Source organism: Callospermophilus lateralis, chromosome 4, assembly GCF_048772815.1.
Source record: "Callospermophilus lateralis isolate mCalLat2 chromosome 4, mCalLat2.hap1, whole genome shotgun sequence".
NCBI classification, from domain to species: Eukaryota; Metazoa; Chordata; class Mammalia; order Rodentia; family Sciuridae; genus Callospermophilus; species Callospermophilus lateralis.
In genome coordinates, this window is record NC_135308.1 from 137,986,023 (window position 1) to 138,130,201 (window position 144,179).

Consider the following 144,179-nt stretch of genomic DNA (forward strand, 5'->3'; position numbering starts at 1 on the left):
TGTTTTGTCTTTAGAGAAAAGGCAGTAAAGCAAATTATATTTGTTCTCCAAATGGTCAAAGGGCTAGGAGAGTGTGAGTTCTGGGCTAGTCTTTTTCTTAATGACACTTACTTGATTCACATTCCACTCCCCTCCCACACACTTCCCCTGCTTGCCTAGCCTTTGTTTAGGATAATCATGGCATTAGTATTCTTGGGTGGAATCCTCAGAAGTTGCTCAATGGCCTGCATTTGGCCAGAACCCTGAGGTTTTCTGTGTATGAAAAACTAATTTCTATCATGTAATTATCCTTTTTGCTGAAAAATTTTTAATGTAAGATTAATTTTGTATTAAATATCACACTTTCATCTGCTACTACTTAATACTAGCTTCTGCATGCTATTCACAGTTATAATTGAAATCATCTTACTTAGTAATGCAGTCCAGACACACAAAATGATTAATAAATTGCAATGATAGCCACAATTTATCCATCGTTTACTCTGTGACAGCTATTGAGATGATCATTTCACAAATCATTCACATGATTATTTTTACTTTTTATCATTAAAGAAACTAAGCTTTGTGAATGCCTTCCCTAAAGGTCATAGTATCAGACAATGCATAGGCAGAATTTGCACGTAAGTTTTTTTTGGTTTCAAGGATTATGCAGGGAGCTACTGAGCTACACAACAAATACCCAGCCACGGTAATGCCCACTCAGTCCAAATATCACACATCTAGATTTTTACCCAGGCTCATCAAGTCTGCTCATCCTAGTTTTAACTGCTTTGGGGACTAAATGAAGTGAAGAGCCATGTTTTAAAAACACTTGAAAAAATGAAAATGTTCTTTTATGCAACACTTGGTTGAGCTCCTCCTGTGAAACAGGCACTATGCTGGGTGGAGGTGGTAATCTAAAGGTGACTGTGCCTGCTTTTTGAGTTTAAGTTAGAGTAGAAGAGGAAGAACTGGAGCTATATTGTAATCTATGTTGTAGCAGAGATGTGCATAGAAAACCATGAAAGCATGGCGGGAAAAGCATGCAGTGACACACTAGGTACCTTTTAAGGGGAAAAGAGGGGTTTTCCAGGCAGAGAAGAAATAGGTTGGGTGACAGGAACAATATGCTCACTGTGAGCAGAGGTGGGCAGAGGGATGACATGTTTTATCCCAATAATGATGAAAAGTTCAGCAGAGCCAAGAGTAGGATGCACCACGATGGGACAGGAGGTAAAGAATGTTCAGAAAGAGGCATGCAGTGAGAAAGAGTCTCTGAAAGGTGTGACTGGGGACAGAAGGTGACAGCCCGAGAACATTTTGCAAAAGACCCTAATATCTAAAGGATCATGAGTAATGACAAGCAGTGGAGAGGGGTGAAGACAGCGGGAGAGGGGTATGTCTGCCCCACAAGGAGAACTCTCTGCAGCTCTTGGACATTAATGCTATGGAAGAATGCAAGCCCAACATTTGTAGATCTTCTGATTTGCCAAGACAAGCCAGAGATCTAAATCCCCAATTTTTAAATATCAGGAGTTAACTCAAAAATAAAAAAATTTAAAAATCACTGACTCCAGCAAAACAACTTAGCAGCTGGATTTGAGTTCTTCCCACAGACAAGAGCCTGGTCGTGTCTCTGAAGGCAACCAGTAGCTCATTTATCATTAAATTCCAAATCCTTGGTAAAATCTAGAGATACCATCATGTAAATAATCTTGTACAATTAGGAAGGTAAAACATAAATTTACCTTCTTTACGGTATAATTTTTAAGTGTACTGTAAACAATAATTATTGAGCAAATAAAAGTCTTTCCTCAGATTATGTTTCACCAAGTTCACTAATTGAACTTCCTATTTTCTTTTGTATCATTTTTTAAAACAATGTTCTAGAGTAACATAAGAAATAATCCATTTGTAAATGAGATGCAAACTAAATTTTGGTGTGTTAAAATTATTAGTTGGGATGCCACTCAACTAAGGCAGCTCTAGCACCCTGAGAGTCTCTGATAAACAACTGAGAGGGGGACCCCAACTCTGAGTAGAGGATCATGCAGGGAAACCCAATTTAAGCTTAATTAATATCAAACTACCCTCTAACTGCGAACCAGGCACTTCACAATTACTATTCCACTTTAATAAAATAGTTTGCATTTGTTTCCTCATCTACCTTGTAAGTGTCCCTTTGTGCTCCTTGGTGAAGCCCAGACAACTTGTAGTTTAACAATGTCTGATTCTTGAATTGCTGTCAGCTTGAAAGAAACAATAAATGCTTAAGGTAAAAGATGTGTTAATTACTCTGATTTGACATCACACATTGTATATTCATACTGAATTATCACTGAACTCCATAAAATATGTACAATTACATGTTAATTTAAAAATAGTCACACCTTTCAGAGGCTCTTTCCCACTGCATGCCTCTTTCTGAACATTTTTTAATGTTCCTGGTTTATCTTTTAACAGATACATCAGACTAATGAGAAGTTATCTTTTTAAAAAGACCTGTGAAAACTTTAACATCTACTTTGCAACCTGAGTAAGTCCAAGAGAAATATTTATGTGCATGAAAAACAAATCCTGTCTGTAGCAGCTAGGAAGACAGGCTTTGAGAAACTCCACTGGATTGGGTTATATTCTGTTGGTGTGTGTGGGTTACCACTTCTTACAGGGGAGTCGGGGAGGACACCTCTGAAAAGGCAGAGAGCAGTGTTGACAATGTCAGGGAGAGGGCAATAAGGAGGTCCCTATGACCAGAGGGCAATGAGTGAGAGTGACCTGCAGGGAAGATCTAAGAGCAGGGCAGGGGTAGGGAGACAGATGATGTGTAGACAGATGAGATTAGAGCCATTTACTCCAAGTGAGGTGGGACGTCCTGAACCATGGTTCTGTGATGGGGAGCCATAGAACCACAGGCTTTGACCCAGGCTTTTCAAGAACCACTCTGGCCTGCTGTGCAAGGGTGGCAGAGGGAGACCAGTTAGGAGGCACCTGTGGTCAGCCAGGCAAGAGATGATGATGGCTTGGACCACGGTGGGAAGAGGGAATGGTGAGAAGTGGTTGCGCATTTCATAGCTTCTGAGAAGATTCGAAGGAATGAACTGTGGGTTTTGAGAGTGGGGTGTTCAAGGATGTCTCCAGGTCTTCAGCTTGAGCAACTGGAAAGAAGGTTGCCTTTTTTTTTTTTTTTTTTTTTTTTGAGATGGGGAAGACTAGGACAGGAAGTGCTGCTGATGCTGGTGGCTGAGGCAGCAGAATTAATTTTGGACATATTTAGAGATGTATATTAGGCTTCTAAGTAGAGACATTAACCAGACAGTTGGATATTCAGGTTAGGAAAGAACATCTGGGGTGTGATGAAGACCAAGGAGAATCCTCAAAAGCTAGAAGAAAGGGGTATGAGGGGCAGTATACAATGACCCTCTTGAAAAAGTTTCAGGTATTTTCATTTGTATCATGATTATAAAGTTCTGTGATGACTGTAAAAGTATGTGGTAAGAAGTGGCTAAAGATTCTTTAAATAATTAATAATCCTGTGATTCCTACAGTGTGGACCTCGGCCCAAGAGCAGCAGCACCACAGATGAGCTTGTTAGAGATGTGAGTGAAGGGGCCTCCGACCTGGTAGGTCATAAACTCAAGGTAAGGCCCAGGAAATGGTGTGGACAAGCTCTCCCACAGATTATTGTGTTCACTGAAGCCTGAGTGGGCTATATGATCAGCAAACTCGTTACTTCTGGGTTTTAAATATTAAGAAAAAAAATGAATGATCTTTTTTTAGAAAAAACATCTTTATTATTTGAAGCATAAAAAAGAATAAACAAAAATTGTATGACATTTCATTCCTTAGTCTTCTCGATAAAGTTATAAAAATACAATGTCACTTGGTCTTTGTAAGCTCTTGAGAATGTCTAGAGGATCAAAAGGCACAACACACAATGAAATGGTAAAAAATAAAACCTGCTCATAGGTATGATTGAGGAAAGCTTCTAAAAATAGGCTCGCACATAAATGGGGCTTTATTTTTTCTTCCTTCCCAAAACCCAGATAGCATTTCCCCCATCTTATAGATCTTACACATGTGATCTGCCTTCTCCCACCTTAGCTCTTAATGCAGGTTAACAGAAAAGCCAGCTACAATCGATTTGCCTGCTTTTTTTCATTTTAATTTCCATTTTGGTTAAGATAAAACAGGATTCTTAAATGGTACTCAAGATCTTTTAGAATGCCTGACTCATTTTCATTTTATTTCAAATCACAATTCATTAAAAAATAGATAATGATGCAAATTTTTTTTTATATAAAAAAGGACTTATTATTCACTTGCTATATGTGTCTATACTTTTAAATACAGCTGTTGCATCTTTGGCTATTAGTATGTTGAAATCACACTAACATGATCTTTGTGAATCATGACCATAGGTTCAGTACAATCCAAACCAATCATTGCATTTACCTGTGATAGGTGCTTTAACTCTTCATTTTCCTTAGGTTGGCCAAATGAAATACAATGTCCATCATACATCAAATAAAAACCCACTACTGTGTATGTCATATATGTGCTATTGCTAACAAAAATAAGTATATTCTTGCTGTGGAAATTCTGTGGCCTGGGAATTTTTATTAGATCATCTTTTCAAGACATTGAGGATTCTTCTTTTTAACTGAAAGAAATGCAAGTCAGATCAATAATTCATTCTCTCCATTTAGGACACTGTTTTAGAGGCAAGTGAATCATTTCACCTCAAGTATGTTCACTAAAGAAATACATTCATTACTTTAAGGAGTTGCCTGAACATGGTCAATCTGAAATGATTTAGCAATGAAATTCAGAGATTTGGTTATTTTCCTGGCAGGATTTGTACTATAAATGAAAACTGACATTTAAAATAACATGTGGGAAAATACAAAGTCACTTGGATGCTTCCACTTTATTACTGCAATCATAACTAGTAGTGATTTAAATTAGTCCTTGACATTGATTTGTGTGTTTAAATTAGTCCTTAAATATGCCTTTTTGCCTTTTGTTCTGTTGCTCACCCTTTGAAGAATGCCATGATAATCAGTGCATGGTGTGTTGTGCCGAGCACCCTGCACGGCCTTCCTGAGGACGCGTCCGCTGATTGTGCCTTGCTCACACATTCCTATTCAGCTTTTCTGTTGGACGACACTGATAAGCTTGTGTTGATTTTCAAGGCAGTTCTTCAGCTTATCCTCTGTCAAAGTCAGTCGCTGCTCCAAAATGGAAACTGTCTACAAAAGGGAGGACAGAATAATCAATGCCCAACGGTAACCTGGAGGGTACCCTGGAGATAGGAGGACGGTGATGACCTCTGCACAGGAAATCCTTTTCTGAAGCCTCAAAGCCAGGGAGGAGGCCCCATGCAGCATTCCAAGTGGAGTCATGGGCTACATAGTAGCATGGGGAATGGTGGGGGTGCAGTGACATGCCTGGTCCAGGTAGGTGCTTTTCAAACATCATCTCGCATCATTCTGTCATGATCCAATCCATGATGCATCATCCCATCACACCCCAGAGAGATGGACAACGGGAAGACTTTGAAAGTACCATGATTGCCATCAGTCCCTCACACATTACAACAGAAGCTCACAGCGTGGCTGGAAGCATTGAGTAAAGACACATGTGTGCATTGGGTAGGCAAGTGCTGGGCATGCAGGACCTGGGCCTTGGCTATCCCTCCTCCTCTGGGGAATGATGCATATGTTCCATTTAGAACAGACATACATGTGTAGGTTACACTTAGGACATCTAATTTCTTTGTGATATTGACTATTTTCAATCTTTTTTTTTTAATACAAAAAAACTTCCTTAGAAGCTAAAACAGACTATTCAGGAAACCACATAAAACACATGTATCACTAAATGAATGCATATTAAACAATGCCCTCATAGCTATTACTCAATAACTAGAACTTTGCCAGCTACCCCAGAGTGCCTTCCGTGAGCCTCCTACAATCACCACCCCTCCCCTCCCTCTGTAACAGCCACTACCCTTGACCTTCATAATCACTGTTATGCATTTCCTTATGGTTTTATTTCCCTGATACACACTTCTAGACAGTGTGATTTCTCCTTTTTAAGATCTGATACATGACTTTCAATCGGCAGGTGCCCACTTTCTCCCTTTCTTTTCTTGACAGTTTGCTGACAAGCTCGTACACTCTAACGTGTGGAGTTTCCACCAAGTCTGGATTTTAGGGACTGTGTGTTCAGCCTGTTCTTCCATCCTCTGTATATTCTAAAAATCGGCAGCTGGATCCTAAGGCTTGATCTGGGTAGATTTCTTGCTAAGACTTTGTGTGGTAGTTTATTCTTTTTTTAGAGGACATGTTAAAAATGTTTGGTTGTTTCCCTTTCAGTAATGCTATAGTAACAATTCAATGCCTAGATCTATTAATTTGTGGGGAATGTAAATGGTAATACTGTAATTCTATCACTTAAAAGTTTATTAGCCTGGGCAACTTAGTGAGCCCTATCTCAAAATAAAAAATATAAAAGTTCTGAGGATGTAGCTCAGAGGTAGAACGCTACCAGGCTCAATCCCTAATATGGCAAGAAAAAAAATTATAAATAATTTATAATAAGAGTCAGTTTCATCATCTGCTAATTGGTTACTGAGTGGTAGAGCTCACATAGGAAAAGCAGGATAAATGCTTGGTTATTTTAGTCAACAAATTTCATGGAAAAAGTTGATTTCTAATCATATTTTGAAGATAATCAGTATATCAATATTTAAATCTTTTGCTTTCATATTCCACAGAACAGGTGGCAACTAACTAAAAATAATGATGCTGATAATACTTTCTCCTATTTCTTGAGTGTGTACTATGTGCTAACAATTTGCCAGATACTTTATGCAGGCTATTGACATCTTTTAACATTGGTAAACTCTATCTGCTATATAACATATAATTTCATTTTTATTTATTTCTAATTACAGTTCAGTTATAAACACCCTGAACCTTAGGTGGTGTTAAGTCACCTGTAATTAAAGTGAATCAAAGCTTATTTGTTTGTTTGTTTGCTTATTTATTTTGTAGTGCTGGGAAACTCAGGTCCTTGCACATGCTAAGCAAATGCTCTACTGTTGAGCTATATCCCCAGCCCTAAAGGATATTTATTTTACTTGCTACTTGCCCACAAATTCACTGTTGCCCTTTTGCAAATGTGCCATCTACTTTTAATTTCTTTCATATGTATAAGGAATAAAGTCCTTCAAAATTAAAAATCATAGAGAAATTTTATAATGCTTAAAATGATTCATTTAACTTTGAATCAAGTAAAAGGAGAAATGGGTCATGAAATGGGAATGGAAAGATTCATTTTGGAGAGATCCTAATGCTCATCTGACACTGATGATAGTTTAGATAGGGAAGTCATGGTAATGTGGGAAACAAACCAATTATAACTAAATTTGCAACAAAGCTGAGAGGGCAATGGCTTTTGAAAGGAAAGAAATGTCTGATAAATACAGAGAAAGTCACCTCTTTCCTAATATTATGAAATGAAAATGGGTGATTTTAATATGATTTTTTTGACACTTCAAAATGGATAGTTTTGTCAGAACTTTTTTTTTCTTTTTTTATTTATTTCTTACATACATGAAAATAGTGGAGTGAATTACATTCATAATGTGATTTTCATTGAGCAAATCCTACAATGACTCCTAAGTTTTCACATGACTCTTTCCCAGAGTCTGTCAGGACTCTGAACCTACTTGGTGTATCTTACCTCTGAGGCTTCTTAATTTCAAAGCCCCTGAGATGGTATACACAGGACTGAAATACTCATTTAATTAGTGGTTCTACACATTGGCTGTAAGAGAGAATCATATCGGGTGCTTATATGACTGATGCCAGGGTCCCATTCCAGTCTGGAGGTAAGACCTATGATAGCAGCCCCAGTAACAGAATGCTTGGCCAGATTTGAGAACAGACTTAGGTAATTTCTATGAAAGAGTTATTTCAACTTGAAATACTTATTCTGAACATCTCTCTAATTGACATCTCTCTAGTTCATACTTTAGTCTCTCTTATAACTTGGGACAATGTCCACTCTGACAAATATTGTAACAGATATTGTACATATCAAGGAGGAACAACAGAAGCCTTCTCCAAAAGAAACATGGTATTAGCAGAGCTGTAGGAAACCTCTGGAATATCCATTAGGTTCTCCTTATATCACATCTATGGTTCTTGATAAAGGGTTGAAAGACTTTGGTACATCATTTAAGGCCCTCTGTATTCCTTTTCTGTAAAGATGAATTCGCCTGAAAATAATGGTTAAGATTCCAAAATGGGAATGCAAAGCTAACACCCTGGAAAGAAAAACTGTATTCAAATAAGTAGCTTTGGAATGAGAGACTGCCCCATGGGACAGACAGAATGTTTTCAGAGTGAAAAACTGTAAACTGGCAATATTTCATATTACCCATAAATGTTTGTTCCAATTCATTTTTCTTATGGCCCTAAATATTTCTTTATGAGTGGCTCAACGTGAACAAACTGCATCACAAATTCTAAGGGCAAAAGATTACTGCCTAAAACCAAACACACTCATAGGCTCATAGCCTGAAGTAGTGTTATTGTTCTTAATAACACATACTGCTTTTCTGGCCTCAGTATGTTTATGTATACATGTGTGTATGTGTTTGCACACACACATGCATTCATGCACATGATCTCTGAGCTTCTCCACATGATCTTACTTGTTACATGATTGCCACCTTGGGTATGCTTGCTAGTAAAAATTTCCTCCTGTTACATTTTTTTTTTTTTTTTTTTTTTGCGGGAGGTGGGTAGCAGGCATTGAACTTGGGGGCACTCAACCACTGAGCCACATCCCCAGCTCTCTTTTGTATTTATTTAGAGACAGGATATCCCTGAGTTGCTTAGCATCTTGATGTTATTGAGGCTGGCTTTAAACTCGTGATCTTCCTGCCTCAGCCTCCGGATCTGCTATTCCATTGGTTTTGCAATCTGCTCTGACCAGGATTGCTTGTTGTATCTTACCTCTGAGGCAAAGCATGCCAACCCACCTGTGTCAAGACATTGAGCTGTTCCATGATGTGTTCTAAAGCGTCTGTCACAGCAAGCGGTATGCTTCTTTGGCTCTCGGAGGGAAAGTCACTAAATTCTTCTGTTTTATTTTTCACAGCTATTGCTGAACAGTCTGCTGACATTAAGGAAGGGTTCAAGAAATATCCACAGATATCTTCACCCTTGTCTGGCAGATTTCGACCACTATTTTCCGTTATCTTTAATGTCATAGAAAAGATAGGAAGAGTTATGTTTTCCAAACTTTAAAATGATATCTGTATACAAAAGTTTTAAATATTCTTCCTCTAAAATTTCCAAGTTTAGGTTTAATAATTTATCCTAACAGTGAACAGAAATATCACATCTTTCCTTGTCATTGAAAGACATCGTACATATGTCTGTCTGAAAGATCAAGTGTTATGCCATTAAAAAAAAAAAAAAAAAAAAAAACTGCTGCAAACTTGGGATGCAGCTCAGTAGTAGAGTGCTTGCCAGCATGAGTCCCTCGGTTCAATCTCCAGTACCACAGTGGGAGAAAAAAAGATTGGTGGATGCTGTTTAATTCTTAATTTAAAAACATTCAGCTGGGCGCTGTGGTAAATACCTATAACCCCAGATACTCAGGAGGCTGAGGCAGGAGGATTGCAAGTTTGAAGCCAGCCTAGGCAATTTAGTAAGACCCTGCCTAAAAATAAAAAAACAAAAATGGCTCACTGGTAGAGTGCCCCTGGGTTCAATTAATTGATCATAAACGAATGGGTTTATTTCTGGATTCAATCCCTGTGAAATAAATAAGATATTAAAAATACAAATAAGTAAAAAAAAAAACCATTCACATCTAGGAAAAAAACAAAGTAAGCAAGCAAGCATTGGTAAAGATTTGGAGAAGCTGAAGTTGAAACTCTCATTCATTGCTGGTAGAATGTTAAATGCTGAAGTTGCTATGGAAAATAGTTTGGCAGTTCCTTAAAAAATTATTCACAGAATTACCAAAGGATCCAGCAATTTCATTCCTAAGCATATACCCCAAAGAACTGAGAATAGAGACTCAATGGACACTGTACTCCTTTATGTACAGCAGCCTTACTCACACTAACCTCCAGATAAAATCAACCCACATTATCCAGCAACAGATAAATGTATAAGGAAATGTAACTTAGAACATTATTCTGCCATAGAAAAATGAATGGAATTCTGATATACACTACAACATGGATAAACATTGACAACATTATTCTAAGAGGAATAAGCCAGACACAAAGGACAGACATTGTATAATTCCACTTATGAGGTATCTGAAATGGGGAGATTGATAGAGATGGGAAATAGGGTGTAGGTTTCTAGGAGCTGGGGAAAGGATACTGAAAAGTATTGCTTCATTGTACATAATTTCTGTTTGGAATGATAAAAGGTTCTGGATGATGGTTACACAACATTGTGAAGTTATGAATGTGTTTACTGCCAGTGAATTGTACACTAAAAAAAAATGGTAACTTTCATGTCATGCATATATTACTCAATAAAATAAAAAATAGCAAAAAAAAGTTTTTCAACCATATGGCAATGAACAATCTAAACATAAAATTACAAAAATAATTCCATCTATAATACTGGCAAAAAGTAAAATACTTAGGAATAAATTTAGTAAAAGAAGTGTAAGACTTGTACACTTAAAATTGCAAGCCTTCAGGGGGGATAGTAGAGGATAGGAAAGACAGCAGAATACAACATACCCTAGTATGGCAGTATGTAAAAACATGGATGTGTAACTGATGTGATTCTGCAATCTGTATACAGGGAAAAAATGGGAGTTCATAACCCACTTGAATCAAATGTATGAAATATGATGTGTCAAGAGCTATGTAATGTTTTGAACAACTAATAATAAAAAAAGAAAAATTGCAAACCATCGCTTAAAGAAATTAAAGCTCCAATTAAATGGAAATACATTTTATACCCTATGTTCATTGATCAAAACATAAAAATTAAGCTAATCCTAAAATTCATATGGAAATGCAAAGAACACTGACCAGCAAAAATAACACTGAAGAAAAAAGGTGTCTGACTTATAATTACAAATTGCAAAACTTACTACAAAATTATAGTAATTAAGACAATGTGGAGCTGGGGATGTAGCTCTGTATAGAGAACTTGCCTAGAATGTGTGAGGTCTTGGATTTCATCCTTGGCACTGGCTAAATAAATAACAGCATGACACTGATATAAAGAAAGACATATAGATCAACAGAACAAAATCCAGAGTCCAGAAATAAGCCCATTAGTTTATGTTCAACTGATTTTTAACAAGGTTGCCAAAACAGTTTAATGGGGGAAAGAATAGCCTTTTTAACAAACAGTGCAGGAAAAGTGGATATTCACCTTCAAAAAAGTGAATTTAGTTCCTACCTCAGATCATATACTAAATTAACTTAAAATAGGCTTAAAATAAACTTAAACAAAGGAGCGAAAACTATAAAACTTTTGGAAGAAAACGTAAGAGGTGATTTTCCTGACGTTAGACTAGACAAGGGCTTCTTATTTACAATACCAAAGCACAAATGATAAAAGAAAAAATTAATTGGACTTTATCAAAATTTTAAAAATTCATGTGATTAAAAAGCTACCATTAAGATTTTAAAAAAAAAAAAAAACCCACAGAATGAAATTATTTACAAATCATATATTTGATAAAGGACTCCCATGCAGACATATAAAGAACTCTTACAACTCAATGACAAAAAGCATATAACCTAATTTAAAAAGGGCAAAAGATCAGAATAGACATTTCTCCAAAGAAGATTTACAAATGACCAATAAACACCTAAGAATATGACCAATATCATTAGCCATAATGGAAATGCAAATCAAAACTACAATGAGGGCTGGGGATATAGCTCAGTTGGTAGAGTGCTTGCCTCACATGCACAAAGTCCTGTACCACACACACACACACACACACACACTACAATGAGATACCATTTCATGCCTAAGAGGATGACTAAAATTAAAAAGGCAAAAACACGTGTTAGTGAGAATGTAGAGAAATTGGACCATTCATAGATTGCTGGGGGGACTTAGGGAAGCAGTTGAAAAAAGTTCTTCAAAATGTTAAAACACAGAATTACCATATTATCTAGCAATTCTGCTCTTAGGTATATATCCAAGAGCAGTAAAAACATACATCCCCACAAAACTTGTATATGCATGTATAGCAGCATTGTTCATAATATCTAAGAAAATGTAAACAACCCCCATGCTCCAAATGCTATGATAATGAATACATAAATAAGATCCTTACTATGGATTATTATTTGCCCACAAAAATAAATGAAGTACTAATACATGTTACAGCAGGATTAATCTTGAAAACAAAAAGCCACATTTAGTAGAATTCCATTTACGTAAAATGTCAAAATAGACAAATATATGAAGACAGACTAAGATTAGTGGTAGCCAGGGGCTGATGGGGAGAGAGAATGGGGAGAGCTTGGTAATGGGTATGGAGGTGATGAAAATGTTCTAAAATTCTCTTTGGCGGTGACAAAATAGTCTAAAATTAGATAGTGGTGAAGGGAGCACAACTTTGTGAATATACCAAAAACCATTGATTTGTAAACTTTAAAAGGGTGAATTTTATAGCATACAAATTATCTCATTAAAAAAAATCCAAATATATAACACACTGAATTTTCAAAAATATATTTTAAGTGTCTGGCTATCCTTTGGGATATGGGGTTCCCAAAAGAGGTTGTTTCAGACATGCAGAACACTTCTAATGACAGTGATTGACATCTAAAGCTTACTGTATGCTCTGCATTGTTGTAAATGCTTTGCACATATTAACTGATCTGGTCCTCACAGTAATCCTGCCAGGTAGGTTGGCCTTCTCTACTGTCCTAGCAAAGCTGAATTCCTTTGGACCTCCAGATTACTATTCCCATTTTACAAATTAGGAAACAGATACTGACGATAACTAGCTTGTCCAAGGCTTCACAGGTACAAACTTTGGATGAAACATAACCAATTACAAATCTAAGAGATGCTAAAGTACATTATACACTGGGACTTTGGGAACAAAGCCACTGTTTTCCATGATCCTCCCTACCACTTTTTAGGAAGATAATAACCTTCAAACTTCCCTTTGTCATAGTCTTATAATTTATCATTTGTTTAAAATAATGAAAAATTAAAAATCTACTATTCTATTATTATTATTACTACATTGGAGATTGAACCCAGGGCCCTGTACATGCGTAACAAGTACTCTACCACTGAGCTACACCCTTGGCCCCAAACCATTATTCTTCATTCAAATTTTTAAAAAAATATCTATAAAACACATTTTTGTACTCCCAGTTGGCTAAGGGTTTCTCTTCAGGGTCTTCTTCACTTGTTCACTCAACAAATATTTCTCTTCCAGGCACGATTATAGCGGGAGGAGCCCACAGTGGATAACATTATGCAAGACCCCATTTCCTGAAGCTTATGCTCTAGAGCCATCAGTTACTTGGGAACTTGCTTAATTTTCTCCCACAAAGATTTATGAGCTTCTATATTTTATTTTAATTAATTAATTACTTTTTGGTACTGAGGATTAAATCCCAGGGATACTTTACCACTGAGCTATATCCCCAGTTATTTTTATTTTTTATTTTGAGAAAGGGTTTCACTAAGTTGCTTTAGGTCTTTGGTAAATTGCTGAGGCTGGTTGGGCTCGAACTTGTGATCCTCCTTCCTTAGCTTCTCAAGTTGCTGGGATTACAAACCTGAGCCATCAAGCCCAGTTACATTTGTCTTGAAAATCTATTTTAGTCTTGAAAGAGCTGTGCTCTGTTCTCCTAAATTTTCCATCGCTGGGATATGCTTGACAATGTTTATTAGACTATGAATCTAAAATACCCGAGAGAGAATGACTTTAAGGTTATGAATGAATTCCATACCCTTTAAACAATCCCATTATTATCATTTTGAACTACTCAACTTCATATGACAAAGAAAAGTTAAAACTGTACTGAAAATGTCTAGAAGAAAACCTGGTAGTCACAGATGCAAGAACAAGTTACTGTAGAGGACTTTTAATGCTATTCATTATCTGTACTCACAAGCATCTATGACCTATCATCTATTCATACCTTGAACAGTGGATCTGGGAAGAGACATACGCCCCTTATGTTTATGTACATGGGCCCTCAGCCCCTGGGCTGGCAGCAAAGACTGGGATGAAAGCAATAGTAATGTAAAGGTAAGTATAGAAACACAAAGGACTCACCAGGAATTCCTCTCTCATGATCATGTCCTGCATTCCTGATCCTGGGAAAGAACCTCATTCACTGGTGACAATATATGGTTGCCCATGCACACACGTTCTCACCCCAGAGTAAATAATTTCTGCTGAAAGAACAAACTTTTCTTTCTTCCTTGCTTCTACTCTGTCTGCAATGAACATCTCTGCTACCCTAGCGTGGCTGAGCCCTTTGCAGCCTCCATATTTCACATAATTTTCACATTTTCAGAAAAGTCATCTTGTCTACTCTAATAAAGCTGGACTTTCTGTTTGCTAGCTGGGCATCCTGATGGTTTCCTCAGTAACCGATCAGAGTTTATATTTATATATCTGTTCCTTGTTTACTGTCTTTTACAGTAGGATGTACCATGTCTACTACTCTCACTACTGTATCCCTTGGAGCTAGTATCATGTCTAGTACTTAAAAGAAACTTGAATGTCTTTTACATGCAGATTTTATCACTGTTCTCACAGATGAAAACCAAATTCTCTATAACCAAAGAGTTTCATTTACTTTTTTAACACATATCACAATATACCTAAGTACATACACGCATGGCCACAAATATCATGGGTCATACTGAAATCATAGCTCCAGCCCTTTGTGGGAAACGGACTCAATCTAATTAACAAATCAATCTTTAATCTCTGGTGGTTTGTAGTCAAGGTGGTTAGTGAAGAAAGGGAAAAATGAAAATGGGGGCAAATGACTTAAGACCATAGACTGTCTAAACGATAAAAGAGCTCTAACAGCCTAAATAATAAACTTCTTGTTTGGGATCAGCCAGCAAATACATTGCTATCAAATGACTTATGGAGATGAACAAAAGATAGAGAATGGTAAAGGCTGAGAAAACCAGTACCAGATCTCCAACTGACAGTATCAGTCAGCCGACATATTTGCCTTTCTGTCTCTCAAAGGTACTGGGACCTGCATGTAAGCAGATTCTTTCCCACCAACTAACTCTGCCTTTGCATTGTTTGTACAGGGGAAGAGTGAGAGGCATGACTTGGGGAAGTTTCACTATTCTAATAAAATTATGCCACTATATCACTATACTATAGTGATATCACTACACTCATAAAAAAGTTACTGGTGTTTAACACTTTGAGCTGACAGAATTCCAGCAAATGAGTCGGTTCTATTTTAAAGTTACTAGTATTCATTTTTTTTTCTCTTTTTGAGTACACATTCACTGAGCACCTACTTCACAGGGAGCACCTACCAGTTGTACCTGTGAGTGTGATATCTTGCCTTCCCTTAAAGGATTCTCTACTGTGGGAGAGAACCAAGATAGAGCAGAGCTAGATTCCTTTCCAGCACCTGCCACATCTCTGTCACTGCTGAGCAAGCAAAACAGACAATTGATGACTGGGATGCAATGAAGATTTGCAGTCCAAACTATTATTACTTATGTAATTAGCAAAGGAACATTCAACATATTGTGGTACTCAATTACTTCTCTGTATTCTCAAAATTCACCCATTATATATTTATTCCTTTTTCTCCTCTCTTCCTTCTAACCTTCCCACCCACCCACTGTCTGGACCAGTAAGTCAGAATTAATCACTGGTGCCACTTCACTTTGTTCATGCCATGAGTAAAACGTTTGTCACTTCTTGCTGTATGTGTGTCTACATGTTGGTATTTCCAAGCAGATTGTGAACCCCTTTTGAGGGACAGAGTCATAACTTTATCATCTTAGTTCTCAGGTGTCTAGCATAGTATATGAGACAGTTCAGTTCACAACATTTGTTGAACTGAATTCAATTGACTGTCCTGCATGAGCTGAGCCATCCACATACCAAAAAAAATATTAATAACATAGTATTTGGAGAGAAGTATAAACCCAAGGTAAAGCCAATGCTACTCTCTGCTAGAAATTCCTATCCTTAATGGCTTGGAGCACAATGACAGAGCAATGCATGCATCTATTACCTAACTACAAATCACTTCATGATTTTTGACTGTTAATAGCATATTTGATGGCTTCTGGTGGAAAAACACAATGATTTTTCCAACAAATGTGAAGGCAAAAGAAAGCATTTCACTTGTAAAGACAACCAGTGATTTGAATTTCAGATATATCTTTAATAAACTAATTAGAATATATCAGTTTTGTTTACAATCAACATTTCTAGATTCTCTTTCATTCTGTAAGTAGAGAACAAAACAGACAAAAGGCAGATGAGCCTACCTAAGAGTGGTCTTGACCCTTCTATTCAAAGTGAGTTTCCCATCATGGATGATTCTAATAGCCCAGGGGTGGTCACTTGTCAGGGATATTGTGAGAAAAACACAAACATCAGATCAGGAAATTCAACTGAATGTCTTTTTGAGTCTACACCTAAGGAGCTGATTTTGCTTTCATTAAAACTTTACATAAAATCATATTATAGTAGAACCTTTGGTATTTTCTTTTAATTGACATTGTTAGATTTATCCCATGGTGATGCATGGGATTCTAGTTTACTTATTATATTTCCAAAATAGTATTCTTCTAAATATTCCACAAACTATCCCTTCTACTGTTAATTAACAATGACTGCTATAGTGAGCACTTTTGTAAATGTCTTGGTATAAGACTTCTTGCTAGTGTGGTGCCGCAGTCTGGCTGGGCACAAATCACGAGCCACTGAAGCAGGAACAAACTTTATTTCTGAACTCCACCAGCACATTCCACACACGCTCCCTGGGAACTCTCCCAAATGCCACGTGGCTCCTCCAGGAACCACCAACCAGAAATCCCCCTCCGGCACTTCCCCAACCAACGAGAACTCTTCTGGAATCCCCGCGAGAGCTCAACCGGAACTCAACGGGAACTCTGTGAGAACTCAAAAGTCATCATCTTAATGGCTTGCTGGCATCACCTCTCAACCACTACTTCTGGCAAAAATGCCATGCGTCATCCCAACTCGGCTGTGGCCCTCAACAGTGTGGAATAGCTAAATCATAGTTTTTATGATTATTGCTCAAATACTAGAATTAACCTTCTACTAGCAGAAGTCACTTTTATCTACAAAGTCAGAAATAATTGAGTATTACACATCAAATTTTACAAAAATTATGGGCAGAAAATCCCACCTAATGGCTTGAATTTCATTGTGCATTTCTTAGATTACCAGTAACTTGAACATATTTTATGTGAATATTGGTAATTATTCTGTAAATTGCCTACTTAAATCTCCCACCCATGTTTCAATTGCTCTATTTCTCTATTTCTAATTTGAGAGTTCTCTATATATTCTGGACAATGGTACTTGTTCTTTATGTGTATGATACATTCCCTCCTCTGTGGTTTGTTTTCACTGTTATTTATGAGCTTTTAAAGTACAAGTTTTGTTTTTAATGTAGCCAAACTTATCAAACATTTTCTTTATGATTTGTGTAATTTGTATTTATTTTAAAAGAAACTTTTGCATACCCAGAATTCACATTGTCTTTTTTTTTTTTTTTTTTTTTTTTTTTTGAGACTTTAAAGTATTACTTTTCACATTTAAGGCTTTAACCTATCAGGTATTTATTTTTTGTTTCTGGTTAAAAGTACCGCAAAGAATAGAATTTTAATTTATTATTATTTTTAAATGGATGATTGTCACAGCAACAAACAAGGAAGAGTGCATTTGGTCTTTCTCTACAGATCTGCAGTCACCTTCCACACATCGACTGTCCACACCTGTGTGGTTCTGTTACATGCCTTCAGTCATGGATTCTTACTTTCTCTTTGCAATATCATACCTGGAGCTTAAGAAGTCTTCAACCTTCAGAACTACCCTGGACATTTTTTTTGGTTGTTGTCTTTGCTTTGTCAAGTAAGTTATACAATTAACTTTTTTTAAGTTTTAAGTTTCATTAAACATATTACTGGGATGCTTATTGGTATTTTCTCAAATTTATAGACTTCTAAGAAGTAACACTTTTATGATGCCAAGCCTATCTATAACTCCAAAAACATTGACTACTTGATAAATTTCATGTTATCCTGACACTCTGGTATCTTCTATATCTCAATTTTAATATATGTGCTGCAAAATCAAACATTATATCACTAGCTTTTTATGCTAGAAAGTCAACCAAGTGAATAGTCAAAGAATGTCCTCCATAACTGTCAGTTTTTTTTTTTTTTTTGTACTAGTTATTGAACCTAGGAGCACTTTACCACTGAGCTATATTCCCAGCCCTTTTTATTTTGAGACAAAAATCTCACTAAGTTGCCTAGGCTGACCTCGAACTTGAGATCCTCAGCCTCCTGAGCTGAGATTACAGGTTTGTCCCACCACACATGGCTCAAAATTTGTATTTCAAAAGGGTGCTGTGTTGCTGCAAAGGCTTTTTTATTTTTTCCTTTCATACCCGGGGACTGAACTCAGAGACACTTAAACACTGAGCCACATCCCCAGTCCTTTTTATTTTGAGACAGGATCTCACTAAGTTGCTTAGGGCTTCACTAATTTGCTGTGGCTGGCCTCAAACTTATGATCCTCCTGCTCGATCTCCTGAGTTGCTAGAATTACAGGCAGCAACACTGAACCCAGCTCATTGCAAAGGCTTTCTGACTGAAGAATGACTTCAGACCCCTGAACTTTTAGCCTCGTAAACAGAACCAACTGATCACTTAAGAGCTTGCCCAAGCCAGACTACCCTATTAACCCAGAATTTTCCTACCTTGAGTAGAATGTGCACGAGGTAGAGGTACTAAAGGACAATCACAGGAGGGAGGGGATGTTCTTTCTCTCCACCATCCACCTGTCTTCATTTTTATGAGACATAAACTTACCACACAATCAGAAGTGTTACTTAGAATACATTTTTGAAAATAATTTTCCATGCTTGCTTATTCTTTAATATTATTCCTTAGTCTTTCTTAAAGGTCCTATTTTCTGTTCCTCAAAACTCTTCAAGTACCAAGTTCAAAAGAAGAGAGCTGTGTGTTAAAGGTCATGATTTAATTTTTAAAAATTATATGGAGAAAGTAAATCATGCTTTGCTTGCTTAAGACTTCAACTTCCTTCTTGTACTTATTTTAATACTACAAAGAGGCAGCTTTAAGGCATAAATTTATCCAACAAAGATACATTCAAAAAGCTGGCAAGCTGTATAGATCATCCTTTAGAGGACAAACATAACATTTGTTTATTGTTCTGTTCATCATCATGCATAATGTGAACATTCTAGCAGGATTAATGATAACTGTGGTTATGGAATAACAGTAAAGTGCATTCACAGCTTGGTATCGAGTCACTCTTCTGTCTATTATTCATTAAGTCATTTAAAAACCAGAGAGTCAAAGCTTTCTATGTGGATTCATTATACACACTTTATATTATCTTAGTTGACTTCAATTTATATCTATAAAACAATGATGTCTTTCTTCATCTTTATAAAATAGATGAAATTTACCCCTCCTCCAAATCTCTATTACAATTCAATTTTGCTTGTTAAAGCAAATATTAATTCTTACTTGCATTTCTGCTATGATTATCTGTATAAATAGCATGATTATCTATGACATTATATAATATGAAGGTTGTATAAATGGGATATCAAGTCACTCAGACTTGGCTTAAACCCTTTCTCTTTGGTGTATTAAGAGTATGACCTGGACACATTACTTGACCTAAGCTTCAGTTTCCTTTTCGTAAAATGGAGATAAAAATATTGGGTTACATTGCATGATTGTTGTCAGAAGGTAGGTAATGATTTAATCTACAACTGGCTTTCATTACCCATCATCATCAACATCAGTATCATCACATCTTGTCCTCCTTCCCCTGCACTGAAAGTCAAAATACTTTGACCTCTTGAGAGCCATAACTTCGGACATGCTGATGACATGCTAAGTATCTACATAAGGTTTACACAATGTAGTAAATAAAACTCTTGCTTTAAAGATGTTTCTATATCTATTAGGTTCCACATTTTAAAAATCTTTCATATATATATATATTTTTTTTAAAAGGGGGGGCAAATTATTATTATTACTTTGAAATTTGATTATGACCAATTTTGTTGGCATTGAAATTAGAGTCATTTTAAATTTGAATAATGGCTTATGTACCAAAACTCAGAAATTAAGTTTGGCAAAAATGGGAATAGTTTTCCAGTAATTACAGATCAGAAGGCAAAAATCAATTTTGGGAAACAGACAAAACCCATGTTTACAATGATTGTGCCACAGATTTAAACTTCAGTAGTGCATTAGTAAACTTCACATTTGGATCTTCACTTTGAGATTTGAGAGCTGTTTCTTGGGAAAAAAAAAAAAAATCTCAGTACCTTGTGCAAATAAATCAGTCTTCCATGTGCCTTAGCACATATTTAAAATTTCTCCACTGTATATTTACAAAACACCTACCACATTGGCAGGTCTAAATACATTCTCTCTCTCTCTCTCTCTCTCTCTCTCTCTCTCTCTCTCTCTCTCTCTCTCTCTCTCTCTATATATATATATATATATATATATATATATATATATATATATTTAGTTTCTTGAATTAAATACTAAGCGATTTAAAGGCAGATAGGAATTTAATGAAATAGAAGAACTATACTTAATAAATTCTGAGTCATAAATAGTATTCTAAGTATACGTTTAAAATGAAAACTGCTGTTAACAAACCCCAAACAACAACAACAAAAAACCCAGACATTTTTCAAATGTAATTTGAAAAAGAGTAAATGATTTCAATTTCCAGGCAGCTAACTAAAAAAATGTTTTTAACACTTTGGAAAAAGAAACTTAGCAGGCAAAATTCAAATATTTATATAGAAATTTTGGTTCCGTCATCTTAATGAATGAAAAATGATTTTCTGATAATCGCAAAGAAAGTCAATCTAACATTGAGCTGTTAGATATATAAATTTTATCTCAAATGTTTAATCCTTTGATAAAGACTAAAGATCATATAACAGGACACAGTTGACAAACTATGGCATAAAAGTCTCCAGAAAAAAACAGAATTCTTAAATGGCTTATGAGTAGAGTATCATCATATAACTGAAAATCAAATAATAACACTATGCTGCTTAATAGAGAGAAATTTTCCCTCCATACTTTATGTGTATGTTTGGAAGGGTGGGGGTACTGGATAATGAACACAGGGCCTCAAACATACCATGCAAGTATTCTCCTACTAAACTACATGCCCAGACCTTTACATTCTATTTTGAGACCATGTCTAAGTCGCTTAGGTTGGCCTTGAACTTGGGATTCTCCTGCCTCAAAAGCTTTTTGTATGTAAAAGGATGTGTTCTTTTCCTTTCTTATTTTGTTGGTGAAACCAAAGACAATAAAAATAATGACTTTGGCTATTTTTAAAAAAGACTATTTTCTTAACAATTACCATGGGGGAAAACAGCTCAGGGAAAAATGACATTTAAATACTAAATATAAACCTCAAAGAATACTTTTCACAGATGCCAGGAGTCAGAAAGAATACGAACATGAAAGCTATAGAATTATGACAATTTATCTTCATGCTCAAACTCAGATGAGTAAGCAGGAAGTTTCAACGAGGAAGTCACGACACAACCAAAGCATGTTCATTATGCACAGCCGGTAAACATAAGGAATTTCTTTCTATTTCATATTTCAGTCCCACGATTTACCAAGTTATCAGTATTATTCAAATAAGCAGTCGTCTAATGATCTTCCTGATAAATAAGATGCAAATAATGTTTATCATAATCATCTTATTTACTGTGGAGTTTAGGGGTTACCATTTGGGACCCAATGGCCTGACTGATCATATAAAGATTCTTAACTCTCTAATGTCCAACTAGAAGCTCATATCCAAGCCTTGTCTTTTTCTCTGTCTCTTTCTTTCTTTCTTTTTTTTGGGGTACCTGAAACTGAACTCAGGGGTGCTTAACCACTAAACCACATTCCTAGCCTTTTTAAAATATATATTTTATTTACAGACAGGGTCTTGTTAAGTTGCTGAGGTTGGCTTTGAACTTGTGATCCCCCTGCCTCAGCCTCCCAATCTGCTGGCATTATAGGTGTGTGCCACTATGCCCGGCTCACCTTGTCTCTTTTGTGTTAGCAAATTGTGCCATTATGTACTAGCAGCCCCAAATTTGGGGCATCTTCTAGACTCTTACTTCTCCTATGTATAATCAGAAAACAACTTATGAACTTTCTCTTCATTATCTCATGAGTCAATCCCTCTTCATTTCCTATGTTATACTCTAGATCAGGCACTTACTACTTTGTATCTAGATTACTACCACAATATTCTAATTCTCTACTTCTCTGGTCTCCTTCCTTCAAACCCTTCTTTTTCACTAGAGTAATTGTTCAGAAATTCAAATTTCCTTGTCATGTTCCTGGTTTAAAATCCTTCTCAGGTTTTCCCAAAAGTGAATTCACTTTCTTAAGGTGAATCCAAACCCCTTCAAATGGCATTCAAGATATTCATGTTTCATCTTCATCTTCTCTCTCCTGTCTCATCTCTTGCTATTCCTTAACTCCACTGAGTGCTGGGGCCAACAGGAAATGTCCACAGTTCTCTGCGTTCATTCCCCTCTCTTTGTCTTTGCCCTTTCTGAATGCTTTCTGTTCCCCTCATTACAGGCAAATTCTTACAGAATCAGCTTTTGTACCAGATCAGTGAGGTCTGGGATGTTTTCTGTCCCTCACCCTCATTCTCCAGGGCTCATGCATGTACCCCCAAACACATCACACCTTTTCCTTATTTAATTACTCCACTAATCAGTCTCATAGCAATTTAAGCATATATCACTATTATTGGATTTATTTATTCTAGCTGATTCCTTAGCTCACCCCTTCTCCCTTCAAAAGGTTACCAATAGGGCAGGGGTTTTAGCTCAGTGGTAGAGTGCTCATTTAGCAAGCATGAGGCACTAGAGGCACAAGCATGAGGATAAAATTATCCTCAGCACCACATAGAAATAAAATAAAGATATTGTGTTCACTTGAAAGTAAAAAGTAAAAAAAAAATTTTTTCTTTCTTTTTTTTTTTTTTTTTAAGATTACCAATAGCTAATGCTGGGGACACTTGCCTATAATCCCAGCTATTCCCAAGGCTGAAGAAGGAGGATCACATGTTCACAGTAAGCTTGGACAACTTAAAGAGTCCCTGTCTCAAAACAAAATAAACAGCTGGGGATGTAGCTCATAAGTAGAATGCTCCTGAGTTCAATCTCTAGTACTGTGCCAGAAACAAACAAACAAACAAAAAGTTACTAATAATCTTGGCTAAATTCAACAAGAGTTTTTCAGTACTTCTCTGGACTTTGAATCATGTTGACTTTTACCATTCCTTCTCCCTTGGCTGCCATGACACCATGCTCTCTGGTTTCCCAGCTTCCTCCTATCCTTTCTCTGACTCCTTGGAAAACTTATCCTGTTTCATCATACTGTTTTATTTGAATTCCTCCAGGCCCAATCCTAAATATTTTTTAAAAATAATTTTATTAATATAATATTTTTAGATGACACATAGCAAATGCTCACATTTGTGTAGCATTTCAATGTATGTATACAATGTACAGTCAGATTGAGGTTAATTGTATCTATTTCATGAGACATATATCATTTATGTTGCTAAACCCTCTTTCTTACCTTGTACTCTCAATCTCATCCAAGCCTGGTGCTTTCATTACCACATACCTGCAGAATACTTCCACTTTTTTTTTTTTCAGTCTAGATCTTTCCCTTAAGCTCCAGATATATGTGCATTGTGACATACCTGCTATGTACTCCTGGATATTTCAAAGACATATCAAACTCAACATGGTCTAAATTGAAACTCATGATGGGAAATTTTGGAAACCACCCACATTGATGTGAATGGCACATCATTGTCCAAGGTAGAAATTTAAGAATTATCCTTAATAATCCTCCTTTTCCTCCAACTCATTACAAATCTTATTATACCACTTATATATCTGTTAAATGAATTCCATTCTCTTGATCTCCACTAAAATAATCCTAATTACAGTTATCTTCAGTTTTTGTCTGGACTACTGACTTTAATTCTGAACTGGCTTTCACTAGTCTATTTTATTGCTGGGAAGATATTTTCAAGCTGAAAAGAACCAAATGGTTAAAAGGCCTGTATGCCTGGTTGCTACAAGCTTTTCCAGGCTGGCTCACTATAATGTCCTGTCCATCCCTGGGCCCAGTTCCTAGACCATTTCAAGCAGTACAGCCTTTGCATGCCTGTCTTCTCTAATAAGAACTTTCTAATACTTCCAATCCTCTTATTTCAACACTATGGAAGCTTGAGATTAGCACTTCTCCTAACTTTAATATACATGAATCACCTGGGGATCTTACTAAAATGCAGGTATCTTGTGGTTGGGTCTGGTGTGGGACTTGAAAATCTACATTTTTTACTAAGTTTCCAGGTGGTGCTCTAGCAAACTGTCCACGGGTCACATTTGGAGTAGCAAGGTTTTAGATCTCAGCTTATCCCCTCTCACAGGAAACCTTTTTCTGAGCCCACCTGATGCACTCTAGTGATTATTAGTCAGTCCTTCAACCAGATGAGTCTTCATGATGGCTTTTGCAAATTACATTAGCCCACTCACAGTCTCTCCACCCCAACTCTGACCTAGAGTCTGGCTCGTTTGTTTTTCATAAGTGAGCAGTGTCCACTGAGCTGGCCCCTGACTTAGGCTGAGTCACTTTTCTTCATGATGCTGACACCACAAAATCCATGTCCTGAGCTTTGCTCCTACAGAAACCCAGCTCATCTCTTGGTAGCATTCTGAGTGTATTTCTTTTTTTGCCAAGATACACTATTTGGGGTCGAAAGTGTAATGGGCAGAAGAGTAATTGATTCCCTATGTACAGTCTTTCCAGTCTAACCAGCTGGTTGGCCCCAATCTCTATGTAGCAGTCTTCTAGTACTCTAGATTCTCTTGTGCTAGGCATATAAGAAACAGAGGAAATAAGCAAATGCCAGCTATTGTGGTCAAATACAAATCTCCTCCCCTGAGGTGGAAAACAGTTCAGGAAAGAATGGCGGCAAGAGGGGATATACAAATTTTTAGTACATCCTTTTTTTCCCCCCTTTAAAAAACTGTTTAAATCCTTAAAAATTGTCATTTTCCTTACATTCAGGGAAAATTGACTAAAAATACAGTAAAAAAATTATCTGAGTTAATGGTTGGACAGAATAGCAAAAGCCTTTGTATGAAAGATATAATAGGTAGTAGTGGGGAGATAGAACGAAAGAGCAATTAAGCACAAAACGCACGACAGGCAGAAGCAATATCACTGTTGCCAAGAGAACCGCCTGGAAAGAGTGCTAAAGTAGAAACTAAAAATAAGCAAATATATTCACAAACATGGTCATAGGGATGTAAAACCTGTGACTGTCATTTCCTTTGACTAATAAATACATAAAAATAATCATAGCACTTAGCAGAGATAAACAGATCTTAACAATTAAACATTCATAATATAATATCTGTTCAACAGTTTCAAATACACTTGTTATGAGTAACAGTTTATTTTAAAATTAAAACTTTTCCCCCCATTCTATGTGGTAAACCTGTCCACATACTCAATTAAAAAATATTTTTAGAGACAATCATATGCTTAAATTTTCTTATGTCATTGAATTGTATATGAGACATAGATTATTTTTCCCATAGGCGAGTTGAGAAGGCTAGGACCCTTAATACATCAGTGCCACAAATGTATAAACAGCCATGTATTTATTACTGTTGTAATTCACAAAGCACTTTATAGGAATAATTTCTATAAAAGGAAAGAACAAAATAAAATTAAAATAGTGTTAACATCTTAAATTTCTTTTAGTAATTTTATCAGCTACTCAAATGCACAAAAATTATATAGAATTTTCTAAAAGTACAAAACAGGAAGAGCACATTTCTTAAATTTCTCAGATTTCAACTGATATTCCAAAGCACACAATTGTCTTCCCTTGATCTTAATAAAAAATTTACAATTCTATTTAAAAAATAATGAATTATTTTAATTATGTAACATTCTGAAATTTTATTAAATCATTATCTTCAGAATGTATATTTCTACATTTAGAATATCATAGCACTTTGCCTGATGCTGGATTTAAAATAAGTTTAAATTTTATAACAATATTACCCTTAGAGAACGGGGAAAGTAGGTTAAAAATTCATTTCACTGAACCTGAAGTTTCAAATAGAAGAACTGCCCAAGTGAACTACAAAATTTCTTTCAAAGTTCCAAACAGGACAAGGCATTACACCGTAACACACACAGTTCTGACACATAATCAGTCCAAGACATGCAAACTGAGACTGAGAAGCTGTGAACATGGAGCTTGGATCCATTGGAAAAATGGCCGCTCATGCTCTGACCAATAGTAACAGCCAGGGAGAGAAAGGCTGGAATAAATAGCCTGAATTCTGCAAACAGTTACATAATTGTAAAAGCACTTCAAATCACTAGGGGAAAAAAAACCAAAACAAAAACAACCAAAATATTATGGGTTTAGGCATGCTTTTGAGTCCTGCCCACAAGATTTCCAAAACAATAAGCTGGGGATATTTACCAAGAAAACATACCTCTGTTTAAAAATGAAAACCAATGGAAAATAGGGTTAACTTTATAAAAATCACACTAACTAAATCTGATATAAACTAATATTTTCATCTACTCCATACAGGAAATATACCTGCACCCACCAGAACTTACAGCAATAACACCACCAAATGAAATTTAAATACACACACGTTCCTGCCACATAGAATTTCCTCCTCTAAAAACTGAACAAACAAAAATGAAACGCTGAATGTCTTCTCTGATATAAGGAGAAGACTCAAAATGGGGTAGGGAGGAAGAGCATGAGAAGAAGATTACCACTAAATAGGGAAGAGAGGTGGGAGGGAATGGGAGGGAGAAGGGGAATTGCACGGAAGATGGAAAGAGACCCTCATTGTTATACAAAATATATGTATGATGATGTGAGGGGAAAAAAATAAATGTGTCACATTAGATTGGGTAGAGAGAGGTGATGGGAGGGGAAGGGAGGGGACGGGGGATAGGAAGGGTAGCAGAATAAAATAGACACTAGTATTGCTATATGTATATATGTGTCTGTATAACCAATGTGATTCTGTAACCTGTACACTTGGAAAAATGAGAAATTATACCCCATCTGATTCAAATGTATGATATGTCAAGATCATTGTATTGTCATGCACAACTAATAAAAAAATAAATAAATAAAATAAAATTAGCCATGGACAGGGGTGGGAAGACAGGGGAACTACTAGAAGAGTAACAAATAAGCCTGCCAACATAGGTAAAGTCATTTTATCATTATGATATAGATTAAAGATGTGATCAATGAAATAATTATTCATACCAGGAAGCTATATCCATGTATCTGGCTTAAGTACCTGTAAGAAACATGCCAAGTGGCATATCTTTTGGATAATCAATAAGAGACAATATCTTAAACACAGTTGTCTTCTTTTTTTTTTTTTTTAATGAGAATTTTAACACTATGCTAAAGATCTGTGCCCGCTAAAGTATAGTGCATGTCTAGGGCTTACCTACTTGGCAAATGGGAGTAGGCAAAATGTAAAATCTCAAAGTTGCCTCAAGACAAATAACTTACTAGCATTGACTCTGGGGCTGATTTCCCCACTTGTCTCCTCACTAGAAGTCCTTAGCACTCCTTCTTTTTTTCCTATACTGTGCATGCCTCTTTAGCCACTGTACTATAGTGAAGAAATATTTACTTGAGTTAAACTAATTGACAAGGGCAAGTGACAGGGCATGTATGCAGCCTGGGTGTCTTTACCTGTTTGGTGGGGACCGTCAGTTAGCCTTGATGCTAGTCAGATCCAGGCCTTGTTTGCCTTCCTTACTTCCTCACTTCTGGGAAGGGTGCCCAACCTCTTGAAGGCTAAATTATAGAGTGAGAGAATCTGTGTGCATGTTCAAGTGAGGAGGTAAAATGCTAAGTAGAATATGAAAAATGGTGGCTATTTCTATGGGAACAACAGGTATGTGATGAGAACGTTCCTAAATCTGATGCAGTAAAACTTAAAAAGACTGATCTATAGATCAGTATAAATGTATAAATATAAAGAATGTATAAATAAATAATAATAAAGAATGTATAAATAAATGTAGTATAAATGCTACATTCCTGGATGAGCATCTCAAGATGGTAAAGTGGGCAGTTATCCTCAAATTATTTTATAAGTCTAATGACAAGCCAATCAATATTTCAATGGAATGTTTTTTGAGAATGGAATATTTTCAAGTTCACATAGATAAATAGAGGGCAAAAATATTTTAAAATTGAAGGCAAAACTGCATATTTTAAAGAAATATTCTAGAGCTACAACAATTAACAATGTCTAAGAATGGATCAAGGACAAACAGAATAGTAAGATGGCAGAAAGTCTCCAATAGCATATAATGTTTAATGAAGGTAATTCACATTGGAATTTAAGATTTTATTGTGGGCTGGGGATGTGGCTCAAGTGGTAGCATGCTCGCCTGGCATGTGCGGGGCGCTGGATTCGATCCTCAGCACCACATAAAAATAAAATAAAGATGTTGTGTCCACCAAAAACTAAAAAATAAATATTAAAAAATTCTCTCTCTCTCTCTCTCTTAAAAAAAAGATTTTATTGTTAAAGGTAAATTCTTAAAAAGAATAGCTAAAGGTATGTTTGGGATTTAGGAAGGGACTTTCTTTGCATAGAATCTAAACAAATCATAAAATACAAACAAAATAAATTGTTTTCAAATAGTTAATGCAGATAAATCTATCAATGTTCAGAAACAAAATTCAAATAGAAATGACAAACAAAAAAAACATATTCGTAGAATATGGCCAATGGTTAATGCTTTGAATTAAAATGATCAAATCTTTAAATGCACAATGCAATAGGAAAATGAGAAAAGTATACAAATAGGAAACTCTCAGAAACACAAGTGAATAGTAACCATAAAAACAAGTTAAAATCGCCAAGTAACTAAAAAAAATGGGATTCACTTGATAATATTTCTTACTAAGCTTTTAAAACTTTTAAAGTACATTTAATAATAAAAATTAAATACAATGCCTAGTATATTTAAAAGTGTAGGAAACAGAAAATTTCATGTGGTACTAGTAGGAATCAATATTTATTTGCTCATTCTAAAGTGGAGTTTGCCTTATAAAGCTTTTTTTTTAAAAAAAAATGCCTACCTGTAATACAGAATATGTCTCTTGACTCCAAATCTACTCTACCAGTCTCTGTTCTGTATCACAGAGACTAGGACTCTGAAAACTAGAGTTTTCTCCTGTCATTTGGTTTCCTATCAGAATCTGCTAATGGGAGGCATGAGATGGAGACCAGAGGCCAGAGAAGAGAGGGGAGACTTGCTTCTCCCTGTCTGATTGCTGTTTCCCTCAGCCCCTTCCTGCAGCAGCTCTTAACACTCTGGTTATCCAGCAATACCTGGCTGCTGCCCCTTGTACATTTGGTTTCAGTTCCATAGAGTCTGAGTTTGTGGATCTAGAGGACAAGGCCTCTTGTCCTAGTTTCTGGACTCTAATAACCCCCACCTCTTCCTGGAAGACTACATTTCAAAAGTTAATAATGGTTGTCTCCTGACAATACATTTTTTTTTCATTTTGTGAGAGGATATATGTATGTGTTCTCATTTTTAAAATTAGCATTTATTCTTTGTAGAATTAAAGAAGTTACTTCCTCAGAAACATAATATACAGTAGTTAAAAGCACATATTCCAAAACCAAATAGAGTTCAAAACCCAGCACTGTTACTTATTGGCTAGATGAATTTGGACAAATTCCAATGCCCGGGTTAGTAGAGGAATTCCAATGAATGAATAAACACACTTTCTCTTTACAAAATTGTTATATACTTTTTTTTTCATATGATGGTATATATTTTCATATGTATGGGGTATTTTTACCTGTGACATAGGGAAATACAGTTTTTGTTTTTTTAATTTTTGATTTTGAAATAATTGCCTATCTAGGTATTTTTTTTTTTCCTGAATCTTTTGAGAAGTTGCAGACACCATGCCCATTAACCTCATATATTACAGTGGGTATGTGCTCAGGACCAGACCATTCCCTTACATAATCATGGTATGATTATGAAAATAAGGAAATTTAATATGATACTTCTCTTCCATCTATATTAACTCTTTTGCCACTTATTTGGATAATATCCTGCAAAACATTTTTTCCACTAGTCCAGAGTCAATTTCACAATGCATTTAGTTGTCATTAAACAAAAAAATGATGTATATACTATTCCATCTGTTACTATTACTTACTAATAAATAATAAGCTTAGAAGTCTGTAAAAACAGGGAGAAGAGATAGTAAATGCATGAAACAAGTACCTCCCTGGGGCCAGGAAACTAAACAAAAAGGTTGGAGGGCCCTTGCCGAATTGAAATGGTTTGTTCACAAGGAGGAAAGAGGAATGTTCATTAAAAAGACATTCTGAAAAGGAAAAGGAAATGCCTGGCATTCCTTCTTCATCTCCTCTTCAATTTAAAACAAACAAGGAACTCTTATGTGCTCTAGTAAAACACTCCAAAGAAATACATAAAAAGCACAAGAATTTTGTCATCATAAACACTGAAACCTACACCAAAATTCTGTAGTGGTTCAGAAAAGCTTTAAAAGTATATGATTCCCAACTGCTATGTATAACCATAAAGCTCTAATAAAAAAGAGTACATATGATTATAAAACCTGAGTTTTCTAGTGGTCACATCATCTTAAGTGAATGAAAAGCAAAATACTGTTGGAATTAGGAAAAAATAGGAAATTAAGTTATTTTAAAACATTCATTTAATGTAAAAGTCACTTTGAGTCAACCTAAATTTTGTTAAAATTTTAACATAGTTTTATTTGTGTTTGAGATATGTATGATGGTTTCATAGTATGATGGCTTCTACTGATGTCTGACTGTCTTAGAAAGCAGAAGAAAGGAAATTGAAAAAGACAGAAGGGCTGAGGCAAGGATCAGCACTGGGCCTTAAGAGCCAATTAACCAAGATGATAAAGTTTTAATTTCTCTGAAGCCCTAATATATTTTACATAACTTGACTTCATAAAGCACAAATAACTGACTGAAAGTTTGTTTAGTAGACTTGCAGAGTATTTCTACCAGATAATTTAACTTACTCTCAAGTGGCCAAATGAAAAAGGAGAGGCCAATCCGCTTCACCGTTACACAGTACCAAACAATTAAAAACCAGACGGGCAGAGAAGAACACAAGAGCTGAAAGCTAAGTTCACACCTTTTCCTGAAACTCCAACAGCCCACAAATGGCATTTGACTCCCTAGTGAACTATGCTCTGGGTCAGCAGGAAACTCTTGCGCTGATGGTCCGGGAGACAGCACTTTCCAGAGTGCCACCCTCATAATTTCCTGTGTGAAAAGCTCACTGCTGTTCTTGCATTCCTCAGGTTGCATTTCTTCTCATCTCAGAGGATGTTGCTCTTCCACAGGAAGAGGAAGGAACCAGTTGTTGCTGGATGTGTGGGCTGAGAGCTGTCGGGCATTTTCAGCATGCCTCTGTCTCAGCTGTGGGAACCCGGGATGTGGCTTAGATTCCCAGGCCTGGAACCCTCACTATTGCTGAGGCAGTCAAGAGTTACAGTTTAGAAATATAGTGTCTCAGGAAGCTGGAAGGCAGAAATAATACCCGAAACTTCAACACCTCCAGTTCCCAGATGTGTGCTAATTTTCTAAAGGAAATTGAAAAAAGTATTTATTCTGTTGGACTTCCAAATAACATGTTTATAAAATCCTTTTGGATAGTTTCCTTTTTTTAAAAAAAGAACACATTTCATATAGAGAAGTTTAAGTTCTAAATCACTTTTGTCAGCAGGAATGAGGACCAGTCCCATAACATAAAGTATTTGTTAACTAGATAATTTTTAAAAATTGAATTCATATAAAATTTTTGGTAAATTCATTAAGTTTTCTTTCCCTGTGACTCTGAAACTTGAAGGGAAAGAAACTCAAATTAGTAAATGTTTCAGTGAATCTTAATTAAACATTTAGGACTTAGTTATTATCATCACTTTTATTAAAGAGCACATTTAATTTGGAGGAAAAAAAAGAAAGCCTCTGACCCATTACTTATTTCTGTTTCGGTATCACTAACTTTATAAATTTTACAGCTAGCCTCAGCTACACACATCTCTTTGAAAAAAGGTGCCATGTTCCTTTAATGAATTTGACAATTTTAGTTGTTATTGTTGAAATTTCAAGCATTTTTTTTTTTTAAGGTCAGCCTTGCATTCACAACTGTTGGTAGTTTTTATAATGTATGTGTTTCAAAAGCAAGGATCTGGGCTGGGGATGTGGCTCAAGTGGTAGCGCGCTCGCCTGGCATGCGTGCGGCCCGGGGTTCAATCCTCAGCATCACATACAAAGCAAAGATGTTGTGTCCGCAAATAACTAAAAAATAAATATTAAAATTCTCTCTCTTTCTCTTCCTCTCTCATTCTCTCTTAAAAAAAAAAAGCAAGGATCTAACCAATTTGGAAATAGTTTCTTCCCCATCCTTAATATTGTATTTCATCTATTTTAAAAATTGTACCTGAGGAAATATTAAATGTGTTTTCTATTTCCAAATGGCAGGAGAGCTATGAAATGTATTTTTCCTTACTTACTTCTGTTAATGTCATGTATATCCTAATTTTTAAATGCCTTTGACAATTACTTCACATCTTTTAATTTCAAAAGGCCATATTTTTAGACTATTTCTTAAATCTTCTAAGAATTCCTTTATCCCGTCAAGTATCTTAGTACATAACATTTAACTTTTTGAACTAATGCATAAAAAATTAATGGCATATTTACTATCATTTGAAGTTATAAGACTAACATTCTCTTAGTGAAAGAGGATAAATTGAGGGAGGCACCAACTAGTGAGTTCAAAGGCCTGGATCTTACAAATGCCTAACCCACACAGTAACAGGGGCAGGAGAAAGACAGTACAGGACCACTGACCCAATGCTTGAAGATACCATAAAAATGCCTGTTTCCCAAAGCTTACTAAGTTTTTAAACATTGTAACAGCTTATAAGGCTACACTGATTTATAAATTTAGTGCACAATGAATTCTAAAACTAAGTATGTTTGTAACTCTGCACTAAATTTATAAATCAGTGTAGCCTTATAAGCTGTTATAATGTTTAAAAACTTTAAAAAGAATCTTATCTACCTCAAATTTAAATGTCTATATGTAAATTCAGGAAAGTTAGCATATGGAAAAGTATAGAATTCAGGAGGTTTGTATAGCATGATTTTTATGAACTTTCCTAGAAAAATAAAGGGGGAAATCTAGGAACGATAAATTGCATATGCCATTTTATACTTTTAAAGTTATAAATTTTAGTTTTGAGACATTTAAGTTTGCATACACTGTGTTCTTTCAAGTAAGTATTTCCAAATCTTTGCTTACATAAGCAGTTAGGAACTGAAATAACTGAACTAGTTACGCAATGTTGTCTGGTAACCAGGATGCACTGTTGCCACAACATCCATGGACGTATTCTCTCTGTATCTGCAAGTCTACTCTTTGTGTGTCCATACAGTTTGTCAATACATTAATATTTTTCAGGCAGCATATACCACACAAAGATCTCCATGAAAGTGAATGACCTTTTCTCCCTAAAAAATAGGCCACTGCCAAAATCTTTCCAAAATAGAAATTTTGCTGAAAAATGTAAATCTAAATGTCATTTAGGAAGGGGTGTATATCCCGAAGTCACGGAAAAGGCAGAAAGTCTCTTGCACTGACTTAGTTGATTGCTTTTCCTGATCCTACAACTGAGGACAGGAAAACCACAATTCTTTCTCTCCCAGCAGCCTCTTTGCCAAAACGAAGCAGAGCCAGGAGATATTCTCAGCTACCCTGAGATTACTTAGGGCTACACCTTGCTGTCCTTGCGGAAAGGAGATAGGGAATCCCACAACCGACAACCAATCTGTCAGGAAATCCTCTTGGCTTTGCCTTCAAAATATATCCCGAATCAGATCCTTTATCACCACCTCCTCTCTGCAACCACGCTGGGTCAAGCTGCTTTGGCTTCTTGTCTGATTATTCTATTAACTTCTTAATGAGTCACCTATTCCCCCCATCACCACCTGCAGCCTCCTGTTCTCACACAGCAGCCATAGTGAATCTGTTAAAGTATAAGTCAAATATGTTTCTCTTCTACAGAAAACACTCTGGTAGCTCCTATATCACTCCAGGTCTGGCCTTCTATCATTGTTCCCACTCACCTGGAGTGCTGTTCCCAGATACCCACTCTACTCACTCTCTTCATGCCTGTAGTTCTTTACTTAAATGTCACCTGTCATATACATCCTGGCCTGCCCACGCATGGGAAACTGCAGTCTTCTTCCCATCTGCCTTTATTTAGTATGTTTTTTACCTTTATGTTTTTCTGGTCCACTATATTATAAAGTTTGTTTGTTTATTTATTTTTTAATTAGTAAACTGCTTCTTTCCTGACTAGAACTCTAGGGTGGGTATCTTTGTTTTGTTCCTTTCTTTAAAGAACAGAACTGTTACTTAATAAATATTTATTGAGAAGTGTAGGTGTACATGAGTGGGTATCCTTCCTGGGTTTTACCACATCTTCCATTTGTTGAGGTAGCAACATAAAGACCCCAAACTGGACTGACACACTTTTATGACCATGGTACATATTTTCATTTTCTTTGGAGGCATCTACTTTTAATGAATGAGTCAGGTCAGGGACTCACCACAATTTTCTTCTATAAAACTCCTCCCATTTCCTCTAGTCCAATAATGACCTCTTCTGAATACTCCCACAGCAATCATTTTCTGACAATCATGTACTGTTGGCACCAAGTGTCTTGAAAGTGACTTATTTCCTACATGATTATTTCTACCTGGCTAGGTTGCATGCTTCTTGAGTTCAGGCAACCATCTTAACACTCTCCTTAGCATCTCAGGTAATGTCTTCATGCAGTATGTTTTTATTTTGATAATGGAATAACAATGCATTGAAGATCATTGAATTTTTCATTCTATAATGTAGGACTCCAATGTATTGAAAATAGTCAACTGGACCTGAAATACTATTCCTAATTCTAAAGAAAAGTATATACATTGCATTCACACTCTGCATAGCTGCCAGGATAGAAATAAGAACACTGTGTCAGCTCTCTAAGAACAGTCTGGTGCTTTGACAATCAAAGGAAGAGTAAGATTATCAACTTCATTTTGTTCATTTGTATGACAAACTATTAAAATTAATACATCAAAACTTAGAAAACAATTTACCCAAAGTTAACAAATTGCAATAGTCCTAGAGTATTTCAAAATAATTTACAGTAAGTTAAAAAACAACCACCACAACTTCTTCTTGGGCCAGGATTGTAGCTGTGTGCTTAATCCCCAGCAGCATAAAAAATAAACAAAAAAACAAAAACAAAACTACTTTATATTCATCCATTTTGGGAGAGAATGAAGAAGGAGCCTGGGATATTCCATGAAGCCAAATCAATGCTAATGCTAAATGCCCCAGTACAATTTTTGTGTGTGTGTGTGGGGGGAGGTGCTGGGATTGAACCCAGGATCCTGTATATGCTAGGCAAGTACTCTGCCACCCAGCTATATCCCTACTCATTTTATCTTTTATTTTGAGACAGGGTCTTGCTAAGTCACCCAGTCTGGCCTTGGTCTTGTGATTCTCCTGCCTCGGCCTCCTGAGTAGCTGGGGGTCACAGGTGTGTGCCTCCAGGTCCAGCTAAAGATTACCTTTTTATGTCCTATCTTAATGAAATGAACTTCTAAGGAAAATTTTCCAGTCTACAAAAACCAAACAAACCCTCAAAAGAAATAGTAGTCACAACAACAAAAACTATCTATAAACATTGTTTTTATTGTTGTTTGTTTTTTTGGTTTCCAATATTTATTTGGATTTTTAAATTAAATCACATACAAAGTTTATGCCAAAAATATTTAGTGCAATTGTGCTCCATGTGAAAGCAGAAAAAAAATCTCTTTTATAGATATGTCTGATTTGTTATTCAGAAGCAAAAGAAAAACAGTCAATGGATACAGAACACTACCGATCAACAATTACTTCTACTAACTTCTACTACATTAATAGGAAGGCAAACATTTAAAAAATTAAGCTCACTTGTCAATTTATGCATCTTTCAGTGAAATTATAATTTCACATATGTACATATTATCCCTTCTGTGGATAATCACACTCTATTTTATAAGAGAACTGCTAAACTTGCCATGTGCTTGTTATTCAAACTGGTCTTCTCAAAGTCTCACATATACCACATTCCCTGGGTTAGGGTATTAAGATGTAGACTAGTTGACTTTGGCACTGCTTATTTCCGGATGGCAGTATTGCCCACCTCCCTAGTACATTGCCTATCAAGAACATCTGCATTCCCCGGGTCCTGAGGACCTGCAAAGCTGAAAGAGTACTGAGAAGAACCTTGAATGATCAGAATGTTTTCTGGTATAAGATAGAGTCTATAAAATGGATTGGTAATCCAAAGAATTCCTCTACAGAAATGAACATTCTTGAGATCTACTGGAGAGTTTGCCATGCTACAGTGTCAGGAATTTCTGTTTTGTTTTGTTTGCTTGTTTAGTCTTGTTTTCTCTTTTGACCACACACTGAAAATTTATCCCAAATATTTAACAACACTGACATCATAACAACAGTGTCACCAAAGGCCATGCTGCTTTTCCCATTTGTTCTTAATACTAGCAGGATTGACTGCGGCAATAATTTGCCTCAAAAAGATTAAGCTGACTTCTAAATTGAAAGGCTCAAACTTTCAATCTTTGGAGCCTTTGGACAAAATGAATAAGTTCCAAGAATTAGATATATTTAGTTTCTGGATAATACATTGAGAGATTAATAAAATAAAATGACTGCTATTCCTATAGCTTCTAAGGAGAAGTCTAGAAGTAAGTTTAGCACATCTGGAAACAAAGTGGGGGATATGTTCTGCCACAGCAAGTGAAATGTCACCTTAATAGGTAAGAAATGTCACCTTAATAGGTAACTATGCAGGTACCTGTTAACTATGCAGTAATAGGTAACTGCATGGTTCCTTAATAGGTAACCAACTAGACAGAGCACAAGGCCTTTGAAGTAAAAGCTATTCTAAAAATTGGCACTTCTCCCCCTTGTGGCTGTTGAGATACATTGTACATGTGACTTTTTGTACAAAATTGTTCTAGGCTAAAATGTTAGGCTACTTAGCCCATATTTTATCCTCTCCCTTACATACTTTTTAAGAATACAGATTGTGTCAAATGATTAAATTCCACTTAACTATAAAACAAACAGACAAATAAACAAAAAACTTACTGTGGTAGAATCAAAAGAAAGGATGTCCACAACAGGGGGAGTAGAAATCTGCAAATCGATTACCTCAAGCTTTGGATTAATCTGTGCATATACATAAAAAAGTTAATATGAATTTTTTTGATATCACAAGAAACTGGATGCTATTTGTACAGAAACTGGATACATACAACGTTTGTAAAATAGTAGTCTACCAAATCTATCCATTAAAAAAAGACTATAAAAAAGTTGAATTTATCTCAGGAATACAAGGTAATTTTTACATTAGAAATCAATGTAATTCACCTAGAAGGGATTATTAAAGGTAAAATAAAATGACCCACCTCAAAAAGATGCAGAAAAAATCCTAGTCTGTTCATTATGATAAGAAATGAAATAAAATATTAAGATATAAGAATTTAAAAAGATTAAATAAATTTTCACTGATATATAAAATTACTACCTAGGAAGAAATCCCAAAAGAATCTATTGCTAAATCATTGAAACTAGTAAGAGAATTTTACAAAACCACTAGTCCCCCAAATCATGATACAAAGATCAGCTGCATTTCTGCATTCAAGCATACAGTTAGAAAACATGACATTTAAAAAGACATCATTTATGATAACATAAACATTTAAAAATATATCAGAATAAATATACAAAAATATAAGACCTTATGGGGGAAAAATGAATAAAACTTATATTGACATTAAAGAAGAGTCAAATAAACACAAAGTCATGCTATAAAGAGTTTAGAAATATATATGGGAAATAAATTTAGTGAGAGACAATTGGGAACATAAGAGAGGACAGAGGATTTATACTTGAGAAAAACAGGTCACTGTATGAATCCCTAAATAATACTACTATAAAGGCAGGCAGTGAATAAATCAGAAAACTAATTGTTATGCTAAAGCTATAAAACAAGTAAAAAAATATTTTGTAAAGACAGGCTGAGAAAATCATCTTAAAAACTGAAAAAGCAAAACCATAAAGAAAAAAATGGATGTGATTATATAAAAAAATCAGGATTTCTGTTTAACAGTGGACACCTCAAAGTGGAGGAGATATTATGATGTCTAAAATGGAAAAAGGATAAATATCTAAAATACACAAATTTACGAATCAATGTGAAAAATGGCTATACCCCAAGAAAAAATACTATAGAAGAAAAATGTAACAGTTAATCAGCATATGAAGAGATGCTCAGAAATATTAGTAATGAGAAAATTAAAGAAAAGTAAAATTAAAGGAAAATACCAGTTAACACCTATCAGATTACAAAAACTAGAAAATTCGATGATATCAACTTTGTTTTTAACATTGTTTAAATGTTTTAAACCCCAAAAACTAGAAATACCTCAAATGTCTGTTAATAGTAAAATAGATTGTGGAGATTACTGTTGTGGCAAACTAACTGCAAGACTGTACAGCAAAAAAAATGAATGAAAAAACTCTGTACAACATCTGAAAATATAAATTCAGAATTCATATATATAAATCTAAAAATCTTAATATTAAATGAAAAAGCAAGTTACAGAAATAAATATTCAATATGATTTTAGCGATATGAAGTCCAAAAACATTTATAGGTGAATAACATATTTTAAACATATATAGAAAAAATACAAAGAAAAACAAGGGAATGATTACCTACAATGATGACTACCTTTGAGGAAAGTTATTTCAAAATCCAAGCGGACCAAAAACAAACAAAAATTCAAACAACATTAATACAAAGAAGTAAACAAAGGGAAAGACAGATGCAGAACTTTACGTCAAATGAATGGTACTAACAGGAAGGCACTAAAGAACCTCCCAGAAGAATCTGTTGCCCAAGTGCTTAGAACAGTGAGAGCTGCTTCCGATGGAGGAAATGTGGCTGAATGCGGCCTTAAAAAGGCTTAGAAGACAAAACCAGAGAGATGAGTTAAAGAGCATTTCTCAGCACAGTGGCAGAAAGCTGACAGTACTTTTTGCACGGGGTAGAAAAAAGAGACAATTGGAGAGGTTGGCAAGGGTCAAACTATAAAGGGTGAAGGGATTTGGCAGAGCAGAAAAAGTTGATATCTAAAGTGTACTTTAGAAAGGTTAATCTAGGAGAGATGTGTAGAATATAAAGAATAGGTTGGTGTAGCAGCGGAGACACTACTGTAGTAGTCCAACACTGCTGCAAGGAAGGCTGAGCTGGCAGTTAGAAGACTAGAATGATTTTTAAGACACTTATCAGTCTTGATGGGTATACATGTCGTTTCAGAAACAGAACATTTTATAATTATCCAGCCAAATGGTGCTAGGCATGGAGTTGCATGTGTCCAGTAATTGCCTTGTTACAGTAAAGGAGGGAAAAATCTGTGTAGGATGAGCATGAGGGACTACTGTCCAGCCAGCCGGCACTCTGCTTTTTTCTGGCTATTCCATAAAGCCGAAAGCAACCAAGCCTCCAGCTGTAAACAAAGTCTGCATCGAAGGCAAAGACAAGCAACCTGGGGATGACTTCTTTTCAGTCTTAGTCTAGTTGTCCAGAGATTGCTTTCAGACATTTTATTCTCTTCTATCTACTGCCACCTAGTGTAAATAGTAAGATGTTTACCAATGAAAATACAATTTCGTCTAACCATTTGAAATTGGAATTGCTCAAAAAAAAATTAAATCAGACCCTGGGTTCGATCCTCAGCACCACATAAAAACAAATAAGTGAAATAAAGATGTTGTGTCCAACTGCAACTAAAAAATAAAATTAAAAAAAATTAAATCACATGAAAAGAGGAAGCACCTCATAGTAAAAACCTTGACCTTCTACAAGCACTATAGTTTATTAATCATAAATTGACACTGCATAATTTCTATCCTGATTCATACTCTTTCATTCTAAGTGAAAGTTTTAAATTAAACAGATTTTTGGCTCTGGATATTTGCATATGCCTTAATTTGAAGTAAAGTGTTTAAAAAAACAATTTGAGTTGGGCAGTAGTGCATGCCTGTAATCTTAGCTACTCAGAAGGCTTGGGACTCTATTTCAAAAATAAAATAAAATAAAATTTTAAAAAGGCTTTGGATGGGCTCAGGGAAGACTGCCCTGGGTTCAATCCCCAGTACCATCCCCCCAACCCCCTATCCATACACACACAGTGAAAAGGAAAATAAATAAATAAATAAATAGAAACCCACAAAATAAAAGAAAAAAAACAATTTGGCAATTAATAATTTTCTCATAATATTATAATTATATAATATATATAATTATATATATTATATAATTATTATCCTCTGCTTTATTATGAAATTTTTATCAAAAACACAAACACAAACAAAAAACCCTGAACAATTAGATGTTCATATGCAGACTCTTACTATTTCCTTGGCAATTCATATCATAGGACTTACAAAACTAAGCCATGTACTTAAATTCAAGCAGTAATGAGAGTTTGAAGATAATTTAAACTATATATATAAGGTTGACTTCTTTAAGGTAAAACAAAAAGAACAATAACAAAAACCACTCAATCACAATGCTCTTTCTGTAGTACAAGTGAACTCTAATTCCAGAATGAAAAGTCAGTTTTTAATAGAATTTTTAAGTTTACATTTGAAAAATACAGTTGAGAGAGGCTTTGCATGGCCTGGGTCATCCTGACCTCGAAATACTACCCAACCCAGGTGGATTTTTCAGCTTTCTGGCTGTACAGTCAGGTCAGAGCTACTCAGACAACTTATTGACATTTTAAAGAAAGTCTAGCTTTCTTAAATGGACATGGGCTGCCAGTAAATCACAGAGAAAATGGCTTGCATCTCTATGTTGAGATAGCACTGTGCATTGAAAATATTGAATAGGAGTGAGGAGATCTAGGCCTGGCCTCACCACTCTGGTGAGGTGGCTAAGTAGATGATAGGGGAATAGGTATCTCTTTCCTGATCATGCCCAGCCAAGCCACAGAAATGCTAAGATATCAAAAGTCGATACAATCAGCCTTAGTAACATAAGGATACTCAAGTTAAATTAAAATACAGTTCACCTTTATTTTATATAAACATATGTAATTGCAGGGATCAATAAATATACCTACAGCTGAAGACATTGAATAAAAAATGAGATGGACAATAAGCAAATTAGATTCTTTCTTTCAAAAAACAGAAGAAAAAATGATATAAGAAGTAGCATAAAGAAGTAATGAAGGGCTGGGGATGTGGCTCAAGTGGTAGCGTGCTTGCCTGGCATGTGTGAGGTGCTGGGTTTGATCCTCAGCACCACATAAAAGATAAAATAAAGATGTTGTGTCCACTGAAAACTAAAAATAAAATAAATATTAAAAAGTTCTGTCTCTGTCTCTCTCTCTTTAAAAAAAAAAAGAAGTAATGAAGCACAATGGCTAATTCTTTAGAAGAAAAGAAAGAGTGTCAGAAGAAAAAGAGGAAGAAAATTATAGCAAATAATTGAAAATCAATACAATCAAGGAAAAACTATGACAGAAATCCAAAGATATGGATGGATTAAACAAAATTTTAAAAATAGTTTAAAAAATTATGAAAGAAAAAAACATATATACACTTGTACAACTGAGGCCAACAGAAATGCCTGAGGTAACAGAGAGGATCAAGACTAAGGAAATCAAAATTTAAGAAAGCAGTTGATGAGGCTGGGGTTGTGGCTCAGTGGTAGAGTGCCTACATAGCACAAGTGAGGCACTGGGTTTGATCCTCAGTACTGCATAAAAATAGATGAATAAAATAAAGTTATTATGTCCATCTATAATTTAAAAATATTAAAAAGAAAAAGAAGAGAAGGAGGGGGGAAGAGGGAAGGAGGAGGAGGAAGAGAAGGAGAAAGAGAAGAAGGATGAGGAGGAGGAAGAAGAAGAGGAAGAGAGAAAGAGGACGAAGTAGAAGAGGAGGAGAAGGAGGAGGGAAGAATGAGGAGGAGAAGGAGGAGGAGGAGGAGGAGAAGGAGAAGGAGAAGGAGGAGAAGAAGGAGGAGGAGGAGGAAGAGAGGAAGAGGAGGAAGAGGAGAAAGAGGAAGAGGAAGAAGAAGAAGAAGAAATTGATGTGGAAGACCACAGACTTGAGAACACAGCCTGAAACAGTGACAGGCTACTGTGCATTGCCATGCAGGAATAAGTTTCAGAACTCAAAATACCCACTCTAAATGCAAAGAAAATCTCTTAAATGGTTTAAAAAAAGAAAAAGAATCAGATAAAAAGATAAACAGGCAATAGTGATTTCTGAAACCAGCTCTTAGAAAAGAAAAGAGATTAAGAAGAATTATACAAAATGGCAATCAGCAGGCTAACACCAGCTAAATATCCAGCAAAGAATTTCTCTTTGAAGAGAGCATATGTAAATCTATATGACCTAAGGGAACACATAAACAAAACTCTAAGGTAAAGGGCTCGGGTGAAGTTCAGTGGCAGGTAGAGTGTTTGCCTAGCATGTGCAAGGCCCTGATTTCAACCCCCAGTATTGAGAAAAACAAAACAAACACACAAAATTAGAGTTAAATAATTATATATCCAAAAATATATGTAGGCAAGTAATAAAATGGTTTTAGTTATTAGGCTTATGCTTAACTCTCTTCTTTTTCTGGTCATAGATTTTCTTTTCTTTCTTTCTTTCTTTCTTTTTTTTTTAACTACAGAAGGGTTTTAAGATACCTATTTCAACAACTGTTATGAAAATTTGTACCCTTTATTCCCAGTCCCATGACATACATCATATGATGACCTCCCTAAAAATGTCTCGAATATGAGGCCATCCAGACCACACAGTCACCTGAGGCCTTAGATTTCATTTCTTCTATTATTGTCACACAATTTTTAGCTTTATTTCAAGGCCTTCAAGAAGTGAATATAAAAGGCTTTCACATTATTACACACTACCACATGCATATAGTTTTATTAGTGAAAACAATAGACTGTCTCAAAGTGGTGCTATTTTAGGGCAGGACTAGGTTTTATACAACTAAATATAATTTCAAACACCTACTTGAGTAACAAGCTCCAAACTGTAGGACAAATATGCACAAAATACTCACTTCAACAGTCTCTAATTTTCTTTCATGAGTATGTGGTGTTCTTGGGTAAATATCAAGCAGGTGTGGTGGTGAATCAAAATGCAGTCTTTTGAGATTTCTTTTATTAATATCTTTACAATGCAATTCATCAAAGTTAGTTCTCCACAATAAGACCTATAAAAAAGTCAATAATGTTGGTAGTTATTTGCTTGCAATGTATAAACAACATATATGACTTATTTATAAGAAGCCAAATATACAGAATTGTCCCTCAAATTAGTCAAAAAGGATATATATCTATCTCCATACACATACACATACACACATGCATGTATATTTCAGCAGTGTTTCTGTTTCTCAATACTTTTTTTAGACATAGTGGGAGAGAAATTTAGTATTTCAAGTTGCTTTCATGTCTGCCTTAAAATTCATAATAAGATAATATTATATTAACTTAAAATTCTCTTGTTTTTCCAAAAGTCCAAACCATGCTTTTGACTAGGTCATCTACTTTATTTAATAAATCTGACTATAAATAATTTTGGCCATTTCAAATAAATGCAAATAAGCTTCATAAATGATTAATACTTATCACCCTCAAGAAGCTTAACATTTGTTTTCCACAAAAACAAGATATATAGAAAAAGATTTGGAAATAATCCAAGCAGCACTATACCATTGACACATTCCATATCAGTTACGTGCATAATTAAGTGTGAAATCGGCAAAAGAAAATAACTGCTGAATTCCAAAAACTATTATAATTGGAACTGTTTCAGCTATGAGATAGCAGACCTTCCTGTCACTAAATTGAAATACAAACCTATGGCAAATCATCTTAACATACACAAACTAGCTGGCCATAAAAATCCCAACTGAGGTCAAAGATTGCTTTATTCAAATCAAATTCCTCTATCCCATCAAAGAGAGAGAGGAAAGATGTACAAACCTGTGTGTCTGCACCTCCTGATGTAAATTGCTCTCCACTTCTGGAAAATGAAACAGTAAATACAGGTCCCTGAGACATAAAGGGAGGCAAAAGAAACACTGGTAATGCTTCCTGATGGCAAAGAAGACTGTGAGTACCAATTTTTCAACATAATTTATATAGAGTACTTATACAGTAAGTCTGACAGAATATATCTAGTTTCTAGCAACTAATGCTTACAGAGGAAAAACAGTCAAAGAACCAACTCAATTAAAATCCAGTTAAATAATACTAAACAAAAAAGGAATGCTAACAATTAGTAAAAAAAATAAAATAAAAAAAAATCTCCTTTAAAGATAAGTTTGTACATGTGTAAGTTAATCAGAATTTCTGCTAAGATCTTCTGCCTTTATATTCTGTAGTCAACTAACTGAATACTTAGCAGAAATTGAATGATAAATCTGTAGGTGATGGGAAGGAGCCTACATAAACAAAGGTCATTTCCTGAACACAATGGGAAAAGAGTTCTCCCTTCTGAAGCAGGCAGTTGTTGAGCTACTAAAAGCAGGGCATAGATAGGAGAGATGTGACTGTGAAAATCAATAGCACAACTGTGATAATGAAGAACTGGAGCAAGAGTGAATGACTGGAAGCCAGTGTGGCAGTTACTGCCACCACCTAGGTGAGGAATAAGGGATTCACAGGTGAGGGATGCATTCAGCACCACATTCAGCATAGCTGTCAGATGCATGGCCTCCCAGTCAGTCTTCAGTCAAGATAAGAGGGATTATTTTCTCCTCTTAAACATTAATATGTTCTGTTCATTTTAATATGCCTTTAACCTATATAAGACAAGCTTGGGGGACAAACATTTGGTATTTTTCAATAGACCATTCCAGACTTAAGAATATTAAAGCTTCATCAACACCCTCATCTTCAGATTATGAAAAATTCTATCTTCATGTATAGTATTTTTCTCTTAAATAGTTTATCTTTTTCATTATTTTTTACTTCTTTCATGAATATTTAAGTCCTTGTCCACTTTTATGGGTTGTGTTTATTCAGCTTAAGTTTATATGTATGCATATATCTGAGCTGGTTAGTCTACTTATGCTTCCCCTTAACAGAACAAACGATAAAGCAAAGCAAGGCAGGAAATACAATGGTGGAAAGAACCCCATAAAGTTCACTCTATTTTTTTTACCTAAACAGCCTATACTTGGTTAAAAGGAAATATCTAGTATAATTAAAAAGAGAGAGAGAGAGAGAGAGAGAGAGAGAGAGAGAGAGAGAGAGAGAGAGAGAGAGAGAGAATGTTATTAAAAAATCAGAGAAGTCTGAATATTTACCTATAAAGGAGGAATACTTTATATACTTTAAAAAATTCTTAATTCCTCTTCCCTACTTGATTCTAAGCACATTGAGAAATAAGCAAAAAATGAGGCATATGGGAGGAAAAATATTACCTTTTTAAAAAGGAAAGAAAAAAAAACCTAACAAAAGCTTATAGAAAGAGAATGTGGCTTTTATGTAAGGCCACTTTCTAGAACTGATGCCCACAATGAACCAGGTTTGACTGAGTCACAGGCAACACTGGATAAGGACAACTCTCTCCTAAGAAGTATCACAGAAAACCAGTGAAGTCAGGCTCACTACTAAGGCTGGAGAGTGAAAGTGCTGGGCTACCTTACCAGGGTTCTCCTGCTAAACTCACCAATCAGAGGAAGCAAGGGGTGTGGGAGGCTATTAAAGCTAGTGAAACAGGCTCCACATGATAGAAAGATCAGAAGTAATAAATAAACTAACCACCATTTAACTAGTCACAGTGTGCTACATACTGATGAAGACAGTGCCATTTACTTAATGGTCATTGAAAAATATTGACAAGAATTACAATAAATGGTGTTTCTAAGAGTTATTTCTAGAGCAAAAAAACATAGTCTTGGAAATAAATTTTTTTTTTTTTTTGGTTTGGTGATAATGGCAAAGTATGCTACAACCTGGAAAAACAATAAAGGCATATAATAAAATGGATCAAGATTTTAAAATGCATATTATTTAAAAAGCAAAAATCTTAATAATACCGTATGTCCTTGAAGTGTATATATGAGTCTTCCTTCTAAGAGATCCAGAATCTTAAGTGTACCATCTGAAGAGGCAGTGATCAGATAGTTACCCGAAGGATGGAATGATATACTATTAACTCCACAGCTGTGAACTAATTTGTAGAAAATCAAAGTAAAAATTCTGGGAACAATTATTTTTTTATTATGTCATATGATCTTTAATATCTTCATAGTTGCATTTCAATACAATTTATTTTTCTTTATAATAATTATACATATGGACTATAATATATGTACATCATTATATGTATGTTACAAGGCAAAAGAAGGCCCTTTTTACCTTATAGCAATTTTAGTTTGAAAACAAGAATCAGTTACAGGCCATTTTCCCATAACACCAACATTTTTTATACCTAAGATAAATATTTTGACCATACCCAACATTAAGCTTCCAGTTAATGAGACAGAATAACTTTGTGTGAGAAGTCAGGTATAGAAACTGACATTGAATTCTGAATCTCAAAAGAGTTATATGAGTCCAACTAGATATCATAACTGGTAGAAAACGATTTCCTACTGTGCCTATGTATTGAAACTAAAAGAGAAGTGAGTTATAAAGATAATCTTATTGACCACATAACTGTAAAGTCTTTGGCTATATCACCTATATAATTAAGAGTCAATTGCAAACAGCTCATATAAGGTATATAACCTAGCCTCAAATTAAATTTAATAACCAATTAGGGGCTTGGGATTAAGGGTACAGAGTGTAGAGATATATGTGCAAGGCAAAATCCTGCCACCGAGTCTGAGAATTCATTTCTAGATACCATCCTTCCAATAGGAGGCAGTACAATGCAGTGATCAAAACTTGGTTCTTCCTTGCACTTTGTCAGCAGAAAGACCTAAGACAGTTCTAGCAATTATTTAAGAAAGTTACTGTCTTTAAGACTCAATTTCCTTATCTTTATTTTTTTTTCATTTCTGTAGTAAGTGTTTATTTTTTTTTAAATTAATTTTTATTGTAGGTTGTTCAAAACATTACATAGTTCTTGATATATCATATTTCACACTTTGATTCAAGTGGGATATGAGCTCCCATTTTTACCCCATATACAGATTGCAGAATCACATCAGTTGCAGAACCATTGATTTACATATTGCCATTCTGGTGTCTGTTGTATTCTGCTGCCTTTCCTATCCTCTACTATCCCCCCTCCCACCTCCCCTCCCCTCTTCTCTCTCTACCCCCTCTACTGTAGTTCATTTCTCCCCCTTATATTTTTCCTCCTTTCCCCTCACTTCCTCTTGTATGTAATTTTGTATACCCCTGAGGGTCTCCTTCCATTTACATGCAATTTCCCTTCTCTCTCCCTTTCCCTCCCACCTCTCATCCCTGTTTAATGTTAATCTTCTTCTCATGCTCTTCGTCCCTACTCTGTTCTTAGTTACTCTCCTTATATCAAAGAAGACATTTGGCATTTGTTTTTAAGGGATTGGCTAGCTTCACTTAGCATAATCTGCTCTAATGCCATCCATTTCCCTCCAAATTCTATGATTTTGTCATTTCTTAATGCAGAGTAATACTCCATTGTGTATAAATGCCACATTTTTTTTATCCATTCGTCTATTGAAGGGCATCTAGGTTGGTTCCACAGTCTTGCTATTGTGAATTGTGCTGCTATGAACATGGATGTAGCAGTGTCCCTATAGTGTGCTCTTTTTAGGTCTTTAGGGAATAGACCGAGTAGGGGAATAGCTGGATCAAATGGTGGTTCCATTCCGAGCTTTCCAAGAAATCTCCATACTGCTTTCCAAATTGGCCGCACCAATTTGCAGTTCCACCAGCAATGTACAAGAGTACCCTTTTCCCCACATCCTCGCCAGCACTTGTCGCTGTTTGACTTCCTAATGGCTGCCAATCTTACTGGAGTGAGATGGTATCTTAGGGTGGTTTTGATTTGCATTTCTCTGACTGCTAGAGATGGTGAGCATTTTTTCATATACTTGTTGATTGATTGTATGTTCTCCTCTGAGAAATTTCTGTTTAGGTCCTTGGCCCATTTGTTGATTGGGTTATTTGTTATCTCATTGTCTAATTTTTTTAGTTCTTTGTATATTCTGGATATTAGGGCTCTGTCTGAAGTGTGAGGATTTCCTTATCTTTAAAATGGAGGAAATATGATACCTATTAGGAATACTGTGAGGACTTAGCACAGTGTCTGTTACATAGTGAACAATGAGTAAGCAAGAGCTATTATTATACTCAGGTGCAAAAACATTGTAGATTTATATAATTCTAATATAAGCCAAGAAAACGAACTCACTTCTCTTTTAGTTTCAATACATAGGCACAATAGAAAATCATTTTCTACCAGTTATGATATCTAGTTGGACTCATATAACTCTTTTGAGATTCAGAATTCAATGTCAGTTTCTATACCTGACTTCTCTCACAAAGTAGCTAACTAGAGTTTGAAAACCTCACAGTAACTTCTTCTTTTTAAATAGCCCTAATATTGTTTTTTAAAATCCCTTTACCTCCCTCTTCCCTTTTGCTTCTACTATTGATGGGAGCTACTACACAGTTCATGGCCAATTCAAAGGCAGCCCCTGACCCCCATGTAGAGAGCCAAACTACACCAAAGAGAGGAATGGGTGCTTCCCAGTGCAGCATTCAGAACCTGATGCTTTTGTTAACTGACTTACCTTGATAATGCTGGAGTAACTTGTTCACTCTGATATCCCAGATCCTTACACTATGATCAGAACCTGCTGAAGCTATGCATGTACCATTAGGATTAAAGTCCACGAAGTTTGCAAATCTAAGAGGAAAGATTAAGATGGACCAATATTTTGATTTCTTTACTCTTATTTCTTTTTTTTATTTGTTGTTTTTAGATATACATGAAGTAGGGCATATTTTGACATATTATACATACATGATGGGGTGCAACCCATTACAATTTCGATCCCATTCTTGTGGTTAAACATAATGTGGAGTTTCACTGGTTATGTATTCATATGAGTATAGGAAAGTTATGTCCAATTAATTCTATTATCTTTCCTATTCCCATTACTCCTCCTTTCCCTTTATTCTCCTTTGTCTAATCTAATGAGCTTCTATACTTCCCTTCCTTATCCTCATTTCTTTTTAAAAATGCTACAAAGACATGTCTCCTTAGCAAACTGATCCATACAAACATGTACAAAGGAAGGAACTTACCCTACAGAATCTGAGAGGTTATTAACACACTGCTTATTTGTGGTATCCCATATTTTAATAGTTTTATCCTCACTGCATGATACAATTAATCTTCCATCAGGTGAAAATCTAGAAAGCAGAGGAAATAAGATTCTGTTTGTAAAAAGTTCCCAACAGTTACCACCCTACACTGCCACAGCATATGCAAGTCACGCTGTATATATGGCACACCAGGCTACTTTTACCACACCATGGGCCAAGTCATATTCTACAACCAGCATCTTTCTAACCAAACATCATTTGATGAACAATATTCACAAACCCTGAAAGGTGAAAATATGATATGTAGACTAACCAATTTTCTTTTTATTCTTTTATTCAAATAATTTAGTTTTATGGTATTTAGTTTTTTATTCAACTCTGCACACCTTCCAAGCCAACTACCTTGTATTTTTAAAGTACTGTATTTCTTTCTTCTTTTTCTGTCATTTTTCAGTGTTATCCATATGACTCAAGAGAGCCTTTTCTACTCATCCTACCAATCTTCAGCAAAGCTTTTTGTAAGAAAGGGATTGGTGAGAATTAAATTAAGTGACATCAACCAAAAAAGAAACTAACTCCTGGAACCTATAACTTCCAGGATGTGGGGAGGCCAGAGAGCTCCAGTGGACTGAAAGTAGGACAACTCGTGTAGACAGAAGAGAAGTTCCTTCATGGACAAACCTATCCCCACAGGCTCTATTAGCAAACACGAGGAAGATCTCAGACACCTCCTCCACTGCTTACTGCTTTTCAGCTGTCTGTTCTTCTCAGACTTTTTTTTTTTTTTTTTAAAGAGGGCCAAACAGAAAATGAAAGAAAATTTTGACTATTAGGAAACTATGAATAGGTATGTTTACTTTTAACATTCAGCAATACCAAAAACAAAAAACAGATTTAAGTCATAGGCTGATCACGTTTCAATTTCCTTTAGTTTCCTTCTACACCCAGAGTCCAGATTATTGTAAGTCATTAATTAAGGGTGTGGAACATAATTGGAAGTTTCTTTTCGCACCAACACCCCCATCCCACTCTTAAGGTTGACCTAAAAATAATTCTTCCTGAGAGAAACTTTGAATCTGGCATTTATGATTCACCATGTAAGAAGAAGGATTAAAAAAAGAAATGTAATTAAGTTCTATGTGAAATAATCTTTCAAAACTCAATGAAAATAGTCTTGTAAGTTAATCTTCCATGCTGTATAAAATCCATCTGATTTTATAACTGATAGTATTTTATTAATCTTTTTCTCCAGAAAATGTATAAGAAAATAAAAATAAAAGAAATATAGAGAATAGTATTACAGAAATGCACTAACTAGAGAAAACTTATAGAAACTGGGGAAGAAAAATCTACTCAGAAGCCACATGAAAATAAACTTAGCATAATAACTATAAATAACTAATGCAGGAATCAAATTGTTTCTTCTTTTTAAAAAATGACAATGTGAATAGTTGAATCATAAAAATATTTCTAAATGATGCCATTTTGAGAAAACAATAAAGAAAAATGTCTAATAAAATGGAATGATCATATAATAACAAAGTACAGAAATTTCAGAGCAAATCCTACCTCTATCATCACACTAATATCCTACTCTCATTTATTGAGCACATGTTCTAGAATGGTTCTTAATATTTTACCTATAGCAACTAATTTAATTTTCAAAATAATCCTATAAAACAAGGTGCTATTGCTTGCCTTGATTTACATTTGAATAAACTCGGCACATAAAGTTTAGGGAACTGCCAGTCATGTGGTCAGTAAGGAGAGTTTGAACCAGGTTTGAACAAGGCTGTTTCCATAGCCCAACTTCAGAACTAATTTGCTAAAGTCTCCGACAAAAAAAAAAAAGAAAGAAAGAAAGAAAGTGTTTTCTACTGCCCAAATTATCTAGAACACTGAAAATTCCAGGTGGCTTCTGTGGAAACCACAGATTGTTCTAAAGTAAATGGATATGGTAAGGCAGTGAGCTTAAGAGGGCCCAAACCATACTTTAATAAAAGTGCATGTGTGCTGCCACAAGCTGTAAGGAGAACAAGAATGGTTCCTGTCCTTGAGGAGTTTTAGGGGGGAGATATTCATTCACTGAGTCATTCAAAGATTTACTATGCACCTGCCAATATCCAGCACGGGCAGGACCCTGGATAACAGAAATATAGTTGTGAATAAGATTAATAAGCTCCCTGCTCACATGAAGCATTCATTCTAGGGAGGTAGAAGGACATATAAAAGATATAATTTAGATAGCAATACAAGAAATGTACCAAGCCAAGCATGGTGGTGCATGCCTGTAATCTCATCAATTTAGGAGGCTGAGGTAGGAGGATCACAAGTTCAAAGCCAGTCTCAGCAACTTAGCGAGGACCTAAGCAACTTAACGAGATCCTATCTCAAAATGAAAAATAAAAAGAACTTGGGAATGTGGTTCAGAACTAGGATCAATCCGCAGTTTAAAAACAAGCAAGCAAACAAACAAACAAAACTCACAAAAAAACCAAAAATACCAAAAAAAGTTGTAATTTGTCAACAGAAGCTTCTCTGAAGAAACAGAATTTTAAAGAAACTTGTGAATAAGGAAAAGCAGGTGATCTTGATTAGCTAAAAAATCATTCTGAGCAGAAGGGTTCAAAGTCTGGGAGTAATTTCCACACACTAAAGAGATAAGTGGGGGCCAGGCATGGTGATGCACCCTTGTAATCCCAGCAGTTTGTGAGGCTGAGGCAGGAGGATAATGAGTTCAAAGCCAACCTCAGCAACTTAGCAAGGCCCTGAGTAAATTAGCAAGACCCTGTCTCAAAATAAAAAATAAAAAAGGGCTGGGGATGTGGCTCAATGGTAAAGCATCCTTGGGTTTGATCCAACCCAGAGACAGAGATGAGAATGAGATGAGTGGAGGTGGAGACTGAGAGAAACCCGTACCAAAGGGAGTGAGTTTCCATGTTCAACATAATACACCCACAGCGGGTGTCAGGGTTAAGGCCTTTGCCCTTCTCTATATACTACAATTCCTGCATATGTTTCTTAACCTTTGGAGGGGTTGAAAGTAAAAATGGTGGTTTCTATCTCCTCTTCCCTTTTATTTTTAATCAGAGACATCAAAAATAGATTAGTATAAAAAAACAGCAACAACAAAAACCAGGCCTCTCATAGAGCTGTTAATTTCAAGAATGTTAAGATATAAAATTTAAGATATAAAATTTCTATTAAGAATTAGCAGATTTCTGACTATCCAATTCAGTACCACCCAGACGCCTTTAAAACTTCCTGAGAGTGTGTCACCAACATGGATATTAGTCAATGGTGACTAATGGATCAGCAGACAGAGACTGTCTGAAAGGCACCTGTGAAGTCAACTGAACTAATCCTTCAAGAGAATGAGGACAATCTTGTACTTTTTTCTAGAAAAACTGGTTCACATGTCCTTGAGAGTATCCCAAATTATATAACACAAGTTCTTTAACTTGGAGTCTATGAAGTTCCTGAAACAGCATATAAAATATTGCCTATGTGCATAGACAAGAGCTCTTAACACTGAGCTACAGTCCCAATTCTGCTTTGGAAATTTATTATCATTAAAATAAATTTTCTATGAAAACATATTTCCAGGCTTCAGGATTCTAAGATGAAACAAGGCAGTTACTGTTCCATGTCTCATAAGAAACAAATCATGAGCATGAGGAACTCTGAAGCCAACAGGTTTTCAGTAGGAAGAGAAACAGTCAAAGGTAGAAAATAAGATGGCCCAGTAAGCAGAGTCCTGAATTCTAGGGCTAGAACTACAACCAGCCAACTATGAAATCTTGTGAAACTCACAAACATATAGGCATAATGAGGGAGTTTGGATTGTATTCAGACCTGAAATTTTCATATATCCATTAAAAAAATTGGCAGTCTCAAAGTCTGCTTTAACAGAATTTGGTGTTTACTTATGGAAGGCGAATTCAAGGCAATCAACAAAGTGATTTTTTTTTTTTTTTAAGTGTTGGTCAGTATTAGAAGAGAAACCATCTGTTGAATGTAGTTAACAGGATTAATTCCTACAACAGCTAAGGGACAAAAATGCAAATGAAAATGATATAAAAAGAACAACTGTACCAAGAAACATGCTAATAGATTGTTGGGTCATTTACTGTTTATGTGCAAAGACTTCTTTCTTGGGATCTCTAGCCATGAGTACAACTGACTCCTGGGCATCTCCTCTCAGGTATCCTGCAGGTGCTTCCAACACTGAACTAGCCAATCAGTCCTAATCTTCCTACCCCTCTACTCCTTCAGTATTCTCTTTCTCAGTGAATGGGTTTCTCAATTCAGAAACCTAGGAGGAGTTCTGCTTGTTTCTTCTTTTCCTTCCAATTCCCCACATCCCAATCCACTATCAGGTCTTGACTCCTTTTACCATAAGTGGCCCTTCAGTCTTCTGATCTCCACAGCAACAAAAGTGATCTTTAAATCTAAAATTGGGTCACTTTTCTGCTTAAACCCTTCAATGGTTTCATATCTGCCTTGAGCAAAAGTCTGACATCCTTCCCAGGACTTGCAGTAAGTCCTCCTGGACCGGCCTCTTATCTCATCTTCATTGCCCTACTCTTCCTGGCACTGTGCTATCTTCTCTTAGGTCCTCACATGCTGTTCCTGGTGCCTCAAACCCTGTTCCCCATTCTTTACATAGTTTAAAATACACAATAGGATTTTATATATCCTTCAGTGTCACTTCCTCAGAAGCCTTCCTCAGTACTAGCACCCGCCCCAAATAGGTTAGCTCTCCAGGATGTGGTCTCACAGTGGCCCAGAGTCACATTTACATCACACTCGCCACTCAGTGTTCTGTTTGCTTCCCTCAACAGAAGATGAGAGAGGCCATACCTGCTTCATTCATAGTTATATCCCAACACAGTGCCTGGCACTGAAAAGTTCCTTGGTAAATATTTAGGGAATTAAAAATTATTTTAAAAGAATAGAGACTAATTTAATATTATATATAGCCAATGAAAGTTAATGTTTAAAATATTTTTGATTTGTTGGATACAACAATGTGAATACACTTAATGCCATAGAACTGTATGCATAAAAATGGTTAAAATGGTAAATGGTAATAGTTATATAGATGGTCCTTGACTTATGATGGCTAGATTTATGATTTTTCAACTATACAATAGTGTGAAGGCCATGCATTCAGCAGAAATGATTCTTCAAATTTTGATCTCTTTCCAGGCTAGAAATATGAGGTACAAACTGTCTCTATGCTTGGCAGCAGCAGTTCACTGTAGCTCCTAGGTATTGATGCAGTGACCAGGGGAACAACTGACAATCTACAACATATTGTGCTGTGATGCTAGGGTGTGCAGTAGGTTAGATGTATTAGAGACATATTCATCTTAATGTTTTCAGCTTATGTTGGGTTATTGGGATGTAATTCCATCAAAACAGAGAAGCATCTCTATATATTTACCATAATAAAAAAAAATCTCTGTAATTCAGAAGGTCAAAAGCTCACTTGTAATACTACCAAATGAAAATCAAAAGCCCATCTCCTTTCCCCTACAATTAATGTAGGATAAGCAATAATGTTGGAAAAGTTCTCTCATCATTAATTTCTACTTGTTTTTCTCTAAGGACATCATAAAGAAACATGTATGTCACAATATACACCACTTAAAAAATATAGGGCTACAGGGCTGGGGATGTGGCTCAAGCGGTAGCGCGCTCGCCTGGCATGCGCACGGCCCGGGTTCAATCCTCAGCACCACATACAAACAAAGATGTTGTGTCCGCGGAAAACTAAAAATAAATATTAAAATTCTCTCTCTCTCTCTCTCTCTCTCTCTCTCTCTCTTTAAAAAAAAAACATAGGGCTACAGTAATTTAAACTTTGAGAATAGTTCTAATGCAACTAAAAGAAGATAATTTTTGTACCTATACATATATTTAAAATCATAAATGTCTTCATCATTAAAGAAAAATCATTTTAAAAAACTGGTAAATATTAAAAAGTCTAAAAGTTCAGAATCTCATCACCCAAACCCAATCACACTTTATATTTTATGAATGATCAGCACCTTATCTTTTGCTCATGTATAGTCTTTTATACTATAATCATAAATTCTGAATTGTGCTCCTCATGTAAACACTTTTTCATGCCATAACTTCTATATACCACCACTTTAATGGCTTCATAATAATCTAAATATCTTTAACTGTTTTTTTTTAATTTGACAAATTGGTTCTTTCTAATTTCTTGTCATTGAAATTACACTGACAACAATAACTTTCAATACAAAAAAGGACTTATTCAATATAAATTCCTAGTTGAGGAATGACTGCAACAAAACTCTGATATTTTTACAAATGAATTTCAAAAAACCATTTTTTAAACTACATTTATAAATTATATATATATATAAAAGAGAGAGAAGAGAGAGAAAAGTTTTTAATATTTATTTTTCAGTTTCAGTTTTTGGTGGACATAACATATTTATTTTATTTTTATGTGGTGCTGAGGATCGAACCCAGCGCCCTGCGCATGCCAGGCAAGTGCGTTACTGCTTGAGCCACATCCCCAGCCCAACACTAATATATATTTTAAAAGTGCGAGTATATTTCCCAGTAGGACAACTATTTTTAAATATTTATTTAAATTAAGATACATGGTCATAAACAATGGTTAGTCCAGAAAACTCAACTATTCATTTCTTCTGGCACTAATGGCTACTGTCTCTGTAGCCACATATAATAACTTCATAGAAAGTACTGGGGTTCCCCCACCCATGATTGTCCCGCTCCCAAGACCCTTGGCACTGAGAGGTCATGTTCCCAGACAGCATGTCCCATGGGAAACGGCACAAGCAGACTCTACAGTGCTCTCACCAAGACACTGAACAGCAGCACTGCTTCTCAGCACTTAGAGTATTTGGTGTCACCTGACTCAGAACATCTGGAGCCCATTGATCCTAAAGATTTAGGAGTGCAGGGCTGTACTTATCTTCCCAGTTCCAGAGGGACTTTGTGGATCTGAGGACAGATTGCCCCAATAGCCACTCACCCATTAGGGTCATGCAATGGAACATCCTCACCCAAGCTCTTGGAGAAGGCAAGGGCAACTCTGTACAATGCCCTGCTGAAGCTCTCAAGTGGGAAGAGAGGAACTATCTTAGACTAGAGGAAATCCTTGCTTACCAGCCCAATATACTGTGCCTACAAGAGGTAGACCACTATTTTGACACTTTCATCTGCTCCTCAGTCGACTGGGCTATCAAGGTACCTTTTTCCTGAAGCCCTAGTCACCTTGTCTAGATGTCAAACACAACAATGGACCAGATGGATGTGCCTTATTTTTTCTCCAAAACCGATTCAAACTCATCAACAGTGCCAATTAGGCTGACAGCCACAATGCTAAAAAACAACCAGGTGACCACTGCTCAGACCCTAGAGTGCAAGGAATCAGGAGGACAGTTCTGCATTGCTGTCACCTACTGTAAAGCATGCACTGCATGGGAGCGGTTTCAATCCACTCAGGGCTGTGACCTTCTCCATAACCAGGAGAAAATCACCCAACGTGCCAAGATTCCCCTGATAGTTTATGGGGACTTCAACACAGAGCCAACCAAAAAGGTCTACAAACACTTTGCTTCTTCCATCCTCAATCTGAATGGTGCCTACAAGCTGCTAAGTGCCTCTCTACATGACCTGAAGATCCAGACCTGGGGGGAATGCAGGCACGCCCTGGATTACATATGGTATTCCGAACTTGCTCTGAGCCTGTAGTCGGCTCTCACTGAAGAACAGTGACCCAACTGGCTTCCATCATTCAATTACCCCTCAGACGACCTTTCTCAAGTATACAACTTCAGCTTTAATGAGGAACCTGACAGCCTTTTCTAAAAGCTGATCTGGTCTTTTTAATCACAGGAGTCTTACCCAGGGATGTTTCAGGAAACTGAAATATAGGAAGTTGCCTAAGGAAGGGTTCCCAGGTTCCGTCATGTCCCTTCCTGCATTTCCAGCATGCCCTTGGGAAAGGATCCTGTTAGTTCACAAACCCTTTCAAAGAAAACCTGTAGTGAAAAAGATGTTTGCACTCCAGTTTTAGCTTATATTATTCTCCCTCCCTTATCATTACATTTTCAATCTGCCATTTAAGGGCATTCAGCTGGGCTTGTTTTGAAGCTTTTTCAGTTTGACACTTTAAAAACCTGTGGACTTGCTTGAGTCCTCCATAGTTAACATTAAGTATGTAGAAAAATTTCCCAAGATCTCATTTCAAGTTATTTGTGAGTTTTTAAAATGTCACCAAGGTATGCACGGCAATATTTATTATTTTTATATCTTCATGTAAAACTAAATTATAGCATTATGAACATTTTTGAACCATGCAAAACATAAGCTATAAAGTAATTTATAGTAATTTTCTTAAAGCTTTAAAAAGTTTTCATCTGGTGGTCTAACAATGTGTACAAAGCAGCTGTTCAGGCTGGAGGGGGTTTTGTTATTTAAGTCTACATATCAGAACTCTGACAAATTCTTCATCAATACTCCTCACTCTGCCTCCATGTTTCCCATTATCATGTTTCTTGAAGAAATTCTAGTCAGTTTACCATTATATAATCATTGCTACGTATTGTACTTTTTCCATTGGGATAATATTGGCATACATTTGAAAGTTACTCAGTGTCATTATCACTTGTGTTGGAATGTGCTTTTCACAATAATTATTTAGGAGCTGTTATATGGCAGTGGCTAACAAAGCCAGGAACTTCTTTTCAGAGATGTGAAGGTTGTTTTTTGTTTTGTTTTTTTGATAGTGAGGATTGAGCTCAAGTGCTTTACCACTGAGCTATATCCTTAGCCCTTTTTCTTTTTTTGTTTTGAGACAGGGTCTTGCTGAGTTGCCCAGGCTGGCCTCAAACTTGTAATACTGTTGCCTCAGCCTCCTGAGCTGCTGGGATTACAGGCACCACCGCCCTCAGCCAGAGATGGAAAACTTTATAGAAAGCCTGTAATTGGGCTGTCATAGAAAGTTTCTAAGAAAGCCAAATGACTGTGGTTTAAAACATCTACAAAGAAGACTGTAAGCAGTTAAAAAATAACCTGTAATTCTCAACCATCAGAAATAAAAGTGATAAAGGTAACAGGTGAATCCTCTTCTAAACAACATAATCCATCAGCAATAAACTGGTAAATATTTTATTGTATGAATTGTAAATATTTAAGATTAATAAATGGCCTTTTAAAGCTAGATGAAGAAGAGGAGGAGGAGGAGGAGGAGGAGGAGGAGGAGGGTAAGTACTGGGCACACAGACAGACACAGAAATTTAATTATGTAAGCCCATGGCACACATTTAAAATCCTCATACTAAATGAAGAAATGACTCCGCTGATCCTCTACATTCATTTAGATACCCTGAACATTCCCTGGGAGTGGTATCACTTAGCCAATTTTTAATGTTTGCTTGTTTAATTCATATACAATTTTGTAAAATACATGGTATGAAATAAACACCCAACTTTATATTTTTCCAAAAAGAAATCTAGTTATCTTCATTACATATTAAGGGTTGGGGATGTAGCTCAGTGGTAGAGAGTTTGCCTAGCATATGCAAAGCTCAGGTTCAATCCCCAGCACTGAAGAAAACAAAACAAAACAAAACAAAAAACATATTAAATAGTCTGTAGACTTCCTCACTAATTAGAAGTGTCATCTTTATCTAAAACAAGTTCCCATATACACATGAGTCTGCTTCTGAGCTTTCCATGACCTACTTTTTTTAATTCTGTACCATTATGACCATATTTTAATTACTATAATTTTATAGTATATTTTAAGAATTGGTTGGACAAGTTTCTTTTAAATTCTTGTTCTTGTCAATATTTTTCATGGCTAATCTTACACACTTATATATTACATCCATGTAAACTTGAAATTAGCTCCTTAGTTTCCACTAATTTCCTTTAAGAGAACTTCCAGTTCTGGCCATGGTGGGGAGAGTAATGGTTATCAGACTTGTTCCTCAATGATAAACAATCATACAACTGGGCAAAATACATGAAGTAACTATTTTTAAGCACTGGGAAGAGATTTAGAGCTGTGAATCTTGAAACACAGGAAATGTGTGAAATGAGCATAAAATCCATTTTATACCAGATTTCTTCCTTGGGAGTACTTTCCAAACTATGGTACATGGAAGTAGAGCCCAAGAAAATAGCAGTCTTACTGGGCAGAGAAACAGAAATAGAATTCAAAACTCCCAAATTCATTCATTCTTTTCTCTATCATGGTGCTGGTGATCACACTCAAGGCCTCGTGCATGTTAGGCAAGTGCTGTATGGAAGAACTAATCTCAGCTCTGATGCTCAAGTTCTATCCACAGTTTGCTGACCACCAGGCATTCAGTTGAGACCCTAGAAAGTTCAATGGCACTATACCCCACAAATAAAAGCTACTCTAAATCCTTCCTACAAAAGCTCAATGATCCATGTTTCAGCAGAATCTAGCTGGTTCAACAGAAAGTTAGTTCCTTATCATAACAAAACAATACTTTTTAGACAATGACAGCAGAATATGTATTCTCAAACATTTAACAATGTTTGGGAACACAATAAAAAAATCACAGGACATACAAAGAAGGAAATTTTCACTTGGAAACTACATAGATGTTAGCAGATGAGGATGTAAAATAATTTTTGCAAATATGTACAAGAATTTAAGGGAAAAGATGGGCATCATGAATGAATATATTGGGAACCTCACCAGAGAAATTAATGAATAAGCTTAACAGCAGACTGAACACTACATAAGAAAGGACCAGTGAACTTGAAGAGAGGTGAAAGAAACTATGCAAACTAAGCACAGGGAAAAAAAGTTTGAAAAAAATGAACAAGTCTCAATAAACTATGGGATGATGACGAGTGGTCCAAATATGCGAATTTGGAATCTCAAAAAGTGGTAACAAATTAAGGAAGAAAAATATATGAATAAAATACAAAAATATTTCCAAATATGATGAAAAAATAACAATTTTTAGATCCAAATAGTTCAATAAACTGCAAGAAAATAATTCCTAGGTCCATCGTGGTCAAATTGCTAAAAACAAAAGATCTTAGAGCAGCAGAATAAAAAAAGATACATATACATTACAGTAAACATGACTGTTGCCCTCACAAAAAAAGATAATACAAATCAGAAGAGAATAGAACAAAGTCTTAGTCCATTTGGGCTGTATAACAAAATACTACTTATGAACAACGTAAATTTATTTCTCACAGCTCTGGAGGCCAGGAAATTCAAGCTCAAGGGGCTGGCAGACTTGTTTTCTGGTGAATATATTTTTTGAAATATTATATATAAAATATCACAAAATTAATTTAAAAGTAGACTGTGATAAGAAAGCATACTATAACCTCTAGAGGTTACCACTGAACACAAAAATCGGACAAAGAAAAAAGCTAAAAAGTCAGTAGAGGAGATAAAATGGGATACAAAGAAATACTCAGTACAAAAGGAAGATAAAGAAACAACAACCAAATGGAATAGAAAACAGTAAGATGGTAGACTTATGTCTAATCATAGTTACATACATTTAAATGACTATGAACTCCAATTAAATAGCAGAGATTGCAGATTCAACTACTTACTAATAAAGTTACCCTCTGGCAGTCAAATACATAAAGTGCATTCAACAGGTGATAGTAGCTACTGACAGTAGCAAATTCCCAAAACTAGGTGCAAATGTGTGAAATGACTTGAATACCACCTACAAGGAACTACAAAATCTCTATCAGGAAGAACTGAAACATGAGAGCAGCTAATACTTAACATTAATTGACTCTTCATTAACTTTAATCTTCAAAATGACTACATGATGAAAGTACCTCCTCATACCTATTTTATAAGGGAGCAGACTAAGGCCTAGAGAGGTTAGCTAAGTGACCAGGATCACATGACAGTGATACTGAATCCATGGAAGATACTATATCCACAGAAGGAGGTGTCCAGCAATAGCAGGAGGCAGAGTCAGTGGGCAGGTCTCCCTTCTGGACACTGGATTGTACCTGACCTGCAGAAACAGTCATGCATCATCCTAGCAGGTGTGGGGGAAAGGCGGGCCCATCTCACTTTTGAACACAAGGAAACTATCCATCAAGATTTTTCAACAAACTTCTCTTGCTTTATAGTTCCAGGCCTCATTAAACAACCTCTGATTACATTCTGACTCTGTTGGCAAAGTAAGAAGGCCCTAATTAAGGCATGCAAAAGTTCTAGGCCCTCTTGCAGTTACCACTATCATTAAATAAGTAAACTGGCATCTGGTTTGTTTCAGAGTCTGCTAAATTTATTAAGCATGACTCAGTTCCTGCTGAGTTTTCTCACCTCTGGATGCAGTCTGAAAAAAGGACTTTAAGTCTTGTAGATTTTTAGAAGAAAGTCCTGGATTAGGATGATTTCATCAAGGTTAAATTCTCACAGGAAGATGAATAAATAATCTGGGGGCCTGAGTGGTCACTTGGGCCAACTAGTCATTCATCTGTACTGTCCTGTCCTAACTACAATAAGAGGAGTCAAGAAGAAAGATTATAATAAACATATAAGAAAGAATTCAATAATGCTGTAGGGCACATATATAAAGTGGTCAAAAAGATGAAATCCATTAAATTTAACCAAATTATTTACCAAAGAACATTCCCCCAGGGAGGCTGTTTCATTTCCCCATTTCTTCCAATGACTGATATATGCATAGATCTGAGAGTTATCATAAACTAAACCACCTTCATTCTTTCTGGAAGGAATATACTTGATAAATATCACCTATTATTAGAGTGTAAATGAAACATTCTGTTTGCTTAGTTAAGTCAATATTCAATGTTTTTCCTTATTGCCAAGAACTCTGGTGAGGGACATAAGTCATGATCAAATCAAGTTACATAATGTCTTTAAAAACTCAGGAAGATGTCCAGTGATAGTGATGAGACAGATGGCTAAGAGTTGTGTAGTGACCAGCATGTGGGAGGCACTATTCTAGGTGCTATCTCTATATTTACTCATTTAAATATCTTAACAACCTATGTGGTAGGTTACTGTTATCATCATCCTAATTTAGAGGGAAGAAAACTGAGACATTAAGAAGTTAGGTGACTTCCCCAAAGGTCACATGGCTGATAAGTGGTAGGCCTGGGTTTTGACTTATATATTGAGGTCCAGAATCCATGTTCTTAATCACATGCTATACGTTATATATAAAAATAACACTGAGATTGCCAGAGTCAAAACGTGGGTGAGATCTTTAGGGAAAAAAAAAATCTATTGACTAACAGTATGCTTTTCTATCTCAGCTCATTATCCTAAGTTATAATCAACACCTCCTGAGCAACAATGTCCCACTGAGACCAAAACAACAGAGGAGAGTATAGGCTGTAAGAACAGATAGCCAGCTGGACTTAGACTCCCACTCTACTGCTTCCTACCTAGGGACACTTGGCATGCTATTTATTTCACACAGCAGGCACAAGCAGGGAGGGTGAAGGGTGAATTCCTCCCAGTGACCATGCCTGTGAAGCACCCCTTCTGTGAAGACTGTCCTTTATCCCAACACCCAGAGTTTACAGTGGGTACGACACTACTTCTGGCCAAGGAAACTGGCCCAGTCAGGCAGTGGAGATGAATTGAGGAAACCTCAGCATCTCACTGCCAGGTGAGGGATGGGCACAACACGCCACATGAGCCCAGTCACCAGGGCCCTTTTCTAGCAGAAGCAGAGAGGATGGGCTTTTTCTTCTCTAGTTACAAAGCTATGAGGATTTGGAGCTAGCTGTGGCCTCAGTACTCAAGTGATTGACAGAATGAAGCCTCCATATGGAGAGGCCAAGAGACAGGATACAAAGTCCCTGGTTCTAGACTTTCCTTCCCCACTCTGAGATTATCAAACACATTAGTCAATTAATTAACCACCTTGGAAAGAGAAACTGAATTTATCTGGGTTTCTATTATTTTCAACTAGATGATTACAAAACTTAACTTTGAAACTCACTTTCCTCATCTGCAAAGTGGGGTAAATAAAAGAGCCCTTCCTGCCCAGGAAGTTCTGATAAGGAAATGAGATGGGTGTGTGAAATACTTTGGCAGTGTACCTTCTGCACAGGAAGGGCTTCATGTCCTTTAGCAGACAGCTAACAATAATGCCTACAGTAGCATTTGTTTACCATCAGACTGTTGCCAAAGATCCTGGAGTCCTTCTTGCCTCTGTCACATTAATGTAATAGCAAGTACTGTTGGTTGTAACTTCAAACTATTTACAAACCAGCCACTTCTCATAATCTCCACTACTCCCGCAAGGATTCAGGTAGGGACTTGTACTGCAACAGTTCCCTAATAACAACTCTCTTCTTTTGACAGTCTGTTATCCACGTAGCAGTCAGGATGATCCCATCCTATGAAAGTAGAAGTCTGAGAAAGGAATATGCTACAGTGGCATCTCTTCTCATTAAGGTACATGTCAGAGCTGTTCTTGTGCAGGGCTTTCCTACTCCAGTTCCATGCTTCCAGCTCCTTGATTTTCCTCCAACAAACACCAGGTTCCCCCTTCCTTTCACAAAATTCTTCATGCTTCACCCCCTCCCTTCCCCTAGCTTTGTGAGGCCACCACTGAACACCTATTTAAAACTTCACACCCACTTCCATCCTAGCTCTGTTTCCCTCTATATTATTTACCACCATCTGACATACAGTATCTATTGTCCTAATGTTTTAATTGTCTGTCTAGAATGAAGTTCCATGAGAGCAAGTGATTTTTTTTTTAAAGAGAGAGAGAGACAGAGAGAGAGAGAATTTTTAATATTTATTTTTTAGTTTTCGGCGGATACAACATCTTTGTTTGTATGTGGTGCTGAGGATCGAACCCAGGCCACATGCATGCCAGGCGAGCGCGCTACTGCTTGAGCCACATCCCCAGCCCCAGAGAGCAAGTGATTTTGAGTGCTTTGTTTACTATTGGTCTCAGCACATAGCTGTCACACAGTAAATATTTGCTGAGTGACTGAATGAATATATCTTCAATCCTCTTTCTCAAGGTTAAGAAGCAAACATGGGCTGCAGCAGAAAAAGGTGGGGAGTGGAAGTCTTATTATGAAACTTTTTGTACTTACTTGGCACAGCGTACCCAGTGTGTATGTCGGTACAAGGAATATAAGAAGCGCTGGCGGAACATGTTCCATACTTTGATGGATTTATCTTCAGAAGCTGTAACTAGAAACTGGCCATCAGATGAAAAGTCCACACTTCTAACTGGAGCTGTATGAGCTCTAAATTCTGAAGATTTCCCTTTTCTAGAAAGAGATCATTTAATATTAATAACTCATTCAACTTAATTATAGTAAATATTTAATCGGTGTATAGACTTTGAAACATACAAAACAGTTTAACTCTTGTAAAAAAAAAACATAACAAAAGTATGAGAAAATTATGTTGTGCTGTATTCTTCATAAATATTATCTAATATTGATGAGGTAACACAACCTGCAGTCCCAGTTTATACCTAAGGCCTTGCTTACCTTGTAGGAGCAATCTTACATGCACAAGCAAAACAAAAGGATAACAGCAAAAATCTACATCAACACTGAAATTTCAGATTTTTTTTTTCTGGTCTAGGGAGGCAAAAACATAATAAAGGGAAGAAGTATTTTGAGGCATTTGAAAAGAAGCATAAAAATAGTTTAATTGGATCAGGCTACATAGTGTTGGAGTTATAGGTTTGGGAATAATACTTTGTGTCAGTATTCCTAAATTCTCAAGCCATCTTCAGATGACACTATATCCAGGACTTAACAATTTTTCCATTTAGAAAATCATATTTGTATTAATGATACATGATGGGAATATTTCCATAACTGTTTGAAAAAGATCGGGCAACAGAATTTAGTCAGACATATACATCTGTCTCGAATTTTCAAATGTTCACCCTGATGTCCCATCATCTGAACTTCACCCTGTATTTTTCTACCTTGGCTGATTAGAGCAACATCCGCCTATTTCCAAGCCAGAGGCCTGGAAATCACTCTCAACTCCTGCCACTCCCCACTTCCTCCTATACCCAGTAAGTCAATAAATATTATCGTTAATTACCACTTCCTAAATATTCTCTGAATACCCTCTGCTTTATATCCTGGCCCTGCTTGCCTTCAGGTACATATATATCCTCAATACCCTTCATCTAGATTATTGCAAAAGCCTCTTAACTGGCCTCTCTGCTCTAATCTTCTATCCCCTCCTCCAGTCACCTACATACTGTGCTTATTACCTTGCTAAAAGTGCCACTCCAAGCAAATAAATCCCAGTGTAAACATGGTCATTGGCTCCCTCCATCATAAAACGCAACACCGAGCTCTTTGGCAAGGCATCCTACCATTGCACTGAACTTTGTACTCAGAATGGTCACAGTGCTTCAAACACACCTCTGCCTTCTCAGGCAAGACTCTTTCCCTGTCCCCAGACCTCCTTGACCAAGCGGCACAGGTTCAGTTGCTCCCCATCTGCTGTAACTATTATACCTACACTATATGGAGACTTCTAAAAAATCGACCTGTTTCTGTTTACTAAGCAGTAGGCTTTTTGAGGACAAAAATGATGATCTATTTATCTCCTTAAGACCAGCACCTAGCACAATGTGGGACATTGAAAAGAACTCAATACTTTTGTTGAATTCCACTGGGAAGAATCAATACTTAAAGGTTCTTAGATTTAACCTGGCTTGCTCGTCTAGTGCCCTATAGAAGGCAAAGGTGACTTAATTATTAATCTCTATCACCCAGCATCTGATATTCCATCAGGAGTAACTGAAATCAGTATAAACAAAAATTAGGAGGGAGGGCTGGGGTTGTGGCTCAGTGGTAGAGTGCTTGACTCACATGTGTGAGGCCCTGGGCTCAATCCTCAGCACCATATAAAAATAAATAAAATAAAATAAAGATATTGTGTCCATCTACAACTAAAAAAAAAAAAAAAAGTTAAGAGGGAGCATTCAGAGACTAGTTCAGTGAGGTCTCAAGTAGATTTCCATGAACAGAAATTGAAAGTATAGTTTGGCCTGAATTCAAGCATAAATCCTGGAGATAACAAAGACAAGACTTGGCATCTGCAACGATGGGAAGTTATGAGATGGCCAGCTAGTACCATCAAAATCTCCCCCTACTCTAGCAGCCCATCTGCTAGCTGTCCTTCTGAAGGGCCTCTTTCTGAAGGCCCTCCTCTATGCTGCAGGCTGACCTGACCACTGCATCTTGTCTCAACAGTAAGCAAATGAGAAACAAAGATAGAAGTGCTGTGATCACAGCTGTTTTTCCTCCCTGTAAATCTGGGCTGGAGTTATGACTTACTAGGAGCAAGAAAATAGGGCAGAGGTGACACTGTGTGCTTCAGGCCTACCTTGAAAAGTCTGCAGCTTCTCCCTTTATTCTCTAGGAACTCACCTGTCATTTATAATAAATTTGAGGTCCTCCTCCTGGAGGGGGCGAACCCAAGGCACCCAGGCCAAAAGCAGCCACCAAGCCCAAAGGCCTGAGGCCCATGAGGGAGGCCTTAGACCCATCTAACCCTATTTCCAGGTTAACAAAGCTGTGTGAGTAATCTCAACATACTTCAAATGGGGCAGAAGAACCACCCAACAACCAATGAAATTGTGAGAAATGATAGTTCTTGTATATTAAGCTACTAGGCTTTAGGGATTGTTATGCAGATACAGACAACTGATCACTGATGCATCAGCTTTCTTCTTGTTGCCATGATCCACCATTACTCTAACCCCACTGCAACATCATTTAGAAAGAGCAACCAGACATCTACACAAACATAATAACTGTACTTTGATTAGGTATTACAAACTAATGATTCAGTGTGCTTTTATCTCATTTATCTATATACAGTTTGTTTAGTTTTCCTTGAATTAGCAATAGGAAATTGAGGCTATGCTGTACCGAAGATTTAAATAAAGAAGAATAAGAAAAGGCATTGAGGATATAGCTCTGTGGTAGAGCAAGGTGTATACAAGGCCCTGGGTTCAATCCCCAACATAGTAAAAAACAACAACAACAACAAAAAAAAAAACAAATAAACAAAAACAAATAGCAACAATTAAACTAGTCCTAAATCCCCAAAGTTAAGGATTTGGAACATGCTTCTCCTTTAGGACTCCAAGCCAGTCTCTCCCTCTTCTACAGTATCATCCACATTATCATTTCATCATGTCACTTCTTTTTGATAGTTTTTACTACCATCATATTTCTCAGCATGGAGTTTCCCTTAGATGGTGGCAGAAAAATGTGCCCACTGGCAAGGGAAAGCCCTGTGAGCTTTCCTTCATTTGGTAGTACCTAGGCCTGTTCAGTCACATGCTACAAATCAAATTCTACCACAAAAGGGTCAAGGAAAGTCTCAAATTCTTATCCTCTAACATATTTATGGAGGGAAGCGATATGATGTGTGAGATTTGTTCTAAAAATACTTCAGAAATAAAGTGGGGGGGAAATGAAACAAGCTTGGCAGATAACTGTTGAAGCTGGCTGATGAGTATAGTGGGAAAGTTATGCTATTTATTTTTTCCTGTATCTTTGAAAATTTTCAAACTTAAAAATTTGAAACTTAAAAAAAAATCATGGAGGGAAATTGCATGGAAATGGAGGGAGACCCTCAATGTTATACAAAATTACATATAAGAGGTTGTGAGGGGAAGGGGAAAATAAACAAGGAGGGAAATGAATTACAGTAGATGGGGTAGAGAGAGAAGATGGGAGGGGAGGGGAGGGGAGGGAGGATAGTAGAGGATAGGAAAGGTAGCAGAATACAACAGTTACTAATAGGGCATTATATAAAAATGTGGATGTGTAATCGATGTGATTCTGCAATCTGTATTTGGGGTAAAAATGGGAGTTCATAATCCACTTGAATCTAATGTATGAAATATGATATGTCAAGAGCTTTGTAATGTTTTGAACAACCAATAAAAAAAATTTAAAAAAATTAAAAATCATGGCTTCATAATTGTTTAAAATAACTGGGCAATCAGCTATGGCTTGAAAAGTTTCTTACAGAGAGATTCGGCATAACAGGATATGACCTTAGCAAACACAATGGACACTTTCGTTAGAAATGTTTTTTAATTAAAAAATTCTGGAGCCCCCAAATAAATGTTACTGATTAAAGAATAGTCCTGGCACAGAGATCCAAGAACCCCTGAAGGGTTCATGAATGGGCGTTAGGAAGTTCAAAAAACATGAACTTTTGACATACGCTGATGTGTAGCTTTCTGGGGAGATAATCGAAAACTTACATCAGATTTACAAAGAGATTGCTAACAACAACCACCACCCCCAAAACACCTGAAACGTATTATGCATATTTCCATATTGGAAACAATTTTCAAAAAGAAGACATGAACTAAAGAGGCAAAACTTGTATGAAATAGTTTGACTTTGAAACCAGGGCAGCACACCTGGTATGTGACCAGATTCAGTGCAAGTAGCTGGGAGTGGAGGCCTTCCCAAAGAGTGCACTGGGAGCAGCCAGGTTCCAGCCTTCTTTCACATTCCTAAATCCAAAGTATATCAAGCATTTGTTTCTCTTACTTATCAGGAATCCAAAGTCTCACGGTTCTGTCCCTTGAGGCAGATGCGAGTAGGTTTCCAAGGGGAGAAAACTGCACACTGGTTACAACATCCTTATGACCCACATATCTGAAAGCTCTAGCTTGCGGCTTCAAATTCCATAGCATGAGAAACGTATCCCAAGAAGCAGTAACTGTCAAGAAACAGAAGAACAAAACCACTGTTTGTTAAAATGCAAACATAGGCAGATCTCATTACAATGGGAGGCACATCTATTAACAAGGTGTCCTGGTAACAGTGAGGCGGCAGGCTGCAGGGCTGACCAGGTAACAGCAAAATTATTTTTAAAAGATACTCAAAGCTACATCATGACTATGCAAAACTGGCTGTGTCCTGTGTTACCACACAACAGAATAACTGTGCCCAGGATTAAATAAGAGCTTAGAACCTATTTACTAGAGGAAGACAGCACAACAGAACAGAGTGCTCAACACTGAGGGTCAGCTCTGTCTCTTACCCTCTGAGTAACTGGGAAGCTGCTTACCTGATCTTCCTGATGAGGGCTGTGTATGGTTTTGGTTGTTGTTTGTTTGTTTTGTTTTGTTTCTGAGAGGGCAAGATGAGATAATTTTAAAAACTATTTATTTGGAAATAATGTCACACACAGTTTATAAGAATAACAAGTAACATTTAAAAAAATCCCTTTATCCAAATACTTCTGTTAAATTTTACCCTATTTGGCTTATAATTTTCCCCTTTCTCTTTGTACATGAACACTTACATGCACACACAGACAAAAAAAAAAAAAAAAAAAAAACCCATATAAATTTTTTCATGAACTATTTGGGAGTAAGTTAGGTAAATAATGACACCTTGATTCCTCAATGGTTTTGTGTTTTCCTAAGAATAAGGACCTATTCTTGCCTACCCATAGAACAACTGTCAGTTTAAAAAATTAATCATAGATGCAATATTTAATCTACCAACTGTATCCTATTTCTGTCAATCAATCCAGAAAGCTTTTATATCTGGACAAGGTGATGTTAAAAGTCTTCTTCTACTCTCAAATTTTATGACATTCCATATTTAATAAAGAATCAATGTTAGATATTAGCTCTAAAAAATTCAGAAGAAATACAACTGATCAACAAATATATGAAAAAAATGTTCAATATCTCTAGCAATTAGAGAAATGCAAATCAAAACTACACTGATTACATTGGGTAGAGAGATGTGATGGGAGGGGAAGGGAGGGGAAGGGGGGATAAGAAGGGCAGCAGAATAAAATAGACATTATTATTGCTTTATGTATATGGGTGACTGTATGACCAATGTGATTCTGCAACCTGTACAATCAGAAAAATAAGAAATTATATCCCATTTGATTTAAATGTATGAATTGTCAAGATCATTGTACTGTCATGTGTAACTAATAAAAAATAATAGAATAAAAGAAAAAAGAAAAAAAAATAAAGTTCTGAATCAGGCCAGACTGAAATGCTTCAAAATCGAGCTAATACTCTAATTATAACCACAGATTTCCCTAACAAGTTGAAATTTTGATTTAAAATGCAGTAATCTTGAATTCTAGCCCAATCCTTATCTTCTAGAGAAAGCACATTCATTTAGCATAATTGTTCAACATAGAATTTATTAAGTTCTATGTCTTCCTGCTCTTAGTTGGATGTGTTCTTTTGGTGTTCTGAATTCCATTTAGATTTGATTCTCCATTTGTACAGGTTGTTATTATTATTATTAATGTTGGCAAGTAATATGTTTAATCCCCTTGAGCAGCACAGGATGGGCATGGAACAGGTAACATTTTAATAAATGTATAAGTTTTAAATAAATAAATGGAAATTAAAAAAAAAAACTATTCTGAGATTCCATCTCACTGCATTCAGAAGGGTAATTATCAAGAACATAAGCAATAATAAATGTTGGTGAGGATGTGGGGAAAACAGTACACTCATACATTGCTGGTGGGACTGCAAATTGGTGCAACCACAAAGAAAAGCAATATGGAGATTCCTCAGAAAACTTGGAATGGAACCACCATTTGACCCAGCTATTTCACTCCTTGGTTTATAACCAAAGGACTTAAAATCAGCATACTATAGTGACACAGCAACATCAATGTTTATAGCAACACAATTCACAATAGCTAAATTGTGGAATCAACCTAGATGCCCTTCAACAGATGAATGGATAAAGAAATTATGATATATACATAATGGAATATTACTAAGCCTTAAGGAAGAATGAAATTATGGCAGTTGCTGGTAAATGGTCGGAACTGGAGAATATCATGCTAAGCGCAATAAGCCAATCCCAAAGAACCAAAGGCCAAATGTTTTCACTGATATGCAGATGGTAATTCACAATAAAGAAGGGTGGAGGCTAGGGAAGAATTTTAGAGATACTTTAGACTAGACAGAGGGAGGGGGTATAGGGATAGGAATGATAGTAGAATCAATAGGACATTATTACCCTATGTGCATATATGATTACATGACCTGTGTAATTTTACATCATGTACAACCAGAAGAATGAGAAGTTAAACTCCATTTATGTATGATATGTCAAAATGCATTGTACTGTCACGTCTAACTAATTAGAACAAATTTTAAAAATTTAAAAAATACATGATGTATATATTCTGCATTGGTTTGTTTCTGAGCTACACAAACACACACATATTAAAAAAATTAAAAAGCTCTTAAGAGAAGGAAAATGAACGTGATCAATGGTGAAAATAAATGCCTTAGCAAGGAATGAGCAAATGAACAAATGAAAGACAGATCTATATATGATATGCATATAATCCCCCAAAAGTCCCAATAATAGGAATCAGACAATGAGAATCACTAAGTCTATAGAATGCTGAGAAAGGATATAACTTTGTCAACTTGAAATACAACTAGCATCACTATTAGAGGAGAAACAGAGCCTGGCTTTATAAGGCTATTGAAGCCCTATAAGGTTGTTAGCCAACATGTAAAATTCACATGGACTTAGCTTAAACTTATTTCCATGTAAACAGTTAACATGAATTTATAAATTTTAAGCTACAATGCCACTTAGCAACCTTTAAAAAAAAACACAAAAAGTTGATGTTCCATTATAGCTCATCCAAATTATAAAATATTCAAACCAGGGTCTAAATTATCTGGGACCAATGTAGACAAAACAGGGAAACAATGAATTATCATATGTGTCATGCTTAGTACCCTACTGAGTTTTAAGTATCATGCAGCAACAAGATATATACAAGCAAAGAATCGCAATATAGTAGGGGAGACATCGCTAATATCATACACATTCAGAGGACTTTTATGTATTATTTAGTCTTGAATAGTGGATGAGGTGATTTAAGTGGTCCTTTCTAAGGAAAGTACATCTCTGTCAAGAGCTGAGTGAAATGAAGAATGATCCCATGTGGAAAACTGAAGACAATAATGAACTTGGGAGAATGAGGAATGGTAAGGAGGCCAGAGTACCATGGTGGAAGGGAAGGGGAGAGAATAGTGGAAGGGAAGTAGCTATTTTATTCTAAGTTTAATGAGAAAGTGAATTATTTTATTCTAAGTGCAATGGGAAACCATTGTATGATACAGTTTAAAATATTTTCATTCTGCTATTAGGAAGAGAGAGTCTTTTCAAAAAATCATGTGGGGTAAACTAGATTTTAAGAAGAAAATGAATTTTGACTTTATATTATAAATAAAAATTACATACAGAATTTAACTTTGCATATTATATACAAAAAATCATCTCTAGGCAGATTATAGATCAAAATGTGGTAGGTTGGGCTGGGGATGTGGCTCAAGTGGTAGCGCGCTCGCCTGGCATGTGTGCGGCCCAGGTTCAATCCCCAGCACCACATACAAATAAAGATGTTGTGTCCACGGAAAACTGAAAAATAAATATTGAAGTTCTCTTTCTCTCTCTTAAAAAAATGTGGTAGGTAAAACAATAAACTTTTAGAAGAGAACAAGTTATCTTCATGACCTTAGGTTAGGCAAAGACTGCTTAAGAAGAACATGAAACAATTTGTAGTATACTAAAATAACCAAAATTATTCATTGAAAGAACTACCAACCAAGTGAAAAAGAAAGCCACAGAGATGATATATTCATCCAACATATAATAAAGTGTGGTTAGACAGAATCTACCAATCTATAAAAAAGTACATGATCCAATTGAAAAATAGGCAAAGGGCTTAAAATAGGTCTTCATAAAAAGAGGCTATCCAAACAGCCAATAAACATATGAAAAGGTGCTCAATTCCACTGGTGATCAATAAAACACAAGATCACAACGATATATTGCTACATGCTCACTCAGAATTGTCACAGTGAAAAAGATCAAAAGTAGCCATTTTATTCCTAGTTTAATGAGAAAGTGATCCTCAAACCTTGGTGGGGATGCAGAATGACTAGTACTCTCATATGACTCTACAGTTACATTTCTAGATACATATGCAGCAGAAATTCATGTTTGGCAAAAGGCATGCACAATAACATCGGTGGCAGCACTATTCAAAACAGATCAAAACTAGAAACCAACTGTCCATCAAAACAAACTGCCTACACTCATGCTGCATAACTCCCGTATGATTAAATTTCATTTGCATGATGTTTAAGAAGAAGCAAAACTAACCTATGAAGTCAGAAGTAAATATAGAGATTATTTGGACTTCTATAATGTTGCAGTTTGGATAAGTGTCCCCTAAAGGCCCACATGTTAAAGGCTTGGGCACCAGCCTGTGGTACTATAGTGCAGTGATAGGACTTTTAAGATGTGGAGCCTAAGGGAAGAAAGTTAGGTTAACTGGATATGACCTTGAGAAGATATTGGGACCTCAACCCCTTCCTGTCTCTCTTTGCTTCCCAGCAACCACAAGGTGACCAGTTCCCACCGCGAAATGCTGTCTCACCACAAGTCTGAAAGTGACAGGGTCAACCAACCATGGACGAAAACCTCGGAAGCTTATGAGCCAAAATAAATTTATCCTCCTTAAAAGTTGCTTACCATAGTAACACAAAGCTAATGCATGGCAATATTGGTAATGCTATTTTCTTGATTCAGGTATTGTTAAATGGGCATGTCACACTGTGAAAATTTATCCAGCTATATACTTATGATTTGTGCAAGTTTTGGGCACACATCTATTTTTCAAAAAAAGAGTTAGAAAAGATATAAAAATGATCACTCTAGCTATTATGTGGAGAATATAGTGAGGATAGGGAGATAGAACTGAAGGAGGAAATCAATTCAGAGGTTTTACAATAATCTAGTCAGTGTAAGGTAGCAATCTGTATTAATCAGGTTTGTGTTACTGTGACTGTAAGAAATACCTGACGAGAACTACTTATAGGAAGAAGAGTTTATTTTGGCTCACAGTTTCAGAGATTTAGTCCATAGGGAGCTGACTTCATTGCTCTGGGCCCAAGGTAAGGCAGAACATCACAGTGGAAGGGCATGGTGGAGGGAAGCTGTTCTGTTCAGGAAGCAGAGAGAGAAAAGAGAGGCGGCTGCAGAGAAGACGCACCCTTTCCAAGGCACGCCCTCCCCTCCCCCACAGTGACCCACCTCCTCCAGCCACACCCCACCTGCCTACAGTTAGTACCCAGGTAGTCCATTTGAACTAGAACATACTGATCAGGTTACAGCTCTCACAATCCAATCATTTCACCTCCAAACATTACTGCAGTAACAAAAGAGCTTTTGGGGGATACTACATATTCAAATCATAATAGAGTCCAAACTAAGTTTGAGGACATGGAAATAGGAGAGGTAGTTAAAAGCAAGACACATTGTAGAAGTAGAGTCTAGGGGCTTGTTATTGAATTAGTAGTGAGGGAGAGAAAAAGAGAAGCAGCAAAAGTGCCAGGCTTTTGGAAGGAACACCCAGAAAAATTCTAAAGCCATTTAATGAAATAGGAAGGGCCAGAAGAGAAAGGGGTCTGGAATGAAGCGGGATGGTGTAAAAATCAGGAGTTTTAGACATAGTGAGTTTGAGATGTCAACCAGACATACAAGTAGAAACATCAAGTAGGAAGATGGATATACCCACCTGGGGCTCAGAGAGAGGTTTTGACTGTACAGTATGGTAATTGAAAGGACAAACTATAGAATTAGACTTAGGTAAGGTGGCATTTCAGAGATCTACTAAATACGAGACACCTGAAACAAAAATGTCCCAGTTACAAAAGTGTAGCCCAGGGCACACTCTATATTTTCTTCTAAATTACAGGAACACTGAAGGGGGAAAAAAAAAGACTACTAAATATAAGAACTCCATGAAGCATTCTTACTAAAAATTATGAAGGACCAATGCTGAATTTTCCTACTTAGTTCCTTAACCTTCTCTCTTATAAAAGAATTACCCTACCAAATTCAATACCATTATGATAAAAGGTATTTGATTTCTGATGTGAATGGTGTACCGTGTCAACGTGGCATTTCCTTTCATGTTTCCATGGAACCACACCCTATATAAACATTACCACATAACTTAAAATGTCAAAGCTTGTAGCATTCATCACCCAACTGGTCTATTTTGAGATAAAATGCCAAAAGAAGGAAGTTAAGAAAAAGATTAGCAAGAAAACCTACCAATCTAAAATAAAAAAAAAAAAAAACTTTATATTTTCTTTGTATATGCTTATACATTCTTGAAACAATAGTGCATTATTTCAAGAAATCCTTATTAGGACATCTGAAAGAACAAAGCCCATGCTCTCCTGGCCTACTGCTTTGGTGCTGGAAGTGACAACACAGAACATACTAATGAGAACCATGATTCTATCCATGCTGTCCCCAAAGCTTTGTGTTATCTTGAATAGCAATAGATTTAGTTAACCCAAGCTCTCTCATTCCTTGATATAACTGAAACCAACTGCAATTACTTAGAAGTTTGCTCTGTCTGGAATACTATTTTCTAAAAAAGAAATAGTACTGCCTTCAGTTTCTGTGAGTTTTGTTAAATAACTCATTTGTCTTTTCAAATGGTAAAACATGCACCTGATACAGAACTCCAGTATTACAAAAGCGTACTTAATGAAACCCCTTTCCACTCCATGGTCATCACCTGAGAGGCAACCCACATTACCATTTTGGCATTACCATTTCCTTGGGAATTTCTCTGAGCTTATAAGAATGGGTGTGTCCATTCTTATGTACTTTTTACACAAATGACAGTAAACTGTACTTGCTCTTTTGCATTTAGCCTTTCAATTCTCCCCTCCCTCTGCCTGCTTAGTACCACTTATATTTTGGAGATCATGTTTCGTTAGTACAACTCCCTTATTCTGTTCTTCCTCTATTTTTGGTAAATTTTTTATTTTGATAATTTTGATAATTTCAAGCATACATAATAAAAATTACAAAGTAGTACAAAAAACTTCCACACAATTCCTACCTAGATTTTGCCATGTTTTACATTTTGTCCATTTTCTTTATCATTTTCTCCCTACATAAGTACTTTTACATATGTGTATTTTTTAATAACAATTTTCAATGAAACTAGAAACATAACACCATTTTACTACTAAGTGATTTGTGCCTATCAAAACTCATGCTGTGGTTTGGTGCCTAACATGAGAGTGTTAAAGAGGTAGTAGGTCCTTTAAGAGCATCTGGGATGATGAGTGATTTGAAGACTGTGAAGGCTTTCTTCCCTACAACGTGGGCATGCATGTGTGTGCTCACATACATACTTCTGTGGCTGCTTCTCAGGAATCCTGCCATACAAATTTCAGCCTTATCAGTTGTCCCAGAACTCTGAAGTCTGCCTCCTCAGCTCAGCCAGGCTGCCACTGCTTCAGTTTTATTTTCTCTACTGTGTTGCTGGAAAAGTGTCCCTCTAAAAAAAAGTCAAGGTGATCCAGAGACTCACCTGGTATGTTCGTCTTCTTGCAAGGATCATCATTTTGTACTTTCTGAAGCTCAATGCTTGAAAACAGCTGTCTCATATATTTTGCCTAGTTTTACAGTTGTTTCATATACCAATTACTGCCATGACTGGAGGCATAAATATGACTCACTCCTCCTAATAGCTGTATAGTGTTCTATGTGTAGCTATGCCTTAAATTATTTAACCAGTTCGCCGTATTTAGGTTGTTTGCAGTCTTGAGCTTTTTACAAATGATGCTGCAATGTGCAAGTGTGATTTCCAATGTATAAATATATCATTATGACAAGTTCCTAGAAGAATTATTGCTGGGGCTGAGTCCAAGAGCACATACATTAGAAATTGCTGAAAAGGTTCATGTCCATAATGAAGTACTTTACATAACTTCACAAATTTGAATTATATTCCTTCTCAGGCCTTTTCATTCAATAGAATCCTGATAATTCCACTACCGTCAGAGAGAAATTCTTGGGTGTTTCTAGGATATCAAAAGTCTTCTTATATATTTTATTTTTCCATTACATGCTACTATAAGCTTTGTGCAGTGGCAGTATCATAGCCAATGAGGTTTATCCCAAGCATGATTATTGCTAATTGAAAACTTTTCCCATTACACCCTACTATAAAATCCACTACTGGAATTAAACTCAGCTTTCTAGTTTAGAGGCGTATACTTTCTGGTGCATTTCCAGCTTCCTTCTGGTCTTTGGGTCACAAAAGACATGCTGGACTGCCTCTTGCAGGGACAAATACATGAGGAATTCTAAGGAAATCAGTGGAAAGGAGATCTCTATAAACACTTTAAGAAAAATAAAAATGTAATCCCCAGGCAAACACCTTTATAAACCAAGATGGAACTAAGAAAGAGGGTTGCACAATAAAATGACAATACTCCAATCTGAACTAGATAAACTTTAACCCTCTAATACTGTCAGAATTAGTTTGTGCTATCCATGTACTGTATAACAATTTAGCGGTGGCATTAATTTACAATTAATGTACCCTGAATGAGGAAATAAAATGCATGTTTTCTTTCTAGCTAATACTTTATAATAGCTTGCTAGTGTTCAGTAGGATTAAAGGAAACCGTGGGCACTCTAAAAATAATCTTTAGAAATGACAATCTAGAGAAAATTAATTTAATTTATTCAAGTTCCACATGTCTTTGCAGACTCGCATACAGAACTTCACTGAGTTATTATTATAGGCCTGGTACTTTTAAATACTTCATGTGCATTCTTTTATTTAATCCTCACAACAAGGCAGGTAAATATCATTATTCCTATTTATAGATAAAGAAAGGATCTTAGTGAGGTTAAGTATCTTTAGATGGAGAGTGGTAGAGCTCAACTTTCAACCCACTCCTATCAGACTCCAAAGCCTGGGCTTTCACCCAAGAAGCCAATACTTCTCAAAGTACAGAGGATTTATGGATTATCTTGACTAGAATTACTGAGGACCTTGTTAACAATGTGCATTTCTAGGAAAGTCAGACATTCTTCAAAGTGAAAACCAGGAATATAAATTTTTGACAAGTTTCTCACTTCTGATGTACATTAAAATATGAGAAATACTGCACTCTGTGTTATGGTTTGGATGTGCGGTAGCCCCTAAAAGCTCTTGTGTGAAACAGTGCAAGAAGGCTTGAAAGTGAAATGAGTGGTAACTGAAGGCAGGTAGGGTATGGCATTGCGGGTGAACCTTTGGAGTTTACATTTGGTACCTGGTGAGTGGAGTCTTTTTCTGCTTACTGATCATCATGTGAGCTGCTTCCCTCCACCACATCCTTCTGCCTTGATGTTCAGCTCCACCTCAAATCCTGAGGAATGGAGCCAGTCACTTATGGACTGGACCTCTGAAACTGTGAGTCCCCAAATAAACTTTTCCTCTGATTGTTCTTGCCAGGTCTTTTGGTCATAGAAGCACAAAATCTGACTGAAATACTTTGAGATTGCTTCTCACTGGGTGATTTTCTTTAGCACCTAAATGTAATTATTAAAGCTAAAACAGAAGCTCAACAAAGCTATTACACAGATAGGCTACCTTCAAGAACCATAAAGAAAGAGAATTTCAGGAAACTTTCAGTATGGTTTCACAGTAGGGAAAATAACTTTTAAAATCCCAAATATGACTCTGCTGCTATTCTGTGAAAAAAAAAAAGGAGAGACTGACTTGTTCTTTACCATCATTCTTTCTACAAACATCCCACATGGTAAAGCAAGAGATTGAGTCAACGATGATGAAACTTGAAGGAGAAAAGGGGAAAAAGTGACAAAGTCAATATTAAAATTATATATTTTAAATGGAAACTTTCAAGGTCCAGCTCAGATTCTGCAAACCATGTGAAAATCTTTTAATGTTTGTTTAAACTTGAACGTGGCTCTCTGGGAAAGAGAAGAGTTATGACTATAGAATCAGACTCTGAACCACACATAACCCACCTCTACTTGTTATTCTATATAATTTTGGGCAAATTACTAAATTTTCAATTTCTGCATCCATAAAAAGTGATGACCATATCTCCATAAACAGTTGTTTCTTCCATTTCTTCCTTTTCATCATGTCCCTCCCCAGCCTATGAAACCCAAGATCCCACATTTCCAAGAGGCCAAGGAGAGGCAGGGGTCACCATGTTCCACACTCCATTTCCCCCAGTTATGGACAGAAGTTTGAGTTTTCTGTCTCTGTGGTCATAATCATTGTGCAAACTTGCACTCCCATATTCCCTTAGCATGTTTTCTGTTCTTCCCAAAAGCTACCTCTGCGCAAGAGGAACCCCCATGTGGATGATCTCCCTTATAGCCAACATATTCCTCTCTGAAAGTTCCTCCTCTTTCTTAGCTATTCACATCTTGACTCTGACTCTGCTTGGGGACATCAAGTTTCCTGAACCTCTCTCAAGCAACAATAATTTTCTCTTCCACATTTCACCTACTTCAGGTCACAGTCTTTCTCTCTGTTCCATCTGCTAGCATTATTAGTTCTTTCAACAGATATCTGACTTTTTTGACATGTGGGGGAAGGGCATAATGCTCAGTATCAAATCTCCAAATGAGGAGCTAAGATTCAAATGGAGAACCAGGCAAATAGATCATATATAAGTAGGGAAATATATAAATAAAATTATAAATACATAATTTTATTTTATTTTTTTCAAAATATACTTTTAAAATTGACACATATAATTGTAAATACTTGCAGACATGTATACAATGTGCAATGATCAGATCAGGGTCATTGGCATATCTATCAACTCAGATATATTATTTCTTTGTGTTAGGAACATTCAAAGTCCTCTTTTTTAGTTACTTTGAAGTATTCAATTTAAATTTTTAAACTGTATCAAGGGAACTGGAAGATAAAGCAGGAAGTTTATAATGAGAATTTTGTGTGGGAGTGGAATACTTAATGTAGCTACAGTGATCAGGGGTATTTTAGGGGAGGCATGAAGGACAAGGAGCAAAAGGTGGGGTGGTGAACAGTTGGAACAGAGAAACATTATCTCTCCAGAGACTTTTATTTCATGCCTACTCAGCGACCTTACCTTGTCACCAGCAGCACCTGAACACTTTGCAAATCACTAATCAAAACTCCCAATTACAACTTGCTTTCCTTTTCCATAGCTTCCATATTACCTAGAATTCCAATCCAAAGACCTGTATTCTCCTTGAAGGCTCCCTTCTCACCAACTTCATTCATCTCACTATTCACTTTACAGCCCATCTCTTACACACACCTTCAGTCCCTTGATTCTCCCTTCTTCAAATTCCCCTGGCAAAATCCCAATCACTCTACTTTTTCTGAGACAGACTGTTCCAATAAGAATTTGCTGAACACTTCTCATTTGACAGACTGGAAACACTGTAAACTCACAATCACTCATTTTGCAAAGATGTTCTACAAGGCAAAGTGTGTGCAATTCTCTATAAATTTCCTGCCCCACTCTCTAATAACTAATACCTTTTCCTATTCAGCATTTCTACCCCACTCTAGACTTTGACTTTCAAAGATCCTGTGAAATGTCTTTCCCTCCTATCTGATTATTTTTTTTAGATTATCTTGCTATCTCCTTTTCTGATCTGAAGGTTGTATCTATTTAGGACTTAGACGTGGGCCATTTGCTGTTAATGTTCTATTTTTTTCTTGAGTGATCCCATCCCTTCCCATGACTTTAAATACCATCTATATGCTTGTTTTAGTCAGTTTTTTTGCCACTATGATCAAAAGACCTGAAAGAACAATTTTAGAGGAGAACCTCAATTTTAGAGGTTCATACACTGCATGCTTCATTGCTCTAAGGCCTAAGGTGAAGCAGAACATCATGACAGAAGTGCCTGGTGGGGGGAAGTAGTTCAGGATGTGACAATCTGGAAGCAGAGAGAGCTTCACTCACCAGGGACAAAACATATACCCCAGAGGTATACCCCCAGTAACCTCCCTCTTCTAGTCACACTCTACCAGCCTACAGTTACCACCCAGTTAATCCCTATGAGGGGATTAATGCATGGATTAGTTTAATACTCTTGTAACACAATCATTTCACCTCTAATCTTTCTTAAGAATTGTCTCACATGAGTTTTTGAGGGACACCTCATATCTAAACTATAACAATGCTTAGAACCCCCAAATCTCTCTCTTGCCTCAAGACAACCATTCTAGTTTGAGGGCCACCAAGCTAGTATGAATCACTGCTATCTCTTGTTGATATTACTATAAAAGTTCCTAGAAGCTTTCTCTACTAATAGTTCAGTCTCTACATAGTAGCCAGGGTGCCCTTTCTGAGGTCTAAATGAGATCCTGTCATTCCCTTACTTAAAACACTTCAACAATTCCCACAACTCTCAGAACAAAATTCTCAAATATGTCCCAGTGTCCTATAGCTGCCATAACAAATTTAGAGGTTTAAATCAACAGAAATCTATTCTCTCACGGTTCTGGAAGTCCCAAGTGAAGATGTTAGCAGAGAGGCACTCCCTCCAACAGCCCTAGAGTAGATTCCCCTCCCTCTTCCAGCTTCTGGTGCCTCTAGGCAATGGTGGCTCTGTGGCTGCATCACTATCTCCTGGCTGGCTTCACTTGGCCTCCCTTATCTCCTCTGTGTTTCTCTTTTAAGAGCACTTGTCCATTGAATTTAGGGTTTACCACATAATTCAGGATAATCTCATATCAAGATCCTTAATTACAAGTACCAAATAAATATTTTTCCCAAATAAACTCACATCACAGGTTCCAGGGATTGGGATATGCATACATCATTTGGAGGGCCACCATTTAACCCAGTGCAGCCTCCGTGGCCCTGCCCAAGCTGCCTCTGCAATTCATCTCTCTTTTCCTTCATCAGGCTCTGAATCTTTCTGGCATCCTTTTTCTTCCTTGATCTAAGATAAGCTCTTTTCTACCCTTGGTCTTTGCTTATGCTACTCTTCCTTCAGTCTTCAAGCCTTCAGTTAAACCTAACTTCTGCAGAGAATTATTCCTTGACCTCAATCATTTAAGTATGTCTTCACTGTATTAACTCTACAATACATCCTTTTTCTCTTTACTTCACAACATTTGATTGTTTGATTTTTTTTTGTTCCATCAAATTGCACTTAATACATGGATTTACAGATTTGTTTGCTAATATTTGCCTGCATGACTGGACCATGAACTCTACATATCATTTTAGGAAGCACATCTGTTTTGTTCACCTCTGTATGTATACCCAGAGTAGAGAATAGTATCTGGTACCCAGTAGCAGTGACTTAGTAAAGGAGAACTAAATAGAGAAGAAGAAAAAACCTTTCACCTCTTTTGAAAAGAATAAGATAAATGTGAATAAATGAGCAAGAATAGTGACCAGACAGCTGAAGAGGACATCACTAGCTTGCAGTGCTTAATCTCTAGGTGAGGGCTTGGTTATCAAGGGAAAAAAGTGTACCCAATTATTAGCAAATTAGAAAGACTTCTCTATTCTTTCATTATGTCATGAACAACTACATAATTCAGGAACTCACTTCACCTTTTATAATATTCTCTCTCCTGTCCAAACATTTTGACTGAAGTTTCTGAGAAATTTTAGGAAAAACGCCAATAAATTGATTTCATGCTCCACTTAAAACTAAGCTGAAGAATACAAACACATATCAAACTTTCTTAATTCTGAAAACTACAAATTGATTCAAGTATTATTAATAATAAAGCCCACTGGCTGTTCTAAACATGCTAGTCACGCATGGTGGCACATGCCTACAATCCCAGTGACTTGGGAGACTGAGGCGGAAAGATCACAAGTTCAAAGCCAGCCTCATAAACCTAGCGAGACCCTCAGCAACTTAGTGAGAACCTATCTCAAAATAAAAAATAAAAAGGACTTGGGATGTGGTTCAGTGTTAAGTGCCCCCTGGGTTCAATCCCTGGTAGCAAAATGTAAATCAAAAAAAGAAAAACAATAAATAAAGTAAAACATGAAGAGAAAAATTTCTTTTGGGACACAAGAAACTTCTCATCATCTTTTTTATTTTCCTGAATAATTTTTAAATATTGAAATATAATTTGCACACCATCAAATTTACCCTTGTAAACTTGTAAATTCAGCGAGGTACAGTGGCACATGCCTATAATTCCAGTGGCTTGGGAGGCTCAAGCAGGAGAACTGTATGTTCAAAGCCAGCCTTGGCAACTTAGCAAGGCCCTAAATAACTCAGCAAGACCCTGTCTCTAAATAAAATTTAAAAGGACTGGGGAGGTAGCTCAGTGATTAAGTACCTCTGAGTTCAATCCCCAGTATAAATAAATAAATAAATAAGTATTTTTACAAAAATAAACAAAGTATTTCTGGTTCAGTGTTTTGCACAAAGCTGTGCACCTACTATCACTAATTCCAGAACACTGTCATTGACTCCCATTAAAACAACAACAACAACAACAACAAAAAAAAAAAACATTCCCACTAGCAATTGTTCTTTATTTCTCCCTCCCCTAAGCCATGAACACCACAAATAGATTATCTCTTTTGATTTTCCAGTCTTTTTTCATAGAACTGAAACACAGAGAGAGGTAATTTGCGTAGGGTTGCAAGAGTCACTTAGTAAGAAAGCAGGGTTACGGCACACCTACTTACAATATTTCTAAGTGTATAAAAACAAAGTGAAAATGTTCATTGTACCTATACATATGTAGAATATGAAGACATCTGATAAAAGCAGAGTTCTTACAACAGCCATTCTTAGTTATTGTCTCGCTAGGGACAGGCAAAGGTGTTAGCCAGGAATCACTAAAAAGAGAGATCCTACTGGGCGAAGGGAATTGTACTTATGAACAGGGAAAGTGTGAGGTTATGTGATTTAAGGCAGACATTTGTCTTTTCAAACCAGGGTTTTGAAATTAGTGTTCCTATAAATGCTCGTAAGAAAACCAAACGAATTAAAACTTATTCTAAAGTTAAAAAAAAGAGAGAGAGATGAAAAAATTAGTGGTCCTATGCCCAGGGGTCCATTTACCATTTGTTTCCTTATACAGTTGCCCCACAGGGCCTTATAGATCTTTAGATTGTTTTTAGTTTGTTCATGAAGAGTTAATGCAATAAGAATACTAAAACCACTTCAAAATACTTACTGGTTAATGACATCTTGGGAAAAAAAAAAAAAGGAACCTTGAATTTTAATATTCTGTCTGCATTTCCAGATAAGTAAAAAAAACTAACAGCTTACCTTACCTCTCTTGTCATCATAAATGTGTACACAGGAGCAGTAATACCATAGACTAAAGTCATCAGAATCCATTTGCAAAAATAATATTAGGCACACGTTTTATTTTATGTCTTAACATTACAAATACCATTTAACAAAGGAAAAAAAGATGAAAACTTCTCATCACACAGAAAAAAAATTCATCATTCAAAAGAGATTAATCTGAACCTCAACATTATCTGTGCTCATTCAAAAACTATTATTCAAACAGCCATTCAAATAGAAAAGTCAAAACTAAATATTTTATTAATTATAATTGAGTCCCCCAAACAACTAAGATTATACAACTTAGAAATAAATCTCTTGTCTTTAATCTAGAAAATTCTGATTTACTAACAAAAATGTATATGCAAAAGCCTACTATTGGGTGAGTAAACAAATTTTCTTTTACAAACAAGTTATTTTGAGTTACAGAGATCCTTGCAAGGACTACATTATCATTTTCTTAAAAATAAAAATGACTGCTGAAAAAGCTTATTTAGCCAATCTATTCCTAGAATTGGTCACTAATAGAGTGAACATTTAAAGTGGAAATTCCTTGTCCACTAAGTAGTTTCATAATACTATTACTATGCATGTAAATTAACTCAAAAGTCAACTCTTAAATTCTCTATAGTGAGAATGCTTTGGTACCAATAAATTAGAATTAGGGAATCAAAATGTATTTTATATGTAGTATTAGAGTGTATTTTTGGAATTAAATTGAAACATGCCAACATATAAAAAACCAAAGTCTTATTTCTCTGTTACATATAATATTTTGAGGAATGAACAGGCTAACTATTTTGAATTATTGGTATAAATAAAGGATCAGCCCAAATTTTCCTACCAAAAGATCACTGGTTACACTCAACAATTTAGGGTAAAAGGTAAACAAAGAATTAAGTAAAATACTCTTTCTCCCTTTTGATATGAGCATCAGGATACTGAAATAAAGTAATTTCAATAAGTACTTCCAGAATATAACCATTTTAGTTCTCCCGTATTATAGGATGCTAAAAAGAATCACACAAAATAAAAAGAGAAAAAAATTTAAAATAAGTTTAAAAAAAAGAAAATTATTTTTAAAAAGAGACTGGGCAAGGGGAGAGGGTAGGTTTAGGGAGAAACTCGAAAAATTCAGAGCATTATTATAAATTCTTCTCAAATTAAACCCAAGGTGGAACACACTGCACATGGGATCTAGACAATTTTTTGATTAAGTTTAAGATTGTTGGATAATGCACAGAAACTATCAACACATTTTCACTTTAACAGGCAAAAGAGAAACAAAATAGTCACAATCACACAACAATTATAATTTTTATATGGTTATCCTAAATAATTTTCTTAAATTCAGATTTTGCAAAGTTCCTACTTGACAAGTCATCAAACACTAAAAACAACATCATCTATGAATATTGTGGACTAATTCTTTATGGAACATCATGCATTTTTTTTTTAAATAATTCTAGACCAAAGTGAAGTAAATTTAGATTTAATTTTAAATTCTGTCTGTGATGTCTAGATATAACACTGGTACAAAATCAGTGAAAAATACTTTTACAAATGTATGTTTAATTCTGAAGTAATTTAGTTTGGAAAATGTTTGTTACTAGTTAAAAGATTACATTTAGACCTTAAAAGATTTAAAAACAAAACTGGTTCAACAAATGTCAAAATGAAATGACTACAAACTCAAACTACAACAACTTTACATCCACAAAAATATACTATTTCAGGAGAGTTCAGTTCACTTTAAAAAATTTTTCTTTTGTCCAGGCTCACTCCCGGACTGAACATTGCTCAACTGTTCAACATTACCTATGTTAAGCGAAGACATAAAAAGTATTGTAGAAATTGCACAGTGACTGAGTCTGAGAAAGAGAGAATGTACAATCAACATCTCAGAGCTGGAAGGGATCATCAAGCTCCAGTTCAGTACTCACAGATGAGGAAACTGAAGCCCAAGCATGTTAAATGACTTGATCAAAGTTACATGCGTTGGCTGAGCCATTCATTCATTCGGTCACTCATTTACTCACTTACTAAAAGATACCTAAGTGCCAGGCTGCTAGGTGCTGAAAATGAGATAGAAGGCAACATTCATAATTGCCAAGACAGTCTTTTTAACCTGTGATCTTAAGACAAATTCTTAAGTTTTCAGATCAGCAAGAAATCGTAGAGGCTTTTGCAGAACCTGGCTTGCTTTCAGTTTCACACGTTTCAGTAAACACACTCGGGTTTAATTTCAGAGAGGCCTCAACTGTGTTTGCTTTACATGATTAAGCATTAACAAAGGGAAACACAGTATTCTGAATGAGTCCCTTTCTAGTACATTCATAACTTAAGAAGTGCAATCAGAAAACACCCTAGACTCACAAATAAATTCACAGAAAGGACAGCTTACAAAACTAATGATTCGAGGTATAGGTCAGTTAAGTCCAACAGCTCAAGTTTACAAATAGTGGAATGTAAATATCTCCCCTTTCATTCAGATGTGGGTATGGTTTTCTGAGATGCTGTGTGCTAAAAAGACTTCCAAATTCACATTCTGATGCCCTCTTCCAATGACAATATATCTAAACTAGACCTTTTTCTTCTTATGATCAACTTTCTTTGATTTCTACTTGACTAAAGGAAAATTAGTTTAAACAATAAACAAAACCTAAAATTTAACGTGCTGGCTGAAAGAAATTAAAATTCTATGCAATCAAAATAGCAATAGCTCAAACCGCACATTTATGAGTTTTTAGGGAAAAAAAATGCAATGTGCAGTGAATTTACCCATCAACATAAATCATACCCAATTTTGCTTGGACTTTTACATTCTGTAATGTTAAGTCTGGCACTTAAGTGTTCTGTATATCTCAATTCACAGTCAATTTAAGGAGAAGAGACCATATAGACAACTCTCTTAAGTAAAACAACTCATAAGTAAGGCACTTTGAAATATTAAACAGCAGCACTCTGTGTACTCAGTTTCAGTGTAATACCCCAAAATGAGCCACAGAATTTCTAGTGCTCTCACAGATGTCTGTTGGGTGACTTCTGATAAAATATAATCTTCACTGAGGCTACTGTCAGCTCAAGATAAAAGTGCTGTTGTGCTCTTCTATTTTTCAAAACGCCAAAGCTGATTATTATCTAGGGCATCACAAGTCCTCATTTGTACCTTAGGCAGGCCCTCAGGTGTCCGATAAGCACTAAGACATAGTCCTGAGTGTGGATGAAAAATGGTTCCATCGTCTTTAAAATGCCAAATAATGTTTACTGGAACAGGGAACCCATCTTTAGGACAATTTTGCATTCCTACATAGTTTTTTTGCTCAGGAACCTCTGCACATAACTCAGTCACAGAATTAAACCGTATTTCTTTGCTTGAAGTATATTCAAAGAATTGATTGCCTCCTTGACCATGGCATCCAAACAATGAAAGGTTAGCACCTGTTGGGTTGTTGTCAGGAGAATTATAATCTAAACATTCCGAGGAGATGCCTATACTGCGAATAGCCCCATGCCACCCTGCTCTATCCTCTGGTATGTGTAAATTAGAAAACACATTTTTCAAATACCAGTCAAAACTCTTGCATCTAAGTCGTTCTCGTAGTAATTTTCTTTCAGAAATATCTCCATAAGCTTCTTTCCGTGCTGGAGGGTTTCGATTGTAGAAATGTTCTTTGTATTCATCCATCCACACTTCTGCTGCCCGGGCAGTATTCTGTAGGAAATTGGGGCGAGCATATGGTGCCCGCTTAGGGAACACATGGCCCACGTGTGAACACGGGTGGATCTCCAATTTACCACCACACTGCCACACCCTAAATGACAGCTCGAGGTTTTCACCTCCCCACACTTCCATTCCAGTGTCATATGTTCCTAGGTACTGAAAATATTTCTTGCTGACAGCAAATAGTCCTCCGGCCATGGTGGGTGATCTGATGGGATCAATTCTTGATTGCCGCCTGTCCCTTTCATGCTTGGGGACAGAATGCCACTGAAAAGTTAAACGCCAATCAAACCCACCAATCATGGGCTCCCCCGTCTGCATATAGAATTCAAAAGTATTCCAATCAATAGTGTCTATAACAGGACAAACAATTGCTGTTTCATCTGCATCAATCCTTTCCAAAAGTGGTTCCAGCCAACCAGAATTACATTCGCAGTGACAATCCAAGAAAGTGAGGACCTGCCCAGTGGCAAAAGTGGCCCCAATTAGGCGGGCCCTAACCAGTCCCTCTCGCTTATTGGTTCTAATCAAGCGAACTCTATCAAGCTTACTGATATAAGTTTCAAGTTGTGCCTTCAAATACACTCTGTCACTCAAGTCATCAACCAAGATGATCTCCTTCAAAAGGACTGCAGGGGAAGTTTCTAAAACACTGTGAATGGTGCGAAGCAAAGTCGACCAGGCTTCATTATAGAAAGCGATGATAACAGAGGTGGTGGGAAGCTTCCTATAGTTGAACTTCTTGGATTTACACTCATACATTCTTTTATCCTCTATGTGGCGATGCAGAGAGATCCTGTCACTGAGATAAATATTGATAGCATATCTCTCAATGAGTTCTTCTTGCTTCTTCAGTTCATCCTCACTGAGCTGGAGTTTGCTGGCTCTTCCCCACTCCCCAAGGGCATGGGAATCTGCAGGAGGCTTTTCATAAAGAGGTCGAGACAAATCCTCAGTCTTTTCCGCAAAGTTTGAGTGCCTTCTAGACCCCCGTTGCCTGGCAAGGCCGGGTCCTGAGGAAGCGTGGAAGGTAGTGACCGAGAGCTCCACCAGGATATAAGCCACTGTTAAGAGCGCCAGCAGCAGGCAGCTCTTGCCTGCCCACGTCCACCTCACAGCCATCCGGATCCTCCAGGCTAGGACGTAGACCCGGCCACCAAGCCACCGCGCAGAAGCGCTGCGAAACCCGCAACTTGAATGCCCGGCTCAGGTAGGGGTGAGTTCCCCAGCAGGTCCTTCTTTTCATGCAGGCGCTCGGCTTCTTTCCAGCCACCGAGAGTTTCCCAGAGGCCACCTGAGACCCTTGGGTCCTTAGCCTCCGGCACAGCGCAACTCTTCTTTCCCACTTCCTCCTGCGGCTCTCAGAACTTTTCACAAACTCTCCAGCCAACACCCCACCCTCTCCGGGCCGAGGACAAACCCCTCCCCTTCCCACTCACTCCTCCTGGTGGTTACTTTGCGAAAGTCGTCTGCTAGGCCCAGCCAGCAGGCGGCTCTTGGCCCGACCCAAGAGGGGTGACCAAAGAGTCCCCTGTTGCCCCAGGCTCCCCAATCTCCGGCCCTTCTTATCCCCCCTACAGGTTCTCAGTGGTTCTCCGGGGGAGCCAATCTGGACAAAGGGAAAAATTTATGGCCGACTGAACTGTTGTTTCATCACGAAAAGAAAAAAAGAAAGAAAGAAAACTTACCAAGTTGTTTGCCGTTGGGGCTGAAGTTCACAGAGGTGATTGCAGCTTTGTGGCCTTTAAAGTAACGCTCCAGAACGGGGTCCTCCTAGGAAGGAAAGTTGTCAAGTTCAGAAAGCGGGTGCTAATCGGAACCTCTGGGGGTCGGGGAACCTAGGCTGCCCCTCCCGGGGGGTTCGGATCGGGAACCGCCGCGTAGAGGGCGGACCGCAGAACCGGAGCGCTCGGCAGCAGCCTTCGCTCGGGCGCGGCACCCAGCACCCCGACGGAGAGACGCTGGGCGCCGGCGGCCCCGGCCAAGCTGGCAAAATCCTCCATCCGCGCTTCCCAGACTGGAGGGCATCCGAGGGAGGACCACCTGAAGGCTCATTCGAAACGCGCGTTCCCAGGCCCCGCCCTCCGGCGCGGAATCCGCAGGTGCGTGTCGGCGCCCGGCCCCAGTGCTCTCCGACACCTCCCCGGTGATTCTGACGCAGGCGCTCCACGGAGACCCTCCGAGAATTCGAGGGGAACATGGGCTGGCGGGTCTCTGCCCAGAGCTTCGGGACGCGGGGAGGAGCGTCCGGCAGCCCGCCCTGGAGCTCGGCATTCCCGCTGCCCAGCCGCAGCGACACGCCGACGCCCCAGGGCGAGGGGCCAGCGGCAGAGCCGGCTGCTGACACCTGCCTCCATCTCCCGCCAGGTGTGGGCATGTTCCCGACCTGGCCCCGCAGCCCGCGGGGACGACTCGGGGGAAGTGCCGGCCAGCCGGTCCTTACCGGAGCGGAGGCCATGGGTGTAGCAGTTAGCTCCGGATTCCTGCCGGAGTGGGGAATCGGGGAGGGGAAGGGGTGGGAGAGGAGGGGGGGGACCGTGCGGCGCCCGGAACCGTCTGCCTTGAGCGGCAGCGCCTCCCGGTCACTACAACAACGGCGGCCCAATCAAACCCCGCGCTCCAGGCGTGGCCAGACGAGCCCCGAGACCCTGTCCGCGCCGAGGACTGCGGGCCCCTGTCGCCGGGCGGGCCGCTCCGGGACCGAGTGCTGCCACACGTTAAAACCAATGTTTATTAGCCAACCACGTTTATTAACGCCAGCGTTCTCCAGAGTTTGATGCTAGGAAGGGGATAGTAATCAGGTCCGGAATGAGAGCGACTGAAAAAGGAAAAGGGCTGTGAGCCTTCTATCGATGCAATCAGTGTTCTATTACACGTTAAAGAGACCGCGCGCGCCCACGGGTTTCCAACTCTTCCCCTACAGCTTGTTATGACAGGAGAGGGAGCTTTGATATGAAGAGGAGCAGCTTGCTAGGTATTAGTATAGTCCGAGTATCTAAATCCCTGGAGGACAGATTTGAAGTAGTTTAATCACATTTCTCCACCCGCAGTGCCCTACGAGAGACACCGAAACCGGACACACCTGTGATGTTCATCCATTTAAATGTTTTCCTGCTGTTTGTGTCTATTCTCATCTGCTCGTTTGCGTATGTTCAGAATAATGAAATTACACACATTTAAAGTCTTAAAGACTTAGTAGCGTGTTTTTGGTTTCAGTTACTAGACCACATAGTAACTATAACAATTTCTACAGTAAGCTTTCTTACACATAGTATCATTTGTACTTCAGCAACATTATGAAGTCGGCACAGTTACAAAATGTTATCAATGTTAGCAAATTTGAAACTTTATTCTTAGCTATTGATCTTATAGGCCATACGGAGATAGCTCTTAGTACATACCTTAAAAAAAAAAAAAACCTGCCTCAAAGGATGAAGGGTACAGCTGAAAATTATGGAACAAAGATTCTTGGCAATAAAATGGCATGATAGACCATGATAAGATACATATTCTGTGTAAGCGAAAGGCATGCTACATGCTTTTATTACAGTTCTTTTAACTGGTTGCGTAGTGACTGAGTTTAGCGATTAAACAGGTAGAAAATGGCTTTAGATTGCAATACAGTACTAGTTTAATTCAAGAATGTTTGTTAAACATTTGCTGTATGTTCAACCTTGAGGGATACAAGGATGACTGAAATATTTTCCCTGACCTAAAAAACTCAACAGTCGAGGTTGATGAGTCTCACTCATATTTTAGTACGTGTAATGCTGATATAGGGCTCTATTGTCAGAGATGCTGATTGAGCATATATGGAGTGAAATCTAGGGCTCTGCACATGGAACAAGCTCCCTAGATGATTGCTGTGTTAGTGTCAGCTATAATGGTAAGAAACATTACTCTAATCTTAGAGATGATGTGTCATGTGCCGAGAGCATTGATACAGAGAACACTTACCAAGGCCCTGGGTTTGATCACCAGCACCAAAAAAAAAAAAAAAAAGAAAAGAAAGAAAGAAAGAAAAGAAGAAAGGAAGGAAGGAAGAAAAGAAAAGTGACTTGATATCAGCAACCTGTCAGTTAACTGTGGCAGGACTCTAAGCATTGCTGCTTATTCCAGTCTAGTTTAAAAAAAAAACCTGATATGCTTAAAAAGGTTAGACTCTGACAGGAATGTAAAATAGCATAGAACTGTGGAAAACTGAATTTGAAAGTTCCTCAAAAAGTTAATCATATTATGCACAACTGTAATCCCAGCCACCTGGGAGACTGAAGCAGAAAGATCACAAGTTTGACCAGCTTCAGCAACTTAGTGAGACCCTGTCTCAAAATTTTAAAAATGTAAAAAGAACTGGGGATATAGTTCAGTATTAAAGAACCCTTGGGTTTAACCCCCAGTAAAAAAAAAAAAAAAAAAAAAAAAAAAAAAAGTCAGTGAAAGAATTATTTATGATCCAGCAATTTCACTGGTAGGTATATCCCAAAAGTATTCAAAGCAGGGGATACAGATAGTTTGTAAACTAATGTCTGTGGCAGCATTTTAAAATGATAACACCAAAGGAAAAATCGCTAAGTAGTATCCAACAGATGAGTGAGTAAACAAAATGTGATATATACTTATGGGGAATATTATTCAGCCATTGAAGTTCTGATGTATATTATCACAATTGGTGAACCTTAAAAACATGTTAAATAAGCCAGACACCAAGGAACATATATGATTCCATTAATAAGTTCCCCTAGAATATATGGTTTCATAGAGGCAAAAAAAAAAAAATAGAATAGAGGTTACCAGGGATTAGGAGTAAAGAAGAATTAGGAGTTACTTTTTTAATGTTGTAGGTTTCTGTTTGGGATAATGAAATTTTTGAAACAGTGAAGATGTTTGCACACTGTAAGTGTGCTTAATGCTAGCAAATTATACACTTAAAATGATTAGTGTTAAGTTATATTTCATGCATGTTTCACCATGAAAAAGAATAGCAATGCTGGAAACTGCGGAGTAATCAAGACCTCAGGATTTCTCACAGCCATGATATGTTTACCACTGGGCACAACAGAGTAAGAGAAAAAGGAAGAAACAATTGAAATTATCTGAGAGAGAGAGAGAGAGAGGGAATTTAAGTATAGATATTTCTCTAAATGCTTTATTAAATTTAAAAAAATAAATGTTTCTTTTTAAGATAGTAAATAATGAAGAAGAGATAGAATATATGAAAGAACATTTACATATTCATTGTAAAACATCTGTATATCCACTGTAGTTATTCAACAGCTTTTTGTTGAGTCCCTGTTATATCAGTTATCTACTGCTACAATAATGCTAACAAACAACTATAAGATCTCAGTGGTATATAGCAATAAATCATCTTTTAGTTCATTAGTAAAGCAAAGCAAAGAATATGTTTTTAGTTGAACAGATGAGGAGGAAGGAATTACTTATTGTCCTATCACTTAGAGTTAACCTTAAAAAGTTTATCATATACCTATGATGTCCATGGTAGATACTTTTCTAAGTATCTCATACATTTTGACATTTAATCCGCATAATTATCTCATTGGAGAGGTTCTGTTATTACGATTTTTATTTTACAGGTGAGAAAATTCATATGCACAGACATTAAGTTACTTAGCATACAGCTAAGAAGTGGCAGCATTGACAATTTTAGACACTTAGCAATTTGTCCCCCAAATCCACTCTTTTTTTTTTTTTATGGTGCTTTTTGCGTGATTGCAAGTGTATTGTAAATATGTAAAGTTTTGTATACTAGCCAAGGTGTTAATAATATTTTTTTTTAAATAAAAGGAATGTATCCTTTATTTTCATTCCACAGTCCTCATTTAATACTCCAAATTGCCCCCCTGTAGTTCTTTTTCATGTTTGATTTTGTTCTTTTCTGCCATTCCTCATGTTTTCAAACAGCAGTAACTCAGAAGTGCACATTTGGAAATGTGATCAAAATTGAAGTATTTTCTAACCTCAAATTTACTTGAATTAATTTAATTCCACTTGCTACAATAATTATTTGGGACTTCACAAAATTGCAGACCTGTCATTCATATGAGCACAGCCATAGGCAAGATCAATATTTGAAAATCTACAAGGTATTATTGCAGGTCATGTAGAAGATAAGGAAAAATGACATTTAATTAGCCCCTCTTTTACAGGCCTCCTTCAAACCAGAAGTTGAATTTAATTACTGGATCACCTTTCTAGTTTTAAGCTCTGATCCTTCCCAGGTTAGTAGTCTTTACAATTAGAAATTCAGGCGTAGCACAAAAGTGCCACCTACTGTTCATATTATTGTATGGCACTTGGATTAAACATACTGTGCAGCTTGGTTATAAAAAGTGGAACTCTCTTCTTGGTGCAATTGCTCCAAAGTATAAAAAAGTACATAGAAGAGGAATTGATTTGAATCATTAAAGCAATAACATTTTTTAAATGGCATGATTTATTTTAACCAAAAAACTTTCTCTAAATCCTATTGATTAAATCTTCATGGTACTTTTTTTTTTTTTTTTTAAAGAATGTATTTTTTTAATGATAGATTGACAAATACACTTCAATGATACCATGATATGGTAAATTATACCTACTTGTTATACATTTTATTTTATGTTGATATTTTATTTATTACATAGTTTAGCATTGAATGTTGATCAAGACATCCATAATGTTTCCCCAAGCTTGACAAAGCTTTAGATAGGCTTCTTTTGCCTCTAGGCTCCTGAGCTCCCCCTTATCCTGGCCCTTGTAGATTCCAGATGGCCTTAACCATAGGAGCCCCTGATCCCCTTTCCTTAGAGCATTTATTTTAGAAAACTTGTAATTATGAATCCTTTCTCTCCTCCTTTGAGATGCTAATATTTGAAAAAGATGCTGCCTATTGCCATAGTCCTTTAAAAAATTCCCCTTGCTCAATGAACTTTGTCCAGAACAATTTTTCTTTTGATAATACCGTTTGCCATTACCTTGCCAGAAGAAAAAGATTTTCTGTTATTTGATAATCTGATAACACCTTTATTAAAATTTCTACCAAACATACCGGCAATGTCTTCATTTTTTGTTTATTGATAATCACTAGTTGTCAGAAATTGGTGCTTTTATAGAAAAATGTACATGCACCCATTTTATATACATATGTTAATATGATTTTCTCTCTATGTTTAAGAGAGAAAATAGAATACCTTAGAGGTACATTTAAATTCTATTCAAGGATTCGCAATTGAAATCTTTTATGGTACATTTTTAATCTTTCTCTGTTTCTGCTCTTGTGGCTCCTGCCACTCTTTAGGCACTCTTCTTCTGTGTCTGAGATTATTTTAGTAACCTTTACTTTGCTTTCTTGTTTCAAGACTATCTCCCTGCCTGTCTATCCTGCTTACTGTCAACAAATATGTAAGAATCACTAGAGCAGCTTGTTAAAATTACAGATTTAGGGGCCCCCCTCCAGAGGTTTTGATTTAGAAAGTCTGGTGTGAATACTAGAAATCTGTGTTTTTAAACAAGATGTCTAGGTGATTATAAAATACATCAATATTTGGGAACCACTGGACATATCATGCATTTAAAGTGCTTTTAAAATGCACTTTAAGTGTACTTTAAAATACCTCAAACCAAGTCTTATTTCCTGTCTACCCAGACATCTCCCCTGGGCCAGTACTTAAGCAATCAGAGTTAACAATGCACAGCCATACTTTGGAGGCACTGCCAGAACTCTTCCTGTAGTTGTGAATATTGTGCTACTCTCTCCCTCCAACTACCACACAAAGAAACCTATCTCTGAACTTGGAAAGATACCCTTACTTCAAACTATCTTCCTCTGAACATGTTTCACTATTACAAAAACATAACTTAATATTTCTTCCTTTGGGTCCCTATAGTGTGTTCCTTAGTGTTCTATTTGGCAGTATTTTGTATTGCTGCATTACATCTGTTATGCTTATGTGTCTACCAGCCCTCATTGAAGAAAGATTGGCAAAGACAAGAACCGCAATATATTCATTTTGGTATCATTCTTCAGCCATCATAATCGCAGACAGATTATGATTACAGCAGAGGCACAATAAATGTTTTCTGTGTTGATTGAGGACCTACAGTGTTGATAGCAAACTCCGTACTCACTGAAAAGACCTATAAAAGAAATAAAAACATGATTATTGTCCTCAATAGTTTAAATTCTTTTAATTTTTTTTTTAGTGGTTGATGGACTTTTATCTTTATTTATATGTGGTGCTGAGAATTGAACTTGGTGCCTCACACGTGCTAGGTAAGCACTCTACCACTGAGCCACAACCTCAGCCCGCAATAGTTTAAATTCTAATTGGGTAGATAGGATTCACTACATGAAACAATGAAAATAAATCAATGGAAAAACTAAGCTATGTAAAGCAGGAAGTCCATAGGAATGATGTAAATATCTACAGCAATAACATTATTGTATTTAATCCATCAGAGTGCAGATTTCTGGGTTCTACTCCGAGTTTCTGTTTCAGTAGGATCCAACAATTGGCACTTAAAATAAGTACAAGTTATGAAAAGTACAAGAACCTCGGTTCTAGATGCTTATGCTACTGGTGAACCATCCTGGGATACCAATCAAAAGCAGAGAGGAGAAAAAAACAAACTAGAATAGTATTTTTCAGGGGATGGGGGGAATGAAGATTATTGCTTAATGGGTATGAAGCTTCAGTTTGTGAAGATGAAAAAAATTTGTAGGTAGATGGTGGTGGTTGTGAAGATGTGAATATATTTAATGTCTTGGAAGTATACTCATAAAATGGTTAAATGGTAAGTGCTGTGTTATGTGTATTTTACTATCGTAAAATAGGGGAGGTATTGAAAGGGACAATAGCACAAGAATAAAACTGGTATTTATGGGACAAACTCAGTACAGTGAAGTACAATGGAGGAATGAAGGAGTCTAGCATTATTGGAGCAGTGGCAGTAGAAAAGTAAAGAAAGAGATATTTATACAGGTGTGAAATAATTAAAATGGGGGGCGGGCAGAAAAACTAGGATGCTGTCCTTGGTCCTGAATCAATAATTCTTGTTAGCAAATGGTTATCTTACCTATCCTAAAAAATTGGTAACTCCTCTTCTAAGGGTTAGAGCTTAATTTTTAACCTTTTTAGAAAAATGTTGCTGTGACTATTACTATCTCATAAAAATAAAATGTTAGTAATTCACAGTTTACATAGCAAATTCCATGCATTTTGGCAATTGTAATAGGCTCCCACTTTTAGAAATTTTTCTCTCTTTTCTTACTAGGAAAGCTTACTTGCCTGTCTTCCCTTTGATTCCTAGTCATACGATTGTCTTTGGAAGATCAGTTAATGTGAAGCAACCCTAGGACTTTACAAGTGACTGCATAAAAGAGATGGTGGTGAAAATGAAATTGATGATGGCTAGCAGGTCTTCGCTAAATGTCAGTCCACAAAGAGACTTCCTTAGACCACCCTATATACTGGGTTTCCTCCTTTCAACCACTCCCTATTCCATTACCACATTTAATTTTCCTTTAAAAAATTATACACACACACACACACACACACACAATGCCTTTATTTTTATTTATTTTTATGTGGTGCTGAGGATCAAACCCAGGGCCTCACACATGCTAGGCAAGTGCTCTGCCACTGAGCCACAGCCCCAGCCCCACAATTAATTTTCTTTATAGCTCTTGCTATTCCCTTTATCTTCAGTGACATTCAAAATCTTTGCATAACTCAGTTCATTTGCTTCACCAAGTTCTCACTACCTTTTCTAAAATTAGTTTCTCTTTTATTCTCTATCAGACTATACCTTTATTTATCTTTAAATGCATGTCCCTTTCAACTAAAAAAATAGACAAAAATGATTTGGATAGACGTTTCATCAAAGAAGATTATATAAAGGTTCAGTAAACATACAAAAAGATGCCCAACATCATTAGTCACCAGGGAAATGTAAATCAAAACCACAAGATACTATTTCATAACCACTATGATAGCTATCGTCAAAAAGACAGATCATAATAACTTTGATGAGGATGTTAAGAAACTAAAGTCTTCTAAGTTGCTGGTAGGAATATAAAATGCTACAGTTACATTTTACCTAGGAGTAAATAAAATTACCCTATGGTCATTCTATTTTCAACTTTTTTACAGAACAGTCTATAAGTCCACAGACATGTTTTTGTTGGCTACTAAAGTATTTAAACATTTTTCAAACAATAGAGTTACCATCTAAGCCAGCAATTCTACTCCTAAGTATGTATCTATAATAACTAAATACATATGTCCACACAAAAATGTGGACACCAATGTTCATAACAGTGTTACTCAAAGTAGCCAAAAATGGAAACAAATCAAAAGTGTATGAAATGATTATGAATAAACAAAGTCTGGTGCATCTATATAGTGGAATATTATCTGATAATAAAAAGAACGAAGTACTGATTCATGGTACAATGTGGATGAAACTTAAAAACTTATGCTAATTTAAAAAACAGACATAATGTATGTTTCCTTCCATATGCAATATTCAATACAGGCAAATTCATAGAGACAGAAAGTAGATTACTGTTTGTGACTGGGGGAAGAAAAGAATGGGGAATGGCACTAATGAGAAAGGTACTTTGTTGGGGTAAAGAGAATATTCTGGAGTTAGATAGTGGTGATAGTTTTACACTTTGATGAATATATTAAGAACCACTGATTCTGACACTTAAAAAGGATTTTTTTAAAGAAACCAACACAAATAACAACCTATCTCACACCAGAATATAAACTCCTGTCTATAGTTTGGATCTATAATGTCCCCCAGAGACACATGTATTCATAGCTTTGTTCCCAGCCCATGGTACCATTGGGAGGACCTTAAGAGTTAGGGCCTAGTAGAGCATCTTAAGTCACTTGGGAGGGTGTCCTCAAACCTAGTCTCCCTTGTCTCCTCCTTTCTCTTTAATTTCAGACCGTGAGGTAAGGGGTTTGTTCCACTATGCACTTCTAGCCATAATATGCTGCCTTGCCACAGGCCCCAAAGCAACAGGACTGAACTTCCAAACTGGTGATCTAAAATAACCCGTTTCTCTTTATGAGCTGATTTTCTCAGGTATTTGTTACAGTAACAAACTTAAGAAACTTTCAGTAAATCTCATGGAAATATGCCATACTGTCAGAAGCAGTATGGAGAGTCACTTGTGAGATCATCATTGGGGTGTAAACTTCATGAAGGCAAAGACATTATCTTCTTTTTAATTTTTTTATCTTTTAAAAATTTTTGTTCTATTTAATTATACATGGCAGTAGAATGCATTCTGACACATCATACATAAATGGAATACAACTTCTCATTCTTCTGGTTGTACATGATGTAGGATCACACCAGTCATGTAGTCATATATGCACATAGGGCATTAATGTCTGATTAATTCTACTATCCTTTCTACCCTTTATTCCTCTCTGCCTAATCCAAAGTGCCTTTATTCTTCCCTAGCCATGCCCCCACCTTATCGTGAATTAGTATCCACATATCAGAGAAAACATTCAGCCTTTTGTTTTGGGGGGACTGATTGATCTCGCTTAGCATAATATTCTCCAGCTCCATCTGTTTACCAGCAAATGCCATAATTTTATTCTTCTTTAAGGCTGAGTAATGTTCCATTGTGTGTAAGTACCACATTTTCTTTATCCATTCATCTGTTGATGGGCACTTAGGTGGGTTCCATAGTTTAGCTATTGTGAGTTGAGCTGCTATAAACATTGATGTGGCTGCATCACTGTAGTATGCTGCTTTTAAGTCATTTGGGTATAAACCAAGGAGTGGAACAGCTAGGTCAAATGGTGCTTCCATTTCCAGTTTTCTGAGGACTCTCCATACTGCTTTCCATATGATTGCACCAATTTGCTGTCCCACCAGCAATGTATGAGTATACCTTTTCCCTCACATCCTCACCAACATTTATTGTTGCTTGCATTCTTGATAATTGCCATCTGACTAGAATGAGATGAAATCTTAGAGTAGTTTTGATTTGCATTTCTCTAATTGCTAGAGATGTTGAACATTTTTCATATATTTGTTGATCAATTATATTTCTTCTATGAAGTGTCTGTTTAGTTCCTTAGCCCATTTATTGATTATTTTATTTGTTTTTTGTTTGTTTGTTTGTTTGTTTGAACTCTTTATTTATCCTGGAGATTAATACTTTATCTGAGGTGCATGTGGTATAGATTTTCTCCCATTCATTAGGCTCTCTCAAAGGCATTTTCTTGTTAATACACTGCTATAGCTTGAATGTCTTTACTAAAACTCTCATTGAAATTTAATCCCCATTGTGAGGTATTAAGAAGGTAGAAATTTAACTCAACTACAATATTTGGAGTAGGGCCTTTGACAGGTAGTTATGGTTAAATGAGGCCATAAGGAAGGCCTTAGCTCTACAGAAGAAGAGGGAGCTGAGCTAGAAATTTCCGTCTCACCATGTTCCACTTTGTGCTGCCAAGGAGCTTTGCAGGTTCCTACCAACAAGATGCCAAATGCAGCCACCCACAGTTCCTAGCCTTCAGAACTAAAAGCCAAATAAACTTTTATCCTTTCTAATTCCTCAGTCTGTAGTAAGAGTATCAGCAACAGAAAATGGACTGAGAAATCCAGTAGATGCCAGAACAATGTCTAAGACATAGTGAGGACCCAATACAAATTTGTGACTTCGTGAAGAAATGAAAGGAAGAGAGCTTTCTGCATAGAAATATTAGGGAGTTGTTTTTGAAAATTCAGTCTTAACTATGTATAATAGAGTTGGAATTTTCACAGAAGGAAACTAGGTTCTTTTGAGACTTGTTTCTTCTATATAAGGAAAACCACAAATTGGAACCATTTCTAATATATTTTAGAAATATATTTCAAACTTGGACATCCTAGATTTCTTACTAACTATAAAAATTACTGCAGTTCAGTCAATAATCTTACAGCAGGATCATTGTCATTATACTCAGGTTCTGGTAAAAAACAAACATTTTTATTCTATATCCTTGATTACTAATTGGTAGCCCACTTTTCTTAAGCAAGCTCACAAGATGTGTTTTGTTTGGATACTTAAGTATTCAAACATTTTTAAAAAGTGTAAATACCTCTTAGTGAACCAAACGTTCAGTTTGACTCAATATGCATCCCTGTTATTGCTGGGTATGTCCTGTTTCACACATTTAAATGATATTTCTGACTCTTTGCATCACTCAAAAGGGCCTAAGTTATGCTGTTGTGACAAATAAACCCAAACATTTTAGTGACTTAAAATAAAAATGTTTATTTTTTGTTCATATCACATCTCCTTTGGAGGTCAGCTAGAGGCTCACTTCCCACATGCTTACCTTCCTCACTCCAGAAAACAGGCTATCAGGGAAGTCACTGTCAGGAACATTTTTGGAAACTGGCAGCTGGAAAAGACTGCAGGTGGTGCCCACAGTGGCTTTCTAAGGTTTTGTCAACTAAAGAAAGTCTCCTGTCTGGCAGAGAAGTAAAATTCTCTTTCAAAGATAAATTGGTGAGTTATATGTTCTAACACAGGCTTGGAGCAATTTACATTGAATATTGTATGCAAAAAAATAAATGTGTTTTATTAACTTGACAATATCAAAACCTCTCCTACGTAAAAACTAAGAAATGTGTTTGTCAGTTCCTCAACCATTTTTATAAACCAACACACTTTCAGATTAATATACTTGAAACTTTGGTTCTCAGTTGAGGCCACTCAACCCTGGATGAGGCAGGAGATGAGTCATAATCTTTGTTTTATTTTATTTTATTTTGGGGGTGGGGGTGGGGAATGGAGCCAGGAAACAGGCTTGAGATTTTGTCTTTGCATAGAAGAACCACAGGTGATTCTGGCATACTGCTGCTGGGTGTTTTATCCCTGTGGCCACATTGATTCCTGACTCAGAAGCTGAGAACACACAGGCTCAGATAAATAACTAAAGATCAGAACTGGAACATTCCAACCAAGATGTAAGGGATTAATAAAGGACTTGCTATGTTTTTTTGTACAAGTGCATTTTCAAGTCTAGATTAGTAAGTAATTGAGAAAAGAAAAGTCGTGAAGAATAGCATGAAAATTTCCATTTCCTTCCCTAAAATAAATTTAACACCATCGAGATAATATGGGTATCATTACAATCTCCTTCCTGGAAGATCATGTTTAATAAAAGTTATATCTTTATCCCTCCATCTGCCTCCCATCCTAAGGTTTAGGTAAACATTCTTATCAGAGGGAGGAGAAGGAAGGCCAGTCAGAGAACAGGCTTCTGATGTCATGGCTTTCCCAGCCCAAGGGACTCACTCTGGGTCTCTTGGAGAGAGGAGACACAGGAAAAGCAGCGGAAGTTATTTTATGATCAAGCCAGTGAGACATCTGGGAACAGGCTACATTGGTTGGGTCCCCTGGAGGCAAATTAGAAAATAGTGACTAAGGAAGCATCTCCCTGCATAGTCCACAGTGTGGTATTGACACAGTGAAGCCTGCAGAGATTCTATTTTGCTGGGTATTGTGAATTATCCAGGTCAGATTTCTTAACTAGGAATAATCCTCACCTCACCCCAACTCTTGGGGCATTTGACAATGCCTAGAGAAATTCATGGTTATCACAACTAGAGATATGGATGCTGTCGCATCAGTGGGTAGAGATCACTGATACTGCTGAACCATGCTGAGATGCAGAGGACAGCTCCCCAGCAAGGAACTGTCCAACCCCAGATGACAACAGTGCAGAGGCCGAGACTCTCTGATTTAGATGAAAGCACTGTGCTAACATGTGTTATATTGTTGAAATTGTTAAATATGTTAACATTTGTTAAATGCTCAACAAATGGTGATTCACCATGGGTTGGTCTCCCAGTGTCCATAAGGTTTTAAGTAATTGGCACTTCTCTCTGACTCACCACATATACCAAGATTTTTTCCATTATATCACACACACACATATATTAATATATATATAAATGGTACTGGGGATCGAATCCATGGCATTTTACCACTAAATCACATCATCCAAGGTCTTTTTTTTTTAATACATGACAACAGTGGAATGCCTTACACATATAGAGCATAATTTTTCGTATCTCTGTATATAAAGTATGTTCACATCAATTTATGCCATTATACGTGTACTTTTTTTTTTGCATTACAATTCTTCAAGGTCTTTTTAATTTTTATTTTGAGATAGGATCTTTCTAAACTGCCCAGGCTGATCTCAAATTTGCAATCCTTCTATTTTAGCTTCCTGAGTCTCTTGGATTATAGGTGTGCATCACTGTACCCAGCTGAAAACATACTTCTTAAAAATAGTGGGTTTTTTGTTTGTTTGTTTCTTGAAGGCATTGCATGTGATCATTTATATAGTTTTCTCATAAGAAGCTGTTATCAAATCAAGGTGCTTATATTTGATGGCATCTTTTTCTGTCCTTCTTTCTCCCTATCCCTCCTTCCTTCCTCCCTCCCTCTCTTTCTTTCTTTCTTTCTTTCTCCTCCTCCTCCTCCTCCTCCTCCTCCTCCTCCTCCTCCTTCTTCTTCTTTTTTTTTTGAAATGGGATCTCGCTGTGTTGCCCAGGCTGATCTTGATCTCCTGGGCTCAAGTGATCCTCCTGCCTCAGCATCCTGAGTGCTGGGATGACAGGCTCGCCATACTGTACCCTATGCCATCTTAAACTTCTCAAAAAGTATCATACTGCATACTCTTCTAAAACTTAAGGCTTCCATTCTCTGAATTAGAACAGGAATTTTTGAAATATTGCCTGGGGATATGAAAAGTAACCTGTTCCTCTATGAGCTGATTTATTATCAGTTATATAATTAGTAATTGACTTTTCCAGCTGCTAATACTACTGTCAAATTTTGCATATGCTAATCTTTTTCTATGATGAATATTCAGAACAAAAATTAAATAAAAAACATTAGCTTTGGTAAATTCCCTGGAGAACAAGCATTTCAATTCTCTCCAGTTAGTCATAGGAAACCAGAGGTTGATGAACGCTTTTTGACTTGTACAACTCTATTCAGCAAGTCAGCCATAGACCCAAGACTTCAAATTGAGGCTCCACAATTCCAGTTCAGGGCTGCCCCTCAAATAATCATAAATGTGCAATCTTTGCTGAAATGTGCTCAGCAAGAAATTGTTACTTTTTAATTCATCCCCCCTTCTGATTAATTAAACAACAAGTAATGTGGCTTAAGGACCGTGCCTGGTAGGTTGTCCAGTTCAACATATGGCTCTTACCCGTCATTGGAAAACTGACCTTTAGGCGTCAGCCTCCTGTCTTAGGTTGATACCACTGCAACTGGATCATACCCGTCACTGACTACCGGTCCAGCATTCTGCCATACTTGTGGATAGGTCTATGCACCAGTGGGGGGGTGAGGTTCTTTGCCTCACATCTGTTGGCCCCCAAATTTGGCCTTGGTGTCAGTGGGGGAGTGAGGTTAATGTGGCTTAAGGACCGTGCCTGGTAGGTTGTCCAATTCAACATATGGTTCTTACCCGTCATCGGAAAACTGACCTTTAGGCAACTGACCTTTAGGCGTCAGCCTCCTGTCTTAGGTTGATACCACTGCAATTGGATCATACCCGTCACTGACTGCCGGTCCAGCATATAGCCATTGGCCCCCAAATTTAGACCATCACTAGCAGAAGGGAGGAGGATACAGAAATGCCCCGACACCAAGCCAATTGACAGTTCCTTTGGAAAAATTGCATCATTGGTGACACCATCAGCAAAGATATGCCAGCATTACCATAATTTGCTGCACTAAATGTAGTTACATAGTCCAGGCAAGTTCTGTAAGCAGTTCAAAGGGGAGGAATCTATCAATCTGTCCGTCTCTTCCCAAAGTCCGTTTCCTCCCAAAGTAAGTTGACTTCTTGATTGAGCATACTTGTTGAGTTATATTCATTGGGATGAAGATAGGAATTCTGGCAATGATGCTAAAAAGACATTATCCTGAAAAGAATTATTAAATATAATGAAAAGGAAAGGTGAAAGTAAACAAACAGATCTGTTAACCTACTTAAAAAACAATCCTTAACAGCTGTTTACCTGATTTAAATTAGTAAACAAGCAGATCTGTTAACCACCTTTAAAAACAATCTTTAACAGCTGTTTACCTAATTTAAATTAAGCCATTTAAATCACGTGAATAAAAAATAATAATAATAATAATTTGGATCCATTTTTCATGAGCGCTCCTCATATATGAAATATGGACATACGCACACACAGACATATAACACAAAACACAAATGTGCAAACAAACGTACAACACATAAGATAATAATAAAGGCCTTGTAGCTTTACCTAGGTGAAATCTCCATTGCAATGTTTAAAAACTCTATAGTCAAAAAATAAAACTGATCAGAAAAACATTAACCTAGGTTTGTATGAGCTCAAAAAATAAAAATAGAACCTTATGATGTGGAAAATGCAATAATAAAATAGATATTGAAAAAAGCATCCTGGTTAATCATAGTCGCAGATGTAAGAATGGCCAAGCTGGAGTTCTGGATATCAGCTGTTATGGATTTGAGTCAAATCATCTTCTTTTCGATCTGTAGAAATCGTTTTGGTTAGTCTTTCTGGAATCCAAATCGGCTGCTGTTCTCCCTGTGGAAACACGCAAACAGAGCCCCGACTCCAGACAATCACTGGGTCTGGACCTTTCCATTGTCCTGTTAGAATATCTTTCCAAAGAACTTTAGGCTTATGCACATTTTTTGGATACATATGCCTTTCCGCAGCACTAAGTCCTGATGAATCCAAATTTAAAAAGTTTAGAGTAAAAAGCGTTATTTTAAGTTTATCTTTGGGGGATATATACCCCTTTCCAATTCCCTCTTTTTGTTTTAGTAAGTACGTTTTAATAGTTTGATGAGCTCTTTCAACTATGCCTTGTCCCTGTGGATTGTATGGGATTCCTGTTATATGAGTAATACCAAATGATGAGCAAAATTGTTTAAAAGAGGTAGAGGTATAGCCAGGACCGTTATCAGTTTTTAACTGTTTAGGAACGCCCACAGTGGCAAAATTTTGTAAGCAATGAGCTATAACATCTTTAGTTTTTTCTCCGGCATGAAGGGAGCCCATCAAAAATCCGGAAGAAGTATCAACTGTAACATGTAAATATTTTAATTTTCCAAATTCTGGCAAGTGTGTGACGTCCATCTGCCAAATATGGTTAGGTATCAGTCCTCTAGGATTGACTCCAAGATTAACTTGTGGTAAAAAGGTCACACAATTTTGACATTGTTTTATTATATGTCTGGCTTGTTCCTTAGTTATTTTAAAACGCTTTTGTAAAGTATTAGCATTAACATGGAATTTTTTATGAAAATTCATAGCTTCTTCTAGTGTAGAGAAAATATGTATGTCATGTGTAGTTTTATCTGCTAAATCATTGCCCAAACTAAGGGCTCCAGGCAATCCTGTATGTGCTCTAATATGTCCTATAAAGAATGGATCTTTTCTGTCCCAGATTAGACTTTGTATAGTGGAAAACAAAGAGAAAACAGTAGAAGAAGGGGAAATCCTACCAGCATCTTCAAGAGATACTATAGCATTAACTACATACTGACTATCAGAAAATAAATTAAATACAGAATCTTTAAACATTAAAAAGGCTTGTAATACTGCATTAAGCTCTACCTTTTGAGCTGATTGTTTGGGTACTAAAAATGTAAAAGTTTGATCAGGGGTAACTACTGCTGCTGTACCATTATTTGACCCATCAGTGAATATATTTGGAGCATTCATGATAGGGGTTTTTCTTGTCATTTTTGGAAAAACTACAGGATGCTTAGACCAAAAAGACAACAAAGGATTAGATGGTAAGTGATTATCAAATGAAACATTAGATTTACACATGATTATTGCCCAAGTATTTAACTCATTAGCTAACTCATCAATTTGATCCATAGTGTATGGAGTAATAATTTTATTGGGAGAAATTCCAAACACTCCCTTCGCTGCTTTTATTCCTTTGAGTATTAATTGTCCTACAGCCTCAGGATACCTAGTAAGAATAGTGTTAGGAGAATAAGATAAATGTATCCACAATAATGGACCTTCTTGCCAAAATACTCCTGTAGGAATATTTTTTGTTGGTAGTACAATAAATAATAAAGGCAAACTTATATCAATTCTATCCAAATGTATATTTTCCATATATGTTTCAATAATTTTTAATGCCTTTCTTGCTTCAGGAGTTAACATGCGAGGTGAGTTTGGATCTGATGGACCTTTTAGAATATCAAATAAAGGTCCCAACTCTCCTGTTGGTATGCCTAGATAAGGCCTTATCCAATTTATGTCTCCCAATAACTTTTGAAAGTCGTTAAGTGACTTGAGTTGATCTACTCGTATTTGAATTTTTGGTGGACGGACCATGGTTGAGGATAATAGAACTCCTAAATAATTAATTGGAAAATTTAATTGTACTTTATCTATTGCTATCTCTAGATTATAATTTTTTAATAAGTTTGTAAGTGTGGCATAACATTCCAGCAATATGTTTTTATCTTTATGTGCCAATAATACATCATCCATATAGTGAAATATTTGTAGTTCAGGATTTTGATTTCTAAGTGGCTGGATTGCTTTATTAACATATATTTGACACATAGTTGGACTGTTAGCCATCCCTTGAGGGAGTACTTTCCATTCATATCTCTGATCAGGACCTTCATGATTTAATGCAGGGATAGTAAATGCAAAACGTGGACTATCCTCGGGATGAATTGGAATTGAAAAAAAACAATCTTTAATATCTATGGCTAAAACATGCCAGGTTTTTGGCAAAGCAGACAATTGAGGAATCCCTGATTGAGCAGGTCCCATAATAACCATTTCATTATTAATGGCTCTTAAATCTTGCAATAATCTCCATTTACCAGATTTCTTTTTAATGACAAAAATGGGAGTATTATGAGGAGATATGGAAGGTTGTATATGTCCTTCCACTAATTGTTGTTTGACCAGATCATGGGCTACTTGTATCTTTTCTTTAGTCAGGGGCCACTGAGGAACCCACACTGGTCTTTCTGATTTCCAAGTAATTTTTATTGTCTCAGTGGCCCTTTCTGAAAATCCAACCCATGTCTGTCTGTTCCTTGATCTATTTGAATTGGTGCTGCTATACCTTGTCCTTGTTTTCCTAATCTTTTTTCTTTCCTAAAACCTTGTCTAGCCCTAGCAGTGGGCGCATTAGGATTGATGTTATTTGTTAACGTCAAACCTAATTGATCTAGGACATCTCGTCCCCATAAATTTATAGGAAGATGATCCAATACATAGGGCTGTATAGTTCCCTCACATCCTTCAGGATCCTTCCAATCTAATATCATTGCACTTCTATGGGGATTAGTAGCCACTCCTAGGCCTCGAAGCGTTTGAGTGGCTTGTTGTAATGGCCAATGTTTTGGCCATTCCTTACTAGATATGATGCTAAGGTCTGCACCTGTGTCCAGTAGCCCATTAAAGTCGTGTCCTTGAATATTTAGTTTTAACATTGGGCGAGAATCTAAATTTAAAGACAACATAGCCCAATCTACACCTGTGGAGCCTAATCCCCTGGAACCTCTTTTTACACTATGACTAGGAAATTTATTATGTAGGCTGGGTATTATTAACAACTGTGCTATTCTATCTCCAGGTGAAATTACTGATATACCTCTTGGAGAACTAGCTATAATTTTTATTTCACCTACATAATCGGGATCAATTACCCCAGGACTTATCATAAGTCCTTTTAATGTAGATGAACTACGTCCCAATAATAAGCCTACTGTCCCTTGAGGAAGAGGTCCTTTTATTCCTGTGGGAATGATTTGAACTCCCATCTCTGGAGTTAGTACTGCTCTGGCAGAGGCGCAGATGTCCAACCCTGCGCTCCCTCGGGTTTGTCTGATGAGGGATTTAATGGACAATGTGTCCTGGGCACTACTCTGATGGTGTTGCTGGGTTCCTCCACTGCCCCGTATATTTGTGGTTGTGGGCCCCGGAGCATTGGGCCCACTTGTCCGTTTTTTGGCAATGGAGCCTGATGCCTTTCTCCACGATATCGTGGGTAAATACTTGGTCCTTGTATAACTAGTGATATTCTGTATGGAATACAGATTTAGTCCTCAGGCTCCATTGATATATTCATTCCACAAATGGGCCAAGAAGTGTATTAGGCTTTGAACATATAAAAATAAGTACAAATGGGTACAAAGGTAGAAAACCCACATTCAAAACCCAAGTAGATAAAAAAATTAGTGAGGTAGGATTCTCATATACAATACCAGTATCCTAACTCAATTGTATGAATTTTACTGGACATATTTTTACTAAAAAATGATAACAAAAGCACTGTTTATCTGAACTTCAAATTTAAACTAGGTATCTTGCATTTATATTTGCTAAATTCAGCAAATAATGGCTAACTGGAATGGGACAAAGCAGGGAAGTGCCTTCTTCATCTAAAGGGGCAGGTGCTTGTCAGTCTTAGAAATTATTACTTTAAGAAACACAGCCCTATTTCACTGATATGATTATGAGTGACTGCCTTCATAGTTTTCAGAGATTAGATGAAATACTAATTGCTTTTATGCTAATTGTTCACAAAAAAGAAAAGAAAAACCAAATGCTTTGTTGTCTTGTTTTTATTGTCTTAGCATGATCCCTGATGTATGCCTTGTCCAATCACCTGCCATCTGCCACTGTGAACCTCTAGATTGCTCTGATGCTGAATACACTTAACTGTCCATGCCCCACCTGATAGAGTTCAAAGACTTTGGGTTACTTTCCCCAACTTTGCTCTCTTTTAGCAGGAAACAGCTTGGAGATGTCATCACCCATTTTTTCATAGAAATGGAATGTAGAAATCGACAGTAGGGAAATGTGATGATGGTACACTTTATGCCTTGAAATATAGCCCTTGAAGCTCTGCCACAGCAATTTATTTTAAAAATGGACATTTCTTTCTCTTTCTCTCTCTCTCTTTGCCCCTCCCCAAACTTTCCCCCTTCCTAATCTCAGGGGAAACAGGATCATCTTTCTTCCCTTTTTATGCAGAGTTATCTGTCATTGACTACACACCCACCATAGGAAGGAAGTAATCCAGACTTTGGGGATGGTACCAGGAGATCTCAGAATGACTATCTCTCCAAATTAACAATTCAGGACCGAGAACTTGTGGAATGTAGCTTTTGAATCACCTTTTTAAAAGCCCCGTGTTCCTGCTTGGTGGGCAGAATCACAGCCTCTGTGACAGGAAGCCTCTGTGTTTCCCCTTTTCTAGAAAAGCAATAAAACTTCTTTTTACTTTTTCTCAAAAATAAAATTTAAAAACCAAGAAATACAGCCCTAGTGTTAGCAAATTATTGAAATGATCACGATACATTGGAAATTCAGATTTTTAGTTAAAAAATCTCCCTAATTTCAAGTTACGATGTTATAAAAGAGCTTATGAACTTTAAATGAGCTTATCCCTTTTTGTAACAAACAAACAAATATGACCCTTTAAACTATTTGGGCCATGGTGGAGGACAGTGTAATGCCAGATTTGTGGGACCCCAATAGACCTCCAGGAGCCGAATCCAATGCAAGCACACAAGAGTCTTTATTGCAAGCTCGAGCCTGGACTCGCAACCGTTTCCAACTCAGTGGTCCCGAGGAGTGAGCCCCAACCCTTAGTTCAGTGAAGATTTATAGGTTTTGAGGGGTTACTCTATGTGTCACAACATCACACAGCAAATCATTTCACACCACGGGAATATCAAACAGCAACTCTTAACATTGATTAGCAGATTCATTGATGGAAACAAGTCGGGTAAGGGTGATTGGTTAGTTCAAGTGGTGGATACATTTGAACTGTTTGGTTAGGCCCTGAGTGAATATGCTAAACTTGCAGGGTTGCCTAAACATGTTATCAATCACCGAAACTACTGGGAGGGTCACTTGGCATTTCAGATATTTTCCCTGTCTCACTCTGATAGGTTGTTGCTATGGTCTGAAATTAGGTCTTAAGCATTCTTTTGGTCTTTTCAGGAACTGGTATTTGCTGAGTCAAGGACATCTGGTACAGACAAATGACTCAGCAGGGTAGCTATGTGCCTAGGAATGGGTTTTCCAAGAACAAGGGTCACCCATACACACACACCCTTGGCCCTGCTCTGAGGTACAGGCTGGTTTTTCAAAAATGGAGTCACATCAGTTTCTCAACAGGAAATCATGTTTGTGAGTTGTGATGGTGTTCATGTAAGCCTCAAAATAAGACCTCTCTTTCCTATCCAAATGAAAAACCATTTGAATCACATAGATTTCAAGCAGATTGGGGATAAAATATCAGCTTTGATATTAATGTTGAAATAATAAAGGACTTTCAATAAGTGAACAATCAAATAAGCTTGCTAGTAGGCTCCTGAATTAACTAGTCTCCTCTCCAGTCCAGCCCTATATCCCAACAAAAGTAGAGTTTACCTTACAGCTAAGAGAGTAAACTAGATCTTCCCTGTTTGCAGACAGATGTGGAGAGAGGGGGTGGTGGTGGGGAGGGGGTGCTGAGATGAGCATACATCATTCCTTCTTCCAAACTTTCTATGTTATGCTCGAATTTGGGGCCCTCAAAAGACCACCAGAGACCAAGATCGATGTAAGCAGCAAAGAGGTGTTTATTGTGAGCTAGCTTGGTCCTCTGTGCGTACACACAACAACTGGTGACGCTGAAAGGCCCCGAGCCCAGGGTTTGCAGCAGTTTTATACACTCTTTGGGGAAGGCAGGGGTTTCACATACATCATAGCATCTCTTAATAAATCATCACACACTGCAGGAAAATCAAACAACAACTCTAAAACATGATTAGCACATTCACTGGTGGAAACAAGTTGGGTAAGGGTGATTGGTTGTACAAGAGAGGGATTTGTTTGAACTGATTGGTTTAAGCCATGAGGGGTGTACATGCTGAACTGCATGGTTTCCCAACATGTTATCAACCACAGTAAACTACTGGGAGGGTCATCTGGCATCCCAGGTATTTTCCTTGTCTCATGCTGATTGGTGGCTGCTAGGGGGTTGCTATGGGTCCTCACCTAGCCAGACTGAGTCAGGGACAGCTGGCTCCGCAGATCTCTCCAGTTATTTGTAGATAAACAACTCAGCAGGGTAGGTATGTGCCTAGGAGTGCTCTGTGGGTCTTTCCAAGGACAAGGGTCACGCCCCCTTCCTTGGACAGAGTTGTGCCCTGATCAATTAGGACAGGCTTTGCTCTGAGGTAGAGGCTGGTTTTTCAACTCCATATGGAAACGTGAGCAATATAATTAGTTATTTGCCTCCCTAAACAGTTGGATTTGGCCCATGAGTCTCCAGTTTTGTTCAGCTGACTCAGTGTGGAGAGAGAGGGTGGGGGTGGGGACATCCTAACCCACATAGGTACCTTACCCCTGCTTTAGAGAAAGTCTTTCAATGTTTATAGCTTAGTAGAGGAATAGATGCTATCAGCATCAAAACGCTACCAGTACTTGAACCTCTCCATAGGATCCATCTCTAAAGCAGGGGTAAGGTACCTATGTGGGTTAGGATGTTACAGAGAAACTCTTCCTGCCCCTTCTGTCTCAATTTCTGCTGAGGCCTCAGACAGTAGGTGCTCAGTTCTCCAGTTCTAATGGGAAGGACTCAAACATCCATACAGGGCTCTCAAGCAGGAAGCAGCATACCAGCTGCTTCCTGTGCCTGGAGCTGGGCGAGAGAAGAAGCTTTCATGTTGAAAGAATTCCAGGAGCTTGACTTACACTGAGAGGGATTCTTTAATTGCTGAAATAAACAATTTTCTAATGAAAGGTGATTTGAAGACTTTTTTTATTATCAGCAAAAGCACAGAGAGGGCATGGAGCCTCTTGTTTGTACCCCAACAAGACTACATCCAGTAGCAGGGTGAAATGTCGTAGCTCTGGGGGTGAATTTGAATAGGCAGAAGAAAATAAGTTTCTTTCTAATTGTACCCTACGAGTGTTGCTTTTTCATTCACCAATAGTGTTACATATATTTTTAGTTGATAATTCCAAGAACTTATTTCAAACCTGCATGACAGCTTTGATCAGGGCACAATTCTGTTTCCCAGTGATCCTCTTTACTCTGACCTCCCTCCTTGCTTGTCCCTTCCTCTCACTGACTTTCTTCTTGGAGCAAAGTGGCTGCCAGTGGTAGGTACAAACAAACATATGCTCTCTGCTCATTTTTGAGGGGGAGAGAACCATAGAACATATTCAGTTTGAATATAGCCCTTGCTGCTATATATCCTCAGTTTCTTGCTGAGAAGAACACCTGCAAATTCCTATGACCAGGAAACATTGTATAGGGGTTGAATTAGACCTATATTTTTAAGTAGTCCAGTCAATGGAACATAATGAAACTACTCAAGATCCTCCATAGACATTTAGAGAAAAGGGAAAACCAACCCAAACACATGGCTGCTACTTAATAGGATAGAAATCACATAGATGTCAATGAAATGGGGAAAAAATGTGTATCAAGGATCAGGAAGGACTGGATAGAAGACATGAGCTTTGAGCGGAAGCCTACCTGTGTGGGTGCCGAGGATCAAGCCCAGGGTCTTGCACGTGATAGGCAAGTGCTCTACCACCAAGCTCCACCTTCAACCTGAAGCCTCTAAAGAGGATTGATATTGCGTGGAGGGTGAGTTGCAAAGGGATCGGTCATGGAACATGTAAGGCCCTGCAGATGGAAACTTCATAGATAATCCTGTGATTATACTGTGGAAACTGTAAGTAGTTGGTTTGTTAGAGCACAGGGTACTGGGAAGGTGGAGGAGAGATAAGGCTGTTAAGTCAAGGAATTTGAACAGGGTATCAGTAGAACCTGCAGGAACCGGATGAGACAACATAGGCAGACAGGGTAGTTGAGGAGAGGTTAATCAAGGGGCTATTTACAAAGGTGTGGCCAGGATTAAGAGAAATGAAGCTAGGTGCTGGGCCACGAGGCTAGCAATTGCAGGAAGCCAGTTCCATTCTGAAGGGGCAATGTGGAAAGCCAACGGCAGGAAACTGGATCTTAGAACCCATGGTTCTGCATGGTATGAGATGTGGCCTACTGGGTAGAGGGCGGTTGCTTACTCTTAGCAGCCCGACTGGAAGGAGTTTGGTGAAATAATATCCCAACTTCCCTCTAGATTAGTACTGGTGGCTTTTACTGTCTAAAATCAAACTCTTAAGAATTGAGGGGGAAAGAGCTCACCAATGCAACCTCCACAGGTCAGCATCCTGGAGCCCAGAACAGAGTAGAAAAAAAGTGGAAAGTGGATCCAGAGTGATAAACAGAAAACAGCCCAGAAAGAGGGACTAACATTTGGAGGAACAAACAGAAGATGCCAGAACATATCCTGTGGGTCTTGGGAGGTCATGGAAGGTTTGAAGGTCAGGAGCATTTCTGTCCTCTAGAGGGCGCTCAAGGATTTCGCTCCTTCCTTTCCCCAAAGAAGAAAAACAGGCTGCTGGTGAACCCCACTCAGGGAAAGAGCCCTTGGCTAGGGGATGGAACCAAGAAGAGTAAAGGGATCCTTCTGGAATGGGAACTCGCCTCTGCACTGAAATGCACCAGTTTTTTTGTAATAATAACAAAGTAAACGAAGCTAACATTAAGTATTTACCATGGGCCAAGGTTCTTACCTCTCATTTAGCACAACTCTGAGGCGTGTTATAAAGAGACTGACAGAGCCTAGACTTAAACCCGCTTACATAGGGCTGCTCTCTACTCTGATTGAAGCTGTTGGCTTAGTCAGTGGGTCAAAGGTTGTGCTTGCTTAGAGGCCCTAACAAAACCTAGGCAGGGTCCATAAAAAAGGAAACGGACCAGAAAAGGGAGAAACTGGGAAGACAGGATTTGTCTTCTTGTAATAATTTTAAGCACATATTTAGTGACCAAGCACTCACTACCTTCCTGATCTGGGTGCCAGGGATACAAAGGTGAACAGGTGAGGGGGCTGAAAGCCTGACTGGGTGGATTGGAGTCCTAGGTCTGTGGCATGCTACTTTGTGACCCAAGAAGACTCACTTAAGTCATTTAATTCCCTGCTTCCTTGTTCCTAGAACATAGATGATTTTAAAAATGTGAAGCACTTAGAAGAATGCCTAGCAGTTCATTCCTGTTAACTGTGTAAAGAGAGATTTTCAAACTGCCTATAGAACTAATGAGAAAGAATTCCATGAGAGATAAGTAAGGTCTGCCTTTGGTTCCAGACCAGTGTTCTTTTACCTAGAATGTCCCTTCTGCAGCAGCAGCTAGACGGGATCCAGAGGTCCTAATTATAGTCACAGATTGAAATAACCAATATTCCAGTCCCAGGACTGTCTCAGGTTTAGCACTGAAAGTCCTGCATCCTTAATTTTGGTGCATTCCAATCAGTTCCACAGGAACTAGGGGCAGTAGTTTTTTTTTAAACATAATTATGATGTCTGACCAGTAGAGATCATTTATTTTGTCTTGGCCAGTTTCAGCCTGTAAAACCGTGTCTTATTCAGGCCTGTTGTAAATTACCCAGCCTTATATCCTCAAGATTTTCCCCACTTCACAATAGCTAGCATCCCTCCCTCCCTTCTTTCCCAGCCATTTCCCCTCCTGTATCCATTGAAGTCTTAGCAGGAAACAGATGGCACCCTCCAAAGAGCTTAGCTGAAAAGAATCTCATGAGGGGATTATTTACAGAGGTGTAGGCAGGGTTAATGGAACCAAAAAGAGCCAAGGATATACTCAGGGATTAGTCCTCACAACTGGAGGTCTTCAGGGACAAGGGGAGGGAGTGCTGTTCCTGAAGAACTATCCAAGAAACCAACACGGCTGGCAATTGGAGCCTCTGCCTAAACGTGGAGAGGCAGGAAGGACAGGGAAGGAGGGCATCAAAATTCTGGCCTTGTCCTCTTTCTACTCTCTGTCCTCTTGCCAGGATCTCATTGCAGAAGACAAGAAAAAGCAATTTAGACCACAGGTTTGGTAGAGGTTGGTGTCCCAGGCCGCAGAGCATGCAGCAGAGAACACAGGAAAGGGCAGAGAACAGATCTAAGAATATCTATCCCAGGTCACCTGGTTGTCAGTCATATAGACACCAATACTCTGCTCTTAATCAATGTCATGAATAGCCTGAAAGCTTCATGGATATTCTCCTGTTTCCTAGTGAAATCATTTCTCTCCATTTGGCAGATGAATCTCAAGTCTCCCAGATGCAATGTTTCAGGAAGAGGGCAATATTCTTGATGTGGCTTATTAAGGGAAATAGTGAGAGAAGCTTCTTGTCCTCTCCTGGGCTCCTACGGCTGCCTATTCAATACCTTGTGTTGGCCACCTGATCTGACCACTTCAAGGATAGCAGCCCAACCTCTCAAGAGATTATTTCCCAGCAGGTGCCCTAAGTGAGCCTTCACTGGGTCACTCCATCATTCCATCAAGCTAGCTGCTTCCAGGAGATGTAAGGACAATGAGTTCCATGATGTGTAGCTAATGCTACTGCTGTGAATGAGTTCCTTGAGCAGTAGCAAATGTGTGTGTGATACCATGGGGTGAATAAAGCAGGAAATCTACCACATATAATATTGCTGGCAGGAAACGGAAGTTATTCTCCAGAATATGCACTTAGTCCCATGAAGACCAATTACTGCTCCTTTCATGATGAAGCAGTCTAATATAATTGGCCTCAATGGCTGATGTACCTAGGAGATGGTGCCAAATAAGGGCTCAGTATCGACTTTAGAAATTTTGGGCACTCAGCAGTGGTGGTGGTTAGATCAGCCATGGTGAAAAGTAGTCCAGGCTTTTGATCCAGTATACTGCTTCTATTCTGGGTCCCACGACCTCTTTGTACATGGGCCATTTGCCCAAGCATAGACAAGGCCAGTGTCTTAGTCTCTTTGGACTGCTGTAACAAAATACCACAAACCGGGTGGCTTATAAACAGAAGTTTATTTTTCATAGATGGTGCCTTGTGTTCTTGCATGGTAGAAGGTACAATCTCTCTGGGGATAATTTTATAAAAGCACTAATTCTATTCATAACTTTCCAAAAACCCCACCTCCTAATATATCACATTGGTGATTAGATTTCAACATATGAGTTTTGAGGGGATAAAAATATTCAAGACACAGAAGCCAAGGAAGGATACTCACTGACTACCCTTGGAGAGGTCGCCATGGCCACCTCCTTATTTAGCCTTCTATGCATTGTTCTCTGGGAGACATTTACATGGGACTCAGCTTCAAAGACTGTAGCCTGTCTTAGAAATGCACCATATAACTTCCCTTCAGGTGAACTTGGCACCAATCTTCCAGGTTATGTATAAGCTGACCAGCCATTGGCCACTGCCTATACACTTGTGTATTTCAGGAGACCTCAGGTGATCTCATTTCATGTTAAATGGCCAACCAGATAGGTTGCCTAAGGTTCTGTCTGCAGGGAGATTTTCCCTCTGACTGGCAGGGTTGCCCCATCCTTAAACCAGGCCGCATCTCCTTCTTTCCCATCGATGGTTGCAGGAAATTCCCCATGACATCAGAAGCAGTTTGAGGGAAAGGCGGGAAGCAAGGAGAAGTCTGAGTCATCTGCCCATGCAGGGAAGAGAAGTGCTGAAAATAGAGCTGGGGAGGTGAGGGGACCGAGAACAACAGCTCGCCCACATATGTTAAAATGGTTCTTCAGCAAGCTTCTCTTACTTTCAGAAAAAATCCTGATAAATATAAAAGCATCACTATTACAAGCCAATGCAGCAATAAAGGATTATCTTAGCACTTGACATATATTTCTGACAAATAGCATATGTCACAGTCTTTCCTAAATGTACTTGAGGTGAAAGCAGATATGTCTAATCATCTATGTTTAATTGATTTTTGCCAGAGAGCCTATTTTGAAGCGTGAGCATCTGATAAATTCTTTCTGTTTACAATTTTAAAAATATTTCCAATTTTGTATTTCTTTGTCAATGAGAAGGGGAATTTGGACTATAAGTCAGTTTCATATAAACAGTAATGAAAATATTAGAGTCCCAGTATGGATTTAAAATAAAATGTGCTGAAACTAATCTATAAAGTTAGAAGTCATGAAGGGAAGTGGGAGTGGGCGGCTGGGTGCTGGTAATGTATTTCTTCCTCTGAGTATTGGCTACATGGTGACTTCATTTTGTGAACATAGGACAAGCTGTTCACTTATAATAGATGCAGTTTTCTATACATCTATTATACTCCTATAAGAAGAAAAAAAAATGAAATGTACTTGATTGATGATGACCTTCCTGCAAAAGTTTCCATGAACTAGAAACTAGATGAGAAACTTTCATGAAGTACTGCACAATTAGTACATTCTTACAGCTAAAGAGGCTGCCAGAGACATTTATTAAAGGCTTAGAATGCAAGGGATTGTTTAAGATGTAGCTATAGTATACCAGAAAGGCTGCATATCTTACAATCAGTTGATGAACAAAGTAAATATTTACTGGGCACCTAGTGTTGTTGGACCATAGTCTAGATACTTGAGATTCCACAAGTGAGCAAAGCAAGCAGAACTCCTTGTCCCTGTGGAACTGATGCCTAGTCAGGGGTGACAGACAGTCAGTTAACAACAAGCTGAGTACATTACATTATGTGTTAGAAGTTACAAGTGCTACTCCAGAAAATAGAGCAGGTAAGGGAGATAATGAGTGTTGTGGAGAAGGTTGCCATTCTAAATAGGATGTTCAGGTAAGGCATCACTAAGAAGGTGGTACTTACGCCAAGATGGGAAGAAGCTATCAGCCATGTGTACAGCCAAGAAGGGCACCCAGGAAGAGGAAATGGTGAGGCGGGAGAGGACCCAATGAGTTCAAGGCAGGGAGGCAAGTGTAATTAGGGAGAAGTATGCAAAGAGGAAAGGAACTGATGTGAGGTCGGGGAACCCAGAGAAGGAAAGATCCGTGTGACCTATTGTAAGATTTCAGGTTTTATGTTCAATATACTGGGGTGCCATTGCAGGAATTTGGGCAAAGGAGTGGCATGAGCCAACTTTTGGTTTGAAGGTATGTTGAAGCCATTTGGAGAATAGACTTCCGAGGAGCAAGAGTAGTAGCAGGAAGACCAGACAGGAGACTTTTGCCATAATCCAGGTGAATGGAATGGTGGCTTGGACTGGGCTGGTAGCAGCAAGAATAACAATAATAGAGTTTGAGTATATTTTGAAGATTGAGCCAACAGGATTTGTTGAAGTACTGAATATGAAATTTAAGGAAGGAGAGAAGTCAAGCATGATTTTGAGGTTCTGATACTGAACAAAGGTAAAGCTGTCTACTCAGATAAAGAAGACTGTGGGTGGAGAAGGATTGCAAGGAAGATTGGGAATTCAACGCTGGACACATTAGCTTTGAGATGTTTATCAGCCTAATGGAGAAGACAAGTAGGCAGTCAAGTACGTGAATTCAGAGGTCAGGATATGTGCGTATGCAAATGCAAGATTCACATTAATAAGCATAGGGACTGTACTTATCAGATTGGATGAAGATAACAAAGAAGATAGTATAAAATAGGGAAGAAAACCAAGGATTGAGGCTTGGAGGACTCCACGAGAAGCACTCAGTAACGCAGAAAGAAGAATAGCCACTTCTGTCCTAGGATATTTCAAACTTACAACAGGTCTAGTTGACTTAATACCACTTAGCAGTGTAGCAATTACCTCCCAGGAAAGTAAGTCCAAAGACAATTTTTTCAGTTTTTTTTTTCCAAGCCATGATCATGAGTAATCATATAGTACCTGGCACTTCCTAATTATTAAAAATGGTTGAATGAATTATTTCAGGGCTCTGGAGACAGGCCAAAATCTCGTATTGAATGAGCTCTTATTAAAGAGACCTGGTATCTGAAATACATTTACACTCCCTCCCCTTTGGGTCCTCCAGGAACACTGGGGACTGGATGAATCCAGGTGATTCCTATTTGGAGCAGAGCTGGAAGTCCAAAAGCTACTTCATGCAGTTCAGCTGTTCCTCCTTTCCAATCAGCTCTATTTGGATCAACTCTCTTTGGTCCTTAAGCATTTATCCTGTCTCAGAGCCTCACTGATTCTTCAGTCTGGATCATTTGCCCTTTGACTACCTCACTGCTTCTTTATACTGAAGCCTCTACTTAAGTCATCTCTTCAGAGAAGTTTACTATTGCCATCTCAACTCAAATGACACCAGTCTTCCACCAATCAACCTCTTTATTTTTAAAAATTTTTCTGTATTTTATTGGTGCATTATTATTGCACATAGTGATGGAATTCTTAATTACATGCATACATTATAACAATATAATTTGGCCATCTTATTCCCTAAGTATTTTCCTTTTCCCTCCCCATCCTTGCCAGCTTCTTTACACCACTTACCATGTCCTGCCGCCATGTTGTTTTTCTCTGGTTGTTGGTTACCCTTTGACAATTCCACTAAAATGTAGTCTCCTTGTGGTAGGAACTTCTTTTGTTGTTTCTATTCCCAGTGTATAGATCTAGAACAAAGCCTTGTATATAGCAGGAAACTCAATAAATGTTGGTTTATGAATGAATCAACTCTCAGGTCTGGTCAAAATATGACTTAAGTAATGCTCTGGATTTCCCATCATGAGGAAGAACTTGTGCTCAGTGTCAGTAAAAGTGAAGAAAGAGTGATTCCCTGACACACACAATGCTTGCATTCTTGTTGCTTTTGTTCAGAGCTGTGGGTTGATAGCAATTCAGTTCCCAAAACTCAAAATTCGGTATCCTGCCAAGCTCCTGAGTGGAAGGGGACAGTGCTTTGAGTAATAACAACCCTTGTTTCAGCAGAGATTCCAGGATGTTTCCCTTGAGAGTCATCTCCAGGCAAATAGAGCAGATTTCAAAGTAAATGTAGTTTCTCATTTAGAATGAATAGTCTGTATTTTTGTCTTATAAATTGTACCGAGATATTCTCTTCTTATTCTCAGCCCTTGACAAGTGGAAGAAACAGTGTTTCTAACCTCACCACGAACAGGATGGGAGTCCATTACAAAGACACCTATAGGAAAGGGAGGGGAGAAAAGCTAGATAATCAGAAGTCTCACAGTTTAGGACCTTCTATTCTTAATTAAACTTTGATTTTGAAAATTTCCCAGGCACGCATGCATACACGCACGCACGCACACATACCCACACATACCCACACACACCAAAATTCACAGATTCAGACTGAAACCAGCTAACACAGTGGCACATTGTGTAGAGGTTGATCTCTATTGTGACCTAACCTCATGAACACAGAAATTCAAGAATCCATACTAGGTATTTGTGTGGATGAAAGGTAAGGATATCAAGGACACATATGACTATAAAAAATAACAAAGACAAGCAATAAAAAAGGCTTTCAGATCAGTTCTCATCTCTTAGCCCTATATTAGGAGGTAAAAGCGTTTTATTTTGGTCTCAAGCGTAGGCTTGGGCAAACCCAAGCCTTGCTCTTTGTGGTGGGCTTCTGAGCAGGGTAAATGGAAAAAGGGAAATTCCTGGCAAGCCCTGGCTTGGAGATGGTACAAAACAACCTCAGTAAGTATAGTGGGTTTCCTTCTTTCCTGAATCCATACGCACTTGCCCAGTAAAACTTTCTTTAGTCTTTTACTGATTCCAAAACTTATTTTAATTTTTGCCTTTCACTTCTTATTTCCTTTCCCACAGATGGTACTGGGTAAAATAGAAGCTTGTAAAAAGTAAAGCTTAAAAGAGTTTCTTTCCTTTTTTTGGCTTTGAAATGTTTCACATGACTACATGATAGTTCCACCTCATCCGCCCACATTTACATTTTTCCTTTTTCTAGCATTAATAAGACTAAGCTTTCAGTTAGGCAGGAAATTTAGAATAAAAAAACTCATTTATCCTTGTCTTTTTTTTTTTTTTTTGCCGCTTAAAGGCATTTATAAAAATTTGAAGAGGTCTGATTTCAGGTACAATGGAGTAAGTGTACTCCTACACCCTGTTTCTCCCACAGAACGAACCTCTAGAGCTGGGCAGGATTGTGCGGAACATCTGAAGACTTGAAAAAGTAAACAGAGAAGACCAGAATGGTGAGTTTATCATTTTTCTCCCCACTCTGGTGTTCCTGGGCATGAACTCAAGGCTCCTGAAACCTAAAGTCGGTCCTGGGGGCTTACCTAGAGGGAACCCAGGAGAGGTTTTCTAATTCTGGCTCAAAGAATGGGAAAGAGAACTAAAGTTCAGAGAGCCTTGGGCAAACCATTAGCTTCATTTTTGCCTCCTTTTCTCTAGTGTTTCATTTACTTTAGCCACCAAAAAAAGAACCGCAGAGGTGGCAGTAACACGTGCACGCAGGAGTCCAAACTCTACCAGAGGGGCATGCTCTCCGGTTGGAGGGGTCATGGCCCCAAGAAGGTGAACAAACTCCTGTGGCTTTTCCCATGTCTGTGTTTTTCTTGTCACTTGGTCTGAGATGCAGGGACAGTTGCAGGAAATACAGAATAGAGTAAATCTACCAAAACTTCCACTTTCTGACCAGAAGAACAAAGTGGGGACCCCCTAGGAAACCAGCAGGCACTAAGGAGACAGAAAGACCGGAGCTCAGAATTGCATCTCCTTAAAGTGGTTTATGAACTTCTGGGTTCATTCTCAGTTTGTCTATGCATGGGCATGACTTTAGACCATGTGGACATTGAGAGCTGAACAGTGGTACTGACCACTGCTTATTAACCAGATCATTGACTGGATATTGGCTGGCATGCATTTGAGACAGGTCTGAATAGGGCTGCTAAGCTTTAAAAATTGCACCGATATTGGAGTCATAACCCCAACAGGCTGGTTGGAATGCCAATTGCTGGCTTAAGCAAAAATATCAATATTCTCTGTAAGAATTTAAACAAGACTTGCATCTCCTAACAATCGTAAAAATATCTAGAATATAATCTGAAAGCATGTGGCATACAAAGAACCCGGAAGGGCATGACACATGTGGGAAAAGACAGTGACGAGACACAGAAACCATGGTGACACAGACATTGGAATTACCTGATGATGGTTTGCTACTAGGACTTCTTGCTCATGACCCATGCAGACAAGATGAAGTGAGTTTAAAAGACCTGACTGCAACATTAAACTGAGAAAGTGGCAAAAAATCACATGACACAGTTGTAAGTTTTTCGAATCGAGGGCCGGATGGCTCTGTGTCCTTAAGGGTCAGCTTTCACACTGGAAAGAGTGCTGGAAAGAGAGTGTGAGCCCGTGTTTCCTATATTTTATAGCAGGGATCATCAGAGGCAGGGATAAAGTTTCAAGGGTGGAGTCTTGCTTGGGGATGTCTTATGGTCTGAATATTGATTGACATCTCAGCAAGTCACACCTATCTTGGGTGCTGTGTGGGATCTTAGGAGGAGCTGGAGGGGGAGGCGCACCTGCATCATGGGATCACTCCCTGACGGGGAGCCTGCAGTGCCAGGCCTACTATGAGCAATAGTTCACACACAAACCATGGACGGCTGGTGATAAGAGCTATTGTGGAAAATGCGCCATCAAGTAAGGAAGTTAACACTTATATAAAGGCAATAACAGGACGCCTCAGCAAAGAAATAGAAAATAGGAAGAAAATCCATTTGAAATGTTAGAAAACTATAGCTTAAAAACTCAACAACTTAAAAATAAAAACTCACTGGAAGGGCTTGTAAACAGAAAAAAGTTAATAAAGGAAAAAGTGAATTTGAAGATAGATCAGTAGAAATTATTGAGTTTGAACAACAGAGAGAAAAAGAAAAATGAAGAAATTCAGAGACCTGTAGAATATAATGAAGAAGTCTAACGTTTATGTCATCAAAATCTCAGAAGGAAAAGAAATAGTGTGGTAGAGAAAGTATTTGAAGAAATAACAGCTGGGGGAAAAACATATTTAGCAGGAGAAGAAAACTTATGGATTCGAGAAATTCAGTAAATCCCACAGAGAATATTACCAGCCCCCACCCCCATCCCTCACAGACACATCCTATTCAAACTGCTGAAAACGAAAAACAAAGAAAAAACATTGAAAACAATCAACAAAAAATAATACATTACTTAGAAATAATGATTTTAATTACTATAAACTTCCTAGCAGAAACTAATGGAAAAGAAAATGAGTCAACATTTTTAAAGTGCTGAAGGAGAACTTTAAATATGAATTCAATTACAAGTGAAAATATTCTTCAGGAATTAAGGGGAAATAAAGATATTCTCATATGAAGAAAAACTAAGAGCATTCACTGCCAGCAGATCTGTCCAGAAGGAAATGTGTAACAACAGTAATGAAGAAAGAACAACAGACATGGTTAAATACCTTAAAAAGCAGACTCTTATTCTTTTATTGACTATTTTAAAATATACTCAACAACTGACATGAAAAATTGTCGTCTGATGAAGATTTTAATGCATATAAATGTAATAAACAAGACAACTATAACATAAAACAGGGAGATAAAGGGATCTATATGATGGTAAGGCTTCTATATTTCACTTCAAGTAATAAAATATTGATTCTAAGTAAATTTTGAAAAATGAATTATATGCATTGAAATTCAGGAGACTCAGTCAAAGCAGTGCTTAGAGGATTTTTATAGAACTAAATATTTATATTAGAAAAGAGGAAGGCTTCCAATCAATCATCTGAATTTCTAATCTAAGAAACTAGTGGAAAGAAGATTAAAATAAGCTCAAAGAGTCAGAAAGAAGAAAATAAAAATATAAGAACACAATTAATGCAACTGAAAATAGAAAAGCAATAGAGAAGTCAATAAAACCCAAAACTTGTTCTTAAATATGTCTATCAAGACTGAAAAAATTGGGCTGAGAATGTAGCTCAGTTGGTAGAATGCTGGCCTCATATGTATAAGGCCCTGGGTTCAGTCCCCAACACCACACACACACACACACACACACACACACACACACATACACACAAAGAAAGACCCCCCAAAATTCACCAATTACCAATATCAGGAATAAAGGGGATATCACTCCAGGGTACATAGACATTAAAAGGATAATAAGCGTGAACTATTAGTTGCACTACATATGCCAATTTGGCAACTTAGAAAGAAGTGGAATAATTCACAGAAAAATAAAAAAAAAATCAATGCTCACCAAAGATGAAACAGATTACCTAAATAGTCCTATACTTATTAAATAAACTTAATTTCTAATTAAAAATCTTAAAAAAATCTTTCTAGGTACAGATAGTTTTACTGGTAAATTCTACCAAACATGTAAAGCAAAATAACCTGATTCTACAAATGCTTATCCAGAAAAATGTAAGAGAAAGAAATGCAAAAGTCTTCAACAAAAGTAAATGCAATAATAAAAGAAGAATACATCAAACTAAGTGGAATTTATTTTGTGAATGAAAGATTGATTCAATGTTGAATATTGATCAATGCACTTCATCCTATTATCAGTCCAAAGAATAAAACAAAACCCACCTGGATCACAGATATAAAATGTGCACTTGTAAAATTTTTAGAAGAAAGACAACAGGATAAAAATCTTCATGACTTGAAGTTAAGGAGAAATCTTTGTCCCTACACCAAAAGCATGATCCATGAACAAATAAATTAATAAAACTGGATTTCACCAAAATTCAAAACTTTAGCTAAGCAAAAGATGTTATTTAGAGCATGAATAGAAAAGCTATAGACTAAAGAGAGAGAGAGAGAGAGAGAGAGAGAGAGAGAGAGAGAGAGAAAGCTAGCTACATACTGGGGGAAAATATTTGCAAATCACATTTCTAACTAAGGACTTTTGTCCAAAATGTATAAAGAATCCTCATATATCTGCAGGTAAATGGATGGAGTTGGAGAATATCATGCTAAGTAAAGTAAGCCAATCCCAAAAAAACAAAGGCCAAATGTTCTCTCTGATAAGTGGAGGCTGATCCATAACTGGAGGTGGGCATGGGAAGAATGGAGGAACTTTGATTGGACAAAGGGGAGGGAAGGGATGGAGGGGGGCAGGTGGGCAGGAATGATGGTGAAATGAGATGGACATCATTACCCTAGGTACATGTATGACTGCACATATGATGTGTGGTGCTATATCATGAACAATCAGAGAAATGAAAACTTGTGCTGCATTTGTGTACAATGAATCAAAATGCATTCTGCTATCATGTATACCTAATTAGAAAAAAAAATAAATTTTTAAAAAAGATATGGAATCAACTTAAGTGCTCACTGATGAATAGATGAAGAAAATGTGTGCATACATACACATATGTGCACACACACACATACATATACGTTGATAAAGAATGATATCCTGTTATTTAGAGCAAAATGGAACTGGCAGACTTTTAAGTCATGTGCAGAAAGATAAATTTCACATGTTCTATCTCATAAATATAGATGTTAAAAAATTCATTGGAATGCACAATTGTGACTCCTAGAGGCTGGGAAAGGTAGGGTGGAGACAAGATAGTTGGAAGTTAGGTAACACATACTCAAGCAGAGTTAGAAATAAGTAATAACTTCTAGCTTTCCTCAGAAAAGTGTGTGTGTGTGTGTGGGGGGTAGTTCACAATAACCTATTATATGCCTTGTAGATAACTATAAGAGAGGAGCTCAAATCCTCCACAGTCAAGTAATGATAAGGAGATAGATATATTATCCTGATCTGACCTACAAATATTATATGCATGTATTGAAATATCACATTATAATGCATAAATATGTACAGTTATTACATGTTAATAAAAATTTTTAAAAATTGCCTAGGAAAAAAGAAGAATCCTCAAATATCAGCAAGAGAAAAATCCAATTTTGATGAAAGACTTAAACAGATTCTTCACCAAAGAGCAGGTATGAATAGAAAATAAGCATATAAAAAGATATGCAGCATCATTAGCCATTAGGGAAAGGCAAATTAAAACCATATTACACACCTATTAAAATTGCCAAAGCAGAAAATAATGAAATATCAAATGATAACGAGGATGCAAAATAACCATAATTCTCATACTTTGCTGGCAGGAGTACAAAATGGCAGAGGCACTCTGGGAAAAAAAATCTTGGCAGTTTTTCAATAAAATGTTAGACATGTACCTACCATCATGATTAGCAAGCCACTCCTAGGTATTTACCATAGAAAACTATGTAAGTTTACAAAACCAAAACAAAACAGAAATAAACCCTATGCATAAATGTGCATCTAGTGGTTCTATTCATAGTCAAAGTTGGAAACAACCTAAATGTTCTTGAACTAGGGAATGAATAAACAAATTGTGGCACATCTAAATAATGGAAAAATCTTCAACCCTGTAAAGGGACCAGCTATTGAATCCTGTAACAACTTGGATGAATCTCCAAGGCATTAAGCTGAATGAACTGAGCCAGTCTCGGAAGGTGAGATTCCACTTAGGAGCAATTCTCTAAAGGACAAAATCATAGTGAGGGGCAAGAGATCAGTGATTGGTGATCTCAGGAATTAGGGGTTGAGGGGAGAAAGTGAAGACAAAGGAATAATAAGGGAGTATTTTGGGTGATCATGGTTTGGTTACACAACTTTTTACACATGTCAAAATTTGTAGAACTGAATACACTAAAAAGGTCAGTTTTGCTGCATGTTCAGTTTTTAAAGAAGAATGGAAAAAAACATAGGAGACTGCACAGGCAGAAGAGCATTGCTTTACCCAGTTTTCCTCTTGCATTAAGCTGAGGTTCAGAACAGTTCAGGCAATGTCCTTGCAGCTTTAGCGTTCCTCGTGTTTGCTCATTCCCGACTCCCATCAAAGCAGTCATGAAACTTGAGTCACCAAGTGCAGATCTGGAACAGATAGCTGGGGGAGAGGACAGGCTATCAGAAAGTTAATGACTTGGAAGGATGCCAGGGTTTAAAGAACAAGGAGGGTATTCAAACCTTAATGGCAGTTTTCAGTCCATGAGACAAGGAGACATCTTTCGTTTTAATCAGTTTTTCCTGCATGATGTTCCAAGTGCTTGCTAGGTCAGCAAATGACCAACTTGGAGTTCTTAAGCTTACAGGAAAGAGAAACCATTACTTTCTATGTTCCTCAAAACAGAATTCTCTGTATGCCCCAGAACTGGGCTACCCAAACTGAAGTAAGATGACAAATTTTTTAATTTTTATTTTTTGCTTAAAAAAAACCTCAGAGCACTTATCTGCCATCTGCATAATGATTTCCAGCATCCAACACAGAATGACTGTTCAGAAAGCACTTATGAGATTGGATTAGATATTAGAAGGTGGCTTTAATTTGCTAGGATTGTTTTTGGGATCCTCTGTTTCAAACTGAATTACAGTCATAATAAACAAGAGAAAGATACCTATTAGAAAAAGGGGGTGTTGAAGAAATGCTTTCAATTGTTAGAATATTGTATTCCAGAACAGAAAAGGGAGGAATCAGTGGAAATGCTAGGGATGTAAGCCAGGAGAGCTGGGCTTGACTCCAGCCTGGGACTGTCTCTTCAGCGCTCATGAGGAGGTGGCCCAGGGATGATAAGCACATGGAGAATGGTGAACCACCATGTTAGCCGGTGTTTTCGTAAGCAGAAGAATATACCTTTAGAAAATATAAAAGAGTGACCTGGGGACTTTCTTCAGCTTGGCATGATGAGTTTTCCAGTCACCTCAGCAAAAACAGGGCTTTTGTTTAGATTGCCCTTGCATTATTTCTGGGCATTAAAGGACCTGAAGCAATCAATACCAACCAGCCTGGACCAGCACCGACTTCAGACGTGTACTATGCTGGACTACTTCCTTCATTTTCCTCTGTTTTCCCTTCTGCTTCTTCCATGTATTCATTTGCTCTTACTCTCAGTCCTAGAATTTTCTAGTTTCATTGAGTTGCAAAATCTTACTGGACCATTGTAACATGTCACAGCCAAGCCAATGGATTGATGGTCCTTGGGTCATAAAGGTGTGTAGCTTGTATCACAAGGTTCAAACATGACTACAGAGAATCAGGGGACAGGTTAGGGGAGTTCCCTTTATGAGGGCTGTGAACAGAAGGAGCTGATATTTCATAGACAGAAGTTCCTCTAGATTTGGGGGCCTGAGATGATAATACTTTGGTGATGATACCCTTCCTCCAGGGACAAGGAGGATATTCAAACCTTAATGGAAATATTGAGTTCATGAGACAAGGAGACATCTTTAGTTGTAATCAGCATTTTCTGGTGTTTACTTTACACAGCAGGTAGAGGGAGTGGGTAAGGGCAGCAGCTCCCTTAAGCCAGAAGAAAACATTAACAAAGAATGACTGTAAGACAGAGCCCTTGGCTTTGGCTATATTGGAGTGGAATGTTGCTTTCCTGGCATTTGAGGAGCCCAGGCTGCATGTGTCCTTTGGGGAGATAGTATGTTGGCTGAGAGCATGAGTATAGGATGTCTGGCTTCCAATCCCAGCATGGCCACTTGAATTGTGATTTTTTTAAATAAATAACCTCACCCTCTGAATTTTAGTTTCCTTAGTTACAAAACGAGGATAATTATCTCAAGGTCTATTTAAAACAGAATTCCAACCTTGTTACTCTACTACCTAGAACCCTGCCTGGTTTCCCATTGCTCAGAATAAAATCCCAGGTCCTTGCAACAGCTGAAAATACCCTGAACAGGGAATGCACCATTCTCCTTTCCTGATCTCCCATGCCTGGTGCTACTGCAGTCCCTCTGGCCTGAGAGGCGGAGGGGACGATTTTCTTGTATGTTTCAGGCATGCTCCTAACTGAGGCCCCTTGTGCTAGCTGTACCTTCTTCTCAGAAAAAAAATCTTCTCCCAGGTGGCTTTAGGATTCACTCTGTGATCTCCTTCATGCCTGTGCTAAAAGGCCACTTTCTGCCCAAAGTGCCCTCAACTACTCAGTTTAAAATCCTACCGATCACTCTCTTTTCTGAAGTCTTGACTCCCCTTGCTCTGCTCCACTTTTCCATAGCATATATGTTTTCTAACCCAGTACATAATTAATTATTGATCTTGTTTCTCTCTCCCCCAGTAGAATCTAAGTCCCAGAGAATGTCACTTTTTTGTTTTCTTTCTTGCTTCCTCTCCAGTACCTAGAAGAGCAGGCAAAGTAGGTGCTCAAGAGAGAATTTTGAATGAATGAACAGGGAACCTCAGCTCCCTGTGGCTTCATTTCCTTCCACGGCAACCTCCCCTTCTGATAATCACTTGAATTGCCCTCTTGCTCTTTATTTTCATTTATTCATTTATTTCTTCCACAATCCTATATGTGTTTGTTCTGGAAGTGGAGATAGAGCAGTGAACAGAACTGTCCTCACTGCCTTCCTTGTCAGAAAGGCAGACAATAAAAACAAACCAATAAAAATGTACTGGGGAGGGGTGGCGCTGGGGTTGTGGCTCAGTGGTAGAACACTTGCATTGCATGTGTGAGGCTGGGTTAAATTCCCAGCACTTCATATAAATGAATGAATAAAATAAAGGTCCATCAACAACCAAAAAAGAAATTAAAAAAAAAGTATTGTGATGTTAGGTGGCCGGCACTCACCAATAAAAATAACAAGCAGGGTGAGGGTGAGATGGGGGAAGCACCTTAAATAGGATGGTCAGAGAGATGTCACTATAGAAGTGAGGAGCAGTCAAAAGAAGGTGAGGGGGTGAGCATGTAGCTGTAGGGAAAAGGGGTTCCTGGCCACAGAAAAACCAAGGCAAAAATTCCAGCCACAGTAGAATGATGGGCATGTTGCTGCCCTCAACCAGTCAAACCTCTGACTGTACAATCCACCATCGCCACACCTATGTCCAATCAGTCTAGTCCTGTTGGAGAAGGGCACACCACCTGGCCAACTGAGCCTCTGTAGTTCTATTATTTCTGTTATGGTTTGGATGTGAGGTGTCCCCCAAAAGCTTACGTGTGAGACAATGCAAGATGGGTCAGAGGAGAAATGACCAGCTCTGAGAGCCTTAATCCAATCAGCAGATTAATCTCCTAATAGTGATTAACTGAGTGGTAACTGAAGTGGAAGCGTGTGGCTGGAGGAGGTGAGAAATGGGGATGTGGCTTTGAGGGATATATTTTTATCTGGCAAGTGGACTCTCTCTGCTTCCTGATCATTATGTGAGCTGCTTCCTTTCACCATACTCTTCTGCCATGATGTTCTGCCTCAACTTGAGCTCCGAGAAATGGAATCTGCTGTCCATGGACTGAGACTTCAAAAACTGTAAGTCTCCAGATAAATTTTTCCTTTTTTACAGTTGTTCTGGTCAGCAGGAGCAAAAAAGGTGACTAAAACATTTCTATTATCTGATAGGTTCTCAGCCTTGTTTCTGTTGTTCTTAGCTCATTCTCCCACCCACCTGGACAGTTATTCCATCACTCACAGCTGACTTAAATCAAAAATAATAAAAACAATGGGCAAGAACTAAAACCAAAGACAGTACCTGAAAAACTACAGTATGGCCTAGGTAACATACTAAGTGGATTTTTTTCTTCCTTCCTATACATATATCTCATTCAACCATCTTTTTAAACATAGAGATTGGAAAGTGAAACTTGGAGAAGTTAAGCAACTTACCCACAAACTCAGCTAGTAACCTGTGGAGCTGAAGGTCAAACCAGGACAGGGGTTGTACTGACCACATCCCTATCAACAGACTACCTCATCTCAAACCCTACTTCACTTGCTCAGAAAACGGAGAGTATGTTGGTGGTCAAGCACAAAAGCCCTCAGATCATTGACATACTTCAAATTTCATCAAATCAAAGAGACTATTGCTTATATTTTTTTTAAAAAACCACACCATTATTTTGTGCAACATGAAGAAAAAATGCTGCAATTAAAATTATAAGACCATTCATACTAAAGAGATATTTCAAGGTAAAAACAAACTTTGCTCAAAAATTAATGATTTTTAAACATGGTACACCCATACCCATTAAAACATCTTTACTTCTTGTGTCAAAGATGAGATGTCCCTTGTCAAGACCAAAACCTCTTTCTATGTCCCTTATTCTTTCTCCTCCCTGAACTTTCCCATTGTTTTTGTCTCTCTTTGGTGTTTTCTTTTTTTAAAATTTTTGATTAACATGTGTTAATTGTACATATTAATGGGGTTCAGAAATACATTTCAACGTGTGCATATAACATGCACTGATAAAACCCAGGCTCCCTTTATCTTCCTCTTGTACTTAAGGTCTTTTTTTTTTCTTTCTGTGTCTGACTTATTTCATTTTATATAATGTTAAGTTATATTCCATTTATTTTACTGTAAAAGACAGGTTTTCCCAACTCTCTTTATGGTTGAATAATATTTTTTTGTGGATTTATAGTATGTTTTATTGATTCATGTGCTGCACCTGAGCTGTTGTGAATAGCTATCATGGTATCTCTGATGTGCTGATATCACTTCCTTTGGGTATATGCCCAGGAGTGGGATGGTGGGATTGTATGGTTTATCTGTTTGTTTTTTGATAATAGCCATTCTAATTTCTCTCTGGTATTTTTCATTCTACCTTCTTCAGACTGAAAGCATCTTCAAGTTTCTTTCATCCTGAAAGTCATCAGCTTGAGTCATCCTGTCATTCTGTGGCTATTATTCAATTTTGATGCCTCCCTTCCTATTTCTTATTCCTTCCTGCCTCATAGTTATGGTGAGACCTATAAAAGCTATCACAAAGATATCAGATATTTTAGTCCTAATTATAAATCCCAATATTCATTTACACTATCTTTGTTTTGTGGGGCATATAGTGTGGTTGTTTCTGCCCAGTGAGCCTCTTGAGGGGAAACTAATCTTCCCCCACATCATCCTGTAGAAAGGCTGTCCAGTGTGTGTCATTCACGGGGACTGACTGCCCAGATTTCTTCCTCCAGGAGTGGGTACATGATCCAGGCCTGGCCAGAATTTTACATCAAGGTTACTACTGGTGTCAGGTTGAAACAAAGATGGGTGTATCACATAAGCTAGGTCAACCAGAATCCTGCCCCAAAGTTCTCTCTGAGAGCTCTCCAGAAAGATTTAATCTTTCTGCCAAGGTTGATCTTACATTGCTGGTGGTCATCTCGTCCACTTTGTGGAACTAACCTAAGAGAGGGGGAAAGGTATGGTTCCCTATGTCATTCTTTGATCCCTGATATCATTACCTAGATCCAGAGACTAGATCCAGATCTAGATTCTAGATTTTCCAAGCATCTGAGCTAATAAACTTGTTTTTTGTTCATGCTATTAGTGTTTCTTTCACTTACAATCAAGAGTGTTTTATACAGCCTTACAGTGTTCAAAGAACTTTTGAATACATTATTTCACATGATCTTGTGGCTTTGGGTATATGTTTGGGTATATGAGCATATTTGGGTATATGAGCAGGGTATATGTTGATCTTTCTCATAGCTAAATTTCTGAGACTAAGCACAATGCTGGCTACAAAATATTTATTCTAAAATATTTGTTGAATGAAGTGGGCCCCATATGTGTTATTCCTTCCTGCATTTTGTCAAGTAGGTACCGAGATCAGAGAGCTAGTTAGGTGTACAGTGGCTAGAGTGGGCTAGGTTGAAGTGGGTTAAGTGGACTGTGGTGAAGGTCTACATTGGAAGGGGGCAGTGTCGCAGGATGGATCTGAATCACAGTGTGGGTGTCTCTGGACATCAGATCCAGTTTAGTCTTTTCTGGAGTTCTACAGCAGCTCTCAGCACTGTCTTCCACCAGCCTCTGCTCCCTGCAGTCCACCCTGCCCTCCGCAGCCAGAGTGATCTTGTTCAGGTGTCCAGTCAGATCCAGATACTCTTCAGCTTTCAGCTTTCCAATGCCTCCCCTTTCCTCCTAGATATAAAAGCCCCACTCCTCAATGTGACTGCAAGATCCTTAGAACCCTGTTTATTCCTTAGCTTCATTCCCTTCCACCATTCACTGGGTCTTTCTGCTCCAGTCACAATAGCCTTTTTTTTCATTCTAGAAAAATACAGTTCTCTCCCATCTCTGGGTGTCTGCCTGGAGCACTCTTCCTCCTCCACTCTTTATCTAGTAAATTCCTCCTCGGTATTAAGTTTTCAGCCCCAGTGCCATTTCCTCTGGAACCTTCTCTTGGAATCTCATTAATATTCTCATTTTCCCATTCTCATGGGGGTCCTTTGATATCCATTCTTGCCCTTATGCCCTTATTTTACAACACCTATCATTTTGTTGTAACTATTGACTGTAGACTCTCCAAGGCCCATCAGAGTAAGCTGTTGATAAAGTAAAACTTAAAAATATCTCAGAAGGGGGAAGTCAGAAATTGATATTTATAGGCTTTTGGAGTCTAGACTCAAGTGGGGAATCTGAGACTGGAGGAAGTTTTTTTATACAGTACTTTAGGAATGAATGAGAGTGAATGAGAGTCTGGAAGCAAATCTCAATAAGTAAACGGTTGTCTGATGAGCAGCAGCTACGTGATCTATTGTCCTGAGAAATCAGCTGTTTGAGCAGCTAAAGTTCAGATAAATTGATTTTGAGGAAGTTCCTAAAGCAAACAATGGAGGTATTTATGGTGTATAGTCTTACCTCCCTGGGCGAGAATTCCTGGAACAAATAGTGAGGTCATGTTGATGTGGGCGGCCGTGGTTAAGGTATGTGGATGCAGACAGTCTCAGTTCTCATGATGTACCTATGTTTATGTCACCCCTTCACCAGGCACTGGTGACAATGGCATCTTTACATTTGATTGCTGCCAATCTCTGCCCATAGTCTGTTTTGCTAAACATTTTATTCCCTGTACTGATCATGGTACCTGGCCCATAAAAGATATTCAATTAATAGCCCGATGGACAGATGGGGGAAAAAATCAGAGATTACTTTGTCTTCAGTCTTGAGTAGGAACAGTTCCAGGAATACCAAGGTGAGACTTGGGGAAGCCATTTAGAAGGCAAAGATGAGAAGTTCCACTTTGGGGAAACTGAGTTTTGCTTCTAACAGAAAAGACACATTTGGACTCAGGAGAGAGAAAATCTAGGGCAACAGATGCAGATTTTATAACGTTTGTTTGTTCAGAATGGTTTTTAAAAATCAAAGTAATGTGGAGCTGTCCGACGGCTTGGGATGCCATAGAAACACTACAGTTTAGGTTATTTCCCCCCAGTTCTTAGAGCTAGAAGTTCAAAGTCAAGCTCAGTTTCATGTGAGGGCTCTCTTCTCTCTTTGTCCTTGCATTACTTCTCGTCTGTCTATCTCTTTCCCTTCTTATGAGAACACCAGTCCTAATGAATTAGAGCCCCTTATAATCTCATTTGACCTTAATTACCTCCTTGAATAGTCTGCCTCTAAATATGGTCACATCAGGGGTAAGGACTCTAACATATGAATCTAAGGAAGACACGATTCAGTCCATAACACATTGCTCCAAATATGACTTTATCAGAGAAAAATCCTTCTCAAAAATTCATCAGACTGGTAGTCCTGGTCTGGCTAGGATAAGACTTATTAACTATAGTAGGTTGTAAAGATGGTACTAACTACATACACAGCACCTTCTGTCTGCTGGTGCTGAGTTTTACCCCCATTAACTCATTAAACCTCATAATAGCTCTATGAGGTAAGTGCTATAATCATCTTACAGATAAGGGACATAAAAAGCAAAAACTGCTTGCAACTACATGAAACAGAACAGGCTACCTCAACAGAACTTTTCTATTCTGAGAAGTTCTTGCTCAAGAAGATAAAGTTGCAAAATATTCATTTCAACACCCTGGACATTCATTTACCTGAACAATAGACTATTCAACTGGACAACCAGATTGTTTATCAGAGGATTATTTATTCATCAAGATTCACTTCAAAACTTATGCCTTGCTGAGTTCACCAGCTTTAAATTATTAGACCAGAAATTCAGCCCTGATGAAATCAGTTTCTCACACTGAAAATTCCACCTTAAAGCAGACTCTCTAAACTTTACAAATATCTATGCTTGAAATCCTTCCTCTGAGATGCATCTAAGATTCTGTCAAGGAAGCATTCTTTCTATTGCATTAGCAATAAACTTGGCTTGGCTTGACTAACAGGTTATTTTGTTGGCCTTTGCGACAGGTAACAGGACAAGGAGATTAATGCCTGTGCCCACATTCACTAATTTTACACAGAGAAGGAAGTAAGGCCAGGATTTACTGGCCAAACAGACACGCAAATCACTTGGGTGAAGAAAGTTAAGTTTCAGGAAAATTAAAGGTAGAATTCTTTGTATCTCTTACAGAGCTTAGAATAATGCTAAGCTGAATTGAACGTGAGCCTAGACCAAGGACAGAAAATAAGGTACTCAAGTGATTATAGCCAAAAGCATCATCCAACCAGTCAGGTGAGAGAAAGATCAGGGTGGGGAAATTCCCAAGGCACTATCAGGCAGATTAAAAGCACTGTCTTTATTTATTTATTTATTTAGAAATAAGTTCTAAGAACTGTTTTCACCATTTACTAGTGATTTGACTTTGGACAGTTAACTGTTCTGAACTCACCTGTAAAGTGTAAATAATATTAGTGCTAACAATTTAGAGTAAACATGGGGACCAAGTGGGACAAAGTCTGCCAAGAATTTTCATGGTTTAGTTGGTGGCATTGTCTTTCTTATACTTTGCAGTAAGATTTGAGGACTGCGGAGGAGGGACAATATGATGAGTGGTACACTCAAAACGAATTGGAGAATTTGAAAAGAAAATAATTAATTTTTTTTTTCCAGTGGGGAATTCAGGTTTGGATTTTGCTGTAGTAGTTTGGTTTTTTGTTTTTTTTTTTTTTTTTTTTTTTTATTTTTCATGAAAACTGGATACCAAAGCCAGCACCCCCTTTCCAGGCAAAACTCTCTCCATTTGGGTGCTAAAATGCCACACTTTATTTCAGAGGGCTGCCTAGGCAGGGTGTAGGATTGCAGCAGGAGGCTGACCTTAAAAGGTCAACAATTTGGAACCCTGAGAGAGATGAAATCTGTCAATGAAATATCGTGGGATGTGTGGGAGGTGGAGCTGTTGCTCTCCAGATGCTATCACTGGTGATGCAGAAGAACATGAGCTCACTGAGCCCAAGATTGTTCCTTTCCAAATGTGCTCATTCACCCACCAGGCAAGCCCTGCCTAGAAGTGCTTCTCCACACTTCAGTAAACCCAGCACTTTCTGCCTGCCACACCAGTTTTATGTTTGGCCTCCAACGACGGAGAATCTTGAGGGGAAGAGACTTGTTATTTCTGCAGGCAGAGATGGTATAGATAGTGGGTTTACCATATGACTCTAGGTACTGTGATTTATATGCATTAATTTATTAATGATTTTTACAAACCTCTGCAGGTCTTATTATCCCTTCCATTGAACTCTTGATTTCTTTGTGTTTTCTTATTAAGTATGACTTTGTGAAAGACTTTTTGAGATCAAGAACAATTCAGTGAGTTGTAAATTGACAGGAGGGATATGATGTGGTCTTTGGCTAAATTTTGGATCAGGGAAGAATATAAAGAATCTAAAATACCAAGGTCAAATTGGTAAGTGATAGGATGGGAAGAAGGCAGGGTGAATAAGAAGGGCTTATAGTCTCCATTTTTTTAAAAATGGAATGTATGTATAGGTTTATTTTGTTCCATAGTTCAAGTTTTTTAATCTATTTTAAATTCTTATATATGACAGCAGAATGTATATCAATTCATAGTACATACATAGAGCACAATTTTTAATTTCTCTTATTGTATACAAAGTATAGTTTCCATTTTAACAATGTGAACTTAGTAACTACCCCGAGAGAGAGTCTCATAATATAAAAACAGAAATCTTAAGCCGGGCACACACCTGTAATTCCAGTGGTTCAGGAAGCTGAGGCAGGAGAATCGTGAGTTCAAAGCCAGCCTCAGCAAAAGTGAGGAGCTAAACAACTCAGTGAGACCCTGTCTCTAAAATAGGGTTGATGATGTGGTTCAGTGGTCAAGTGCCCCTGAGTTTAAACCCCAGTACCAAAAAACAAAACAAAACAAAAACCCAGAAGTCTTTTAGGTAATCTAGACATTATGAGACTGGAAAAGTTGTATTATTTTCCTTTTCTGATGTCCCTCTCTGAAATTGGGAAGTTTTCTAAATCCCTAAAGAATTTTTAGAATATGTTTAAAAGTTGTAAAATTTGATATATATGTATATTCTTGCCCTCACTCCCAATTTGCCACAGTCCACCTGGGCAAAACAACCGGGAGGTGACAAGCAACTTGAAGGTTGAAGTGGGAACTGCTTTAATGCGAAGGAACTCAGCGGGAACTGAGCAGGAACTCAAGGTAGCGGGCACCCAAGGTAACAGGAGCCGCTTTATTGCGGAACAGCAGAGGTATATATACCTAACTGATTACACACAGCTTGACTCAATTAGCATCATCTAGATACAGCAATCAGCCAATAAGGAATCCCCACCAATCTTAATGGCTCGGTGGCGTTGCCTCACAAAACACTCCTCCTGGCAAACTGCCAGGCGCCATATTGACTTGATTTGCGGTCTCCAACACCAATTTTATGTGACTTGAGTTTATAATTAATGCCATCTCAAAATGAAATCTACTGGGTTTAATATTTTTCATTCCATCTCTTATCTCCATAAGATATAAGAATGATTCATTCCTGTGCTAGTAAATATCATTCCTTTCTCAGAAATAGTCAAAATAAAAGTTTTTCAAAAGTAACCCAAGGGCAATAGCTGAGCTGTGCTGGTGTGTTAAGTAAACATCATTCCTTTCACAAATGTTTTAACGTGTTGAACAGTGTGCATTTCCAACTCACAAAATTACTTAAAGGTCCTTGAAGTAATTTTTTTTAAAGTACCCTAGAAATTGGAGATTTGCCCAACTCTTCATGTGTCCTTCAACAACAACTTAGCAAACATTCCTGAGCATCTTCTATGGACATCTCCGCAGACATGAACCTGGACAAAAACTCCAACTCTAAGTTGGAGATGAGTCAGTGCTGGAAGTTGCACCAAGTGTAATGATATCAGAGAAGGGAGAGATCCTTAGATGGAAAGCCCTTGTTGGGAGGTGCATTTGAATTTGAATCTCAGATGGGCAAGTGGGGTGGGGTAGATGAGGGGAGCAAGGAGTGGGTGGCTTAGAGGAAGTAGAATGGTTGGTTACTAGCCTATTTTGACTAAAGTGGGATTCAGGTTGTTGGGGTCTCGTAGTGTAATGCTGTGAACTTACTGGGTTGCTTTCTAAAGAGAGCCATTGAAAATTGGGTAAGAATTGATTTCTTTGCATAATGTTAATAGATCAGTACAAATACATCCCTTTGCCCTTCATATATATTTTCTACCAGTTCTTCTCCAGGTCTCTAGAGGTTACAGGAACTAGGATCTTCTTTGTTCTCTGGTTTGGCCAATGGGGTACATCGCAGGAGATGAAATTTATTTCCCAGTTTCCCTCCTTGTAGGGTCATTGATGGCAGCTGCAGTCCACAACTTTTCTCAGTGACTTTGGGTTTTATCAGCTCCTCCTCCTCCTTCCTTTCTGGTGGGCCTGGAGGTAATAATAGCCTGACTTGATGCCTTCTCCCTACCATCCATCCTGCCACACCTTTGTAAATTGTGCTTTTTTTTTTTTAATTGAACTTTTCTCAGTTTCTCTCAAGGTGGGTCTTTCTCCTGCTGAGACCTCCACCAGAGAGGAGATAGAGAAGCAATGGGATCACAGTAACAGCATCAACCTGCGTGTTTAGGCTGTATGATCTCACACTCCAGGCAGAAGTTTATTGGAAGAATGGACACCTGACACAAATTGGGCTAATCAGCTATTCTGTTCAAGAATCTGCAGGAAAAAATCTCTCCATGTAGATGGAAGAACTCAGGAACAGAAACTAATCTTTGTACCCTACATGGGCTGAAAGGCAAAGGAGCTTAGTCTATAGAGAAATTTACTTATTTAAGTTATCTGAATTTGGAATGGCTTTTTGGTCTTGGGTTCCAGTCTCTCCTGAGCACCAGGTAAATTCTTGTGCTCAGGTCTCATGAGATAACTCTGTTTTCTTATAATAAATACCACACCCTCCCCCACCACCACATAAACACACCACACTATTTTTTTTTTTGTTGGTGTTGATTTAAGCATATTCAAGTTATTTTGTTACTTGTAGCCAGAGTATTAACAAATACAATACCTAATGCATATAATCCTAATTCCCATTTACCACATGTGAATTACTGTGTGCAAACTTCACGTGAATTGTCTTGTTTAATCCTCTCAACTCTACTAAAAAGTAGTTTTCTCATGATTCAGATCCTTCTTGACTTAAGTGTTTCTTCCAATAAATCTAAGTGCCTCTCAACTTTTTTTTTTTTCCTGAGTGTCCCCAAAGGGATGTCTCACAGTTTTTCATAAACCAGTGTCAGACTCCGTCATCATGCAATCTGTTCTGTTCTTTGTGTTCATTGATGATTTCACTCACAGATGGCACTGCACATCATGAAAATGACAATATCTACATTCAAGATATCACCTGGAGATGCTTCAGAATTTTCTGGTCCTCTAGGTACTCAAACACCTCCGAGTTTGGTGAAGCGATAGGGAATGTGTCTCATTTCTCGTTTGTGCCACCTCGGCTCTTTAGCAGTTCTTCCTAGGGCCAAAGGCTTGCATATAACCTCCAGATGAGAGCTATGAGTTAGTGGCCGAGCTCCTCTATTGTGTGCCATGGTACACTGGTGTATCCCCAAGGTTACAGGGTTGCCAGAAGAACTCGTTGGCCACTGGGGCAGTCTGGTAGGTAACAGGGTGAGTAGAGTCCTGTCGTTTGGCCTTGAGTCATCTTATTCTATCAACCCCAGTGTGGTCTCATTTTTATAAGCACAGTATTAGAAAAGAGCTCAGTGATCTATTCGCTCACACAAATCTTCTATTCTATGCTAACCCTAGGGGGTTCAAATCCAATCTGGACCAAATCAACAAGAGATACAATGCCATCATTTGCATGCATACATTTTCTGTTTCCTGGTATCTCTTCTTTATGAGAAGAGATATAAATGAATATGTATATATTCATTTATATCTTGTATATAAATGAATCAAGGTAGGTTATGGTGTGTGTGTGTGTGTGTGTGTGTGTGTGTAGGAGAGAGATGGAAAGAAAGAGAAGGATGTTGTCTAGGTGTCTCATTAGCAAGCTCCAAATGCCCACATTATACATATAATTTCCTACAAGGACAGTCTTGAAGAGTTAAATTGCCTACATTATCCCACTATTTCCTACAAAGATTCCATCTCAGCGGGTTTATGGAGAGCTAGGTCACTTACATGGGGTCACCTATTAAGTGACAGAGCTGTGATTCCAGCCTATACTTGGTTGACCCCAAAGCCATGTGCTCAATTCCTCACTCTTGCCACTCTCCTCCCCAGTGTTCCATTGAATAGGGTAAAACTTTCAGTTCCCCATCTAGGGAATAAGTGTAGAGCATTCATGGAAGTATGTGTTCCAGAACTCCCTTCAAGAGAGAAATGCCAGAAGTTTAATCAAATGACAACCTTTAGCTGCAGCAACCTGGGGATCTGGTACAATATTTGAGGCAAGGACACAAACTCTCCAATTAGCTCCAGCCAAATACTGACCATGACTGGGGAGCTAGGGTCTCACCAGCTCTATTTAACCTGGGGCTCCTCATACAAGAGATCGGTAAGCTGGAGTGCCCCATGGGGCTGGCCAGCCTGGTCTCAGAGCTGCACTATGATCTGAGACTTGCTCCCCAGCCCTCTATCCTTCTTCCTTCATAGTCATGCCTGCATTTTGGTCTTAAGGCTCGCCATGCCTACTCCTGCTCTCTCACCTCTTTGTCACTCAGAGGCATTTCCCCCAGTATATACTTCACAGCCCTAACTCCACTGATGTCTGTCCCTGATACAAGGTCCATGAGAGTAGGTGCCAGGTCAAATAATTCTGTTTATACTCAGTAGCACTTAATTTTGAGCATGTTTCTGGATTTCATTTTCATGAACAAGCAGTTTTACATAGTGGCAAGTGGGCAATTTCAATGTCTTCCTACCAGTTCTGGGAAAGCTTTTAGCCTAAAGATCCAGAATGAAAGATTAAAGATGGATTTAGAGTATGAGACTCACCCACAGATTTTGTTTAAATGATGACTCCTGGGTCACATTTTCAAAGATTCTGGCTCAGAAGCATGGAGGAGGATGAAGATCCCCCATTTCTAGTGAGTGTTGCCATTGGATTCTGAGTGAGGTGACCCCCAAACCACATTGGAAAAACACAGGTTTGAGAATCACTACAAAGTCCTCACTCTCACAGTCACCACTACTACATTACTATGAATTAAATGTGTCCCCCAAAGGTGATATATTGAAAACTTGATCCCCAATACAATTGTGTTACCTTTTTATCTCTTTATTCCAATGCCTTGTCCTTAATCTAGAAAATTGAAGGAGTTGAAATGATGGTATGAATAGATGGATGGATGGACAGATGGATGAAACGAAGGAAGGTTGGGAGAATGGAAATTGGGATAAACTAAAGGTGACCAGACACTTCTTGGGACTGTGTCATTTCGCCTTATTCTCACATCCATATCCAATATCACATTAACTTCAATAAAAATGATATCACAGAAATATCATTTATATCAATATCATTATACTCAGTAGCACTTAACTTTGCATGTGCTTCTGGATTTCATTTGTATGAACAAGCAGTTTTACACAGTGGCAAGTGGGCAGTTTCAGTGTCTTCCCACCAGTTCAAATATTCATTCGTGTATTTTAAAGTAGATTTAAATCAGTTGAAAATATTTATGAGAATATTTTAAAAATTAAACTGAAAAAGTGTTGTCCAGTCAAACTGAACAAATTTAGACTATAGGAAGTAGTATAGTGGGATCAGTCTGAGGTTAAAATCCATTTTATTACTCACTGGTTGTGTAGCTTCAGCTTTCTCCTCTATAAAATGGGATCAATAATATTTGTACCATAACATTTATATAAGCCCAAGCCAATTGCCTGGTGTAGAGTAGGTATTCCACAAGTATTAATTACAGTCTTCCTTTCTGGCCAAAACTTAATAGAATTCTGTACTTGGAGATCGAACCCATAGGATCATTTTTTAAAATTTCTAAATACATAGACATAGAGTAGATGCCCAAAAAGTACATGTTAACTGAATGAGAAAATTGTTTCATTGCTGCTGGCTTATTTCAATTTCTAATTTTAGTTCCCTTCGGCATTAGGAAACGAATCTAAAATCATTGCAACATAACTCAAAAGATTAAGATTTTCTATCCAGAAATCTTGATTTAAATCTTCAGTGTTTGACTTTTGAGGAGAGTGCAAATGTTGGCATTATATCTTCTTTATTAGCAATTTGTAAAGAACTGGGATCTCACACAGCTGCGTGCAT

The 144,179-nt window shown here is 37.5% G+C and overlaps 2 protein-coding genes and 2 pseudogenes across 6 annotated transcripts; 2 read left to right on the forward strand and 2 right to left on the reverse strand.

The window, feature by feature from the left end:
* Window positions 1-4,887: 4,887 nt before the first annotated feature.
* On the reverse strand, window positions 4,888-91,374 carry Poc1b (POC1 centriolar protein B). 5 transcript variants are annotated; one of them, XM_076854923.1, is made up of 12 exons: window positions 91,295-91,374; window positions 90,540-90,624; window positions 69,516-69,687; window positions 65,046-65,225; window positions 49,893-50,000; window positions 49,376-49,491; window positions 46,685-46,749; window positions 44,622-44,690; window positions 43,694-43,846; window positions 37,687-37,767; window positions 9,035-9,253; window positions 4,888-5,228 (listed from the first exon to the last, which is right to left on the reverse strand). In XM_076854923.1, exons 1-12 carry the CDS (start codon window positions 91,307-91,309, stop codon window positions 5,124-5,126), a joined length of 1,368 nt encoding a protein of 455 aa, XP_076711038.1. In that variant the 5' UTR covers window positions 91,310-91,374; the 3' UTR covers window positions 4,888-5,123. The 5 variants fall into 5 exon arrangements, with proteins under 5 accessions (XP_076711038.1, XP_076711037.1, XP_076711040.1 ...); XM_076854922.1 differs by having other exon boundaries at window positions 46,685-46,818; XM_076854924.1 differs by having other exon boundaries at window positions 5,115-5,224; window positions 46,685-46,818.
* LOC143397144 (nocturnin pseudogene) lies at window positions 56,719-57,791 on the forward strand (annotated as a pseudogene).
* Window positions 77,946-78,073, forward strand: LOC143398772 (U4 spliceosomal RNA; annotated as a pseudogene).
* Galnt4 (polypeptide N-acetylgalactosaminyltransferase 4) lies at window positions 86,742-90,188 on the reverse strand. The gene has a single exon (XM_076854921.1). It carries the CDS (start codon window positions 89,971-89,973, stop codon window positions 88,237-88,239), a length of 1,737 nt encoding a protein of 578 aa, XP_076711036.1. The 5' UTR covers window positions 89,974-90,188; the 3' UTR covers window positions 86,742-88,236.
* Window positions 91,375-144,179: the final 52,805 nt, after the last annotated feature.

Coding starts and splice junctions, on each gene's coding strand:
- Galnt4 (XM_076854921.1), bottom strand. CDS start 89,973: ATGGCTGTGAGGTGGACGTGGGCAGGCAAGAGCTGCCTGCTGCTGGCG.
- Poc1b (XM_076854922.1), bottom strand. Junction 50,001..65,045: donor CACTGGGTACGCTGTGCCAA/GTAAGTACAAAA, acceptor TCTGCTTTCTAG/ATTTTCACCTGATGGAAGAT. Junction 5,229..9,034: donor AGCTCAATGTCTTGACACAG/GTGGGTTGGCAT, acceptor TCCCTTTTGTAG/ACAGTTTCCATTTTGGAGCA.